The following is a 137056-nucleotide window of genomic DNA, read 5'->3' on the forward strand; positions in this document are numbered from 1 at the left end:
GTCTTACTGAGTTGCTTAGCACCTCGCCATTGCTGAGGCTGACTTTGAACTCATGATCTTCCTGCCTCAGCCTCCAGAGTCACTGGGATTATTGGCGAGCCCCACCACGCCCAGCTGTCTTACTTTATTTTTTTTTTAAATTTTCGTAGTTGTAGGTGGACAGAATGCCTTTATTTATTTTTATGTGGTGCTAAGGATGGAAACCAGTGCCTCACACATGCTAGGCAAGCGTTCTGCCACTGAGTTATAGGCCCAGCCCACGTCTCACTTTATTTTGATGGGAATCAATAACTTGAACTGTTGCTAACTATAAGAAATTCAAAGTAGACAACAGAAAGATAAACTTGAAGCAGCAGCCAAGCCACACTCAGGCCTTTAGAGTATGTAGGTTTTTTGTTTTTGTACTGAGGATTGAACCCAGGGGTGTTTAAACACTGAGTCACATCCCCAGCCCTTTTCAGTTTTTATTAATTTTTTTTTTTAAAGAGAGAGTGAGAGAGGAGAGAGAGAGAGAATTTTTTAATATCTATTTTTTAGTTCTCAGCGGACACAACATCTTTGTTGGTATGTGGTGCTGAGGATCGAACCCGGGCCGCACGCATACCAGGAAAGCGCACTACTGCTTGAACCACATCCCCAGCCCCATCAGTTTTTATTTTGAGACAGGTTTTCACTAAATTGCTCAGGACCTCACTAAGTTGCTGAGACAGGCCTCGAACTCATGATCCTCCTGCCTTAGCCTCCTGGGTTGCTGAGAGTACAGTTGTGAACCACCACACCCAGCATATGTAGGGATTTTAACCTTTGTCCTAAGAGCACTTGAAAGCCAGTGAAAAGTTATTCGAAGGAAGAGCTAATTTTTTACAGCATATATTTTAAAAATACCTATTATGGACTAGACATTGTGCTAAAGAATGTACTTCTATCATTTCATTTAATCTTTTAAACAAACCTATGATGACTATTATTGTCCCAATTTTACAGACAGGTCTGTATGAAGAGGGTCTTGGCAGAGGCCTAACTTCAGCTCCAGCTGGTAACTACCAATTACCCTTGCTAAGAGAAAGAGAAGTAGGTAAGCAAGTGGTGCAGCTGACTCTAATCTCCCGGGCAGGATCAGCCCAACAGTGAGGTTGATAGCAAAGGGATATCAGGAGCTAATGAGCTAATCATTGAATTTAATCCTTTTCTTCTTCCTCCCTATTAATAAAATAACTTCTAATTACATTCTGGCTTCCCATATAGATTTTTCTGCAGGGAGATAATGCACTGACTCTGACTAGTCTACACATGCACTTTACTGCTGTTGACAATGTTAATACTCATTGTTGATAAACTGGCTTTCTACTTTTTAAAAATGACGTCGAAACAAAGAAATTATGAAGTAGTTTTATAGTTATTTTTCTATGAAGGGTTAGTTTGAAAAAATTAAAACCAAGTAAAGGGGCTGGAATTGTGGCTCAGTGGTAGAGCACTTGCCTAGCATGTGCGAGGCCCTGGGTTGGATCCTCAGCACCACATAAAAATAAACAAACAAAATAAAGGTATTGTGTCCAACTACAACTAAAAAATAAATGTTAAAAAAAAAAGTAAAAATACCATGTCTCTTGTAACTTAAATCTTTTCTGGCTGCCCGCTTTGACCCTGATGATCTTAAGTCTGGGGAGCACCCTTTCTTCTTTGTAGAAGGCCCTATCACAGCCCAGAGCCTCTTTTTTTTCTAACCCCTTTTCCCCTGCTCCCCTCTCCAGAATTTACCTACTTCTCTGGTAGCAGGAGATGGAGCCTGTCAGAGGTCTGTTCAGTTCTTGGGGTGAAGTGCATCCTCCCATGATGGGAGCAAACTGTTCCGGACACCAGAGCCTGGTGTCCTTGTCACCAACGTGGGCTACTGTACCACCTGCCCCTGAGGGATGAGTGACCTTGCCTGGCCATGGCTCCGCGAGGTTCACGTGACCCTGAATGAGTGAGTCCCACTCCCCACGGCTCCTTGGGGTCACTTAGACACCTGCCCCAGTGCCGCATGAGCAGCTCCGCCTACTTGTGGCTCCCTGGGTCACCGTGTGTCTCCCCAGCAAGAACGACCTACTCCGCCTGTGTTCCCCGGGGCCACAATGACCCCTGCCCAGGATGAGTGACCCTGCCTGGCCATGACTCTTCGGGGGCGACTCCTGCTCCTGCTGGCTCGGTCTGTTTTCTTTCTCCTTCCCTGTAATTCCGTTCACTGACAAGACAGGGACCAACCAAGTGGGCACTGCAAAGCTAGAACTTCGTGGAGCGGCCGAGCGCGGTCGCGGGCGTGGACAGCTTCTGGGAAAACTCTGGTCTGCGTTCTCAGCCGCTCCGAGCACGCGACCGAAGTGCCCAGCACGGTCCGCTGTCCCCTCGCCCACCGGCGGCCGCCATCTTCCCTCAGGCCGTTAGTCACAGCCCTCGAGCCTCGGGCGGGCGCCCAGCTCGGTCCCGGCCGCTGGGGCGCGCGGCGCGGAGCCCCGCACTGCCAGCACAAAAGCCGCGCTTCCAGCCGCCGCCGCTGGGGGCGGTCGCGGACGCTGGCCTGCAACGGCCGGAAGGGCGGTGCCATGTCGCGGCGCGGGGGACGACTCTTGGAGCCCTGTCGCCGTTCGTCCCTCGTCGACAGGGAGCGAACGTCGAAGCAGTCCTCTCGCGTCTCTTTCCACCGGTCGTGACGGCCCCGGATGGCTGACGCCCGCCGGGGACCAACGCTCGCAGGATCCCCCCACCCCGCGATGGTTCTGCCCTGCGCGGCCGCACCTCCCCGCGCGCATGGGCGGGACCGGGGGCGTGGCCTGCGAGCTCTGCGGTATAAATATCGGACCGCGCTGCTCGCCGCCCTGCTCGCCCCGCCGCCGCTGACCGAGTGTTCTTCCTCGTCCGCGTGTTGCGCCTCCGCCGCCGGTCTGTCCGCTCCTCAGTGTCGCTCTTCTGCCGCCATCGCCGACATGAACGGTCAGCTCAACGGCTTCCACGAGGCGTTCATCGAGGAGGGCACGTTCCTCTTCACCTCGGAGTCTGTGGGGGAAGGCCACCCAGGTGAGGCAGGGGCGCGCCCCTCCCCCACCCGGCCGCGCGCCGGGCCCGCGGAAGATTCCAGAAGGGGGGTGGCGGACTCTTCGGGAGGGCGGCTCCGCGGGCCCGCGGCGGGAGCCCTCCGTAGGCGGCCCGCCCCGCGCGCGCCCGCGACGGGTGCGCGCTCCGCATTGCAGCTCGGCGGCGGCACGTGGCGAGGCCGGCGCGGGCGCGCGGGCAGCGCTGCAGGGGGACCTCTGCCAGGCCGGCGCCCTCGCCGCTTCCCGGCTTTGTGTGTGGCCGCCATAGTGAGCCGGGCCCGCGCTTCAGGAGGACATCGTGTTCGCGGGCTGGGCTGGGCGCGCCGCCCTTAAGCGCGACGCGCGGGGCCGCCTGGGCCTGGCCGGTGGCGCATTTTTCGGGCTGTCTGGAAAATTCGAGAGTGTTGGAGGTTACTCCCCCTTTCTAGAACGGGTGACGTAGGTGGGGGCCGAGGGACAGGCGCCGCCGAGCCTATGCCGGAGCTGCTCTGATGACACAGCCGGATGGCCGCCGGGTCACTCCTTTTGTTCGTGGCTGTTTCCTTTCGTGGCTTAATTCTTTCAGTGTCCCTTGAGACCAGGAGCCTGATGACACTGGCCAGATTGTCCTGCCACATCGTGTGCACGTGCCAGTGCGCAGCCACGAGTTCACCGGTGTGCTGTTGTGCTGCACCGATTAAAGGCCGTGGTGCCTGCGGTTTGTTCTCCCAGGGTCCCCGGGACCAGAGTCTGGCAGGTGACAGTGGAGGTGGACGAGAACGTTGGAATGGTTAGGCTTGGAACGGTATTTCAAAACCTCCAGCTTTTTAGAGGTGGCCCCGAAGTCCTTGGGAGGTGTCAAGTGCACACATCATAATGGATGGATGTGTATTGGATATCTCGAGGGTTCTGCTGGCTGACTGACTCAATGAGCTTGTGCGACTATATTAAGACCGCGGTGTCAAATTTTTTAAGTAACACGGACTCGTGTGTCCAGCATTTATTATTCAGGCAGACTGCTTCTGGTAAAGCAGTGCTTTACAAAAAGCAGCAGTTAAGAGCATACTTAATGCACTGAGTGATTCACTTCAAAGTTTTTATGATGTTTCAAAATAAAAAAGTAAAATCTCAGTGTGTGTTTGTTTTTTCTCTCCTAGCTGGGCACAGTGGTAAATGCATGCAGTCCCAGCAATCAGGAAGCCAAGGCAGCAGGAGGAGCACAAGTTGGAGGCATCAGCCTCCACAGTTTAGGCCTTAGCAACCTTTTGAAACTCTGTCTCAAAATAAATGGAAATGGGGTGGGGCACAGCTGAGTGTAGATGTGGTAAAGCAACTCTTAAATCCCCCCAACAAAGTTTTTTTTTCCAGTTCATAGAGAAAGGGGCATCCCATACTTAAATAGTAAAAGAAATTGATTTTTCCCCCCAGATAAGATTTGTGACCAAATCAGTGATGCTGTCCTTGATGCCCATCTTCAACAGGACCCTGATGCCAAAGTGGCTTGTGGTAGGTTCAGAACATGTGCTTTTGTTTACTGCCTGATTATAAAGGTAACATTGGGAGAACTAATTTATAAAAATGTTTTTTCTGTGTGAATCTCTCCTTTATTAGAAACTGTTGCTAAAACTGGGATGATTCTTCTTGCTGGGGAAATTACATCAAGAGCAGCCATTGACTACCAGAAAGTGGTTCGGGAAGCCATTAAGCACATTGGATATGATGATTCTTCCAAAGGTGTGTTTTCATTTTGCTTTTTTCCTAAGCTTATGTTTAGATATAATGGTTGAAACTGTCTTCTAGAATGTTCCTAATAATCCTTAACTCCGGTTATGTAGATATGTAGTATGACGTTTTGGTATTATAGCCTCACCTTGCTGTGGAGGACAATGTTCTAAGACTAGCAGATGCTGAAACTGACGAATATTTTTTCCCCCCCCCGTACATACTTGGCTACAGTTTTGCCTAACATAAATGAGGTACATTAGATTTGCAAAAATAAGATGGAAGTTAGTGTACCAAGTTATAAATGTGATCTGACAAAATGTCTATTGTACCATAGATCTTAGCAATCCTGGCCATCTTTTCCCCTTCAGAACTTGCACCTGTTTGCTTTGAGGCACACTATAAGTTTTCTTGGCATATTCAAAGTATTAGCATTATTCTTATGCTTTGGGGCTATTAAGTAAAGTTTATTTGAACATAAAGCCACTGTTCGTCCAAGACATTTCAATAGTTAAGTGATTTAGCAGGTGGGTAGCATGTATTTGGATGATGATTAGTGTCCTGGGAAGGGAAGAGTTCATCACACTCTCAGGGCAATTTTTTTTAGAAAATCACAAATTTCTGGAATTTTCCATTTACAATTTTAAGGTAACAGAGAGTGAGTGGAAGGTGAAACCATGGCTAAGGAGTTACTACTGTATCTGATTTCTTCAGCAGTAGCAGTATTTAGAATTCCAAGTAATTGTGAACAGAGCGGGTATTGTGGCCTTTTGTTCTTAAAAGACATTTTTGTTTATAGGGTTTGACTATAAGACTTGTAATGTGCTGGTGGCCTTGGAGCAGCAGTCACCAGATATTGCTCAAGGTGTTCATCTTGACCGAAATGAGGAAGACATTGGTGCAGGAGACCAGGTATTGTGAAAGGCTATTTATGTCTCTTCTAAAATTAAATTAAGCTTTAATGTTACATCACTGGCTCTTTTTTTTCAGGGCTTGATGTTTGGTTATGCCACCGATGAAACTGAGGAGTGTATGCCTTTAACCATTGTCTTAGCACACAAGCTAAATGCCAAACTGGCTGAACTACGCCGCAACGGCACTTTGCCTTGGTTACGCCCAGATTCAAAAACTCAAGTAAGTGATCTTAAAGCTATATTGCCTAAAATTACTTTGTAGAAAGATCCATGAATTTGATGACTGCCAAGAATAACGTATTTTTGCTCATTGTAATTTTCTTTTTTTGATACTGGGGATCGAATTCAGGGGCATTCTGCCGCTGAGCCACATCCCAGCCTTGTTTGTATTTTATTTAGAGACAGGGTCTCACTGAGTTTACTTAGTGCCTCACTATTGCTGAGGCTAGCTTTAAACTCAGTCCTTGGCCTCAGCCTCCTGAGCCATTGAGATTAGACATATACCACTATGCCCAGCACTGTATTGTAACTTGATAGAGAACAAGTACAAAACTGGTGGTGTTCTGATAACCTGTGTTGACTTCAAGGTGACTGTGCAGTATATGCAAGATCGAGGTGCTGTGCTTCCCATCAGAGTCCATACAATCGTTATATCTGTTCAGCATGATGAAGAAGTTTGTCTTGACGAGATGAGGGATGCCCTGAAAGAGAAGGTCATCAAAGCTGTTGTACCTCCAAAATATCTTGATGAGGATACCATCTACCATCTGCAGCCAAGTGGCAGATTTGTTATTGGTGGGCCTCAGGTAAATGTCAGCTCAGCATACTCTTTACTATTTTGAGTCTTTGGTTACTTGAAAAGTTTGGGTCACTATCACCTCTTTTAAGATTCTGGAATTTGCTTGTGAATCTTTAGTGGCATAGAATAGGCATTCTAATCTAGAACCACTTACTGGGAAGGATTAGGCATAAAGTGACTTAAATCCTATAATTTCAGGGTGATGCTGGTTTGACTGGCCGGAAAATAATTGTGGATACCTATGGCGGTTGGGGAGCTCATGGAGGAGGTGCCTTTTCAGGAAAGGATTATACTAAGGTGGACCGCTCAGCTGCTTATGCTGCCCGTTGGGTGGCAAAATCCCTTGTTAAAGGAGGTCTGTGCAGGAGGGTTCTTGTTCAGGTATATATTCTTTTTATGTAATTGGAGTGGTAAACAGCCATGTAAGCGGGAGGGGATATAACAGTAATAAGCTTCTTGCCCATTTTATACCAATGTATATAAGTATGTATTTGAATTACTGACTGTTAACATTTGAATCCTTTTAGGTCTCTTATGCTATTGGAGTTTCTCATCCATTGTCCATCTCCATTTTCCATTATGGTACCTCTCAGAAGACTGAGAGAGAGCTATTAGAGATTGTGAAGAAGAACTTTGATCTTCGCCCTGGGGTCATTGTCAGGTAAAGATGGTAAAGCCTATTGCTAGTGAAAAGTAGAGGGTGTGGGTATATGTGATGCATACTACTTAGATATGAGGAGGTAAAGGTAGACTCCTCAAATGGGGAAACATTTTAATTCCAGAACATGCTGATGTTTTAAAATTGCCTTCAGGGAGCATTTAATTGAGAAATACAAGTCACAGTGCTCTGTGGCTTATATTAATCACCCTAGAAAGTCTTTCACATTTAATATTGGGCTTTGTGCTCATCATACCTAAGGGTGTTTAAGAAATTAATACAGACAAGTGGGATGTTCAAGGTTCTACAAAGAAAAGAACCATAGTGGGCAGTGGGACCTTGGTAAGTATCCATGATCCTCAGATGAGCTTTTGACAATTGGAATTCCTCAGAATAATGACAAGTTTTCATATTTGTTGAGCCAGGGCCGGAAAAACAAGAACTGTAGTTACTAATAAGGACTGTACAAGGACTTTGGACACCAGGGAAGTAACAAACACTTTTGCCACAAACTTTTTTCCTAGCATACCCCAGAGAACTGAACTCATTTGCCAGAGCTCTTGAAAATGAGTCTTGCTGATTGTTTTGCTTTATTTTAATCCAATGCTACATATTAAGTTATGGACTTGTATATTCCAGGGATCTGGATCTGAAGAAGCCAATTTATCAGAGGACTGCAGCCTATGGCCACTTTGGTAGGGACAGCTTCCCATGGGAAGTGCCCAAAAAGCTTAAATACTAAAAGTGTTAGCCTTTTTTCCCCAGACTTGTTGGCGTAGGCTACAGAGAAGCCTTCAAGCTCTGAGGGAAAGGGCCCTTCTTGCTAAATTTTCTTGTCCTCTTTCAGCTCATCAGTTGCAGTCACTCTCTAGTCAATGACATGAATTTTAGCTTTTGTGGGGGACTGTAAGTTGGGCTTGCTATTCTGTCCCTAGAAGTTTTGTTCACCATTATAATGAATTTAGTGAGCATAGGTGATCCATGTAACTGCCTAGTAACAACACTTGTAGTGAATAATGCTTTGGAACTGAACCTTTGTGCCCTATCACCCAACCCTCCAAAGTCCTAAACACATTGACTTTCCTACCAAATGCTGAAAATATCCTTGTAATGTGCACGTAAAAGTACTTGTAGTTCCACTATAGCCTGTCTGGCAATGCCACAGCTCTCAGCATGAATTTGTAATGTCTTGAGCTCTATTATGAATGTGAAGCCTTCCCTTATCCTCCCTGTAACTTGATCCATTTCTAATTATGTAGTTCTTTGTCAGGGAGTGTTCCCTACCCAATCTATCTTGCATGTAACGCAAGTTCCAGTCGGAGCTCCAGCCTGACATAAAAAATCAAAAAGGCAGTTACCATTAAACCATCTCCCTGGTGCTTATGCTCTTAATTGCCACCTCTTTAATAGCACCAAATCAAAATTTTTCCACCTTCAGCTGTCTTTTGGAGGACGTACGTAATAAGGTTTTCATTTATTAAACCAATCCTATGCATGGTTTCAGCACTAGCCAAACCTCACCAACTCCTAGTCTAGAAAAACAGGCACTTGGCACCCTTGTGATGTCATACAGAGAAGTCACAGGGCAGTACCTGAGGGTCTGTAGGTTGCACACTTTGGTACCAGATAACTTTTTTTTTTCTTTATAAGAAAGATGAGTACTCCACACTGCACAATAATTCCTCCCAGGGTTTTAACTTTGTTTTATTTTCAAAACCAGGTCCAATGAGCTTTCTGAACAGCTGGTGTAGCTACAGAGAAACCAGCTTCCTTCAGAGAGCAGTGCTTTTGGCGGGGAGGAGGAAATCCCTTCATACTTGAACATTTTCTAATTGCTTATTTATTGTATTCTGAGGTATGGCGTAAGTACAGAGAAGCTATCACCTCAGATGGCAGCTTTTAAAAGATTTTTTTTTTCCTCAACACCATGATTCCTTTAACATGTTTCCAGCATTCCCAGGTAGGCCAAGGTGTCCTACAGAAAAACCTTGGGTTAGACCTACAGGGGGTCTGGCTGGTGTTAAGCGAAGGGAGGGCAGAGCTGGTGCGGCTGACCGTGGAGAGAGCAGACTTGGCTGGCGTGGTACAGAGAAGCCAGCTTGTTTACATGCTACTCCATGACTGCTTGCCCGAAGCAGAAAGTGCCTTCCAGGGTCTATTTTTGGAGGTTTATTACGTATGTCTGGTTCTCAATTCCAACAGTTTAATGAAGATCTAAATAAAATGCTAGGTTCTACCCTGTGTTACTGTTCTTTAATTGCTGTGGCTACAAATAACCTGAAAATTGTATACATACTTCTTGGGGCCCACTGGGAATCAACAGGTCTAGACTCCCATCTGGTTTGTCCAATATTGCCTTCTAGACTGAAATATGTCCTTGTTGTAGCCACTCCAGGACCTTGCAGTAGGCTTTCCAAAACCTAAAGTTGAGAACAAAATCCACAAGCTGGGATCAGAAGAAGGATCAATCTAAAGCTGATTGGCTGAAAGGCCAATTCTCGGAACAACTAGACCTCATTTTTCTTGGGACATGGATAATTATACTGAACACTTTATGCCATTCTTTGGGGGAAATAGGTCAGGGAGGTGGTGGTACACTGGCATGAAGGCAGCATCCTTGCCCATGTAGAGTACTTTTATTAGAAGTCTTCCAAAACATAAGGAAGATAGTTGAACTTTCTAAGGTTAAGGTATGAAGAATTAGAAACTGGTCCAAAAACACCCCCACCCAACCCCCTAACTCTTAACCATTCAAGTGTTCTAATAGCTTGCATGACATTTTCTGCCTATCCTATAGGTCCAACCCACACAATAAAATGTCTTTCCTAGTCTCAATTAAATTCCAGTGGAAAAAATTGATGGGACTTGATATTAAAAAGCAGGCACATGCAATCCCAGCCACACAGGAGAATCTCAACTTTAAGGTCAGCCTGGGTAACCTGTAAAAAGGTGGTACAGCTTGTGTAATTTGCTAAGCTCCAAATGTGATTCCGGATACTTGGGTGTGTGTGGGGGGAGGGGGACAAAAACTTCATTGGCTAATGGAAACCACTGTCTAGGCAACTGGAAAAAAAGAAACCAGAGTAAGGTAAAACCACTTTGTACATTAGCATTTCAGGCTGACTCGCAATGAATCTGGGAACTACCAATCTACCCCTTATGTTTTGGATGTCTCGGGCAAATTTAGTTTGGGGATAAGGGATACTACAGATTAAATAGGTACATGTGTGACGGCACTTAGGAACATTAACCATTACAGGGGTGTTTTTGGGGAGGGGGCAGATACTGGGGATTGAACTTGGGCATTTGATCACTGAGCCCCATCCCCAGATTTATTTAGAGACAGGGTCTACTGAGTCTCCTTTGCTCAGGCTGGCTTCCTGAGGCACTGGATTACCGGTGTATACACCAGCATACCCACCTGAGCTGGTCAGTTTTAACTCACCCCTTTATTCTCAAAGGACATTTGACAACCTCCTCATGGCTCCTCAATCTTGGATTGAAATATCTTTATTAATTCCAAGCTGTTATGTAATGTAAAACAAATCTAAAAATGTTCTCAAATGTCCATTGCATAGATGCTGTGTCTGTGACTGGCTGCTCCCATATCTGCATCAAACATCCGGTGCCCTCAGAACTCTGAGTGCATAGGATCAGGATTTGTCTCAGGAGGATTGGAATTTGAAGACTCCCTGTTTGAAGGACTTGATTCACCATCTGTTTCAAAAGGGCGCCAGTTTGCATAAGTCACCTCTTGGGCCAGCTGCTCCAGGGGAGGGCGGCCTAATAGCAGATTTCTAAGTGAAATTCGAGTCATCAAGAAGCTGAAAAACAGGAGAAAAGCCAGTCCAAACTTCTGTTCAAAAACAGTTCCAGCCAAAGCCCTTAGGGAACACCTAGCCCCTCTCCCCCAGCTATCTGAGAATCTCCCTGCAGTGACCCTTTATGTCCCAGTCCTTATATAGCCTGGCACATACCAGGATTGGGGCATTGGCCATCAGACACAGACTACTTCCTCTGTCTTTAAGAAGTCTAGTGTTACCCTCATGAAAGAGAAGTCACCAAGCTTGCAACTGTAGGTAGAACTCACCTGCGACGAAAGATGTATAGTTTTCTCAGCAAGAAGCGAAAGAGTCGCTCGTGGAAAGGGGTATTTCGCCGGCGTTGGATCTCCTGGAGCCTTTGCTGGCGTCTAAGAAAGGTCTGAACCAGAGGTGTTGGCTCAGGGCCCCCTTTCACTTCCCCTTCCAAAAGAGGCTGCAGCTCTGGAGGTAGAGGCCCCGTTTCTGCCCAGAAGACAACAAAAGAGGAATCACTGAGATAGATCATAGATCTTGTCCCTGAGAACTCTTCACCACGGAGAGTTTTTTTTTGGTACCAAGAATTGAACTCAGGGGCACTCAACCATTGGGCCACATCCCCATCCTATTTTGTATTTTATTTAGAGATGGGGTCTCACTGAGTTGCTTACCACCTCGCTTTTGCTGAGGCTGGCTTTGAACTTGAGATCCTCCTGCCTTATCTTCCCCAGCCATTGGGGTTACAGGCGTGTGCCACTGTGCCCAGCCCAAGTTCATTCTTTAATGGCTAGATCCTTACTCATGACCTTGATTTCTTGAAACCCGGGGGGTCATATCCACCTGACCCTTCATACACTCACCACTTCCGTTTTCCACCTTTTCCTTTAATTCTTGTAGATAAGCCAGGTCTTGCTCCAGTGCAAGCTCTGTAGTGTTGACATAAACGTACATGTAACAGGAAGGGCCAGGTGATGTCGTGTGCACCTTATGGTACTCACCAGCAGGCAGCTGAGGAGGAGAAAAAACCCGGCTTAGCCAGCCTGGTACACTGTCCACTGTCTCCTCATTCTTTTGGAGTCTAAAGTAACTGACCTCTGGGATCCTGGAGGAGGCTACTCAGAGCCAGAGACTGTGCCCGTGTGCACTCTGCCACTCTTACGCCCCAGCGGAACCCCCTACTGAATTCCTGCAGCACCACTGCTGTGAAGCGTTTTCTGGTCTAATAAACCCTACTCGCCTAAACTGTCTGCCACTGTTAATCCCAGCAAAATACCTGCATTTTTTCTCCCTCCCGAAGAGTCTGGTTCTTCTCTTCTGCCACCAACTCCACAGTCACCTCCCCCTGCAGCAGCTGGATGCTAGTGTTGCCCAGGTCTTCACTCACAAAATTCTCCAGATGCAGCCCTGCCAAGGTAACACACCACAGTAGAATGAACTCTACTGAATGAGCAGAGGTGCAGTTCATCCCTGCGGAGGGCCTTCCCACTGACAGAGGACCAGGGAAGGTAGCAAGGCCTCCCCCCGCAGCCTCCTTACCAGGGAAGTCTGCAATGAAGACCACCTCTGTGTGGTTGTCCAGGCTGCTCTTGATTTCCTGCAGCTTGGTTCTCCAAGGAGACAGGTCCATCAACAGTGGCTGCACCCAAGATGTGCGCTGGAAGGGGGACCAGTCGGCCTGCACGATGTCCACACGAGGGTCAAAAAGCCTTAGGAAAAAGAAAGAGCTTATTCCAAGGAGGCCATGACTGCCCACCCACTGCCACTTCTACTTCTGTTCCTTTCATCACTCCCAGGGAGAGGGGACAGGATTTCCAGATAGAAGAAACAGCTGATGTCAGCATGCTATTGCCAGCCCAGGGCAGAGGGAAGAGTCTGCAGCACTGGAAGGCGGGGCTGGGGCTACCTGTGGAAAAGGCACTGTAAGGGACCAGCAGCTCACTCCTCTCCAGGACGATGGTGCCCCCTGCTGGAAGCCACCACCAATGCCCACAACCAGACTGACCAGGATGTGCATATGGCAAGACAAGGCCGCCGTTCACCTCACTTCAAAGAGCTGTGTGCAATTTCCCCTTTCCTGCTCCCCTTGCCCACCTCTGCTGGAAGCGGTCATTGATGGAGACCCATATATCAAAGTAGATCTGGGGCTCAGTGACATTGTACTTGGGAAGCAGGCGGCTCAGGCAAGTGGCATACTGCTTCAGCATATCTGCGTGATCCTTCCATCGCCGGCTCTGTGTGAATACCTGACCCCAAACCCCACATTAGTCCCACCTCACATCTTCAGCCTCCCGACAGGCATGCACTGCCCACGGCATGAAGAGACCCAGCCTGCTGCCCCTTTCTGCCAGAAAAAGGTCAGCACTCGCCTCTGGGGATGAACTTTTCATTGCTGGGCTAATGGTACTTACCTTGCCTAAATCTAGTCATAGTATAAAGAAGTGGCCGGCATTCTACCTCTACCCACCTAAGAAAAGGTTCAATCTGACTCCTGAGAAAGAGCAGAGACCCAAATTTGTTTTACTTTTTGATGTGTGTAGAACCAAACCAGGCCCCAAAGATCAAGAGGACTCTGAAGAACAGACTGTCATTAGTGTCAGATGCCTCACCCCAGGGTTGAGGTAGCCCAGCTCGCCAGTAAGGCCATCACGGTAGGTGATCTTCACATGCTGGTGGGAGCGGGAGTGCACCATCATGTCCCAGGAGTAGCCATACAGCCCATTTGTCCAGTTGTTATAGCCCTAGGAAGGCAGGGCGGGGGGGGGGCGGGGGTCAGGTCAGATCAACTTGCCTCATGCCAGTTCCTTCCTCTATTGAGAGGCCTACAAAACCAGTTTATTCTTTCCCACTTTATGATTTATGTCACCTCTGCCAGTTTCCAAGCCCAGCCCCTGCTACACATACACTACGCCACTAACCTGGGTGAGGAAATGGGAATAGGGTAGAAAGAGCTGCTCCAGGAGGTAGAGCAGAGTGAAGGCAGCTCCCAGCTGGTGGCGCAGCCCTGGCTTCTGGGCTCCTTTGGCTCGGCTCCTCTTAGAGATGCAGGAAGCACTGGGCTGAGGGGCTGCCTTGAGAGGCAGCAGCTCCTGGAGCCTTTTGGGGCAGTGGGATATCAGCTTCCGAGGCCACTCAGGGGAGCAGAAGAGAGGACTGGTAGCCAGCATGACATAAGGGAACATACCTAGAAAAGCAGGGAGAAAGGATGCAGGATTGGTCTGAACCACACCCCTCCCTCAGGAAGCCTGTCCCAGATGCTCTACTTAAATCAAGCATTAAGCAGAACACCTGCCTAGCTTGTACAGGCCCGGAGTTAGACCCCTGCATCACACACCCCCATGCATACACACACAAAAAAAAGGAAAAGAGAGTTCTCAGCTACAGGATACTGGATGCTTACTCTTCCCAGAGACTCCTTACACAGCACACTGAGCCCAAAGCCCCAATGTTCATCCCATCCACTCCCAATTCACAGTGACTGCACTGGGCTCAGCTCAGCTCCTGGTCCCACCACTGTTTCCCAAAGGACGCCTCTTCCTAGTCTCTCCCTACAGCCTCTGGCTCCTGTTCATCCAAGCTACAGATACTGACCAATGCTGAAGAGCTGGGAATTCATGCAGTGGAAGTAGGACACAAAGAAGAGGCCAATGGATCTTGAGGCATCAAAGAAGAGCAGGAAACCAGCAGAGAGGTCCAGCAGCAGCCCACACCAGTGCACCACCAGGAGGCTGGTCAGCTCTTCAGACAACACCAATCTGCAGGCAGGCACAGGGACCCGCATCACAGAATACTCACACATGAGATGCCTCACGGCCCTGTCCTTGCTGACACACACTCACTGGTGAGGCAGACCACCGAAGGGCCCGAGCCACCCCAAGATGCTACAGCAGAGTTCTCCAACTCCTTCACAGGTTCGGGTGTCCCATTTTTTTCAGCATACGCTATGTAAAAGGCAAGGACAGATTTCCTAGCACAAGATAGGCCTGAGAAATGTGTACTGTGGGGACAGGAGGTTCCTCGTGGATGTCATGAATGAAAAAAAACTTCAGGAAGTGGAAGAGGGAAAAATAAAGTAAAACGAGAAGAAGGGAGAGGAGAGAAATCAGAGGCGAACCTGTTTGAGACAGTTGGTAATAATGGTTTGCTTGGAGCAGGAGCAGTGGCTGTCCATCTTGGTGAGAGCTGGGGCAAAGGCAGGCATACTGCACCTGGTTCTGGCCCTTTCCTGTCTATTTCTTTTCCCTTCTTGCCCACCTGTAGCACAAGTCTCCCAGGTGCAGCTGGGCCTTAATCTTTTAATATAATTGACTCTCCTCTGTCAAGCAGGGAGATGAGTGGACAAAAGAAGTCAAGAGGGGTGAACTTGGACACAGTGGGAATAGCACCCATTACTGCAGACCACAGAAGCCGAGTGCCTGCTCTGCTCCAGGCTCCAGCAAGGCCTCTACTCTGACTGCCACTCACTTGAAAGGATTGAAGAGCCAGTGCCGAGACAGGTGCTCCATGGAGTAGCCTTCCACCCAGTCTGCATCCAGTTTCTTCACACCAGCAATGAAGTACACAATGAAGATCTGCATACACAACATGCAACACTCTAAACAAAAAAGAACCTTGGTTTTCAGGGTTTTTTGCAGTTCTGGTGATTAAACCCAGAGCCTTGCACATGCTAGGCAAGTCCTCCACCACTGAGCTACGTTGCCAGGCCTAAGAATGTTGTTGACTATTTAGTCATGAACAAAGTAAGGCCTGTACTCCCAAGTATCTGGGAGGTTGAGGCAGGAAGATCCCAAGTTACAGCTGGCCTAGGCAACTTAGCAAGACCATCTCAAAATAAAATTAAAAAGGACTGGGGGTGTAACTTGGAGGTGGAGCATCCCTAGGTTCAATCCCCAGCACCAACAGAAATAAGTTCTGAACTCAGTCCAGGACACAAGGTAGAGCAGATCCACTCTTCCACTGTAAGACATTCACTCACCCAACAAGCAGCAGACCCCAAGGGAGAGGACAAGACCCGTCCTCTCAAGAGGGCTCCACAGCCCACACAAACAATACTCTTCCCTGGACAGGGTGAGAGAACTCCCAGAGTAAGGACTGGAGAAAATGGAAAGCCAGCCTGGCTTCCCGCAAAGGGAAAGAGTCAACCCAGGAAGGCAGAGTATACGCAAGCTGGCATGGGAAGACAGGCTGCCCACAGTGGCTATCAGGAGCATCTGTCCTGAAGTCCTGTACCTGGCCACGCAGCACTGTATAGTTCCAAAGGGGCACGTGGGCATTCCTCTTACGGGCATTCAGAAGGCCGTCCACAGACCTGTACCAAGGAGTCGACATGAGGGAGGCCTCCTGGTCCAGCCCTGTCTCTCCCTCTCCTTTCCATGCTGACAAACCCATCTACCGTAGGAATATCTCCATGGCCTTCCTGGTTCTCTGGGCTATTCTTGAGACCCTTTAGAAATGTATGAGAAAATTCTGAATTTTTGTTTTTTTTGGAATGCTGGAGTTGATCCCAGAGCCTCACACATGCTAGGCAAGCACTGTACCACTGAGCAACATCTCCAGCCTATTGTAAGAAGTATTACTATAGCCAGCAATGCACGCCTGTACTCCTAACATCACAGGAGGCTGGGGCAGAAGGATTGCAAGTTCTAGGCCAGCCTGGGCAACTTAGCAAGACCCAATCTAGGATGTAGCACACTGGTAGAGCACTTGCTTAGCACATGAGATCTTGGTTCAGTCCTCAGTATTGCTAAACAAAAAAAGAAATATTATTATAGATTTTTTATTTATAATAAAGGTACATCCCAGTAACTTACCATAACTTGAAAATATTATTAAGTTGAAAATGGATTTTACACACACACAAACTTACTGAACAGTCTAGAGTAGCCTAGCTTGCCATAAATGTGCTCCAAACATTTCCATTAACATACAGTCAGGCGAAACCATCTAGCCCAAAGCATACTTCATAATCAAGTATTTTATCTCATGTCATGTAGTTCATTAATAGTGTACCAAAAGTAAAAAACAGGGCCGAGGACAGAGCTCTGTGGTACGGAGCTTGCTCAGCGTGCATGAGGCCCTGTGTTCCAGCCCCAGTGTGGAGGGAAAAAAAAAGTGAAAACCAGAATGGCTTTATGGGGATGCTTTTATATTGCCAGAAATTAAAATACAAATACATAAAAAAATAAAAAGTTTATTGCTTACTACCAGCTCATAATTGAGTCTGTACTAATGGATCAAATTGGGGAAAAAGGCTAGGCTAGAAAATGACTGAAAAGGGAAGAATCTGAGGAGTGTTTGAAAAGTTATGAGGAAAAATTTTAAATGTGCCTGCCATGCAGAAAGCCCCCAGTAAATGATAGCAATTTTTTCAAAACGTATAAAAGTCATAAAAATGGCATTTCTCAGGGATATTCTGCCAAAACTGTGTCTTCATTCTCTGTGATCAGAGATAGACATTCTGAATGAGTTTAAAGTTTTACAAAAGGATCCTGGAGATGCAGCTCAGTGGTAGATCAAGTGCTTAGCATGTACAAGACCCTGGGTTCAATCCCAGGACTGGAAAAAGTTTTTTTTTACAAAAGAAGAATTTGCATATGTCCATCAATGGATGTAACTTCATGGCTGTTCATGAGTTCAGTGTTTGCGATTTTGTTCATATACCCATCTTACTGACATTTCATGTTTGCTTTTCACTTAGCAAAGGGAAGACTCTGTAAGGCATCCACCCTGCCACCCTGACTCCAAATCCTTTCCCCCACCTCCCCAAGAGATGGTCACCTAAGCCAGAGATGGGAAGGGCTACTTCCTCCCAGGATAGCAGCCCTAGTGGACCCTCTCCTCCTGACATGATCTCCGCCTCACAGCAACGTCTATTTTTGGTTCTAACTCTCCCCTCTGGGCTCACACAGAGAAAGTCTGCTCTCTGTTTCACATGAGCACCCTTGAAGTATCTGAAAACAGCTAGGTCTGGTTTTGGTCTTCTCTTCTTCTAAGAGGGTTACAGGAAGTAGAAAGGTCAAGGCACCTGGGGAGATATGGAAAAAGTGAGGATGGAATGGAGGCATTTGGCCTTTTGTCAACCCCACTGCCCCAAATGGCTGGCTGTTGCCCCTCCCAAATTCACCCCAAAGTGTAACCTTGCAACCATGCTTTGCAAAACATGGTTAAAAAATATGCCTGTTGGGGCAATTTCTAGGACTTGGATGAGTCCTCATCTCTGGTAAGCATCCTGATCCACTGACCCTGCCCCTATATTCCCAACTCATACCAGTAGTGGTGAGCATCCATGAACGTCAGCTGGAAGGCCACCAAACCATACAGGTAAGAATGGTTGTTCCACGACGTCTTGTCCAAGAGAAACACATACCAGTATGGCAATAAGAACAGCACACAACTCAGCCGGTAGCACAGCCCGAGCATCATGCCCAGCGCCCCTGGGATGCACAGGGAGCAGAGGTAAGGCCCCAGGGTCACCACAGGCCCAGCCATGACTGGGATTAAACAAAGTCATCAGACATCTTGTGATCAGGCAAAACTAAATGAAAATTACACACTATTTCAATATTTTGAAAAGAGAAGGTATGGGTTCACAGCTGAGATGACCTACAGATGTGCAGCATGAAAACTAATCATGCAGAAGTGAAACAGGCACCCAAGACTTGGACATTCACCAGCAGGTCAGTCAATACTCCCATCTCTCCCAAGTTCCCCTCACCCAGAAACATGATGGTATAGACAAGATACATCCAGTCAAGTGGCAGCGGGCGCAAGGTATCCAGCAAGGGGAAGCGGCAAACGTCCAGTCCATCCAGGTATTTGCGATCCAGTGAGCTGAGCCCCCGTTCCTGGGGAATGTCCAGCACCATCAAGAACGCTGTAGAGGCAGCAGGAGAGGGGACTGTGAAGCTTCAGCTAGGGTAGCAGTGGAATACAGGAGGACAGCTAAGTGTACCCAGCCCCAGGGCCAGCTTCTCTTACCTTGGTTCTCCCATTCACTCAACAACGATCACTGAGCCCTGTCTGTGTTGGGTGACATGCCAGCTGTGTGATCTCAGATAGCCCCGCAGCTCAGAAAGTCAATGCCCCATTTGTGAAAGAGGGCTCATAATACTTCATAGTGTTAGAGATGATTGAATGAGAGAAATGTACAGAATGCTATCAAAACCAATAGGTTCTGACAGTTATAAGGATCTATCCTACAGAGCTACAGAAAGTGCTCTGGGGGTCCTTTGCAGGGGTACTTAGCAAACAAACAGGTAAACAGAAAAGACTGATCAGATTAGGAAGTCATTTGGATTAAGGCAGAGTTTCTAACCCTTAAGGCCAGTCCTATTTTGGTCTGGGTATCTGTTGGGATGGCTGCCCTATGCATTACAGAACATCCAGGAGCAGCCCTGGTGCCTGCAGAGATACATGCTACCTATTGCTCTGGCTCCAGGTTATGACACATCTCAGACATTGCCAAATCTTCCTGGGGAGCAAAACTTTCCCCAGTTGAAAACTACGAGACTTGGGAACCTTGGCACCTGTGTAGCCTATTCCAAGGACATGTGCTGTCACTCATTCCAAGTCCTGGGTCAGACAAAATGTTAGTTTCTTGTTGTCACTCTTGCTTTCTGTTACTCTAAAGTTAGTTTTTGGGCAACTTAATGCCACAAACAGAATGGGTCCCTGCTCCTCTGCCTCTATTTCATCTAGCCGCAGATGAAAGCTCCTCTGGCCACCAATCCTACCTAGAAGGGGCAAAGCCAGCCAGGTTCGACCCTAACTTCACGGAGACCTCCCACTCGCCACCGTCCTCAGCTCTCGGAAAGCGAGCTAGGTGTGCGAGCAACCCAGGGAGGCAACACTGTCCTTCCCGCTTCGCACCCGCAGCGTGGCCTCACCAAAGAGAACCCGGAAGACCGCCAGGCTGGCCGGATCCGTTGGTCGATTGAGCAGGGTCACCAGCCTCTGCCAGCTGGACAGGTCCGTCCACTCGAAGCCCAGGAGCGCCGCCATGCGGCCGGCCTGCGCGGGCGCCGTGGCCTGCGAGGGCCGGTCCTTCTGCACTTGGTCTGTAGCCGTAAGAGCAGGAGTGAACGAGGGGCGCCGGCCTCTCCCTGCCACCCCGGGCCAGCGCCCGGCTCCCGCGGGCCCTCCCGCCCTGCCTGCACCGGGGACCCCAAGCCTACCAGAGCCGGCAGGCGCCCGCGCGGACCGGGCGCGCACTGCCATGACCAGCCCGCCTGGAGCCGTCCGACACGTCGGCACCGCGCGGCGGCCGGAAAGCGTCGCACTGTCGTGAGGAGTCCGCGCCTGCGCTGCCGGGCGGCCGTTCCTCAGAGCGGGCTTGGGGGCGGGGAGACGGCCCGGCGGGCGTGGGGGCGGGGCCAAGGGGTTCGGGGGCGTGGGGCGGGGCCAAGGATCCGAAGGCCCCGCCCGCTCCCGGGGCCCTTCCCACCGGCCGGCGGCCCCAACTGCGCGGCACAGCGCTCCGGGGGCGGGCGGCGGCGCAAAGGGCGGCGGCCCCCACCGCTGACCCCTGCCCGAGGGCGGGACGGCGGGCGCTGCGGGCTTGAGCGCTGCGGCCCCTGAGCGAGGCGGGCTCCCCGCCTCGGGCTACCGCGGCCCCTTTGCACCGTCAGAAGTCGCGGCCCCAGAGGCTGTTGACCTGATGGTGCGCAGCGATACTGCGGGCTGGAATTTCGTCTGTCAAGTTGCGGGTGCTGGGACAGGGAGTGCTCCGCCAATGAGCTACCCACAGCCCTGGGCGTTTTTAAATAGAGAACTTTGTTAAGCCAGTGATTTTTTTTTTTGAGACTTTTTTACTTATAGGTGAACACAATATCTTTTTTTTTTTTTTAATATTTATTCTTTAGTTATCGGCGGATACAACATCTTTGTATGTGGTGCTGAGGATCGAACTCCGGCCGCACGCATGCCAGGCGAGCGCGCTACCGCTTGAGCCACATCCCCAGCCCAAATATTTAATTCTTTTACTTGTACACAATACCTTTGTTTTATTTATTTCTTTTTATGTGGTGCTGAGGATCGAACCCAGGGCCTCGAAAGTACTAGGCAAGTGCTCTACCGCTGAGCCACAACCCCAGCCCACAATATCTTTATTTTATTTTTATTTGGTGCTGAGGATGGAACCCAGTGCCTCACGCATACTCGGCGAGCCCCTAAACGAGTGATTTTCAAAACATCAATTTATTAAAATACAATGAGATTATTAAGGGTTTACGCAAATTTTCTTGAAAAATAAGTATATCTTCCATAAAAATTTAGATTGCTTTCGTTTTGCATTCGGATCTCTTTAATGTTTGGTTTCGTTGAAGACAAACTACATTCTCGTATCTGCTGCTTTTTATCTCTTGTGAAATAACTGAAGGTTATGAAGGAAACCTGGCCTTGCCGGCATTTAATTGAAAAGGGAAGATCATTTTAATAGCCTTTTAAAGTAATTGTGAATATTCTTTGATATCTCACCTAAATGTACAAGCACTATTTTTTGTTTGTTTGTTTGTTTGAGTGCTGGGGATGACACCCAGCCTCCTGCATGCCAGGCAAGCCATCTACACAGACCTATATCACAGCCCCTTGGGTTTTGTGTTGGGTTTTGTTCTGATGCTGCGGATGAGCTCAGGGCTTCAGCATGCTAAGCCTGAGCCTTACCATAGAACTCCAGCTGCATCACACAGATGGTAATCTTTTAAAGATCACTTGGAATGTGGAATCTGAAGCCATGTCTATAAACTTTAGGCTCCATTACATTAACATCTTTAGATGGACATTTTACTCACAGGTAATATTTGTAACAGCATATGTATTGTCATTTGCAAAACATTGATTCACTGGATTATACAAATTGTCCAAATGTTGACACATTTGGTTGATACCAAAATTAATATGAGCAGCCAGTTGTGGTGGCTCCTGCTTGTAATCCCAGTTTACTCTAGAGGCTGACCAGGAGGGAATCACAAGTTTGAGGCCAGCCTCAGCAACATAAGAGTCTGTCACAAAATTTAAAAAAAAAAAAAAAAAAAAGGCAGGAGAGGCAAGGCTGGGGATATAGCTCAGAGCTGCTTCACTAGCTTGCTCAATTGCCTGGGTTCCTCCCCAGTACTGCAAAAAAGAAATAAAGAAAAAGCAGTATCAGTGGGAACACAATGCCTATCACTGCTGCTACCAGTCTTCATTCCTTCCAAATTACCCACCATTACCCACTGTTACTTTTGCATCAGTACAAATGTCAATTTAATTAAAAAGGCAAATATGTCAGTATTATAGTGGCTTTGTCTTTGGAGATCACAGGGGTCCTGGGCCACACTAAGCACCATTGACCACTGTCTTAAAAAATGGCAGGGGTAGACATAAAAGTAGGAGTTGCTAGGGCCAGATGTGTTTGGCAGCTGGAATCCTGCTGTTGATAGAGCCGACTACCAGTTCATCAGGACAGGCAAGGCAGACCAAGTCACTTCAGAAACCATACACCTTAAGAAAATGGTGGCTCACAAGCTCTCTCTCTCTCTCTCTCTCTCTCTCTCTCTCTCTCCCCCTCCCTCCCTCCCTCTTCCTCTCTCTCTCTTTCTTGACAGTGCTGGGATTGCACCCAGAACCTTGCATATGCCAGGCAAGTGCTCTACCACTGAGATTACTCTCTTTGTTTCTTTTCTTTCTTTCTTTTTTTGGACCTAAGGGACCTTAACCACTGAGCAACATCCCCAGCCCTTTTTTATGTTGTATTTAGAGTCCAGTTCTCACTGGTTGCTTAGGGCCTCAATAAATTGCTGAGGCTGACCTTGAATTCATGATTCTCCTGCCTCAGCTTTCCAAGCCTCTGGGATTACAAGTGTGTGCCACTGCACCCAGCCTCTTTTTCTTTTATTTTTATTTATTTATTTGGTACTGGGGATTTAATCCAGGGGTACCTTACCACTGATCCACACCCCCAAACCCTCTTTATTTTGAGACAGGATCTTGCTGAGTTACCCAGGACCTCACTAAATTGCTGAGGTTGGCTTTGAATTTGTGATCCTTCCGCCTCAGCCTCCTGAGTATCTGGGATTACAGGCATGCAGCAACATGCCCAGCCTTTCTTTTATTTTGAGATAGGATCTCCCTTAATTGCCCAGGCTTGCCTTGAACTTGAGATCCTCCTTCCTCAGCCTCCCCAGTAGCTAGGATTATATCTGAGGTCATGGGTTCCACCACCAGCATCACAAAAAAATTCCATTAAGTTTAGTGCTTTGATCTGTTATGTGCTAAGGACTGGACAAGTTACACAGGGCGAAAAATGACTAAGTTGTGGCCTCTATCCTTAAACTAGGAGTTTAAAGGCAAAGGAACAGGACAATGATAAGAAAATATAGAGGGGACAGTGACTGGCTGAGTAGTTGGGTCCTGGACAAGTGTGGGATCCAACACCAAACACGGTGCTACAGAAACAGTTGGTGCTAACTGAGTGTAGGAAGTCATAGATAAGCGAGGTGAGGGCAGCACAGAGGAAGGAAGGGATGAGGACTGGGGAAATCAGGAACGCTTGTTCTGAAGTAGCAGTGCTGGCACTGGCTTTGAAGATAGGTAAAATTTTGAGAGGGAAGTCAAGTTCTTCATAGTCCTGGATGAACTAAGCGCTGTGGGTACCAGAAGTGCAAGGCTGTTTAGCCCCTCTCCCCTCATGTGCACTCTTTACTTAGGGGGTGCCTGGACTCCTGCTCATCCCCCAGATCCACTGTACAAAGCCTTGTTGCATTAGTGTTCATTTATCCATCAAGTGGTCCCAAGTTAGGAAAGAAATTTCTTGGTGATTTTTCTAATAAAAATTATCCGTCTTCAACAATTTTTTTCTCTGTGGCAAAAACTTGCATCAGTATCCAAACCGTTGAGTAAGTTGTCAACCATGTGTATGGCTTATGTCATGGGCCACAAGGTGAGGGCTCATCCCCTGCCTGCTGTGAGGGGAAGCCCTTAAGGCTGACTCTACTTCTCTGAGACAGAGTCTTGCTCTGTTTCCCAGGCTGGCTGCAGCCGTCTTCCCACCTCAGCCTCCCAAGTACCTGGGACAGCATGCCCAAGGCCGACTGTATGAAGTGGGAGATGGCAGGGAGACTGCGCACCTGCTAAGGCTGAACCACAGAATGTCCCAGTAGACTTGGATGACACCTCAGGGGTACACTGCCAACCTGGGCCACAGGGAAGAAGACTGGGGTGGATGCCAAAAGCCACACACCCCCAAATTTGGGTCATTGCCTTTTCAGGCTATAATATTCCCTCCCATTTCTCATTCCATTTTCTCTGTTAGCCTCCTTTTTCATTTGTAAAGTACTTCAGCAGAAGTATGGATTATGTAGTGTACACATCTACATGACCTTTTTTTTCCCCCCCTTTCTGTTTTTGAAGTTCTGGAGATGGAACCCAGGGCCTTTGAAAGTTGTTTTTTTTTTTTTTTTTTTTTTTTTTTTTTGGTACTGGGAATTGAGCCCAGGGGCACTTAAGCTCTGAGCCACATCCCCAGCCCTTCTTATAGTTTGTTTTGAGACAGGGCCTCACTGGGTTGCTGAGACTTTGAATTTACAGTCCTGCCTCGGGCTCCTGAGTCCCTGGAATCACAGATATGGCCACCATTCCTGGCAAGAATGACTCTTAAGGCATCTTTCATTCTCATTCCTGTTTGGATACGAGGAAAGAGAAGCTCCCAGCGGGAAGTGAAGTGCCCAGGACGACACAGCAGCCTAGATCCAAAGGTACCCCACTTTCTGGCCACCAAGGCATTGTTTCTGTGGCCACAACCGACCACCTAGCATTTTTTCCTTACAAAGCAGATGAAACCATTCTTTCTGGAGTAGAGCTCTCCTGGCCTCTAAGGGAGTCCATGGCCATTTCTGGTCCTCACAGAGGCTGGGTCAGTGCCTTATTGAATGTGTCACCTTAGGGGTCATATCAAGGCGGCCTCCTGATAAGGGTAGCTCTGTAGTGTCTGCACAGGTGAGAACAGACCTGCAAGGTCCTACTCTGTGAAGACAATAGGCTGCAGGCCCAATTGGGACACTCTGGATGGTTCCTGCTGCAGGTGGATGGGTCCAGAACAAGGGTCAGCTCCCTCAAGGACATCCTGTCTGTCCGAGGCTGGCTATGGCACCCACGCTCTGGGGACTCCTTGGCTCTTGATTTGAACTCCCACCCTGGAGGCTCATCCTCCATTTCTTTCTGTTCCCCTGATCTACGCTTTTCTGGTCCTTTATTTCTTGGCACCTTTCATGTCCCCAGACTGCCATCTTACACTCAGCAGTTGGAATTGTTTCTCGTTTTTCTTTTTGTGTGCTGGGGGTTGACCTCGGGCATGCTAGACACACAGTCTGTCACTGTGGCCCTAGCCCCTTGGAACTCTGTGTATGAGGGTGAGGGCAGATACTGAGGATGATCCCAGGAGTGCTGTGCCTCCGAGTTACATCCCCAACCTTTTATCTCTTTTTAATATTTATTTTTTAGATGTAGATGGACACAACACAATGCCTTTATTTTTATGTGGTGCGAGGATGGAACCCAGGTCCTGCCCGTGCTAGGCCAGCGCTCTATCACTGAGCCACAATCCCAGCCCCTCCCAACCTTTTCTATTCTGTTTTGAGATAGGGTCTTGCTAAGTTACCCAGGCTGGCCTCAAACTGGTAATCCTCCTGCTTCAGCCTCCCAAGTCTCTGGAATTATGGAATTCTTAATAATAACCACAATAGCCAACATCTACTATACTGCTTTTTTTTTTTTTTTTTTTTTTAAGCATCAGGCACAGATGATGAGGTATCTGAGGCTTAGAGTTATTATACAAGTTTGTCTATGGCCAAGTAAATACTAATCATAGATCAGCATGTCCAATAGAAATATGATTAGAACTACAATATAATGTATAACTTTAAATATTCTATTAGAGAACATAGCTTGCCTAGTATTTGAGAGACCCTGGGTTCAATCCCCATCCAGTATGGTAAAAATAAATAAATAAAAAATAAATTTTTTGCTGGGTGCAGTGGCACATGCCTATAATCCCAGCAGCTTGGGAGGCTGAGACAGGAGGATCAAGAGTTTAAAACCAGCCTCAGCAAAAGCAAGGTGAAGCAACTCAGTGAGATCCTGTCTCTAAATAAAAATACAAAATAGGGCTGAGGATGTGACTCAGTGGTCAAGTGCTCCTGGGTTCAATATCCAGTAGCAAAAAATAAATGAATAAACTAAGAATAAACAAGTAATATTTTTTTTACTATTCATGTAATTTAAACATTTCTACAAGCCAAATTAAAAAGTAAAAGCTGGGCTCAGGGGTGCACTCCTATAATCCTAATGACTGAGGAGGCTAAGGCAGGAGGATTGCAGGTTCTAGGCCAACCTAGGCAATTGAGCAAGACCCTGTCTCAAAATAAAATTAACAAAGGGGCTGGAAGTATAGCTCAGAGTTAGAGCACCCCTGGATTCAGTGCCCAGTACCAAAGAAAAGAAACAGGTGAAATTTATTTTATTATCTTATATTTAATTCATTATATCCAAAACATTTCAATAGGCCAATCAGTATATAAATTATTGAGGTTTACATTCTTTTTTTTTCATACTAAGCCTTTGAAATCCAGTGCATATTTTACACTTACAATACACCTTAATTTAGACTGGCCACATTGCAGATGTTCAACAGCCACATGTGGTTGGTGGCTACTGCTGTATTGGACAGCAGCAGTGTGAAGATTAAGGATTCTAACCAGGGCTGGGGATGTGGCTCATGCGGTAACGCGCTTGCCTGGCATGTGTACGGCCCGAGTTCGATACCCAGCACCACATACAAACTCTTTAAAAACAAAAAAGGATTCTAACCATCTCCACCTGGCCATGCTGCAGGCTTCCTAAGGATAGTGAAGTAGGCAGCCACAATCTCTGCAGAAGTAGGATGACCTGGCCACCAAAGTTCATGTCTGGATAATCCAGTAGCCTTATAATTCAATGGGGACTACATTATAAATTTGAACTTATTGATTGATTGATTGATTGATTGGTATCAGGTATTAAACTCAGTGGCACTCAACCACTGAGCCACATCCCCAGCCCTATTTTGTATTTTATTTAGAGTCAGGTCTCACTGAGTTACTTGAATGCCTTGCCTTTGCTGAGGCTGGCTTTGAACTCTCAATCCTCTTGTCTCAGCCTCCTGAGCCGCTAGGATTATAGACTTGGCCACCACGCCCCGACTGTGTAAATTTGAATTTTTTTCTTTTTTAAAGAGAGAGTGAGAGAGGGGAGAGAGAGAGAGAGAGAGAGAGAGAGAGAGAGAGAGAGAGAGAGAGAAAATTTTTTAAATAATTATTTCTTAGTTCTCGGCGGACACAACATCTTTGTTTGTATGTGGAGCTGAGGATCGAACCCGGGCCGCACACATGCCAGGCGAGCGCGCTACCGCTTGAGCCACATCCCCAGCCCAGTGTAAATTTGAATTTATTAAAGCGTCTCATGTTAGATGTACAGCTCAGTGGTAGAGTGTGTGCTTAGTAGGCACCAGGCCACTTTAATCCCAGTGCCAAAAAACTATTCTTGATGTTTAAGTTGGTTAGAAGGCATCTGGATGACATGGCTTCTCCTTTGGCAGGGTCAGTCAGTTGTCATTTTGGTGGACATACTTATAGTATAAAATGACTCTTTCAGGCCCTGGGTGGTGGCGCATGTCCATAATCCCAGCAACCCTGGGGGGATAAGACAGGAGGATTGCAAGTTCCAAGCCAAGCCAGGCAACTTAGTCAAACCTTGTCTCCGAATAAAAAATAAAAAGGACTCAGCGGTAAAGCACATCTACGATTAATCTCCACTACCATGAAAATAAATAGTTAGATAGATAGATAGGTCGAGGATGTTGCTCAATGAGGATGTAGCTAAATGGGTTGTTATGGGTTCAATCTTCAATGCTGCAAATAAAAACAAAAACAAAAACCCTCTCTCCCCATGAGCACTTGAGTCTTGCCACTTGATGGGAAAATCAACCTGTAGAATGTTCCCTGCCCCACCCAGTACTGGGACTGTTTTGCCACTTGAGATACATTCCCATTCTTTATTTATCATGAGACAGAGTCTCACTAAATTTCTGAGGCTGAACTCCAACTTGCTATCCTCCTACCTCAGCCTCCTGAGTAGCTGAGATTACATAGTACGATCTTATTTAGATGTGATAATTCCCTAGTGTAATCTTGTTCCTGTTTGTTTGTTTATTTATTTATTTATTTGTTTATTTATTTATTTATTTGCTGGGGATTGAACCCAGGGCCTTGGGCATGTGAGGCAAGCACCCTACCAACTGAGCTATATCTCCAGCCCCTTGTTCCTGTTTATTTTTAAATTTTCTTTGGTTTCACTTGAAAGGGAGGGTGATGCTCAGTTTTAAATGTTAAAAGTGTACAAGTTGCTCTGTTACAGTTAAAACTGAGCGGGCAGTGGTTGGGATATATAGTTCATTCATGAGGGCCTGGGTTCAATCATTAACACCTCAAAATAAATGTACACAAAGGGAAAAAATGTCTCAAAATGGGTCCAAAACTTATAAAGGCCTTTAAAAAAAAGTATTTGTTGGAGAAGCTGACATCCCCTCTCAGAACTGGGATTTCTTTTGGGAAGGACAAGAATATTGGTTCCCTCCTATGTGGCCCTGTTCTTGTTCTTCTGTCTTGATAAACACCATCCAGGAAAAGTGGATTTTCTCTGGCTCAGAGCCAGGTCGGTGGAAAATTCCTTTGCCCTGGGCCCCCTCTGTGGTCCACAGGGCAGTTATCTGACCACTGCCTGGAGGTCAGTGACCCTGCAGGGAAATGCACCTGGCAAGGCGAGGGGTGACAGGCCCCCATTTCCTGAACGTCTCCTCCTTTCTCCCGCCGCGGTGCTAGGCACCCCCACATGCCTCTTTCTGCTCCTGCCACCGATGTTTGAGCTCAGCCTGGGCACCTGCAAAGGCCGAGGTGGTCGTGCTCTGTCGCACAGCTAGTCGCCCCAGCTTGCTGGCCTCAGAGCCTGAACTGACAATCCAAAGAAGTGGGGGGGATTTTAGTGCTTTCGGCCAGGGAACCGGGAACAGGGTCGTCCAGTAAGAAAGCTTCACACCTCCATTCTCTTTCCAGCTGACCCCAGGGTGCTCACGCGGATCCGGGTGTCCAGCGCTGGCATTAGTATCCCCGACGCCAAGGGAGACGTGGACCTGGGAGGGCGGCCAGACCCTTCCTTTCTCCCGCGGGAGTCGGAAGACCCCGGGCGCCGGGGAGCCTGGGCTCGGGAGGAGCCGTGGCCGCCGCCTACCTGGGGACCTGCCTAGGTGTGGCCTCGCCGGGATGCGGGGGGCGGGGGCGGGCGGGCTGCAGCAGCAGGAAGTGAGCGACGGCCGCGGGCAGCAGGAAGCCGACGGGCGAGTTCTGCTGCCGAAGGACGCGGCCGCCCAGACATGGTGAGCGGGCTGGGGGCCGGGCCGGGCCGGGGTGCGGGCCCGGGGCTGGCCGGGGCGCGAAGGGCGAGCTGGTGGCAGCCAGAGGCTGGGCTCGCGCCGCCCGGGGCCTCCCGGCGTTGACAGCTTGGCCGCCAATGCCCTGCGTCGCCTGGGCGGGGGCTCCTGCTGCTCGGCTGACCTCGGCTGGACCCGAGCAGGGCTCGGTGGGGGTGGGGGTCGGAATTCCTCGGAGTCCGCCAGCGCCCTCCCCCCTCCCGCTCCAGCTGGGCCTGGCCGGTGTTGTGACACCAGGCAGCCAGCGCCTCTGCCACTCCGGCTCAGATTCCAGGGCAGGAGGGGGTAGTTTCTCCCTTTGGCCTTTCACCGTGACCCTGTGCAGACGCCCAGTAGATTCATCTGTCCCCTGAATCGAAGGATCAGCCCCTTCTCTGTGAATAGGAAGACAGCCAGGACAAGAACCAGTTGGTTCTCCTGATAATCTGGCCCAACCCTCACCCTGGCATGTTTCTGGAGGCCCACGGAAGGACCATCAAGGGGAGAGCCTAATACTGTTTTTCCTCCTTGTGCAAAACCCTGATCTGAGGCCTCAGCACAAGCAGGCCTGCAACAGGGAGGCCTGCGCCCCACTTCCCCAGTGCCTCGTGACAGGCACTGTTTTCCTTAGTATCTGCATGAGCAGAAGGCGCCTGTACAGCCTCCCTAGTGGTGGGGACACTGAAGTGTGGGCAACTTCAGCGGCAGCCCCTCATGGGGCCTTGCTGGGTCTCAGCCATGGAGCTAGGCTCCCTGCCTGGAGGTCCAGGAGCAGAACAGCTCTCCCACTGCTGCCTGGAGAGGGAGAAGGGCTGGACCAGGGAGGGCTCCTACGCCAGAGCCCACTCTTCTAGTGAGAACCTGTGGAATCGAGGAAAGGGGTGGCTCTGGGAACTGGAAAGTAGCATTTGGCTGTGCACTGGAGAGTGACACTGTACACCAGCTCTGGGGCCCCAGAGTCCTCACCAAGTACCCGGGAAAGAGTCAGTGGCCCTGAAACTGAAAAAGAAGGTTGGTCCTCTCTGTCTAGCTTCAGCTCACTTTCTGGGGCTTAAAAATGCACTTGTGTTTGATGACGCAAGCGATACATGAAAACATTCTCTGTAAACAACTCAAGCATTGCAAAAAACTGGAATCCACCCTGCGCTGTACCTCCTTGGCCGCTTGGATCCTCCTCCTCTGGCCTCACTAACCCCTATGTTGCCCTCCAGGAGGAGGCTGGCGGAGGCAGGGGACATGACCAGGTGCGGAACCTGCAGAGTGAGGTGGAGGGAGTCAAGAATATCATGACCCAGAATGTGGAGCGGATTCTGGCCCGTGGGGAAAACCTGGACCATCTCCGCAACAAGACCGAGGATCTGGAAGCCACCGTGAGATGGGGAGCCTGCTGGGGAGGGAGGTTCTTGACTGTTCTGGGAATTGACATGAGTCCCCAATTCTGGTTCAGCACCACTCTGGATTGGTTTAGAGTTCAGGAATTGGATCCAGTAACTGGGCTTGGGGAGGAGACATTTTTTGCCACAGCTCAGTCTTTCCTCTGAAACGGATTCTCCCTTTGATGCCTGCCTTTGAGTCATTTTGGCCTGGAAAAAGCTTTGGGAAAATCCTCTGGCCTTTGGCATTCCCAAGGGTTATTAGGTGGGGGTGAAAACCTCCTGGAGTCTTGCTGAATAGGCCTTAAAGAGAATCTGGAAAGAGCAGTGAAACCCTTTGAAGCCAGGATCTGCAAAGGCTGGAATACCTCCACTCATCTTGTTAGGCCTTTCCTTTCCAGCTAGGGGCCCAGGCCAATGGCTAAGGGAGAAAGTCATTTCCAAGTTCAGATGAGGCTGCAGCCTCAGGCCCCATGTCTCGCGGAGAGACTGGATCTGACTTTTCAGACTTGTGTGTGGGATGCTTATCGCTCCTTGGTCTCTGGAGACTGAGTGCCCCTCTGCAGCCTCATCTAGATACAAGTGTGCCGGTGCAGCTGGGGGAAGAGGAGCGCCCCCTACTTCAACCCCCTGTACTGCTCTGGTCCTCCCTCCAGCTTCCACAGCTCCCAGGGGACAAGGAGTCCTGGAGCCAGGGGATGTACTCACCTGGAACCTGCAGCCCTCAGCCCCAAGGTCTGCCTTCCCAGAGACAGACTGCTGCTAGGGTCACATCAAGAGCAGGGGAACTCCTAGTCCCTGACACATTCAGATGGAGGGTCCCTGAAGCCCAGAAACCTCAGCTTAGGCCTGGCTGTGACCCTGCTATCAGTGCATCTGTGAAGGTGGGAGGGGAGGGCAACTTCTGCTTCACAGCGGGTTGCCTGGGCTTATGCCCAGTGGGCAGGCCCCAGGCCCCTCACCTGGCCTTGTCCCTGACAGTCAGAGCACTTCAAGACCACGTCGCAGAAGGTGGCACGCAAGTTCTGGTGGAAGAATGTGAAGATGATCGTGCTCATCTGCGTGGTCGTGTTCATCTTCATCCTCCTCATCGTGCTCTTCAGCACGGGTGCCATCCCCACCTAGGCTGCCCTGCCCCACTCCTCCAAGGAACGCTACCTGGTGAGGCCCCTGCCACGCCCCAGGAGCAACTTGATGCCCAGAAGGCGAGAGCTGGACTGGTCCCTAGAGCTGCTTGGGAAGACCCAGAGGACCCTGTGTGTGGCTGGGAAACTGTTGGTGGCTGGTGGGCAATAAAGACCTTTCAGTGTCCCTGTGTGTGAGGTGTTCTCCCTCCGCAGTTAGCCCTGGGCCTTGCATTCCTTCCTCCTGGGCTGCCCTCTGGCCAAGGCTCTGCTGTCCAGGCCCAAGCTGCTGGAGGGGTGGAAAGCATGTTTGCAGAAGGAAGGGGGGGTCTCTGTCTTTTTTTGTTTTATTTATAGTGCTGGGGACTGGACTCAGGGCCTCCCTGTGCTAGGCAGGCACTTTACCACGGAGCGACACCCTCAGTCCTTTATATTTTTTATTTTGAGACAGGGTCTTTCTAGGTTGCCCAGGCTGACCTCACCCTTGCACTCCTCCTGAGTCGCTGGGATACAGGCATGGCCACCACATCAACTTTCTTCATTCCACCCTGTTCTATATTGTCACAGTTCTCAAGAACAAGAATTTTCTTGAGGATCTTGACATAAGGAAAATGCAAACCCTTCAACAATACCTTAGAGTGACGTGCGAGACTCAGTGTCCCCCTTGGGCCCTGCCACGTCCCTTCGTTCCTCTCCTTGGAAGCACTGGCTAAGTCATGAAGCGCTCCTGAGCAATGTTAGGCCTGGTGGAGGGCCTCCTGGTTCTGCTGCCATTGCCATCTATCTCCCTTCTATGGCCCTGTTGTAATCCAGAGCCAAAAGTTGAAGGAATTAGCCTGTTTTCATTTTCTGGAAGTTAAGCATTCTGTTTGTCTTTTGTCTGTCCCTTCCCTGAGGTTGAGCAGGCCCTGGGTCTTGGCTGTTCTGAGGGGGTGAGCATCTCTCTCCCACACCCCGGGCTGGGCACAGTCAGGGTCACAGGACAGTCCTGTGGCCCTCCTTTCCCCGCGTGCACAATGAGCTTTCTGTCTTCTGATCTTCCGTCTCCCCACCAGGTCCCACTGTCCCTGGGGCTCTGTCCAGTGCCCAGTCGCCTGGTGGGTGGTAGGGTTCCTGTCCTGTTTCCTCCATAGTCTTCACAGCACTGGAAGCAGCTTGTTAGGAAGAGTGGGGAAGGGGTCGGATTGAGAGGATTGGGACTGATTGGAAGTCATATTCTGGAACATTCTCTGAACTCTGGGAAGGCAGGCTTCCGGAGACTGCAGTCCTTACTCTCCTCAGTGCACTCCTGGATGCACCATCTAAGCTTGGGACGCAGGCCCTGCACAGTGGAGTGCAGATCTGTGCTCACTGAGACTCGGAGTGGGGATGTTGGGACTGGCCAGTTATGGATCAGTTACTTACCAAGCTGGCAAAGCCCCTCCTGTCCTGTGGGGATGTCTCCAGGGCCCAGTAAGGAATGGATGGGGCAGGCACATATGCGTGATGAGTGAGTGAATGACACCTCCCTGTTAAGCCCATGAACCCACTTCCTATGCCTCCTGGGAGGGCCACAGTGCTACTATGACCGCTGTGCCACTTCCTATAGTGGGCTTCCGAGGGGTGGCCAGCATGCAGATTCACCTAGCGCAGGCTGACTAGAGACAACCTAATCCACCAGGAATAGCTTTACCTCCAGGAATAGTCCAATCTACCAGAGACACAGCCCCACTCACCAGGCACAGCCCACCCATCTAGTATAGCCCCACCCACCATGTATAACATACCCACCAGGAATAGTCCCACCCACCAGGTATAGCCCATCCACCAGGAATAACCCTTCCACCAGGTATACCTCCATCCACCAGGCATAGCCCACCCACCTAGTATAGCCCCACCCACCAGGTATATCTCCATCCGCCAGCCATAGCCCATCAACCAGGCATAGCCAATCCACCAGGCATAGCCCTTCCACCAGGCATAGCCCACCCACTAGGTATACCTCCGTCCACCAGACATAGCCCCACCCACCCGGCATACCTCCACCTACCAGGTATACCTCCACCCACCGGGCATGGCCCACCCACTGGGCATAGCCCCACACAGCAGGCTCATCCCTATCCACCAAACTAGCTCCCTCCGCCAAGCACAGACCCCTCCCTCCATCAGGTGGCATCCATATTCCGGCGCCCGCAGCCCGGCAGGAGGCGCCCCGCGGACCTTTGGCTGTCTGTCGCCTGCCGCTTTCGATTCTACCAGGTCTGGGTCGCGCCTCTCGGAAGGTCCAGCGCCGGCCCCGCCCTCGGCTTCCTCCGGGGCAGCGGGCGCGGAGCAGCGCGGCGATGGTGAGGGTCCAGGAGGGCCGGGCGGGCCAGAGTCCCGGGCGGGGGCGGGGGCGGCGGGACGGTGCTCTGGGCTTCGCTGCCCATCTGCCTGGGCGGCGCGGGCGGACCGGGTGACCCGGGCTGGGATCCCGGCGACTCGACCCGGAGAGTCACTTAACCTCGGAACCTCCTTTTCCGCACTGTGAAGTGGGGTCGGCAATACCCGTCTTATTGGGACCTTTGGCTGTTAAAGGCGGTCCCCTGGCCGACCGGGAGCTGGGAGCCACCGCGGGTGGAAGGTGGTGGCACTCCAGCCCGATGGCACTCCAGCCATCCCGGAGAGGAGCCAGGCCTGGCCCGGGGGTGGGAACCTGAGAGGCCGAGGTGGTAGAGGCTGTTCCAGCCCCTTGGCTAGTGCTGGAGGACACATCCCTTGGGAGAGAGAAGAGAACTTGTTTACTGTAGAAGTTCCACCAACGTTATCGGGTGGCCCAGGCCTGACTCCTCCTAGCCTCCATTCAGTGACATCCCTGAGTTGTCACCTCACTCCTGCTGCAGACTCTGGGCTGTCCTCACTTGCTTCTCCAAGGCAAGGGTGTTAGGGAGGGCAGGTCCCAGGCTCGCACCTCCCCTGGGGCTCCTGGGAAGATGCACCAGGCTGGAAACAGCCTTGGGAAGCTGGCAGAGGTGTGATGGAGGTGGCCCAGGCAGGGTCAGGATGCTGGATGGCTTAGTCTCCAGGGACCTGGAGGCAGGAAGGGGAAGTGGTGCAGGAAGGTTAGACTGAGCTCTGGGGCCACCAGGAAACTGGTGCTCCAAGCTTGGGGACAGAGCCAGAGCCCATTCCTGAGCACGCAGGGCAAGAGAGCAAGCAGGGCCAGAGGAAGCTTCTGGCTGCCCTTAGCCTCGGGGAAGAAGGCAGGGCCAGGGTAACTTACTGGGGGCACTGGGGGACCTCTGGACTCTCTGAGGTCCCTCTGTGTCAGAGGTGTCAGAGCTGGGGCAGGCTTACTCTCCTCCACCAGCCACCTCCAGCCCTGTTTTTCTTCCACTCTTGCCCTCTCTGTCCCTAGCTCTTCCCCTCCTTCTTTCCATCCCTTTCCCTGGCCTTTCCTCCTTTCCCTTTTCTGCTCCTCTTCTCCGTGCCTCATTAGATCAACACAGAATTTTTCGGGCAGTTCCTCTGTGCCAGATGTGGTGACAGTAAAGGGATTAAAGCAGGAACAAAGCCAAGATGGGAAAGGTGGGAGCTGATTGCCTGCAGCCAGTCACCTTGGACAGGCCCCAGAGCATCTGGGTGCCGAGCCACAGGCCTCTCAGAGGCACACAGATTGGGCTGGCTGGGCCAGGTAGGCCCTGGACCTCCTTCACCTGATCGGGTGTAGCAGGGGTTATGCATGTGATCCCCGGGGCCGGGGTGTGCTCAGTGGTGGATCCCTTGCCTATCAGGGTGAGGTTCTGGGGCTATGTGCACACACATACACACACCCCTGGGTTTCAGTTGGTTCGACTCCCAGACTTTCTACCCACTGGCTCTGTGACCTTCCACAGGTGATTTAACACCTTTGGCCAAAGTCCTCATAAAACTGGGATAGTAATACTGCATTCAGTGGGTTGTTGTGAAGATGGAATGAAATAGAGTGAGTGAGCAGCTGGCAGCCTGGTGCCTAGGCCAGGGCACATGTCCTCTGAAAGTCGGCCACTTTCCTACTCAAGACTCAAGGGCCCATGACACCAAACGTGATAGCTAGATGCTAGTTCTCATGAAAAATTCCCTATTTAGGTTAGGAACAACCAGGCATGGTGATACACTCCTGTAATCCCAGTGGGTCAAGACGCTGAGGGAGGAGAGTCGAAAGTTAGTTCAAGGTCAGCCTGGGCAACCCACAGAGATCCTGTCTCTAATTAATTAATTAATAGGACTGGCACATGCCTGTAATCTCAGTAACTTGGGAGGCCAAATCAGGAGGATTGCAAGTTTGAGGCTAGCCTAAACAATTTAGCCAGATACTGTCTCAAAAATTAAAAATACAAAGGGTTGAGGAGTAAGTTCAGTGGTAGAGGACTTGTCTAGCATGTGTAAAGCCCTGGGTTCAAACCCCAGCACTGCGAAAAGAAAGGAAGGGAGAGTGGGAAGAAGGAAAGAGAAAGAAGGAAGGAGTGTCCAACAGAGAAGAGTTTTATTGCTTGGGAATTTTGTGAAAACTAAGAGGATTTAATTGGTTGATTGATTGGTACCAGGGACTGAACCCAGGGATGCTTAATCACTTAGCCACATCCTCGTCCCTTTTATAAAAAAAAAAATTATAGTTGTAGATGGACAACAGACTTTATTTTGTTTATTTATTTGTTTTATGTGGTGCTAAGGCTCTCTGCCACTGAAGTATAGCCCCAGCCACTGCCACCAGCCCCCTTTTATATTTTACTTTGAGGCAGAGTCTTGCTAAGTTTTTTAGGGCCTCACTAATTTGCTAAGGCTGGTTTTGAACTCATGATCCTCCTGGCTCAGCCTCCTGAGCTGCTGGGATTACAAGTGTGTGCCACCATGTCCAGCAAGAGGTTTTATTATTTATTTATTTATTGTTTTGGTAATGGGAGTTGAACCCAGGAACACTTTTTATTTTTCTTTACATATTTTTACATACATGTATTTAAATTCCCTTTTTATTTTTTATTTTGAGAAGGGTCTCCCTAAATTGCCCAGGCTGGCCTCCAATTTGCAATTCTCTTGCTTCAGCCTCCAAAGTCCCTGGGATTTCAGACATGCACCACCACAAGTGTAGTGCAGTTCTTAAGATCTGACTGCTAGACAACATGTGAAGGAAAGCTAGGGAAATTGGGGATACATTAATTTTAATGATAGTCATTTATTGAGCATTTGGTATGTGTCAGGCATTGTGCTAAGCTTTTTGTTTAGAGTATATCACACAATCTTCAACTAATATTGTGAGGTAGGTATTGTTATTATCACCACTTTATAGATGAGGAAGCAGAGGATCAGCAAGGTCATATCCTCCGTTTTTGTTCACTGGGCTGGTGAGTGGCAGAGGCAGGATTTGAACAGGATACAGCAAAGACCCTGCTCTTTGTGACTGAGCTCAGCGCTGAGCCAGGGAAATCACAAGACAGAACTTGCACCCGCCCATCCCCAGCAGATGGGAACAGGACTTCTTGGAGACTCAACAAGATACAGGAGACAAGAGAGTTGGAGAGGGAGGTTGGTTGATTTGTCTCTCTGTGTTGCCCAACCTGATCCCAAGCTCTGGCCTCCAACCTCAGCCTCCCCAGCAGCTGGGTTCACAGGTGCATGCCCCTGCACCTGGCAATAGGCCCAGTTTTTGCTCTTGGTTTTGCAGTGCTGGGGTCCAGCTCAGGGCCTGGGTGCTGGGCAAGTAATAGACTCCCCTAGCCCAGCAGGGAGGTTTGGGGGAGCTGCATTTTCAGAGGAGAAACTAAGGATGGGGCCTGGAAATGCCTGAAAGGGGATTTGAAGGTGGGGAATGTAGCTTGGGGGTAGAGCACTTGCCTAGCATGTGTGGTCTTGGGTTCTGTCCCTAGTGTGGAGGTGGGGTTGAGTGACAGACAGGAACATCTGTCAAGAACATTTCCTGCGTAACTGCCACCCTGTCTGGCAACAACTGCTACCCCTCCCCCTGGCTCCAAACCCCATGTCCTGCAGGCCCCTGGCAAGTTTCAGAAGTGCCTCTCCAAACTGCCCTTCCTCTCTGCACTCCTGCCCCTCCTCACCCCAGCCTGGCAGGCCTCTCCTCACACTCTGCTGATTGCCCCTGTACCCTGCTGGCTGACCTCTCTGACCTCTCTGTCCAACTTCCCTCACTTTGATCTGTGGCTGTGGAGTCAGAGGGCTTCCTGCCCTCCAGCGGCTCCCCTCTGACACTCGCTTTCTCCAGCCCACCCGGCCCCTCTGTCCTGCTCTGGTTCTTCACTGTCTGGGTGGTGTCCCTGCAAAAACAGGCTCAGTCCATTCAGAAAACAAGTGTCACGTGCTGTGTCTGCCCTTTGCCAGGCACTGGGTTGAGTCACAAGTGAGGCAGGGCAGCCTGGACCCTGCCCTCCGGGTCCTCTCCTCCAACATTCCCCAGTGCTTTCTCTCTCACATGCCAACAGAGACTGTGCACCTGGTGTCCTTTTACCCAGGGCTGAGCAGGACCAAGGAGCGCTGAGCCCTGAGTCTCTGTTTTCTCTCAGGATAGATAGAGCATGTCTTTCAGGAAGGGGCCTCTCTGGGCTCGGAGAGGGAGACTGCTGTTGACTGCATCTGGGGGCACAGCCAGCTCTTAGAAGAACTGACCTGGTGTCACCCTGTACTGGAGCAGGATAGCCACAGCTGTAGAGGTCATCACACAAAAGATAACACCCAGCATCTTCCTGTCTCTAGCCATGTTTCTCATTTTTGAATCTTTGTCCATTCCCGAGCATTTGCCTTGGACTTCCGGAATGTGGAATAAGACTGCCTGGGAAGATATTGCAATAGAGGGGAGGGGGACTTGGGAGAGGACACAAGCAAGCAGCCATTACTTCCCCTGTTTCCCCAGCCTGTGAGTGCACCCCACCACCTGTGGTTGCACCCCACCACCTGTGGTTGCCAGACCCTTCTAAAGAAGCAGGTTGTTTGTCTAGTTCCTGGGTAAATATTTGACTTGTTTGGGTTTCAGATGCTTGTCTCTTGAAACTCCCAAAACTCCCACTGGGCTTTATAAGCGCACCAGGAGAACATCTCTGACCATCAAAGTTGTTTTTGGATAGGCTGTAAAGAACTGGCCAGCTCACCAGACCTGCAAGGGTCAGCGCTGTGCTTGTGGTGCAGAAGGAGGGCATGTCCCTGCTGTCTCTCTGGGAGCCTGTGGTCCCACTGGGGAGCTTCAGGGGTCCTGAAGGAAGAGGAGGAGGAAGTCCCCTGGGACCACCAGATCCTTTCCAATGCCAGAATGTCTGCTGAGGGCAATGGCCACAGAGCAGGCAGGAATGGAAGCTTGGTGACATTCTGAGGAGGAGACAGAAGAGGGACAGGGTTGTGGGGATGAGGGTTAGGAGGGGAGGGAGCGGAACTGTCCCTGGACCTGCTCCTGGGCCTGCAGCTGATGGGGGATGGGGGTGGGGGTAGGGGGGTGGAGGCTTCCTGTCCTGGTCCTTAGTCATGTGTGTCCAGCGCCCAGCTGGCTCGGAACCTGCACTTCCCTTCCCAGTCCTACAGAGTAGTTTGGGTTGGTTCAGGTGAGAGCTGCTGCCTGGGCTGGGAAATTTAGGGGTTGGTCTCACCTCTGTGCTGACTGGAAGGCTGGAGGCTAGAGGCTGAGGTTCCCCCGCAGGAAGGGGACTGATGTGGGCACTGACGTGATGGGGGATGGGCAGGAAGCAGAACAGGCCTGACCAGCCAGAGGCCCAAGGAGGGGACCTGGGAGTCACTCTGGGAAAGCTTAGGCAGACACTGTGACATGAGCTGGTCCAGAACCATTTTTCTAGCCCTGTGGAGTGGCTCTCCTCCCTGTCTGTCTTGCCACCAAGTCACTTGTTTCTTTGGGGCCACCTTAGCCTGAGTTCAGTGGGAAGCCGTAGGAGGATGTGCACTGGGTAGATGCCGCCTGCAGGTCTGGGGTCCTGTGGAAGCTCCCCACCTGGGGCAGCTCAGAGGAAGTGAGGCTCTGGAAGCCAGGCCTGATTTATGCCTGGCCTTGATGGACCAGGGAGGAGCCCCACCCACCAGGAAGGTCAGCCCTTCTCTGCCCACATCTTGCCTTATGTGAAGGATGCTGTTACACCTTCCATGGGGGAAGGAGGGTTCCATATTAGGGCCAGATGGAGCCTCATACAGCCCTGACCTTGGGCTTGGTGCCCAGGCAGGGAACGAGTTGGAGCGATGCCAGAGGCAGGCGGACGAGGTGACGGAAATCATGCTCAACAACTTCGACAAAGTCCTGGAGCGTGACGGGAAGCTGGCAGAGCTGGAGCAGCGTTCAGACCAACTCCTGGACATGGTGTGAGGCCCGGGCAAGCACAGATGGGAGGGAGAGCCTCTCAGGCTGTTCTCAAGGCCTCCAGGCCTTTGGTGGAGGCCTCTGGGTCTCCTGAGGCACCCTAGCCTAGATGTGCAATTGGGTAGACCTCACACAGTAAGAAGGCCTAGGTCTGAAGGTCGGGGGTTGGCATTGCTAACCAGGGGTGAGCCGGGAGGACTAATAGCCAAGGGCTACCTGGTGTCTGAGACCAGAAGCAGACCAGGAGAGTCCCAGGGCAGTGTGTGAGGAGGACCAGGGGACCAGGCTCTGCTGGGATGGACTGGAGGAGTTGGCTCAGAGGCCCCATGGGAGCCACTAATTCCCACCTGTGTCTGGGGTATCCACAGAGTTCAGCCTTCAGCAAGACAACCAAGACCCTCGCCCAGAAGAAGCGCTGGGAGAATATCCGCTGTAGGATCTACATGGGGCTGGCGGTGGCAGGTGGCCTACTCATACTTTTGATTGTACTGCTGGCCATCTTTCTCCCGAAGAGAAGTGGGGACAGCAGTGCCCCACAGGCCCAGGACACAGGCGTTGCCTCAGGGCCTGGGGACTGACACAGCAGGCCTGGGGGAGAGGCTGAAGGGCTTCAGTGGTCAGCTCTGGTCTCCAGAGAACCCTGGTGTTTGTCCCCTTCTGAGCCACCCCAGTGACACCAAAGGGCAACCCTGAGACGTGCACCACTGCACCTCCCATCTTGCCACAGACTGGTCCTCAGTGGCAGCTTGCCGAACCAGCAACACCAGGCCAGCCCCACTGGAGCTCAGTAAAAGCCACTGTCTGGCTAAAAGCTGGTGTGAGTGTGTGTGTTTCTGAAGCTCCTCTGCCGCCACCCTGGGGCTGTTTAGCCTTCCACCCAAGGGGCTGCATCCCCCTCTTTTATCTTCCCTGCTTCTTCCTTGATCCAACCCTGCTCACCTTTCTGGAGTGAGAGTGCAAGGACACAGTGTTGTCGGGTGTCCTAGGTCAGGGCCTAACTCTGGGAATACAACGAACCAGCTCTGGCCACCTAACTAGGAAACCAAACAGAAACAGGATGGGGAACGGTGAAGAGCAGGAAAGGAACTGTAAGGGGACCCATGTCCTTAGCCCTGTCTTTGAGGGGACAACTGTGACTCTGAGGTTTTATCAAAAGGGGAATGAGAGCAGGGGTTTGGGGTCTGCATAGCTGGAGGCTATTCATAGCTGCCAAAGCAGTGATCTCTTTCCTTTTTTGGCATGAGGAATTGAACCCAGAGGGGCTTAACCACTAAGCCACATCGCCAGCCTTTCTTAAAAAAATTTTATTTTGAGACAGTCTCACTAAGTTGCCTAGGGCATAACCAAGTTGCTGAGGCTGGCTTTGAACTTCTAATCCTCCTACCTCAGCCTCCTGAGCTGCTGGGATTACAGGTGTGTGCCACTACGCACAAGCCCAAAGCAGGTGATCTTGATCAGGTGTGGTCTGTCCATCATTATCTCAGGATTGGTCAGGCAGGCCTTGTTGAGATAAGGAAGGTACTGTTGCCTGTGGGTAGGGGAGTGAGGAGCTTGGATTCATCACAAGATGCTCATCAGATCACACTTTGTTCCTGGAATCGAAGGTGACATGGAGTAAAGGAGATGGATATAAAATGTAGGCAGAGATGCAAAGTCTTTAATCCCGCTTTTAGGAACCCTTTGGACATTTGCAGTCTATATATGTCTACATATATATATATATATATATATATATATATATATATATATATCTTTGTTTTATTTTTTTAATGTGGTGCTGAGGATTGAACCCAGCGCCTCACGCATGCCAAGTGAGCACACTAACACTTGAACCACATCCCCAGCCCCTGGACATCTGCAGTCTTAAGACTTAAGAGTCTTAAGTCCTTGTTATAACAACAGTCATCAAACCAGAACCTTGAGCCTGCTTTCCTGAACATCAAATCTATTACCTTTGACATCTTGGGAAACTCAGAGGGACTCTAGGTGGGAGGACAGTACTTCAGAGATGTTTTCATGAGGCTGTCACCTGCAGCAGTGGGGTCCCAGGAAGCTCCCCACCTGGGGAAGCTCAGAGGAAGCTGAGGTTCTGGAATCCAGGCCCAATGGACCAGGGAAGAGAAAAGAGGGATACAGAGTCAGATGGACATTTCCCCTCTCAATACTCCCCCTCCCCAATTTCACTGCCTATGTTCCTTCTTAAGCTTTAACACCTGCAGGGAGGCGCCTGGCCTGTGGTACTGCAGTGTAGGGTCCTGTAGGAAAGAATCCAGACATTTCAACATTCCAGAGACACATGTGGCCACAGGCATGGAAGAAGGAAAGAAGGTCCCACACACTGTGGAAGCAGGGCAGCCTCTGCATGGGCTACTTAACTGCAGCTCAAACTCAAAAGTGAGTGGCAAAGGAATTAGAGGTAAAGTGTGTAAAATTAGCAGTTCCTTGTTAGATAGAGGGTTACTGATAAAGAAGAAAAAACTCAGAGTTTTGTGACCTTTACTCACAGTGTGACACAGTGAAAGTACACTTTCACTGGACTTATCATGGTCTTTCTCTTCTGGGAAAGAAGGAAGCACCATTTACAGACTGTGTCATTTTGAGTGAACCCTTTTTTGGCACTGGGGATTTGGTACCAAACGTGATTTACCACTGAGCTACAACCCCAGCCATTTTATTTTTTTTTTAGTTTGAGACAGGGTCTCGCTAGGTTTCTGAGGGACTCCCTAAACTGCTGAGGCCGGGCCAGTCACTTCTGATACTTGCGTTTTACGTAATTAAAAGGGCAGAAGAGAGGCTGAGGGAGTAGCTCAGGGGAAAGCACGCACTTAGAGGCCCTGAGTTCAATCCCCAGCAGCTAAAATCAATACTGCACGATTGTGTTTAGCTCCCAGGACTATTGCAAGGATCACTGATACTGTTTGTAAAACATCCATCAATGCAAATAATCCAGTGCAATGATTCTCAGCACTGCCTCGCCTTAGAATCACCTGCAGAACGGACACACGCCGCTCCGCAGACAGGCTAGTTTGAAATCTTCCCGATAAGAGCGCTACCCGCTCTTCTGGGGGTGGGGGGTGGGAAATGATATGCAGCCAGGGATGCAAACTAGTAACTTAGCTCCAGAAGCTGCGAAGGGGGCTAAGGTAAACAGCCCCGAGCAAAGGTGAGGCTGCCCGCGTTCATCGCCAAGCAAATATATCGGAAGCGCAGGAGCTCTTCCCCGTGCAGCGAGGAGGTGCAGATTCCAGCACCCGCACGTTGAGACGGCGAGGCCACCGGGCGGTGGAAGACCGCAACCGCCCTTTCGCCTCCACGACTGAGACCACGCCAGAAATTCCCGGGAATTCCTTCTTCCTCCGATCCCATTGGTCGCAGTCTTTGGTCACCTGACTCGTCCTACCAACCAGAGACGGCAGAATCAGTACTTCCGCTTTCTGTACGTTAACCAACCACTACGCCCGCCCTTCCAGTATCCTGATTGGCTGGCTCCTCCCAAGTCGCCAGTTTATTGGCCAGCGCCTCGGGGCCGCGATCCAGCGGGTCCGAGGGCTGTGTCAGACCGCAGCGGCCATGGCGTCCTATTTCGACGAGCACGACTGCGAGCCGTTGGACCGCGAGCAGGATGCCCGAACCAACATGCTGCTGGAGCTCGCAAGGTGGGCGCGGGCCGGCCGGGGCGGGGCCCTGGGGGCGGGGCACCGAGGGGAAGCGGCCCAGCCCACCGCGGCTCGGGCCCTGGCGCTCCCTGAGAGCCTTGCGTGGCCTGGGCTACTCCCACGATGTGCCGGGGTGTTCGGATCAGCTGCAAGCCAGTCCCACCGTGCTTTTTATCTAATAATGAGCGCCAACTGTGTACAGGGTAGCTATTATTACTGCTAGTTGGGAATTGAATCCAGGGTCGCTCAACCACTAGCTACGCTCCTAGCCCGTTTTAGTTTTTATTTTGAGTCAAGGTCTTGCTAAGTTGCTTAGGACCTCACTAAATTGCTAAGCCGGCATTGAACTTACATTCTCCTACCTCAGCCTCTCTGGTCGCTGGGATTACAGGCGTGCAACACTGCACCTGGCCCTTTTTATTTAAAAAATTTTTTTTTGTGTGTGTATGCACATATCACACCCATTTTTTGGTACTGGGCACATTTTTTTTTTGGATATATTTTTGGTAGTGAGGATAGATCCTGGGATCTCAGGGGGATGCTGGAAAACACTCTACCACCCAGCAATACCCGGAGTCCCTCTCTCTTGATACAAGGTCTTGCTAAGTTGCTGAGGCTGGCCTTGAAAGTGTCATCCTCCTGAGTTTGGGGATTACAGGCTTGCTAGTGTCTGGGTACCAGGCTGGGCAGGATATTTGTGTGTTTGTCCTCAGTTACTTTGGAGGCAAAGAGGAAGTGTGGCTTTTCTTGGTTCTGACCTTGCAGCCTCCTCCCAGGTCTCTCTTCAATAGGATGGATCTTGAAGACTTGGGACTGGTCGTAGACTGGGATCACCACTTGCCTCCACCAGCTGCCAAGGCTGCGGTGGAGAGCCTCCCCAGGACAGTCATCAGTGGCTCTCAGGCTGGTGAGGACATCACATCCTTCTGCTGTCTGGGCAGGTCTGCAGACTGTGGTCTGGCCCTTCAGTGTTCCAGACCCCCACTGGGGCAAGCCTGACCTTCGGGAGTGGGAGCTGGGTGGGGGAGCCTGCAGCCGCTCTCCTGATCAGCACTCCCTCCTCAAGAGCTCAAGTGCCCCGTGTGTCTTTTGGAATTTGAGGAGCAGGAGACTGTCATTGAGATGCCTTGCCATCACCTCTTCCATTCCAACTGCATTCTGCCCTGGCTGAGCAAGGTACTGCTTCCTTCCTTCCTATCATCAGTTCTTAGGGTTTTTTCTGGGATCAAAGAACAGTGGAGTAGGGGTTGGGGAGCTGGAGAGGGTGATTAGCTTATGAATGAGACCAGACTTGGGCTGAAACATAACTACTTTTCCCAGACAAATTCCTGCCCCCTGTGCCGCCACGAGCTGCCCACTGATGATGATACATACGAGGAGCACAGACGAGATAAGGTAGGACCTGGTGAGGGCTATCATGGGTCCTTGGCCTGGCCCCACTGTGCTCATTCTCTTCCTCAGCAGGCTGGGCTAGGCCTTTGGATTCCCTGGCTTTGGCCACCTTTCCAGTGATCACTAAGGAGCAGAAATCTCAAGGGGTGCAGAAGCTAGGGGCCCAACACGAGATCCAGCCCTGTGGTTGCTGCCCATCCCTCCCCGTGGGTCTTCAGGCTGGCCCTGCCTGTGTTCCCTCTGTCTTCCAGGCTCGAAAGCAGCAGCAGCAGCACCGCCTGGAGAACCTCCATGGGGCCATGTACACGTGAGGCAGCTGGGCTGAGTGCCCACCCTCCACAGCGTCTCCCTCCACACCTGAACCCTCATTAAACATGTCTTTGCCCACCTGCAACTGCATTGTTCACAGGCTGGGGCAGGGGCTGGCGTCCTCTACCAGGTACCTGCTGCTCTTGGGTGAGGTGGTGCTGAACAGCAGAAGGTGCCAGGCTGCATGTCCCTCCCCAGCGGCCTGTCTAGACTCAGGGTGGTGGAGCTCAGGTAAAGAGCCTGCCACCAGGCAGCCAAGGTTTGGCCTGTACTGGTGGTTGGAAGGCACACTCTGCCAGGGCCTGTACCCCGCAGCTATTTAAAGCTGATAAACTAACCTGCACTTCCCTCCCCCCACTGCAATTTCTAGTTAACCTTGGAACCTTCAGTTAACCTTGGAATCCTAGAGTGTTCTTTAGCACCAGAGAGAAAATTGCTTTTAACATTTTAAAAGTTGCTCTGTATCTTTCCCTTCCCATATCCCCCTACCTTAGAATCAAAGTTCAAACCAGACTGAGTGGGGGAAGGAAGTGAGGCTGTCAGGCCAGGTCAGGACTTTAGACAGTTTAGAGGCCCAGGAAGGGTTTCAAGCTCTGGTGGGTCTTTGGATAGTGTCTGGCATCCTTGGTTCCTGACAGCCTTGCTCTTAAAGAGCTGTGTATATTCTGGGCTCTCTCTGGGGGCAGGGGTTAGGGAAAGCCATCCCGATTACGCTCTCCCTTATTCCAGAAGAGACTACAACATGCAAATTAGAATTCTTTTAATAGATATAAAAAAGTACTAAAATACCCATGTGGTTCTGCTGTGTTATTTGCCCTAAAGGAAGTGAGGGGCAGAGTGAAGATCCAGTGCAGCTCAGGGGCCCAGGGCGGGCCTTCCTGTAGGCTAAGGCGTGCTCTTCCCTCGTCCTCCCTGCTGTCCCCAGCCCCCAATTCCTGCAGCAGGAAGCCCCAGTGGTCTGGCTGTGGCACTGGGAGAAGGCACCTGAGGGCTGGCTGGAGGGGAGGACTGGCTGAGCACAAAGCAGCTCTGCGGCACACGCATGGCCACTTCTCCAGGGCAAGGACGCCCAGATCCCAACAGAATACTTTCTAAAAATGGTTTTTGGTACAAAGTAAATGCAAAGAAGATGAGGGGTGCTGCAGAGCTGGCCAGCTGCCCTCCAGGCCTCAGATCATGGCGATGCTCTCGGGGGCACAGTTGAGGTGTGTGGAGGTGCTGCTGCTGCCCGAGGACTTGCAGGCCCTGCCAGGGGCAGGCTGCAGAGCGGCCACCAGAGTGTCTGAGGACACTGCCCCAAACTCATAGCTGAAGGTGCCATAGAAAATGAGGATATCGATGACGAACACCCACTCACACAGGGCTGCCCCGTGCTGTAACTGGGAGCTCTCGTGGACAAAGAAGACGCCACCTGGAACACTGCTAAGGAAGGGCTCAGGAGGCTGTGCGGGGACCTGGCAGCACCCCTTCTGCAGTCCCACACATTGATCAGGCTGGGACAAGGATCAGGCCTCCCCATGGACAGTGTGGACTACAATCTACTAGGCCCACCCCATCTAGGAGGAGAAAGGAACTAGTGGGTGAGTTCCTGGCCACACCATCTTAGAAGGATACTGAGGACCAGGGTGACGAAGGCGATGGCAGCCAGCACACTGCGCAGGTAGGCCACCACCAGGTCCAGGGGGGTGGTTGCTCCATGGTAGGACAGGGCACAGTGCAGACAGACAAAGAGCAGCCCTGCAGGGAAGGCCACACCAGCTCCCACGTAGTGCAGAGGCTTGGCATGGTCCACCTGACAAGGCAGAGGCCCATCGTAAGGTCCCCCCACATCCACAGAGCTGGCGCCTGAGCCCAGGAGTGCTCTACCAGGGAGCCATATCCCCAGCCCTTATTTTTTGAGATGGGATCTTGCTAAGTTGCTGAGGCTGGCCTCAGACTTGAAATCTTGCCTCTGCCTCCCAAGCTGCTGAGATTACTGGTATGTGCTAACGTGCAGGCCCTCCTGTCCCTCCCAGCCCCTCTCCTCCACCTCCACCTTGAGGTGGTGCCCCTGCAGGCAATCAGGCCCTACTAGGGGAAGTCCATAGGGTGTTGGGGGGCACCTGAAAGTTGCCAACCACCACGAGGCCCGCGGCGTTGGTGCAGCCTGTGATGAGCGCTGTGGTGTTAACCCAAGAGTGCCGGCTCTGCTCCAGGAGCTGCCCATACCGCAGGAGGCAGATGAGGGCCACTGGGGGAGGAGACACTGCTGGGGCCAGCCTGGCACTTCCGGCCAGTCCTGCCCCTTCCAAGGCCCTTCTGAGGGCCCAAAGGGGACAGACAAGCCTGGGACTGGCAAGTAGCTGGGGTGGCAGTGTGGGAGCTGGCCTTTGGTCCTCAAGGAACAGGAGTGCTGCTGCCCCTCTGGTCTCCCCTTGGAGGATGGCCGAGGAGCAAGGCCTTCTGGGCCTTCCTGAAGAGTGTAGGGGCTGACTGGACTGGTGAGGTGGGGCTGAGGTACCACTCACCCATGAAAGCACCCACGTTCCCAATGAGGCTGAAGAGGCAGCTCTCGGGGGGGTAGGTGCCGCACTTGCTGTGGAGGGAAGGATGGCATGAGGCAGCAGCACTGGTCAGCCCCTCTGTCCCCCGCTTCCTTGGTCTGCCTGCTCCTCAGTGGGCAAAGCACTGAGTGAGGAGGAGGGCTGGTGAGCCCCATAAACACTGGCCCCAGACTGAACCCCCAGCAGAGCCCTGTGTGGAGCGATTAAGGGGTTCCCTGGGGTACCCTGGAGTGCTGGCGAGCTGAGTCCCTGCTGAGGCCTCTGGCTGGGCAACCAAGGATGTCAGCTTAAATCCAGCTGCCTACTTACTATCTCTGACCTGCCCAATAACTCTGAGCCTCAGTTTCTTCACCTGCAACAGAAAACAGCAGCCTCCCTGCTGGGAGAATTAAGGGGCATCACACACAACGCCCTCAGCAGAGCCAGCTCTTAGCAACCAAATGGTATTAAGTAGCTCTTAGTATGATGATTATTCCTGTGACCCAGGGACAGGCCTTGATTTAAGGGCTTTCTGGAAGTCTGGGAGGACTTTATGTCTCCCTGACTTACCTGATGAGGGGGACATCGTCCAAAGTACAGCAGGTCTTGGGGCCCCCTTGCTCAGCAGGATCAGGAGAGCAGGACTCGTTGTAGGACCTGGCAGGCAGGACACTGAGTAGACTGGGGGAGGGGGTGCCCTAGGCCTCGAGAAGGACCCGCTCCCAGACCTCCCCAGCAAGGAACCAGAGCCTGCTCCCCAGAGCCTGCCTGAAGCAGAAGCCAGAGGGGTGAAGGGATGGTGGAAGATGGGCAGACGGGCAGGAAGCCGTGCCTGGGACCAACGTCAGAGAGCGAGGCCCAGGGCCTGCGCCCAGCTGTGCAGCAGAGGGCCCGGGAGGGGACAGATGAAGGGAGCTCTAGAGCGAGCTGCCTGCGGAGCACTGCATACCAGTTCTCCACGGGACACACGTGGTGGTTCATCACGGCCATGGCATACCTGTGGGAGGAGAACCGTCACCCTGCGGACAGTCCCTCCTGGCCCAGCCACCCCCTGCCTCTCCATCTTGACTGCTGGTCCCATCCAGGCTGTTGGCCTTGTTGGGGACATCGGGATCGCGGCTGGGCTGAGCATTGACTACACCAGAGCTGCCGCAGGGCCCCAGCTGGAAACCCTCTGGAAACTGCCCGGGCTACAGCCTGTCAGTCGGTTCTTGGGCTGCCCGGCAGTGGTGCCAGCTTGTCCAAGGGGCTGTGTGCCCAGGCACCAGGCCAGGCTTTGGAGGCAGCCAGAGTGACCCTGGGCACCACCCTGGAGCCTACTACAGGACAAGGGACATTGTGTGTGCCATCAAGCATCAGGTCGCTGTCCCCCGCCCCCCAGCCCCTCTTACTTACACAGTCCATATGCCAGTGATGGAGAACGCTGACAGGCTGACAGGAAGGAGGATCCAGGCGGTCATGAGGGAGGGGAGCCAGGGTGGTGGAGGTGAGGGGCAGACAGCAGGCAGGTGGGGAAGAGGGGGCGGGCCACAACCATCAGCTGCCCCGGCCTGGTGGGGAAAGAGATCGAAGTCCAGGGTCCCCTGCCAAAGCAGGAAAGGGGCGGGGGAGGGGAGGCGGTCCACACCTCCCCCCGGGCCGGTGGGCTTGCAAACTTTGGGCTGCACCCACGCCTCAACCTGCAGCTCTCGGTACCCGCAGGGCCCCGGCGTGCCGCGCGACTCGGCGGGCAGCGGCTTCGGCAAGGGACCCCTCCCTCGCCCGAGGGCCGCGGGGCGCTCAGGGCGCGCAGGGAGAGTGCGGGGGCGCCGGGAGGGGGCTACGCACCGCGCGAGCGCTGGCCGCCGCGCCCCGCTCGGCCCTCGTGGCGCGGTCCTGGGCTGCGGCCCCCGGAGCAGCCCCGCGCGTTTAAAGGGCCGGCGGCCCCGCCCCACCGCCCCTCCACGCCGCGCCGCCCGCCGGGACCTGCAGTCCGCGCTGCCGGGACTACAACTCCCGAGCCACCGCGCGCCGCCGAGGCGCGTCCGCACCGGCCGCCGACCCCGCCGACCCCGTGCGGCTTTCCTCGAGCGCCCTCTTCGCACATACGAGAACACCAAAAGCCGGCCAGAGGTCGCTGCGTCCAGGCGCTCTCCGACTGGTCAGCACCAGGGGGTGTGCGCTCTGAGCAACCCACCAGATGCAGGGTGATAGGGGTTCTGGTGGCCAGGTGTGGGAGGCAGGAGAGGAGGGCGAGCCCCAGGCCCCGGGAGGAGGAGGCAGGGTTGTGCGGGCTAAGCTATCCACTAGCGTCACCATAAAGTAGAGGCCAAGGACATTCTTTTCATGACTGAAGAGGCAGGAATGCTTGCTTTCACATACCGCAAGTGTGCCTGGGTCTGCCTGAAGGCAGCCCGGCTTGCGATGGCACTGCTGGGCGGCCACGGAGTCAGGTCACTAGCCGGTCCAACGCTCAGGGGCAAGAGGCGGCCACACTGGTGAGGCAAAGGTTATGTGCACAAACAGGGCCCCGGAATGCAAGGAAACAGCAGAAGAAACTGCAATGGCGAAGAGAAACCTTTTTGGACTCCACTGGGGGTAGAAATGGAACCTACACCCAAAGAAGGTGGACATGGGGAGTCCTTTTCCCGCTCACAAGAGTAGGAGTTAAAGCAGGGTCAAGAAATAAGGCTGTAGCCAGGCATGGTGGCGTAAGCCTGAAATCCCAGCGCTAGGGAGGCTAAGGCAGGAGGATGGCAAGTTCAAAGCCAGCCTCAGCAATTTAGTGAGGCCCTAAGAAACTTTGTGAAATCCTGTATCAAAGTAAAATACAAAAAGGGGATGTGGCTCAGTGGTTAAGTGCCCCTGGGTTCAATCCCTGGTATTAAAAAAAAAAAAAAAAGTATGGCTATAATGCGAAATAAAAACTAGTGTGGCTGTGGCAGATGTAGTGGTGCTGGCCTGTGACCCTCCTGACTCTGGAGGCTGAAGCCAGCTTGGCCAACTTAGGAGACTCTTTCAAAAAACAAAAACAACTCAAAAACCTGGCTGAACTAGGGAACATAAAATCAGACTACCTTTGGCTGGTCCCAAGGTCAAAGGGACTGGGGATTATAGCCAGTCCTTCATTTTTGAGACAGGGTCTCACTAAGCTGCCCAGGCTGGCCTTGAACTTGTGATCCTCCTGCTTAGCCTCCCAGGTTGCTGGGTTACAGGTGTGACTACCATCCCTGCCAAGCTTTGTGGTTTTCAACACTTACTGTGCTCCTGTTGAGCTGGGTCTGCACCACTGTCCAATCATCAGGTTGAGAGGACTCCTCAGATTCAACTGGCTGTTCTAATATGACGTGGGGTATAAGGCATTAGCATTCTGGAGCTGTGACACTGGAGGCACTTTTAGGCTTAATATGACAATCCCAATACTCCTAAACTAGAATAAGTCCAAGCTAGAGCTCCCTACTACAAAGGGTCTCCTTCTGAGTACCTGGTGGGGCAAATCAGATGTTTCCAAAACTCTTCCACTGCTAATGCTGAGTAGGCCTAGCTGTTGTGCTCTTAAAACAGGCAAAGCAAGAGGAGATGCTAGAGTGACTTCAGGGCAGGAACTAATCTCCTCTGCCCACATACACAAATGATTTCACAACTCTTGACAAAACAGTGTTGTAAACATAGTTTATTGGTTTAACAAAATACTGCTTTTGAAAAGTGTCTCCCATCTGGGACTTTCAAATACACTGTTTTATTTACCCACAACAGCAGACACACTGGGAGCCAGAAAACACAACCAAGGCCTTTTACACCTGGCACCTTGAAGCAGCCAATGCAACCTGCCGGGCTCTGCTGGCTCCGAGAAGGCGGAGGAGCCCTTCACTCAGCAGGTCCTCACTTCTACCTCACTCCAACTCCTGGGGAAACTTGGGGTGGGTGCCTATGGCGTCTTGGTCATGTGATTCCTGGAGGACAGGACAGGAATTTGGAGGAGTTAAAGTATGTCAAATACTGGTCAGCATTTCATGGTGATTCTCCCAAAGGCTGAGACAAGAGGGGACTCCATTCTCATTCCTCATTTGATAAGCAAAGGCCTCATTTAAATTGTGAGCCATCAGGGAACCCAGCACCCTGAGTTCATGGATCTTGCCAAATTCACAGCAGGTTGGGCACTAACCACCCAAGGGCTTCCTCCTATCCTGTGGACCCATCTCCGATTGGCAGTTTCCTGTCCAGAGAGGCTCTTCCTGTGAATGTTAGCCTACTGGCTGGTGGGGCTTGGGGTTCCCACCTCACACAGCTTTCCTTTCCTTTCCCTGCGCTGCACTCCAAGGCCTCCTGCTTGCCAGTGGGCTGCAACTCAGGCTTCACAGCTCACTGAAGCACAGTTCCAAAACCTTGCATGACGGCTACCTCCTCTTGGTAATCACTTTGTGGCCCAGGAAACAAAAGCTTTAAGATTCGGGCTTAACCTCAGTTAAGAACAGAAGGAGGAACACTCCATACCCAATGGACATGCCTATCAGACTTTTCTTTAAGACAGCCGAGAACATATCTACTCAAGTGAGTGTTGCTTCACTCAGGCTAAGATTGCTGCCTCAGCACTGACCGGCAGAGGGCACTCCTCTAGTGGACATCTCTAGAACCTGTGAGAAATGCTGTGGACATGCTCCTCCAGGCAAAGCACGAGTTTCTAAAACAGGTGCAAGCTGTCTGGAGGCAGGTTTAAATAAGGTGGATAGCACCATCCTGGCCCCAGATGGACGGTGGTGGCGAGCAGTGGGGCTGAGCTCTGGGGCAGACAGTGGTATCTGCTCCAGCAGGGCAGCTCTGAAGGATCACCTCTCACTGAAGTACAGCCCTCAGTGCTTTCTTTAGTCACTGCAAAAGTCATACATGTATTAGAATGCTGTCATGGGTAGAAAATATATGTCCTTGATAAACAAAAGTTCCTAAAGAAAAAAGGGGTAAAAGTAAGGACTTTCTGTCCTCCTCTGCCTTAAGGGGCCTTTGTGAGACTCACATGACAAACACATAAAGGGACCCAACAGGCAATCACTAAACACTGCCTTCTTTTACCTCTTCCCCCTTCAAGAGACAGGAATGGTGCCGTGTCCCCCAACTCCTTTTGGGGCCTTCTTTCTATGTTCTATCATAAAACCAGGAAACAGGCAATCAAGCTGCGAGAAGACAGATACCGCCTCCCTCCCAGGGAGGCAGACTTCCAGTGAGCGCCCATGTTTCAAGTCACACATCAGCTGGAGAGTTGGAAGACTAAAAAGACTGGTCCTTTCCCTGCAGGAAGAAGTGGGTAGAGTCTGGAAGGGCCCCCTTGGCCCAGGTGCTGGACGGTAGCTGACATTCTAGGTCCAAAGGCACTTTATAGCTAGATGCATAAGTAGAGGTCAGAGACTTTCTCCTCTAAAAGCAGAACTGAGCCTGGGACTAAGGTTTAAGGCACTTGACCTTGGGCTAGCAATGTAGGTCTGGAGCACAGGCCCCTCTAACTTACCACCCTACTCACTTCCCAGTGTTTCTCTGACACTGCAAGTTGTGGCTCATAGTGTTTAATGTTTAATAGTGCAGTTGAAGTAGCTGCCTTGCCCCATTCTCCAGGGGTCAGTTTTCAGGGGTGCAGGACACAAACCAACAGTGCCCTTAGGTGTTCTTTAAGAGATGGAACAGTCAGACTGATCTTGAGATCCTGTTGTATACAGAAACCCCTGGGGATGGGTATTTTGGTTTCAGGGACTCAGTGCTTACAGGCTCACTTACAGTCCACATTTGGAGTCACTGATGTTTGAATTTGCTGGGAAACCGAGGTGCTTTGGAGCTTCAGTGCACAGGATATCTTGTAGACTTTAGACCTTAGCCTCCCCACCTCCTCCCCACCTCCCAAAGTGGTGCTGGGGACTGAACCCAGAGCCTTGTGCATGCTAGGCAGGTACTCTACCACTGAGCTGCACCCTCAGTCCTCTTGTCTAACCCTGTGTTAGAATGGAGCTCAGTAGCAGTGTGCTTGCCTAGAATGCAAGAGGCCCTGGGTTTGATTCCTGGGACCATTCCAAAAAATAAAAATTCTCTACATACAGCATATTGGCAGAAGGTTTTATAAACCCTGGCTCTCCCTAAGGTCTCTGCTACCAGAGCACAAGGTTCTCTAATCAAAATTCTCAAAAAAATTTCAAGATAATAGGCCAGCCAAATGGGCCTACATAATATTACTGGGGCTCTACAAGACTCTTAGTTGTATATTTTTTGGAGGTAGGAAAGGAAAACAAGTGAGGCAGATAAGGGGCTAATTTTACTTTTTCTAGTATGGGCTTTCTTCGGACTTTTTTTTTTTCTGGCTACTGGGGCACTAAACTTATGCTGATTTCCACTTTGCACAAACATTCAAAACTGTTCTAGACTTTAATACCTTGTTTCGACAATTCCCCTTTAGTTTGAACAGAGAACAGTCTATTCACAACTGGGGATGGGATCAAAAGCTGGAATTGCTTAACTCTAACTAAAGCAGGATTCACTGAGATCCCCAGATTTAACAACAGCATCTTTTTCCTAGGTGGCCTATCTAAACAGCACAAAGCAGTGGAGCATGGGAAGAAGTCATGCAAGGGGAAGAGAACAAGCTTCCAAGCAGGCCTCTCCCATCTTACTGGTGCCAGAAATATTCGGAGAACTTGTTAGAAAGGTAGATGCCCAGAACTCCCCACCAGCAAAGCCCTTAGTTGTGGAGATGCATAGTCATGTCAAGAGATGGGGTGAAAGGAACTGATGGGTTCTACCTGAGGCAAAAAGAATAAAACTTAAGGGGGCGGGTCCTAGGAAACTATGGTGGAAGCAGAAACATGAAAGCAAACAATAAAGTAACAAACACGGCTCATGGCATGAGTGGTCAGGAATATGACCTCAGTGAGAGAGCAGCGTATTGGCAAAAGGCTTTATAAACCCTGGCTCTCCCTAAGTTCTTAGCTTCAAGAGCACCAGGTTCTCTAATCAAAATTCTCAAAAAATTCCAAGACAATAGGCCAGCCAAATGGGTCAACATACAAGAAAGAATTGCGGCAAGGGAGGTGGGGGAGGTGGGCTAGGTGTAGCCCTGCAACACCCCTGTGGATGCAGCAGCTTATAAGGGTCTCAAGATCAGACAGACAAGTCCTAGCACCGCAATGTAGGGTGGGCTCCCTAGTCAGAATTCATCCAAGTGCAGGATTCTGGCCTGGAGAGAATGCCTTCCACCTGGTCAGTGTCGGTTCTGGCGTTTGGCAATCTCCTCCTGGATACGCAACTTGAGGGCCTCTCGCATGGGCAGATCCAGAGGTGTGTGTGCTGACACTTCCTCACTCACCCTTCCTGGGTCATCGTCCTACGTGGAGGAAGAGTCAGGAAGCTCAGGGCTTCGTCTCTTGCAGAAAGGCAACCTTCCCTGTCCCCAGACAACACTCTCACAGAACTCCATTTGGCTCAAGGCTTCTTGTCAGTACCTGTCATTTCTCAGGTGTCCCCTGCAATAGTGATTCTCAACTGGGGGTCACCATGATGATTCTCCCACTGAGAATCACCGAGACAGAACTGAGATGTGCTCTTGAGCATCGCCTGGCAGTTCTGTGCTCTCACGTAGGGCAATCTTCACACTGGCCCTGAAGCAAATAGTGGCGCTGGGTCTGGCAGTGATTTCTACCACAGCCCAGGACCTTCAGGTGGCAGCTGTTTCCATGAGGCGTACCTGATACACGATAACTGATGTGACCTCTCCATTGTCCGACTCATATTCTAAGCAGAAGAGCTGGTGGCCAGAAGGCTCCAGCTCGGAGCCACCACTACTGCTGCTTTCACCGAACTCCTCACAGTCTGGGTTGCCTGGGTGGGTAGAACCATCTGTAGGGATGAACCAGAATGAGAGGGAAGAAGGGATGCTGCTGAAGGGCCTGCCCACAGAGATGATGCAGGAGAACACAGGGAAGAGAGCCCTGCTCTTCTGAGGACCCCTGTGCTCCTGCGGCTGTGCTTCCAGCTAGGAGGTTTCTTACCCTTGGTATCCCTGCTCTGGGCTGGCTTGATCTTTTTACAAGATAGATGCACAGTGCACATTTGTCCAGCAATAGGATTGGGAGGGAGTGGAAGAGTGGATAGAGCTCTGCCTGGGTTCAAGTCCAGGCTTTGCTGTTTAAGAGCTCTGAGGTCTTGGGCAAGTTACTCTACTTGTTTACGCCTGTTGTCAACCAACAATAAGGAAACCTGAACAGTTCTAACTCGCTTTCAACGAACAGATCTACACATGACCTAAAAACATTTTAAACAACACTTAACAAGCTCAGTGCCACAGGTCAATTACGTGACCTGCACGTCACAAGGAAGCTGGGCAAAGGGCCATTTCTCTGGACCCCTCCGTAATTATGTCCTGGTTACTTATATTTGTGCCAGGCGTCTCTGCCAGGCAGTGGTGACACTCGCACAGGACTCGGCGGGACGAGCGGTTGGCAGCCTCGTCGCCGGCTCGCAGGCCCCTCCGACCGCCGAGGCTGCAGCCGGGCCGCGCGGGCCGCGGTTCTCCGGGAGGTTGTGCGGCGGGCGGCTCGGGCGGGCCGGGCCTCGGCTCACCTCGGCGCCGCGGCAGGTACACTTGCAGGTCGGGCTTGCGCGGCCGCGTGGGCGCAGGCGTATGCCGCCTCCTCGCCTTCTCCTTGGCCTGCTTCACCTTCTTGTCGTAGTCGTCCCTGCGGGGAGCCGGGCGGGAGTCAGGGCCGGCGGGCCGGGCCGGGCCGGGCCGGGCCGGGTCAGGGGTGGCGGTGGGGCGGGGCGGTACCGAGCGATCTGGTTCCGTCGTATGTGGTGCACGAAGCCGTGGCTCATGTCCAGCCGCCCGCCGGGCCGGCAGCAGAGCCCCGGCCCGGGACCCGGCGCCTCCTCCATCCGGAACGCGCGGTGCGGCGCCACCGCCGGCCGCCAACGGCCCCGCGGCGCCCCCGACGAACGGTCCAGCCGCGGCCCCGATCCTCGCCAGGCCCGACTTCCGGCCCAGGCCCGACTTCCGGCTCGAGGCTCGACTTCCGGCCCTGGGCCAGAGGAGCGGCGCGGAGCGAGCGTCGGTTTTGCCGCGGAGGCGGTCTCGCTGGGCCCCCGCGGCTGCCGAGGGGCTGTTTTCCTTGGGGCGCGATTAGCAGGAAGCGAGGGTGTCGGCCCACGGCGGACCACAGGGAAGCCCAGGGAACAAAAGGGCTGAGGCGGTGTGGCTCGGTGACATCGCGCTTGCCTGGCACGGGCCAAGCCCCAAGTTCAGTCCTAGTGCAGAAAAAAAGGGAAAATTCGGAAAAATGCAACTCACGTGAGAGCAACCCACGTGTCACTCTTCCTGTCGCACAAACTGTGACGTTCCTTCTCCAGCTTCGAGTCCTGGGAGGACGCCCTAACCCCGCTGTGCACTGGAGTCACCCAGAACAGAGCCAGGCCGCGAGGCAGCACTGGGCTCGTGCAGGCTTTCGGGCCTTCAGCCTGCACGGCTCACCGGTCTCTCGCGTCAGGCTCTCACTTCAAAGGTCAAAATCAGGAATTCATGTTAGAACAGGAACAAACCGTGGCCTGTCTCCGCGATGGAAGCTACTGCCCAAGCAAAGAATCGAGCAGTCTCTACCCCTGCACGACATGGCCAGAGCCCGGATCCCGGAACACCGATGCCGGGCGAAAGAGCCTAGCTAGAGAGCCAGGGTAGTGGGGCCTGGGCATTGCGCTCCAGGGAGCACGGCCACTCTAGGGGACAGCAGGTCAGCAGACCGCGTGGCCTCCCTGGCGTACAAGGACAGTTTCCCTCTTTTCCCTGCAGGGATGGCTTTGCAGGTGCAACCATATGTCAGAATTTAGCAAACTGCAGACGTTAGACAGCATCTTCCCTGTCAACGCACCGCAGTAGACCAGTTCAGACAGGCAGGCGGAACTGCCTGCGTCCAGCGTTGTAAGACCCGCCCAGCGTGTGTGAGACCCCTGCGACTCCCAGCCCCGCAAACCCCCCACACCCATAAAGAAGGCCAAAGGAGCTCGAGACAGCCGTGGGGTTTTCAATGGTTGCATGGTGAACACTCCTGGCAGGGCGTTTGCAGTTTTATGATACCAAGAACCCTCTTTGCGGAATTGTGCCGCCAGGTTCCCGCACGGAGGGGTTAAGGTGGCATGCATATAGCTCCCTTTTCCTGTGAAGGTCTTGTTACAAGGTAGATGCACAGCACACATTTGTCCAGCAATGAGATTGGAAGGGAGTGGAAGAGTGGACAGAGCTCTGCCTGGGTTCAAATCCAGGCTTTGCTGTTTAAGAGCTCATTAGCCTCCAAGGCGAGGAGGTTGCGCGAGACAACCTCCGATGGCGGTTTCGAGGCATAAAGTGTCTTGAAATCTGGGTTCCAAGTACAACTGCCACTATCCAGAAAACGCAGTACCGATAAAACGTCCCTGTCTCATAAGCAAGGAGAGCCAACAGGTCCTGACGCAGGGGGTCAGACAGCTCGGCGCGCCGCACCTCCGGCGCTTCCTGCCGCGTGAATTGTCTCCGCCGGCGACTCGTAGAGCGCGTCGAGCTCGGCCGCCCCGAGGCTCCTGATTGGCTCCGTGCCGCGCGCTTGGCGTTCAGGCGCCTGCGCGGGTTGCTGGGCTGGCGGTGGCGATGTCCAGCCGGTCTAAGCGAGAGTCGCGGGGCTCGGCCCGCGGGAAGCGCGAGTCCGAGGCGCGGAGCAGCTCGGGTCGCTCAAAACGGGAGCGCGAGCGGGAGCCTGAGGCGACCGGCTCCCGGGGCAGCCCGGTGCGCGTCAAGCGCGAGGTCGAGCCGGCAAGCGCGCGCGAGGCCCCGGCGCCCACCGTCCCGGCGCCGCGGGTGAAGCGGGAGCGTGAAGCCGACGAGGACTCGGAGCCCGAGCGGGAGGTGCGAGGTGCGCGGGGCCGGGCGGGCGGGCGCCACCCGGGCGGTCTGGGTTTTGCCTGCAGCCCCCCCACTGCTCTGCCGGGGTCGGGTCCAGGCCCTGCGGCGGCGAAGACCGCGCTGGTCCAGCGGCCGCCCCTTAGCAAATGCCCAGGGTTTCCGCAGCCACCGTACCCCTCATAGGGCCCTGCGGTGCCTACTGCAGACGGACGGGTCGGCGCGCGCCTGAGACTGGCTGTGTCCCGCCCGCAAGGTGGACGGCCTGGGAGACTGTTCTCCGTCGGGCCCTGAGGTTCTGCCGGTGTGGGCCACAGGCTGGCCACCTTGGCTTCGGGCTTAGCGTGTGGGTTCAGTGAACAGCAAGGGGAGACAGACTCCAACCAGCTCTAGAAGGTGCGAGTTCTATAGGCTCTGGGCTCTTTGGTCAGGCACCACACCTATGCAGTTTCTCTTCCCGGGGCCTTGTGGGACGGACACCCATGCTATATTCTGGCCACTGCTGTTGCTTGTTAAACAGTCTTTTGTTTTGGACCCAATGCCGAATGTGGTCCTTCAGTATCCATGAAAACTGGTAGGCTAAATTGTTAAAGGTTAAATCTGTGACATGGATCCAGACAAGTGGCACATTTAGGATATCCATACACACTCCTCTTTAAACTGTACTTGTGCATTGCATTGGCCTTATCTTAGCACTTGTGATATAGTTCACGAGATCTTCGATGTCTCATTGAATTTCTTTATGTAATGTATAAGTGAATCTTGTTGGTTAAATACATAGCAAGTACATCCTTCCAGCTTCTGGCTTGTTCCCCTAGTGGACTTTTAAAAAGATGATTTGCCATATAAGAAATTAGGAGTTCATCTGGATTAGATTTTCCATTTCTTTGTTTCTTAGCACTGGTAGTTGATTCTGAATATAGGGTTGTCATTTTCAAAATCTGCAATGATTTTCCTTTTAGCAAAGAATGGTCGCGTGGATTCTGAGGATCGGAGGAGCCGCCACTGCCCATATCTGGATACCATTAATAGGTCAGTAGGATAGAGAAGCTGAAGATGGCTTAAGAAAAGTGTGTGTGGGGGGTCTGCATGGAAAATTCTTTGGATTGTACATCAAACAACACTTTATTCCTTTAAAAGCTTTCTGCCAAGAAAATTGTGTTTCTTGCAATATTTGTTAATGTCATTTTGGGGGGATGTCTACTGGAGAATAAACCTGGGGCATTCTACCACTGAGCTACATCCTTAATCCTTTTTATTTATTTACTTAGTTTGAAACAGGGTCTTGCTGAGACACTGTAGGGTTCAGTAAGTTGCTGATGCTGACCTTGAACTTAGCATTCCTAATGCCTGAGCCTCCTAAGTTGCTGGGATTACAAATGTGAGCCACTATACCCTATTTAATCTTTGTTCTTCAAATATAAAGTGGCAGAAATCATTTTCTTTTTTTAAAAGGTGGGCATATACTTAAAGAGCTTTTAGCTTATTCTTAATTTGTTTTTTTGAAATAAGAGGACACATATTGTACTTAAAATAGCAATAACAAATATTTATTGAGCATTCTTTGTATATCAGGTATTATTCTCGATGCTGAGGATTCAACAGACTTAATAGTAGCAAACGTAGAGTATTTACTACTAGGCATGGTGGCATACACCTGAAGTCCCAGCTATTTGGGAGGCTGAGGCAGAGGATGGCAAGTTTGAGATCAGCCTGGGCAACAGATCCTGTCTCAAAAATGAAAAGGGCTGAGGGTATTGTTCAGTGGTAGAGTGCCCCTGGGTTCAACCCCCAGTACCCCCCCCCCCCCCCCCCCCCGCCACACACACACACACACACACACGTCAGTAGTTACAGCTGCACTGTACAGGATCATTTATAATTCATTAGAGAAATCCCTATGTGGGTTTGGTGGAGGTAGAGTTTTTTTTTTTTGTTACTCTCTGTCCAGTATTCACATGCTGTTACTTGACACTTGAATACATAATATAGTTGTAGGTATTCTCCTAAAATCTTTCAAGTTTCCCCCTTATTTTTATGGAGAAAAAGAATTTTTTCTCAGGCTGGGGTTGTGGCTTAGAGGTAGAGCGCTCGCCTGGCATGTGCGAGGCCCTGGATTCGATCCTCAGCACCGCATACAAATAAATAAGTAAAATAAAGATATTGTGTCCAACTAAAACTAAACAATAAATAGTTAAAAAAAAAAAAGAATTTTTTTCTCTTATAAAATGGTGTATTCAGTCTGTTTATGTCCTCTCATCTCCCAGAATGCTGTGGGGACCCTACTATAGTCCTATATCTACCTTTCCCTTCAGAGAAGGTCATGATAATGAAGGGTTCTTAACTGGCTACAAATATAATCATCCCTTGGTACATGGAGGACCTGTACTAAGAACCCCCATGGATACCAAAATCTGTGGATAATCAAGTCCCTTAAATAAAATGAATTGCCATGGTATTTACATGTGATCTATACTCATCCTCCTGCACACTTTAAATTATCCTAGGTCACTAATTAATGCTAATATAAGTACTGTATAAATAGGTACCATACTGTATTGGTTATGAAATAATGACAGGGGAAAAATGTCTGTACTTGTTTATTACAGATATAGTTTTTGTTTTTTCCCAGATACTTTTGGTGTGTTTGGTTGAACCCACCAGTGTAGAAACCATGGATAAGTGCACACTACTTCTATTAAGGAAAAGGGTCATGGGCATTATGTGTCAGGTACAGACACCTCCACACTGCCTTGGGCATGGTAGCTGGAAATGGAGAATGATTAATGCACTCCACAATTTACACTTGATTCTAAACCATTCTCTGCAGGGTACTGTGGGACATGTGGAATCGGGGGCTCTGTTTGGGTCCCTCTTAGACTTGAAGCCAACACAGCTGTTTGGGGCCCTCCCAGACACTGACCTATTGATTATGTGGTCTTTTTTTGTGTGTTGTTTTGATTCTTTTAGGAGTGTGTTGGACTTTGACTTTGAGAAACTGTGCTCTATCTCCCTTTCACATATCAATGCATATGCCTGTCTGGTGTGTGGCAAGTACTTTCAAGGTGAGTGAATATTTTCAGAGCTATCTGCAGGTCTTCTTTTATTTATTTATTTATTTTAAGAAAGCAGTTTGTTCTTGAGAGTCATGTCTTGTAATCCCTCTTTGTTCCAGGGACATTGGAATATTCTTAGAAAACCAATAAAAAGGTCTGTGGTCAGAACCTGAATATATCTGAGAGGGATAGAGGACTAGTTCTGTGAAAGCCAAAGACTTTGGATTTCTGACTTTAATGTTTTCTTTTTTTTTAATGTTTTTCCTTTTTTTTTTGGCACCAGGGATTGAACTCAGGGGTACTCCCCAGCCCTATTTTGTATTTTATTTAGAGTCAGGGGCTCACTGAGTTGCCTAGCACTGTGCCGTTGCTGAGGCTGGCTTTGAACTCACAATCATTCTGTCTCAGCCTCCTGAGCTGCTGAGATTAGTGTCGTGAGGCACCGTGCCGGCTACTTATGTCTTTCTTGTGTGTGTGTGGGTGGGTGGGGTCCTGGGAATAGAACCCAGGGCCTTACACATGCTGGTAGATAAATGCTCTCCTACTGAGCCATACCCCCAGCACTACTTTTGTTCTAAGGACTTTTTTATTCTGTTTTTTTTCTAAAAATTTATTTCACCTCATTCAGACTAAGCAAATACTGTGCACATAGTATGGCAGATGTTTCAAACAAGGTATAAACTTCATTCTTTGCTCTTCTAAGGAGCTTATGAGAAGTCCGGTTTTGACAACAATTGGTGAATCCTATAAGACCAAAAAGATTCCTGCTAGACTGTGTGTCAGTGAATAAAAATAGGGGCAGTAGGAGCTGAAAAATGCAGAGGTCAGTGCTGACTGGGGGTGTATGTTGACTTCATGGAGGAAGTGAGGTAGAACTTGAGCTGGCAGGATATGCAGGGGTTTTGTTTTTTTTTTCCTTTTGGTACCAGGGATTGAACTCAGGGTCACTCAACCCCTGAGCCACATCCCCAGCCCTATTTGTGTTTTATTTAGAGACAGGGTCTCACTGAGTTGCTGAGAGCCTCGCCATTGCTGAGGCTGGCTTTGAACTCACGATCCTCCTATCTCAGCCTCCCCAGCTGCTGGGATTATGGGTATACGCCCAGCTGACATGCAGGTTTTGAACAGAGCAGGGGAGGAAGATCCTAGACAGCAGTGGCTGCCTGAGTGAAGTGCACAGGAACAGGACAGTCTGAATATGAACAGTTGGAGGTTAAGGACTGGGTGATGGGGCTATCACAGGGCATGTGTATTTACCTACATAATGTCAGATATCATCATAGATAGTCCTAGTTTCTGATACTTAGGAATCTAGCTCTTGTATGCAAGTGTATATATTTTGTATTGAAATCAGTTTCCCCAACCTCTTTCCAGCGAGTGAAATAACTAACATGCTATTGTTTTTTGCTAATCTTGTGATGAGATAGGCTCATGTGGAGATTCGTTTATGGATGGTGTAATACTTTGTGCTGCTTTTAACATGTTCCAATACAAAATAAGGGAAGGAGGAGCAGATCTTGTCTGTGTCTTCCTTGGGCCTGCCCCTCTTATAGTCTCTTGTCCTTCCCTATAGGCCGAGGTTTGAAGTCTCATGCCTACATCCACAGCGTCCAGTTTAGCCACCATGTCTTCCTCAACCTCCACACCCTCAAGTTTTACTGCCTTCCAGACAACTATGAGATCATCGACTCCTCCCTGGAGGATATCACGGTGTGTGTCTGTGTCCAGGGAGGCTGGCTTGGGGCAGTTTTGTATGTGTGTGGTTCTAGGAGTTCACATATGCTAACCAAGTGTTCTACCATTGAGCTGCATCCCCAGCCTGTTTTTAAATTTTGAGACATAGTCTTACTAAATGGCTGGGGCTGACCTTGAACTTGGCGTTCCTCCTGCGTCAAGTCTTCTGAGTTACTGGGATTACAGTCTGTTTAATTATACCCAGTTGAGGCAGATTCTTCTGTGAGCCAACTCAGGGTTCCCTGACAACTACCTCACCTGTAATCAGGGAGAATCTGGATAGATGAAGAAACTGGGATAAATTTGAGGTTCCAAAGGGAGTTCACGATGACCTCCATCCAGTCTGTAACTTTGGGAGTATTCTGCTCCCACCGTCCACTCCCAGGGAATCCTAGAGTCCCCAGTCCTGCCCAAGGGGAGGAGGTTCTGCACTCCTAAGCTAGGCACACATGCCATACTGGGTAAGGCTCAGGCTCCTGCTGTCTCTAGAGATCGAGTGTCCTACAGTGTGACAGCCATTTATCTTGGAGATGGTCAGACATGAGGTTGAAGACAGATGTGGGATTTATTGATTTGGGATATGGAGAACCCCTTGTTGAGAGGGATTGACCAGCAGTGTGGAGAGGAGCTGTGCTGAATTACTTCGTCTTCATCCTTGTTGCTTGCGGGTCTTTTGGGGTGTGTGGGAGGTGCTCATGACCAAAGCATTTTTGGTTTTTGGTAGAAATTACTGTTCTGGATATATCTTCTGAACTCTGTTTATATCTCAAAAATAACGTAGGATTTTTTTTTTCTTCACAGTATGTGTTGAAGCCCACTTTTACAAAGCAGCAAATTGCAAACTTGGACAAGCAAGCCAAATTGTCCCGGGCGTATGATGGTACCACTTATCTGCCGGGTATTGTGGGACTGAATAACATAAAGGCCAACGACTATGCCAATGCCGTCCTTCAGGTAGGATCCAGATAGGAAGGCTGAGGGGAGGGGGTGGCAGAAGCAGTATCGAGTCTGCCAAGACATTGCTGCGTTCTTGCTGAGTGTGGTCAAAGGGTTTGGCTAGGAGCTTCCCTTGAGTATTTGTTCTGCAGTAAGCCAAATTTTCCTGTTTCTGCTCATGGGGCTGCTGCCAGATGCTTAGGCATTTTCCAGCTTTTTCATGACCTTGGAGTTGCTGGGGAAGGAAGGATAGAATCCATGTTGCCAGGAAATACCAAATAAGAATTTTTCTTTCCCCAATGCTGAGTATTGAACCCAGGGAAACTCTTATCACTGAACTATACCCGCAGCCCTTTTTATTTTTTATTTTGAGACAAGGTCTCACTAAGTTGCCTGGGCTGGGCTTGAACTTGTGATTCTCCTGCCAGCATCCCAAGTTGCTGGTATTACAGGTGTGGCCTCTGCATCAGGCACATTTCTTTTTTATGGTGTAGATGTTCATTGTGTGGGCTGTTGTCTTATTCCCCCCCAAATTTTTTTATTTACACAAGTTATATATGTTTATTATAGAAAAATTAGAAAATGTTGGTAAGCAGAATCTCACTTCACCAAGAAAAAATTGATTTAAAAAATTATAGACATAAACAGGATTATTGAAGGGAAGGTATATGAATTATAAAGTAAAAGCCTTATTCCTTTCTCTCCTTAGTATTCTGTCCTGGAGTACTTATATAGTTCTAGAATTGTTGTGACTAAGGAGGCTGAGGTGGAGGGTCACAAATTTGAAGCTAGCCTTAGCAACTTAAGGGGACCTTTAGCAACTTAGACCCTGCCTCAAAATAAAAAGGACTGGAGATGTTATTCAGTGGTAAAGTACCCATGGGTTCAATTCCCAGTCCCCAAAACAAACATGGCTGGGGTTGTAGCTCAGTGGTAGAGCACTTGCCTGGCACATGTGAGGTACTGGGTTTACTTCTCAGAACCACATAAAAAAATAAAGCTATTATGTCCATCTACAATTAAAAAATATTTTAGAAACAAAGAAATAGAACTTTTTCTAAATGTGTATAGCATAATACTCTGTCACATGGTAACATGATTATTTTGCCTTAAAATCTGACGTAGTTCACATTGTCTCTTGTGACCAGTGTGCAGTCTCTTCTCTTTTTTTAGTTGTAGATGGACACAATATCTTTATTTATTTTTGCGGTGCTGAGAGTCGAACCCCCTGCCTCACATGTGCTAGGCAAGCGTCTACAGCTGAGCTACAACCCAGCCCTGCAGTACCTTCTGACGTGTTATTTTGCACACACACATTCCCCCTCCTGGTTTGTTTGTTTTTTGGTGGGGGGTGAGTGCTGAGGAATTGAACCCAGGGCCTTGCTGCCCCTAGTCTTTTTACTTTTTGTGACACGTTTTATTATATTTATTTTCTGTAATTTAAAAATGCACATAACTGTTTTATGAAGCAACATAGTATGTACATGTCTCTCTTCTTTTTAGTGGTTCAACTCAGGGCTTCTTGCTTGCTAGGCAGGGGCTACACTGCTGACCTACATCCCTGGCCCCTTAATGATTACATGCTATTGAGTTGGAATTGATTCACTACATCCCTGGCAGCATCCTTAATGATTACATGCTATTGAGTTGGAATTGATTCACCCGTTCTTATACTAGTGTACATAGGATCTAGATTCCAGATATAAGTGTTTTGAACAATCTCTAAACCCACCAGCAACCCCAAAGAGCGTTCTTTCATCTTGTGTTGTCACTGTTAGCACTGAGAAAATTTTTTCTATTTTATAGGTATCTTTATTTATTTTTATATACAAATATATATAAATATATATATGTATATAAAAATATATATTTTTTTAGTTGTAGATGGACATAGTACCTTTTATTTGTTTATTTTTATGTGGTGCCAGGGATTGACCCAGTGCCTCACGTGTGCTAGGCAACTGCTCTACCACTGAGCCACAACCCCAGTCCTGGGTATCTTTATTTTTAACTTAGGTGTTTTGGATCACTTCCAACCTTAATTATTTGTGTGTATGTGTATAATTTATGTATTTAAATGAATGGGTCGTAAGTACTCTTTTCCCTATTGTTTCAGCTTATTGAGCTTTATGAAATATATAAGAAAACCATCATTTGGTTTTATTGTACAGGTTGCTATATTGCAAGTATTTTCTTGCAGTTTTTAACTTGGCCTTTAAATCTTTTTTTTTTTTTTTTTTTTGTCTTTATAAAAGATTACTAATTCAGGGCTGGTGCTATGGCTCAGTGGCAGAGCACTCGTGTGGGGATCTGGGTTTGATCCTCAACACTACATAAAAATAAATAAATAAATAAATAAAGGTATTGTGTCCAACTATAACTAAATATTTTTTTAAAAAGATTAGTTTTTACATAAATTAAGTATCTAATTTTACATTAAAAAGACAACTTGGGGGGAAAATCGAGTGTGATGTTTTCAATTAGAAAAGCCTGAATTTTAGAGGACAAATTGTGTAACGCAACGAAGGCTGCGAGAGAGAGAGAGAGAGAGAGAGAGATAGATAGATAGATAGATATGGATTCCTGCAGTGGGTGCAGCAGGAAGACGCTGAGCAGCCACTTCCAAGCCAGGGGCAGAAGGGACTCCTTCCTTCCCAGGTGTGTGGACTGCCAGTGCCTCTTCCAGACAGAGATTGCGCTCTGACCAGTCCGTGCCCTAAATCCTGGGGCTGCTTATATGGGAACAGGAGGAGACCTAGGAAGGGTTTTATATTTGGTTCTTTTCAGTTATTCATGACGTGGAGTGTATTCTTACCCATCACACGTACATGGAGTGTAACTTCTGATTCTGGTGGTTGTACATGATGTGGAGTTTCATTGGTTGTGTATTCATATGTGAACATAGGAAAGTGATATCTGAAAAATTCTACTGTCTCTCCTATTAGGATTCCCACCCTTCCCTTCATTCCCCTTTGTCTAATCCATTGAACTTCTGTTCCCCATCCCGCTAGTATGTGTTAGTATCCACATATCAGAGAGAACATTCAGCCATTGGTTTTTGGGGATTGGATTCTTTTACTTAGTATGGTAGTCTCCAGTTCCATCCATTTACTAGCTAATGCCATAACTTCATTCTTCTTTATGACTGAGTGATATTCCATTGTGTATATATGCCACAATTTGTTTATTCATTCATCTATTAAAGGGCACCTATGTTGGTTCCATAGTTCAGCTTTTGTGAATTGAGCTGCTATAAATATGGATATGACACATTACATTACCGTATGCTGATTTAAGTCCTTTGGGTATATGTTGAGGAGTGGGATAACTAGGTCAAATACCATTCCAGGTATTCTGAGAAATCTCCACATTGCTTTCCAGAGTGATTGCACTGGTTTGCAGTCCCACCAGCAATGTGTGAGTGTACTTTCCCCCACATCCTGGCCAACATTTATTGTTACTTGAATTCTTGATAACTGTGCCATTCTGACTGGAGTGAGATGAAATCTCAGTGTAATTTTGATTTTTGCAATTCTCTAATTGCTTGAGATATTGAGCATTTTATATATATTTACATACACACACACACATACACACGCGTTTTTTTTTTAATTTGTTGAGAGATCATATTTCTTCTGTGAAGTGCCTGTTCAATTCCTTGCTCATTTATTGATTGGGTTATTATTTGTTTTTTTGGTGTTAATTTGTTTGAGTTCTTTATATATCCTGTGGAGTAATGCTCTGAGGTGCAGACGGTTATGATTTTCTCCCATTCTCTAGGCTCTCTTTCACGTTGTTTGCTGTGAAGAAGCTTTTTAGTTTCATGCCATTCCATTCTTCTTTTTTTTTGGGGGGGGCGGGGGGGCGGTAATTTGGGATTGAACTCAGGGACACTCAACCACTGAGCCACATCTTCAGCCCTATTTTGTATTTTATTTAGAGACAGGGTCTCACTGAGTTGCTTAGTACCTCACTTTTGCTGAGGCTGGCTTTGAACTCATGATCCTCCTGCCTCAGCCTCCTGAGCGGCTGGGATTAAAGGCATGCATCATCATGCCTGGCCCATTTATTGATTCTTGATTTTACTTCATGTGCGTTAGGAGTCTTGTTGAGGAATTCAGTTCCTGAGCCAACATGATGGAGAGGTGGGCCTACATTTTCTTCTATTAGGTACAGGGTCTCTAGTCTAATGCCTAGGTCCTTAATCCACTTGAGTTGAGTTTTGTGCATGGTGAGAGATAGGGGTTTAATTTCATTTCTACATATGGATTTCCAGTTTTCCCAGCACCATTTGTTAAAGAGGCCATCTTTTCTCTAATGTATGTTTAGGGCGCCTTTGTCTAGTATGAGATAACTGTATTTATCTGGGTTTGTCTGTGGTCCTCTATTCCGTACCATTGGTCCATGAGTCTGTTTTAGACCTAGTACAGTTTAAAATCCAAAACATTTTCATAAAAGGTTGGTGATAAGCATAAATTTAAATAATTGGTGCAATATTTAAAAATATTGGAAAATCATGGCTGTTTAAATTCTTTACAGGAAGTGTTATCTTGGTAAAAGAAAGGGATGGAGTTCTTATCTCAGAGGGAACAGATACGCTTAGCTCAGGGTGCTACAATTCAGTGCCAGGTGACTGTCCCATAGAAAGCCAAGGACCCAGAAAAGAGGGGACAGGTATTCATTCCTTGTTCAGCACTCTGATAAAGAATGTTTCAGGAAGTCTTTCTAAAATATCATTCAGAACTGTGAGTTAGATCCCAATTGCAGCTGTCTGTTCCCCTTGCCAGCCTCCCCTCCCCATATGGTTCTCCTCTCAGAAGTAAAATTAGGACAGGACTGCATTCTGACAAGAAGGGTGGAGACCAGTCCCAGGCACTCCAGTGTGGGTCCTGTTGCCAGCTCCACTGGAGACCTGTACTCAGCTAGAGGAGATGTGATCTGCATGATTGTTCTTGGGAAAGTCTGGAGTTCAAGAACCTTATGGGGCCATCTTGAGATCAGATAAGCTCAACATCCAAAAGTATCCCTGGATTTGTTCTTCTGATATCTTGTGTCCTTGGGATCAGGGCCTCTTTTGCTGGCACCTAATAATTCACAGTGAGGAGTTTGATCATATAATCCTTTGCACTGAAGGGTGGTGGTTTTTTAAAAATTTTTTGGTAAAACATTTAAATTTTGTTTTTTAAAATTTTTGATTGAATCCTGGGGCACTTAACCACTGAGCAACATCCCTAGCTCTTTTTAAAATTTCATTTAGAGACAGGGCCTTGCTAAGTGGCTTAGGGCCTTGCTAAGTTGCTGAGGCTGGCCTTGAACTTGAAATACTCTTGTCTTAGCCTCCTGAGCAGCTGGGATTACAGGCGTATGCCACCGCTTCCAGCACTGAAGGGATTTGATCTGCCACTGTCTTCGTATGAGATCCTGGAAGTAGTTATAATTGATCAACGCCCACCATTCTTGAAAGCTTTCAGATAACTCGTTCTGTCAACCAGCTCCATGGCAGAACATCATAGTAGAAGGTGCCAGCTCATGGCAGCTGGGGAGCAGTACGCTAAACTTTTTAAATGTATTTTTACCATAAAGAATTATGTAGCTGGGCGCAGTGACACACGCCTGTCATCCCAGCGGCTGAGGAGGCTGAGGCAGGAGGATCAAGTTCAAAGCCAGCCTCAGCAAAAGCGAGGCACTAGGCAACTCGTTAAGACCTTGTCTCTAAACAAAATACAAAATAGGGCTGAGGACGTGGCTCGGTAGTTGAGTGCCCCTGAGTTTAATCCCTGGTCCCCACCGCCTCCACAAAAAATAATTGTGTAAAAGCTAAGTGGGGGAAAGGAAGGAGGGATGAAAATGGGAAAGACAGTAGAAACTCCACATCATGTACAACCACAAGAATGGGAAGTTATGCTCCAGTCTACTGTCATGGATAACTAAAAAGAACAATTTTTTTTTAAATGGAGAAAACAAAGAATTGTGTAAAAGAATGTAAAGACCTGTCTATTTGGTGATGGTTCCTGGTGTGGTAACTAGTTCCTGGAAAGGTCATTTTCTTAGGTGGAGAGAGATGTTTCAGACTCCTCCTCCTATAAACTCTCACGACTTTGAAAACTATCATGGGTAGGATGGTTAGTCCTGGCTTTCTGAATCTTAATTCTCATGGGTGAGTCTCTTTATTTATTAAAATATTAGGTGAACAAACCCTCTTTTGGTGATGTCCCCACTGAAGTAGAGTTGAGGAGACCTGACTCTAGTCTCTCTCTGAGGCTGCCTGTCACTAGATGTAATGAGCGCTGAGAGCACCTCTCTCTATAAGGTGGATAACTGAGAATTAGGGTTAACTTTATCTATACTTCCCCTCTTTTTGAAAGTAGTTCTCTTTTTTAGTAATTACTGCCTGAGCATCAAGCCCGTGTTCCTTTAGCTGAGCTTGTGCTATATGTAGCTGGGCACGGTGACCCATGCCTGTTATCCTAGTGTCTGAGGAGGCCTGATCCCCTTAAGGTTATGGTGATCTCCAGGTCCCAAGACCTCCCTGCCTGAACCTATCGTAGTTAGCAGAAAACCTCTGTCCTCCTTCCTAAGTGGGTTGCCAAGGGAAAATGTTCTGGGACTCATGAACCCATTGGGAATGATCCAGGGTATACTCTGCTTGTATTCAAGGTCTGTTCTGTGGTCTCCCTCCCAGTTCTGAGTTGAGATCAGCAACCATGCCTTTCTTCCTGAAGCTTGCATGACTAGTTTTTCTCTTTTTGCCTGATGAAGTCAGATTTGTTTTTTTGAGTGTGTTTTTAAAAATTTTTTTATTTCAATTCATCGTACACAAACGGAATGCAACATTTCAATTCTCTGCTTGTACATGGTATAGAAACATACCATTCATGCAATCATACATGTGTCTAGGGTAATGATGTCCATCTCATTCCACCATCTTTCCTACCCCTGTCAGATTTGTTTTCTAAATGTCTGGCCAGGGGCTGGGGATGTGGCTCAAGCGGTAGCGCGCTCGCCTGGCATGCGTGCGGCCCGGGTTCGATTCTCAGCACCACATACAAACAAAGATGTTGTGTCCGCCAATAACTAAAAAATAAATATTAAATAAATAAATAAATAAATAAATGTCTGGCCATTTTTCACCATAACAAGTACACTCAGTTTTATGTGCAATTGCATGGTTTTATTAGAGAAACATCAAATTTTATGATTTTCGTATTTTTTCCTTCAGGTTTTTTGTTTGTTTGTTTGTTTGTTTGTTAGAGCTTTATTGTTACACATTGTAGTTAGTTCATTCTGCCAAACTCATACATGCATGGTCAGATTATTTTAGTATGGTGTCGAGAAGTGGGGGCTAGTGTTCCCCAGATAGTTGTCTCTACTCCAGTCAAAGGAGGTGATGAAAGAGTACTTGGTTTTTGGCCCTTAGTACCTCGTGAATTTCAGTATTGACACAGGTCTACTTAGAGTAAGAAAGGGAAGTATTGAGTGGCAGTAGATAGCGATTTGAATACCTTTTTATTAACTTCTCTGTGATGTCCATATCTACCAAGTGTCTGCAGAACTGTATTCTGGAACCTAGTGTGAAGGATATTTTTGTAATATCATGTCTAGATAGGATTCTCAAAGGGTCTGTTTCCTTTGGACTCTTCAGGCTGTCCCAGGCCCCTTGCAGGGCTCTACCAGAAGAATGTTGGCTGGAAGAGCTGGGCCCAGCGACCCTGCAGAGGGGCTTTGGATTAAGTATAGTGTTTGATTTCCAGGCTCTGTCTAATGTTCCTCCTCTCCGGAACTACTTCCTAGAAGAAGATAATTACAAGAACATCAAGCGTCCTCCAGGGGACATCATGTTCTTGTTGGTCCAGCGTTTTGGAGAGCTGATGAGAAAGCTCTGGAACCCTCGAAATTTCAAGGCTCATGTCTCTCCCCACGAGATGCTCCAGGCTGTGGTCCTCTGCAGCAGGAAGACCTTTCAGATCACCAAACAAGGTAAGGAGCAAGGGCTGGAGGGAGGCTCTGTGGCAGAGCATTTGCCCAGCACCACAGGCAGAAACACAGGTCAGAAAGGTCATCTGTGTTTCTCTGATTTGAGGACAACAAAGCTAGTTTGAGGAAGAAAATGTACTTCTGCTTTGCAGTGAATCTTGATGATAGTCGTGAGTGAGTGAGTAGCTTGGGTGGGTTCCTTACTCCTCTCTGCTCAGAGTCTCAGAAGCTGAACAGAAGGCCTGTCTTGTTTGGTGAGGTGGACTGTCTGGTGTAGGGAATGCCGAGAGGCTAGGCAAGGCAGCAGCCCATGCTGAGTCCCTGCCACCTGTGCTTCTCACCTTGTCAGGTCTACACATGGGTCCTCTGATGAACCTCAGGTTGCTGTCATCTCTTTGGGCCCAGGTTGTCATTGCCTTGTGAATAAAATAACTCTTAGTACCTGGATCTTGGGTGCTGTCTGCTAGTGTGCACATTAGTTTGCTCAGCATGCATTTGTGAGGCTAGACTTTGGAGCCACAGGGAGCTAAAGGCTAAAGGCAAGGTAGTTGCAGAGAAAGGTAATTGCAGAGTGTTAGGCGCTGCGGTAAGAAAGGGCAGAGTGTGCTCTGGAGGGAACACAGACAAGGACCCCAGCTGAACAGGGGGAGGCGGGTTGTGGGCAGGCATTCTGGGTAGGAGCATAGAGGTACGGGATCCAGGCTGACTGCCTGCACTTAGCTGGACCTTGGATTCTGGGGTCAGTGGAGAGCTGAGGTGGAGACAGGGAAGAAAGGACCAAATTCCTGGTTTATGTGCCACTGTGGGAGTTGCGATTCTCTTCTGTCAAAGGTGGGGGCCAGTGAAGACTTCTATGTGAACATGTGACAGCAGACTGGGGAACAACTTAGTGGCTTTTAAGAGTCTCAGGCACTTAGGAAAGGAGAAGTAAGGCATGATCGGTGAGTAGGTAAGGAGTGGGCCCAGGCCCCTTGGGGACTTGGGGTGATAGGAAGTAACACCCACACTGGGGTGGTAATGTTGGCTCATTCCCTAGGACAGAAGTCATAGTCTCTGAGCGCATGGTGGTGGTAGTCTGCGGCCTGGCCTGAGGGCCTCTTCTGGGAGTGGGTAGCAGGACTGCAGCGTGGCCGGCTGCGGGCTTCCCCTCCTGCCTCCAGTTGCCTCATGTTCCATGCCTCCTTTTCCCCAGGAGACGGAGTCGACTTTCTGTCCTGGTTTCTGAATGCTCTGCACTCGGCCCTGGGGGGCACAAAGAAGAAAAAGAAGAGTAAGTCTTGTTGCTTATAAAACAGCTGTTTTTCTTTTCTGGTCCATCTTTAAAAAACTACAGCTTCATGTCCTCTTGTTCTTAACTGTTTGTCTCTTTTGTGGGCAGAGGGTTGGGATTTATTGTATACACCAAATTTTATTCTTGAATAGCTCCTGACCATAATTTTTTAATGTTAGAATGTGATAATTATGCCCAGTGGTTTTTTTATTTTTTTGTGGTCCTGGGGGTTGAACCCAGGTTTCAGGTGTGCTCAGCAGGTGCTCTGCCACTGAGCTGCAGCCCCAGCTGTTCCTGTGGCAGAAGTGCCTGGAAGACAAGTCAAGTGAAAGGCAAATCCTGGACATTCTCACTCGTGGGAGCTGAGAGAGTCTGGTAGCAGAGAGTAAAGAGTGGTCGCCGGAGGCTGAGGCAGGGTGGAGGGTGCAGCTGGAGAGCGTCTGATGCTTTGGTGTAGCACGGTAGGGTAACTGGGCAACAGGACTTTACTTTGGGTTTTGAAATAGGCAGTGGAGAGAATTTGGAATATTCTTACACAAAGAAATGGTAAATGTTTGAAGTGACAGTTATACCAGCTATCCTGATTTGATCATTACATACTGTATACATGTTCTAAATTGTTACACTGTACAATTATTACGTGTCAATTAAAATTTCTTTTAACGATGCAGGTGCACCACAAAAATAAAAATAACTTTTTAGGTCAACTTGTCTGTTTGACTTCCTCACATGCTAATCTGATTTATTCCTGTTTATAATAAGATTTTTTATCAGGAATGGATACAACAGTGCCCCAGAAATCCTGACCCAGTTTCAACATGCAGGACAGCATGTTATGGACCCCCAGGCTCTTGCCACTGCAAGCACTAATGTGGGTGGTGGCCTGGCCTTTGAGTTGAAGGTTAGAGCTGATTCGCTGCCAGTTCTTCACGCTTGCTGGATCTGTACTTGGAGGCAGGAGGCTGGCCTGCTGGGGTCCCTGCTAGGGTCCCAGACCTAGCGTCCCTGTGCCACTCATTGTCTTCACTGGCTTAGGGGTATCTACACATCTATCAGCTCAAAGGCTGCAGAGCTGGGCCAGCCATTGTAGAGACCTAGGTAGACTTCTTGACTTCTGAGTTGAGGGCCCTGGAGGTGTCCTGCGGGCCTTGTACTCTCTTACTTGAGGCCTGCCCCACCTGGTGTCTTCATCTTGTGCATGTCTTCTACATCCTCGCCTTACGTCCTGGGAGGATTCTAGGACCCAGAGTGCTTGATCTCTCTTTGCTTTGCTTCTACTCTTTTTTAAATATTTTTTTGATGTTAATGAACCTTTATTTTATTCATTTATTTGTATGTGGTGCTGAGAATTGAACCCTGTGCCACACACATGCTAGGCAAGTGCTTTACCACTGAGCCCCTAGGCCTTTGCTTCTGCTCTTGCCCAAATCTTAGTCTGTAGTTTTGCTTTTGTGTCCAGTGTAGACTGGACTTTATTTCCCTTGTGGGCAGCATATAGTTAGGGCAATTCCTTGGTTGGGCCCTGTTTGCTTGTGAAAATACACACACACATACACACACAAACACACATTCAGTACTGGGAATTGAACCTAAGGGTACTCAACTACTGTGCTACATCCCCAACCCTTTCTTTTTTTTTTTTTTTAATATTTATTTATTTATTTAGTTCTCGGCGGACACAACATCTTTGTTGGTATGTGGTGCTGAGGATCGAACCTGGGCCGCACGCATGCCAGGCGAGCGCGCTACCGCTTGAGCCACATCCCCAGCCCCCCCAACCCTTTCTTTATTTTTTATTTTGAGACAGTGTCTCACTAAGTTGCTGAGGCTGGTCTCAAACCTGAAATCCTGCTGCCTCAGCCTCTCGGGTTGCCAGAATTGTGTGGATGTACCACTGTGCCCGGTTGCTTGTGAATTTTTTCTGAGTCATGCATCTTCAGGCTCTGCGAATCATTCATCATTTCATGCGTCTCTCATGGGCCAGGCCCTGTCTTAGAGGGCCCATGTGCCTTGGGGAGGATACACATGTGATCACTTCCACAACAATTATGAAAGTACCGCATGGTGTCTATTTCCCAGGGAAGCTTCTGTTTAGGGAGGGCTTCTTTGGGTCTCATGCTGAAAGTTGCAGGTTTATTTCAGAAATTGCGATGTGTTTCTGACATGCTTCCCAGGCTCACAGTGTTTGTGCTTGCCTTTTGTTTGTGCAGCAATTGTGACGGATGTTTTCCAGGGGTCCATGCGGATCTTCACTAAGAAGCTTCCCCATCCTGATCTGGTGAGTGGGTGGAGCCGGTACAGGACTGATCTGTGTTGCCTGAGTGGACTCGGGAGAAGCAGAGAGACACTTGGAGGATAGAGATGCCCAGAGCCTCTGCTCAGGCCCCTGTGGGGTGGCTGTGGGCTCTGGAGGCAGGGGCTGGGGTAGCATGCTGGAGGGAGGGCCTGGCCCCGAGTGTGCTGGTGTTCTGAGAAGGCTCAGCCATGCCTCCCCTGCTGTCACAGAGCCTTGGGATAGTCTGTCTATGAGCAATGAACCCAGAAGAGGCTGTTTTGTTTGTTTGATTGGTACTAGGGATAGAACCCAGGGTGTTCACACTGAGCTGTACCCCAGCTGGTTTATCTTATTTTGAGACAGGGTCTTGCTAAGTCCAGGCTGGCCTCATTCTCCCAGGCAACTGGGGTTATAGGTGAACGCTACCACACCTAGCGAGCTGTGGATTCTTGAATAGTGTGGTCATGGACACTGCCCAGGCTCTGGCACCTGCTCTGTGCTGCTCACATGCCTTCCCTCCTGTTTCTTCTTGCCTGTTTCTAGCCAGCAGAAGAAAAAGAGCAGCTGTTGCATAATGATGAGTACCAGGAGACGATGGTGGAGTCTACGTTCATGTACTTGACGCTGGACCTTCCTACTGCCCCGCTCTACAAGGACGAAAAGGAACAGCTCATTATCCCCCAGGTGCCGCTCTTCAACATCCTGGCCAAGTTCAATGGCATCACTGAGAAGGTAGCCACGTGTCCTTCTGTGCTGCCAGGCTTCCCTTGCCCTCTTGACTTCCTCATCTTCCTGCTCCCACCGCCTAGGGCCTGGGCCAGCGGGCAGTGCTCTTCCACTAGGCTGTAACCCTGCCCATCATTTTCTTTTTGTACTTGAGTGTTGCCACTTGTATGTAATGCATTTGTTATAAAGTGTGTCGTTTTGATCAAGCTCCTGAATTCCTTGGAGTCTCGGCTCTTAACTCACGTGCCCCCTTCTATGTCTCTTCTGTCCCTCCGAGCTCCCACCTCAGATGTGCTTCAGAAACTCAAAGGCAGGAAAACACGCCATCTCTCTCTCTCTCTCTCTTTTTTTTTTTTGGTACTGGTATTGAACCCAGGGGTGCTCTATCACTGAGACACATCCCCAGCCTTTTTTTAAAGTTTTTCTTTAAGCTTACGTAATGTCAAGATTCCCATGAGACCTTAGTATTGATCTAAATTTATTCTTTTTTTTATATTTATTTTTTAGTTATAAGTGGACACAATATCTTTATTTTGTATTTATATGGTGCTGAGGATCGAACCCAGTGCCTCACACATTCTAGGCGAGCGCTCTACCGCTGAGCCACAACCCCAGCCCCTCATTCTTATTTTAATAATACTAGCGTGGACTAGTACAGACAGTTTCTTCTGGCTTTAGCTTTTAAGCAGATACAGAGCTATAACATGTTTACAGATGATGTACAGAACTTTTAACTAATTGATTAATAGTGGTGATGTAATATGATTTTTTTTTTTTCCTTTCCTGGTACTGGAGATTGATTGAACCCAGGGTGCTCTTACTATTGAGCTGTATCCCCAGCCTTTTTTATTTTCATTTTCCTTTTTTTGTGGTGCTGGGTATTGAACCCAGGGCCATAAGCATGCTAGGCAAGTGTGCTATTGCTGAGCCATGTCCCAGCCCTGCCCTTTGTATTTTTTATTTTCAGACAGGTCTACTAAGTTGCTGAGACTGGTCTTGCCCTCACCATTCTCCTGCCTCAGCCTCCTGAGTCATTGGGGTGATAGACACGCGCACTGTATCTGTCACGAAGCTGTTTCTTAGTGTTCTAAACCTTCATCTGGGTGATGGCTGCATGCATGTTGCAGCACGACATGGGTTAGGACCTCATTCCTTTTTGTGGCCCAGTTATATTCCATTGAGTGAACATGCTGTATTTTGTGTATTCATCAGCTGGTGGGCTTTAGGCTGGTTTTCACCTCTCAACTGTTAGTGCTGATGTCAACACTAGTCTGCAAGTTTCTATGTGGGCGTGTTTTCCCTTCACCAGGGCACATGTTAAGAAGGGGTGCTGCTGGGTCATGTAGCAACTCTGCCTTCAGATGTTCGAGGAGCTGCAGACTGTGTCCCAAGTGCCTGTACCACTTTCTTTACACTCCTACCCGTAACTTATGAGGGCTCTGTTCTTCATGTCTGCACCAACACCTGTCACTTCCTGTCATTGATTACAGCCAGCTTTTCAACATAGGATCTGAAAGAACACTTCACAAAGATGATATACAAATGGACAACAAATATATGAAAAGATGTTCAACAGTAATCAGGGAAATACAAGATCATGTGTCATTTTAACGCTGAGTAATATTACATTGTGTATACATACCACAGTTTCTTTATCCATTCATCTACTGAAGGACATCTAGGTTGGTTCCACAGTTTAGCTATTGTGAATTGAGCTGCTATAATCATTGATGCGGCTGTGTCCCTGTAATATGATGATTTTAAGTCCTTTGGGTATAGAGCAAGGAGTGGGATAGCTGGGTCAATGGTGGTTTCATTCCAAGTTTTCTAAGGAATCTCCATACTGTTTTCCATAGTAGTTGCACCAGTTTGCAGTCCCATTACAATGTGTGAGTGACTGTACCTTTTCGTCCACATTCTCTCCAACACTTACTATTGCTTGTATTCTTGATAATTGCCGTTCGTTCTAACCAGAGTGAGATGAAATCTTAAGGGTAGTTTTGATTTTCATTTCTCTAATTGCTAGAGAAGTTGAACAGTTTTTCATATATTTGTTAATCGATTGCGTATCTTCTTCTGAGAAGTGTCTGCCACATCTAATTATTTATGTGTGGTTTAGGTCTTCCATTTCTCTGTTGATCATCTGCATGGTTTTTCTATTATTGAAAGTGGGGTATTGACATTTCCAACTTTTTTTGGTGGGGGGTGGGTACTGGGGATTGAAGCCAGGGGCACTTCACCACTTAGTCACATCCCTAGCCCTTTTTATTTTTTTATATTGAGACTGGGTCTCACTGAGTTGCTTAGGGTTTTGCTAAGTTACTGAGGCTGCCCTCAAACTTGTGATTTTCCTGCCTCGGCCTCGTGATTTGCTGGGATTACAGGTGTGCGCCACCACGTCCAGCTTGTCTAATTTTAAACAATACAGTGGGATGGTCCTTGGAGGGGTCTGCTGTTCCTTCCTGACCTTGCTCCGAAGGAGGAGGCTGTCACTGGTGCTTTCTTTTTGATTATTATTAGAATTTTACTAACTTCAGCATTAACTTGATAATTTTATTTTCTCTTTATTAAGGATAAGAATTTATTAAAAACAGATTCATGTCCACCATGTTTTTGGTACAGGGATTGAACCCAGGGGAACTTAACCACTGAGCTTCATCCCCAGCCCTTATTTGTATTTTATTTATATACACAATAAGGCCCTAAGAACTCAACTGAGTTCTTAGGGCCTTATTGTGTTGCTGAGGTGAGATTCAAACTCATGATTCTCCTGCCTCAACCTCCGAGCGCTACCGCGCCTGGCTCATGTTCTCCAGCTTAAAAGCCCCTTGGGCTGGGCAGATACCCCGTTCCTTTGCCATTCCTCCTCTTCAGTGTACTGAGTAAGACCTTAGGAAATATGGCCTGGCAGATGCTTTGACCCATAATTCAGGGACTTTTTTTTTTTTGTGTGTGTGTGCTGGGAATGGAATCTGGGCCTCATGCTTGCCAAATACACACTCACACTGAGCCACACCCAGCCCAAGTTTTGTGATCTTTGAAGAGGGAGAAGTGTGGGAAGATGGTAGCCACCTCTACTGGACATGTGTGGTGAGGGCTTCTCACTGTGGGAAGGCCAGAAGGTCCTGCCTTGCTTGGTGGTCACCAGCTTCAGCATGGCCTCTTTCCTCTGGCTGCTTGGCTTCCTAGGTAGCTGGTGCCAAGGCATTGTGGTCGTAGTTGACAGAGTGATCATACACTGACTGAAGCAGCCCATGATCAAGGTCTTTTTAATACCACTCAGCTGAATTGCTGGCCTCAGCCAAGTATCTTCAGAAGTCTAGATATGAGGCAGAATTATATTTAAAAAAAACAACAAACGAACAAACTCATGTCCCTGCACCAGCACCTGTGGAACTCTGGCACTAATGTGGTAATTCCATTCTCAGGAATATAAGACTTACAAGGAGAACTTCCTGAAGCGCTTCCAGCTCACCAAGCTGCCTCCCTACCTGATCTTCTGTATCAAGAGGTTCACTAAGAACAACTTCTTTGTGGAGAAGAACCCCACCATTGTCAACTTCCCTATCACGTGAGTGCCTTCCTGCCTAGCTCCCTCTGAGGGGCGGGGCACTTTCCCCATCCTTCTATCAATACCTGTGGACTACCTGTGTTGGGGTTGCCAGGAGCAGAGCCTGACCACTCTGCCTGCCTTGGGTCTCACTGTGGGGGTGCTGGTTTTGAGGGACCGTGAGAGGATGTCTGCCTGCAGGCAGCCTGCTCTTGCCTCTGGATGCTGCGACTCGTCCTGCAGCACAGGGAGGAGTCACTGGGGCTGCCTGGGCTCCGTCTGCTGCTCGCCCGGCAGACTCTGGCACCGGGGGGCTTTAGGCTCCAGATGGCCTGCCCTCATGGAGTTTGCCCCTTCTCTTTTCTTCCCAGACATCGACATCTAGACTCCCAGTTTAGATGTCCTGTGGATGTGAAGTCGTGACATTCAGTTTGTCATTGCAGTGTGTTTTTATGAAGCATTGCACTTGAATGGGAAATTGGGAGGAGTTATACCCAAAGCTTCTAGTATGCTGCCTTCTAACTTGGAAAGAGCTGTTGGGAGGTACCTTGGGGGTCTTTGAGTACACAAGAGATAGGGTTCTTCTCACTGCAGAGAAGTCTCTGAGAAGGGGAGGAGGCTGCCCGGGATCGGACCAGGCCAGGCGAGCAGGCGCGGAGAGAGCTGGGCAGAGGGTCAGGGAGACAGTTGCGTGGGCATATGATGTCCAGCTGATGGGCATATGATGTCCAGCTGGGTGGTCGTTTCTCAGGTGTTACTTCTCAGTCTTTATTTTTCTAAACTTTCACAAAGGAGTTTGGAAGCTGTTAGTGGACAAAGGCTTATCTCTTTGTTTCTTTCTCCCTCTGCCTTCTTCCATTTCCTAGTCCCCCTGTTAACGCAGGACTGCCAGTTTTTTCCTTTGAAGATAGTTCTAGGGCTGGGGATGTGGCTCAAGCGGTAGCGCGCTCGCCTGGCATGCGTGCGGCCCGGGTTCGATCCTCAGCACCACATACCAACAAAGATGTTGTGTCCACCGAGAACTAAAAAATAAATATTAAAAAATTCTCTCTCTCTCTCTCTCTCTCTCTCTCTCTCTCTCTCTCCCCTCTCTCTCCTCTCTCACTCTCTCTTTAAAAAAAAAAAAAAAGATAGTTCTAGTTGTTAGCTCTCTGTAGTGTTTAAGAGAATGATGTCTAAAATTCAGAGGCCTGAGTTCTGGGCTGCCCTAGTGGTGACCACAGAGAGGTCATCTGCCTGTTTTCTGCACGTATTCTCTCAGCAACTCGGTGAGGTCCTTAGCAATCTTGTGAGACCCTGTCTCAAAATAAAATAAAAAGGGATGGGGTTGCAGCTCATTGGTAGAGTACACCTGGGTTCAATCCCTAGTACCACCACCACCACCACGCCCCCCCCCCAAAAAAAGAAAATTACTGTGAGACAGGATTTTGCTAAGTTGCAAGGTTGAACTTGAACTTGCTATCCTCTTGCCTTAGTCTCCTGAGTTTTGGGGATTATAAGTATGCACCACCACACCCTGCTGGGATAACTTCTTAACTATAATTCCAAGGGAATCTTTTTTTCTTTTCCACTCTTTGTCTTCCTGTTCTACACTCATATCTCGTTTGTGTGACAAGTAGAATCAGTGGGGGACATGAAATAGATTTCTGCTATCTCGAATGGGACCACAGAGACACTTTCTTTGAAATTCTGTGGATCAGATTTTTTTTTTTTGGTAATACTTAGTTGTATTACAGAATGCATTCCAATTCATCATACACAAATGGAGCGCAACATTTCAATTTTCTGGTTGTACACAGTGTAGAGACGCATCATTCGTGCAATCATACAGGTACCTAGGATAATGATGTCCATCTCATTCCATCATCTTTCCTACCCCCCCAACCCTTCCCTACCCTCCCCTTTTCCCAATCCAAAGTTCCTCCATTTTTCTCATGGCCCCCCACCATCAGCATCCACTAATCAGGGAAAAAATTTGGCCTTTAGTTTTTTGGGATTGGCTTACTTCACTTAGCATAATATTTTCTAACTCCATCCATTTACCTGAAAATGCCATAATTTTATTCTCTCTTAATGCTGTAGTAATATTCCATTGTGTATATATACCACAGTTTCTTTATTCATTCATCTATTGAAGGGCATCTAGATTGGTTCCACAGTTTAGCTGTTGTGAATTCAGCTACTGTAAACATTGATGTGGCTGTGTCACTATAGTATGCTAATTTTAAGTCCTTTGGGTATAGACTAAGGAGTGGGATAACTGAGTCAAATGGTGGTTCCATTCCAGATTTTCTAAGGAATCTCTATACTGTTTTCCAAGGTGGTTGCACCAATAGGCAGTCCCACCAGCAATGTATGAATGTGCCTTTTTCCCCACATCCTCACCAACGCTTATTGTTGCTTATATTCTTGATAGCTGCCATTCTAACTGGAGAGAGATGAAATCTTAGAGTAGTTTTGATTTACATTTCTCTAATTACTAACATTGTTGAATACTTTTTCATATATTTGTTGATGGCATGTATATCTTCTGAGAAGTGTCTGTTCAGTTCCTTGGCCCATTTACTGATTGGATTGTTTGGGTTTTTTTTTTTTTATATATACATTTTTAAATTTTTAATATTTATTTTTCAGTTTTCGATGGACACAACATCTTTGTTTGTATGTGGTGCTGAGGATCGAATCCGGGCCGCATGCATGCCAGACGAGCGAGCTACCGCTTGAGCCACATCCCCAGCCCGTGTTTGGGGGTCTTTTGGTGATAAGTCATTTTGAGTTTTTTTATATATCCTGGAGATTAGTGCTTTGTCTGAGATGCGTATGGTAAAAATTTGCTCCCATTCTGAAGGCTCTCTTTTCACCTCACTGATTGTTTCTTTTGCTGAGAGGAAGCTTTTTTTAGTTTGAATCCATCCCATTTATTGATTTTTGATTTTATTTCTTGTGCTTTAGAAGTCTTGTTAAGGAAGTGGTTGTCTAATCTGACATGATGGAGATTGGGGCCTAATTTCTCTTCTATTAGGCACAGGGTCTCTGGTCTAATTCCTAGGTCCTTGATCAACTTGTTGAATTTCGTACATGGTGAGAGATACAGGTTTAATTTCATTTTGCTGCGTATGGATTTCCAGTTTTCCCAGCACCATTTGTTAAAGATGTACATTTTTGGTGCCTTTGTCTAGGATGAGATAACTGTAATTTTGTGGGTTAGTCTCAGTGTCCTCTATTCTGTACTATCGCTGTGTGTGTCTATTTTAGTGGCAATCCCATGCTATTCTTGTTACTGTTGCTCTGTAGTATAGTTTAAGGGCTGGTATGGTGATGCCTCCTGCTTCACTCTTCTTGCTAAGGGTTGCTTTGGGTATTCTGAGTCTCTTATTTTTCCAGATGAATTTCATGATTGCTTTTTCTGTTTTTATGGGGAATGTCATGAGGATTTTGATTGGAATTGCATTAGATCTGTATAGTGCTTTTGGTAGTATAGTCATTTTTACAATATTAATCCTGCCTGTCCAAGAACAAGGGAGATCTTTCCATCTTCTAAGGTTTTCTTTAATTTCTTTCTTTAGTGTTCTGTAGTTTTCATTGTAGAGGTCTTTCACCTCTTTTGTTGAGTTGATTCTCAACTATTTTATTTTTCTTGAGGCTATTGTAAATGGGGTAGTTGTCCTAGTTTCTTTTTCAAAGATTTGTCACTGATGTACAGAAATGCCTTTGATTTGTGGGTGTTGAATTTTATATCTTGCTACTTTGCTGAATTTATTTATTAATTTTAGAAGTTTTCTGGTGGAATTTTTTTTTGATCCTCAAGGTATAGTATTGTGTCATTGGTAAATAGTGATAGTTTGAGTTCTTCCTTTCCTCTCTGTATCCCTTTAATTTCTTTGATCTATCTAATTGCTCTGGCTAGAGTTTCAAGGACTATGTTGAATAGAAGTGGTGAAAGAGGGCATCCCTGTCTTGTTCCAGTTTTTAGAGGAAATACTTCTAATTTTTCTCCATTTAGAATGATGTTGGCCTAGGGCTTAGCATAGATAGCTTTTATGATGTTGAGATATGTTCCTGTTATCCCTAGTTTTTCTAGTGTTTTGAACATGAAGGGGTATTGTATTTTGTTGAATGCTTTTTCTGCATCTTTTGAGATGGTTATATGATTCTTATCTTTAAGTCTATTGATGTGATAAATTACATTTATTGATTTCCATATGTTGAACCAACCTTGCATCCTGGGATGAACCTCACTTGATCGTGGTGCACTGTCTTTTTAATATGTTTTTGTATGTGATTGGCCAGTATTCTATTGAGATATTTTTTTTTTTTAAAGAGAGAGTGAGAGAGGAGAGAGAGAGAGAGAGAGAGAGAGAGAATTTTTTAATATTTATTTTTTAGTTCTCGGCGGACACAACATCTTTGTTGGTATGTGGTGCTGAGGATTGAACCCGGGCCGCACGCATGCCAGGCGAGCGCGCTACCGCTTGAGCCACATCCCCAGCCCTTGAGATATTTTTCATCTTTGTTCGTTAGGGATATTGGTCTGAAGTTTTCTTTCCTTGATGTATCTTTGTTTTTGGAATCCGGGTGATATTAGCCTCATAGAATTAAGTTTGGAAGGGTTCCCTCCTTTTCTATTTCATGGAATAATTTGATGAGTATTGGTATTAATTCTTTTTTTGTAGGTCTTATAGAACTCAGCTGAGAATGCATTTGGTCCTTGGCTTTTCTTGGTTTGTAGGCTTTTGATGGAGTCTTTTATTTCCTTGCTTAAAATTGATCTGTTTAAATTGTGTACGTCCTCCTGATTCAGTTTGGGTAGATCATATGTTTCTACAAAGTTGTTGGTGTCATCGAAATTTTCTGTTTTATTTGAATATAAATTTTCAAGATAATTTCTAATTATCTCCTGTATTTCAGTAGTGTCTGTCATAATGTTTCCGTTTTTCATCATGAATTTTAGTAATTTGAGTTTTTTCTCTCCTTCTCTTTATTAGCATGGCTAAGGGTTTATCGATTTTACTTATTTTTTCAAAGAACCAACTTTTCGTTTTGTCAATTTTTGAATTGTTTCTTTTGTTTCAGTTTCATTGATTTCAGCTCTGATTTTAATTATTTCCTGTCTTCTACTTTTGGTGTTGATTTGGTCTTCTTTTTCTAGGGCTTTGAGATATGTTAGGTCATTTATTGACTTTTTATCCTTTTAATGAATGAACTGCATGGAATGAACTTTCCTCTTATTCCTGCCTTCATGGTGTCCCAGAGATTTTGATATGTTGTGTCAGTGTTCTCATTCACCTCTAAGAATTTTTGTTATCCTCCTCCCTGATGTCTTCTGCTATCCATTGCTCATTCAATATCATGTTATTTAGTCTCCAAGTGTTGCAGTAGCTTCTATTTTTTATTTTATCATAGATTTCTAGTTTTATTCCATTATGATCTGATAGAATACAAGGTAGTACCTCTCTTTTTTTTTTTTTATTTGCTGAGTTGCTTTGTGGCATAATATGTGGTCCATTTTAGAGAAAGATCCATGTGCTGCTGAGAAGAAGGTGTATTAACTCATTTTGGATGAAATATTCTATATATGTCTCTTAAGTCTAAATAATTGATTGTATTATTCAGCTCTATAGTTTGTTTAGCTTTTTGTTTGGAAGATCTATTCAGTGGTGAGAGAAGTGTATTAAAGTCACCCAATATTATCGTATTGTGGTCTGTTTGACTCTTGAACTTGAGAAGAGTTTGTTTGATGAACATAGATGCTCCATTGTTTGGGGCCTAGGTATTTATGATTATTATGTCTTGTTGATGTATGGTTCCCTTAAGCAGTATGAAATGTCCTTCTTTATCTCTTCTGACTAACTTTGGCTTGAAGTCCACTTTATCTGATATTTGGGTGGAAACCCCTGCTTGTTTCCGAAGACCATGTGAGTGGTATGATTTTTTTCCATATTTTTTTCAGTATGTGGATGTCTTTTCCTATGAGATGAGTTTCTTGAAAGCAGCATATTGTTGATTTTTTTAATCCAGTCTGCCAGTCTGAGTCTTTTAATTGATGAGTTTAGGTCATTAACATTCAGAGTTATTATTGAGACATGGTTTGTATTCCTGGTCATTTTTGTTTATTTTTGGCTTTTAATTTGAGTTTGTTTCTTTGATTGGATTTTCCTTTAGTGTACTTCCTTCCTTTGCTGATTTTCATTGTTGTTTTTCATTTTCTCCTCATGGAATATTTTGCTGAGAATATTCTGTAGTCCAGGCTTTCTCATTGTAAATTCTTTTTTCTATCATGGAAAGTTTTTATTTCATCATCATATCTGAAGCTTATTTTGTTGGATATAAGACTCTTGGTCGGCATCCATTTTCTTTCAGAAATGGTATATGTTGTTCCAGGATCTCCTGGCTTTAATGGTCTGGTTTGAGAAATCTGTTGAGATCTGAACTGGTTCCCCCTACATGTAATCTGAAACTTTTCTCTTGCAACTTTTAAAATTCTATCCTTATTCTGTATGCTAGGCATTTTCATTATAATGTGCCTTGGGTGAGGATCAGTTGTGATCTTATTTATTTATTTATCTATTTATTTATTGTGGTGCTGGGGATTGAACCCAGGGCCTCGTGCATGTGAGGCAAGCACTTTACCAACTGAGCTGTATCCCCAGCCCATCTGTTGTGATTTTGTACATTTGATGTCCTGAAAGCCTCTTGTTTTTGATTTTCCAATTCATTCTTCATGTGGGAAATTTTCTGATATTATTTAATTGAAGAGACTGTACAGTCCTTTGGTTTGTATCTCTCTGCCTCCCTCTATCCCAATAAATCTTAGATTTGGTCTTTTCATGTTGTCCAATAATTCTTGGAGGTTCTGTTCATGGTTTCTCACCACCTAAGCTGTGTGGTCACCTTTATTTTCAAGTTTATATATTTTGTCTTCTTTGCCTGAGGTTCTATCTTCCAAGTGATTTTAGTCTGTTGTTGATGCTTTCTATTGAATTTTTTATTTGGTTTATTGGTTCCTTCACTTCAAGGATTTCTGTTTTTTTTTTTTTTGTTTTGGTTTGTTTTGTTTTGTTTTTAAGAGTCTCTCTCTCTTTTGTCTTGTGCTGGGATTGAACCCAGGACCTTGTGCATGTGAGGCAAGCACTGTACCATCTGAGCTATGTCCCCAGCCCCTCTATCTCTTTTCTTTTTTCTTTTTTTTAATATCTATTTTTTAGTTATAGGTGGACACAATATCTTTATTTTACATTTACGTGGTGCTGAGGATGGAACCCAGGGCCTCACGCACACTAGGCGAGCACTCTACCATCAGCCTCAGCCCCAGCCCCCGCCCCCTCTCTTGACGGGATCTTTTACTCCTCTCCTGTCTCTGTGTTGGGGTGGCCAACTGCTGCCTGTACTTGCTCTCTTGATTCATTCTTTCCTTTGCAGACGATTTTAATTATCTACTTTCTGAACTCCTCTGACATTTCATCTGCTGTGCAGTCAATGGAATCTGTTAGTGCATTAGCTGGTGTGTTTCCGGCACTTTCTTCTTTTGTTTATTCATACTGTCTGGGTGTCTTCCTCTCCAGCAGTGTGGATTTGAGGTATTACTGTTCCTACCTTGTAATCTTGTAGTGCCCCTGCAGGTCACCCACACCTTGCCTGCAGGGACCTGGGCAATGGCATTGTAGGTCCTGGCTCTTGTAGGGGAAGGCCACCCCACATTCACTGGTAGATGGGGTGTAGCGCCCGTGGTGCGTGCACAGTCACTTTGCCCCTATCTCGCGGCAGTCTCTGCTTCTCCCTGGATGAGGTGTTATTTCAGAACTGGCCTTCTGTGAGTGGCCACAGTCACCAGCCTGTTCCTGGTAGCAGTGTGGTGTTGGCTGCAGGGCAGCCCCTAGGGAGGACTGTGGACGGCCGCCTGCTCAGTTGCACAGAAGCTCCCTGCCCGTGGTCTTCCATGAGGGCCAGAGCATGTTTGTTTCCCCACCAGTTGCATTTGGTACTTTGGGATTGACTTCAGCAGTTTACCCTTCAGAAAGTTGTCTGGAGCAGTGAAGGAATGGATGGCTTCTTAACTTGGCAGCCTTTAGGGGCATCGCTATGTGTGATGAGTTCTGGAAACCCATTCTTTAATTACTTCACACATTGGAATTACTTTGAGAATAATGTGGTGTGGTGATCCAGACATCCCTCCTTCTCAGAAGGACCCGTTTTGTGCCTCAGTCTTTTGTGTTCTATTCGTGACACATTCTCTGTTGGAGAATCATCCATCTTCCAGTGGTGGGTGGTGCCCTCTGGTCACTGGAGATGGAGTTTTCTGTGTGCAGGTTTCAAGTTTCACATTCAGCTATCTAGACCACAGGAGACTGTTGTCCCAGCTGGATCTGTTGTTATGGTGGGAGATGTACTTTGCTCCTTTGCCCGCTTTCTGAGCAGTTCTGGTCCAGTCTGAAATGTGAGAGTAAACACTGCAAGGTCACCCAGCTCTAGATGGCAGTTCAGGCTGAACAGGAACACCCGGGAGTCCGCTCTTGGCAGCCTGCAGGCAGCTGCTGTCTAGCTCACGGACTCTCTTAGGATGCGTGTTAAAGTCAGGTTTCATAGTGTGTACTTCTGCTGGCTGGCTGTATAGTCTACTAGATGCCATCTACCATTAGAAACAGCTCCCTGCATAGAGAAAGGTCCAGAACAAAGCCACAGCCTTGTTTATTACCATGTGGTTCACTTTTAAAATCCCTTTGTGTTATTGAACTGTGGACACCCTGGCGTAGACTAAATTCAGAGGAAGAAATGTAACCGGACGTGACAGGCTAGAGATGCAGAGCTCTTAATGAGTGTGGAGGAGGCCTTGGGTCAGGCACTGGACATGCCACCATTCGTGGTTTCTTGTGAGTCCTCCTCGAGATGGCACTGCTGTGTTTCATGTTACGAGTGGCAGCATCAGGATGATTTTTCAGAGATTGGAAATGTGATGTCATCTTATTTGTGCCTTGTATTTTATGAATATTTTGCAGGTTCTAAAAAATGATCTATTTTCCCTAAAATTACATAGCATGTTGGTTCTCTCTCTCTCTCTCTCTCTCTTTTTGTGTGTGTGGGGCTAGGGATTGAACCCAGGGCCTTGTGCATGCAAGGCAAGCACTCTACCAACTGAGCTGTATCCCCAGCCCAAGCATGTTCTCTTAATATTCATCTTAACTGCTGGGCACAGTGATGCACGCCTGTAATCTAGCACGTGGGAAGCTGAGGCAGAAGTATCATAGGTTGGAGACTGGCCTCAGCAATTTAGCAAGGCCCTAGGCAACTTAGTGAGATCCTATCTCAAAATAAAAAATAAAAAGGACTGTGATATAGCTCAGTGATAACATGCCCTGGGTTCAGTTGCCAATACCCCCCACATACCCACACACACAAGAAATATTCCTGTTAACCGTTCTATTAAACTATTTGAAAGTGCTTAATATTTGACAATAAGCATTTTGGGTGGGGGCACTAAGGACTTTAACACTGACCTATATCCGCAGTCCTTTTAAAAACTTTTTTTGAGAAAGGGTCTCACTGAGTTGCTGAAGGTCTCACTAAGTCGAGAGACTGGCCTTGAACTGGAAATCTCCTGCCTCAGCCTTGCGCATTGCTGGGCTCCAGATGTATGCCACTGTGCCTGGTGATAGTAGGTGTTCATTGTAGCACTTAATTTGCAATAAAAAAAACTGATAGAATTCAACACAAAGTACAGGATAAAGTTTTATTCTAGGTATCAGAGTTTTATTCTTGATATCAAGAATGCTCTCCACATTTGAATGTGAAGTTTCAGATATTAAGAACAAATCTAATGTCTCTGAGTCCCAATGGGAGGAACCTAGTCAGTTTCTTTTGGCAGTTGGAATGGAGAAACTTGGAAGCTATGGGTGGTCAGGGTGTGGGTCAGGTGGAGGAGAGAAAGCCAGGTGCAAGTGAGAGGGAAAGTGCTAATGGCAGGAGGAAGCAGAGCAGGGCGGCGGCTCCTTGGACCCTGCTCCTTCCTCAGTGCCTGGCTTCAGGTGCGATTCCTGTCTGAAACCTGAACACGTTCCCTTTTGTGCCGAAGCTACCTTAGTGGGTAGTTACTTGTAACCACTTGGCAACTTACTTGATTGAAAGAAAAACAAGAAAGTGAGGTCTTGAAAGTAACTAAAAAGTCTGACACTCTGCCTGGGTGTCATACTGAGACTGGGTGACAGGTGGCAATGTCCATCCCATATGTGGTGCTGCTGTAGTCCTGCGGCTGCATGCCAGGTGGGTGGCTCACACCTGCCGGCTCACTACTCCTTGCACTCCTGGAGGAGACAGTGACCCTAGCCCTGGTGATGAAGATACTCACGGTGTGGCCCTGAGGCTCGTGGCTGAGCTGAAGCCAGGGTTCTCGAGGATGTCGGCCGAGTCAGGCCTGTACCTAGAAGATGCTTTTCCTTCACAGTCTGTCCTTATTGGCAAGTTTTATGATGCCAGCTGACCTAAGCGTCCAGGGCTCTTGGAGCCTGCCCACAGCTGGGGTCCCAAAATGGTCAGCAGCTTTGTGGTCCCTATGTGGACAGTCCCCCTGACTACAGCTTGCTGTGATGTTCTGCTTTGTCTTCCCACCACAGGAATGTGGATCTGAGAGAATATTTGTCTGAAGAGGTCCAGGCAGTGCACAAGAACACCACCTACGACCTCATCGCCAACATTGTGCACGACGGCAAGCCCTCTGAGGGCTCCTACCGCATCCATGTGCTGCACCATGTGAGTGGCCAGCGCCTCCTGCAGGAATGGCGTGCCCCTTAGGCACGGCCTGCCCTTGGGACAGCATTGAGCATCAGTCGGTGGTTTAGGGCGGCAGGCACGCTGGGGAGCTTTTTAGAACCCTGAAGCCTGGGCTCACCCAGGTCCACCAGGTGGGGGCCAGTGGTACTGCTGGAGGTCCCACAGTGCACTGGATGCCCTGCCACAGAGACTGTGGTCCAGAACGTCCTGCCAAGGTTCAGAGACTCTGGCTCCTGGAGGTGGAGAGAGGCATGGTGGTGTAGGTTTCTGGAGGTTCTGGTGAGCAGCCAGGGTTGAGACCCTGTCCCCACCAGAGTCCCACCTGGCAGAGTGGGTTCTCAGCCCAGGCGTTGGCATCCCTGAGTGCAGTGGGACTGCAGAGGCTCAGCCTCCTCAGCCCACAGAGCTAGAACCTGCACTTAACAGACCTGATCTTTAGGAATTCAAACTTCAAGAAGCACTGGTTTAGAGACTTTTTTTTTAGCTCACAAGTTTGTGAATTTGTCTCAAACTGAAAACAGAAAACATGAACTGAGATATATTTGGTATCAGATTTTTAGCATAAATTGTTCTAATCCGATTAGTCTCTTGGAATGTGGGTTTAATAATCACTATGTGTGTTTATCAGTGCTATTCTGAGTGCTAGGACGCATACCCAGTGCTTCCTGTATGTCTCATTTCTGTCCTTACACACAAACCCAAGGCAGATGTAGTCTCTTCTCTACAGATAAATTGAGGCTCAGCATTGAGTAATTGTCTGAAGTCAGCAGAGCTGGGATTTGGTCTTTGGCCTCAGAGCACAGGCCATGGCCAGGGGCCCAGGGCTGGCTTGCTTGCTGTCCTCTGTCTGCACTCTTGGAGTATCCAGGAGATCTGCCGTGTCTGTTCTGTCATGCTGCTCTCAGACAATGTGAAGGTGCGGCAGGAGGACTGCTGCAGGAGCTGCCTGGCTCTGGAGCACAGGGAAGCCTGTAGTGAGGTAGTCTCACTGGCATTGCTGGAGCAGTGGCAAACAGTGGCAAACAGTGACCCCCAAAAACACTTCCCTTGACCTTCTTTGCTGCTCTTCTTGGGGGAGGTTCTCCTCCTAGCCAACTCTGGCCCCTCCTGCCTGAGTGTGTCTGCTCTGTCACCAGCACAGGAGGAGACAGCGAGGGTGAGCATGAGAGGCAGCCTCTTCCTGCTCTTGGCATCTGCCCAGTTTCTTCTTAGGAGGTGGGCAGGGGTGTGTGAGCCTCTGCTGCAGGAGTCAAGGTGGCTGAGTCCTGCCCTCCTCCCTTTGCCTCTGTGGCAGGGTCTCATGACTCCGGGGTATGGTCCCTTCCTTCTGCACTGACCCAAACTTTCTGCCGTCTGCAGGGCACTGGCAAGTGGTACGAACTGCAGGACCTGCAGGTGACGGACATCCTGCCCCAGATGATCACACTGTCGGAGGCCTACATTCAGGTGGGTGTGGGCAGGGTGGAAGTGGACTGAGAGGGAGGGAGCCCCAGGAGGTTCTGAGAGAGGCTCAGCTGATTACCTGGTCCAGAAGGTCAATCAGGTTTTCAGAAGAGAAGAGTAGGGGAGTGTGAGAATCTGTGAGTGAGCAAACTGGGTTGCGTTTGTGGCCAGGACCCTGAGCTCTGCCCAGGGCCCCGGCACAGCCAGTCAGCACTGTGCTTTGTCCATCTCTGTTTTGGAGTGCTGACTGTGTTATTTTGACTGCTCCAGTGGAGTGAGTGCCTTCGAGGCGGGGTCTTCCTTTGTAACTACTCTAGTTAGAAGATAACAGAGGGAAGACTGAGATGTGAAAAGCCGTGCCTTTGTAGAAGAGAAGGAATGAGTGTTGGAGAGGTGACTGTCTCCTCTGTGGCTTCCTCCTGGGTTGAGACTTGGCCATGCCTCTTTTGGGCTGTGGGGTCTTTTGGTGCCTGGGATCACTCCTAGGGCCTTGGCATGTGAGTCGTGCTCTACACCTGAGCTGCACTCCCAGCCCCTGTGGGTCCTTTTTTAGAAAGGAGCTTTGAATGGAAGGTAAGAAGAGGAAAGGCTGGGTGGGGTCAGGGAATAGGGACTGAAGGAATGTCCTGGCTGGTGATGGTGGCCAACGCATGGTTGGGTGCCAATTGCCCGCTGCGGATGGAGAAACGTCCTCTTTCCTGACAGATATGGAAGAGGCGGGATGCCGGGGAGACCAACCAGCAGGGGGCATGAGGCGGGCCAGCTTCCCCCTGAGGACAGCCCAGTGAACAGGACCAGAAGTGGAGCCGAGCAGAGGCAGGCTGCAGGTGCCGTGGGTCCTAGCTACGCCATGCATTGAGGGGCCCTCCACCAGTCCTATAGAAAGCGCTCCTCCCTCCTTCCTGCCGTCCTCTCAACTGCAGCAGGCTGAGTGCTTTGCAGGTGGCTGTCCTTTCTCTTTAACAGCTGGTGCACTGAAGGGTGGATGATTCCTCGTAGACGTCAAGCCTCAGGGTTGTGGGAGTCATATCATGAAGCCAGTCACGCCTTCTCCTCCAGGGAGGTGGTTCTCTGTGGTTCCCTTAGGTCCTATGGGTTTTTGGATGGATTAAATTCTCTGTTTTTAAGCCAGCCTTCTGTCCTATGTGCGTCACCCGCTGCTGGCAGATGGAGGCTGACTTGCCTCCTTTCCCTATGCTGCGGCCTGTCATCTGGCGGACACCCTCCTGTCTCCTCCTGCCCACTCGAAGGTGGTGTCACCTGGGATGCGTTTATCTCTAAATCTGGAAGTGACAAGTTGTTACTGTGCTGGACCCGAGGCTGGGTGGGAGGTCCAGACTGCAGCTCAGCCCTCCGAGGGAGTTCTCAGAAAGCCTCGGCCAGGCCAGCGCAGCGCCCAGAGCAGGACTGCCAGTCAGGAGCTCAGGCAGACATGGCCTTGCAGGTGGGCCTGGCGGCTGGACCTGGGTGCTGCTGCAGGTCCACAGGAGCAGGGAGCCTTGCACACAGTGGTAGGTAGCCAGCCGCTCCCACGGAGCCACAAGCACGCTTGCTGTGCCCGGCACTGTCCTCCTTCCCCTACCTCGCTGGCAGCGAGGTTTACTTTCTGGGCCATTTCAACTCTGCCTGTGGCCTCGCTTGTCATGTTAAAAGCATGATTCATAAACAAACCTTCCCCAGAACTTCTCTAAGGTTTGTTATGTTTTGTTTTAGGAAAAACGTTGCCAGACTGGTCTCAGACTCAATCCTCCTGCCTCAGCCTCCCTAGTGGCTGGGATTACAAGAGGGCACCACCATACCTGGCTAAATTCTCATCTTTAGAGCCAGCTGCCTACTTAATACAGTTTTGGGTGTGTTAAAGTCAACTCACACTGAACATTTTCAAAACTGAGTTTGTGCAGTTTTCTCTCTAACAGCCCCTTTCCAGTGTGTCCTGGGTGAAAGATCCCACCACTCCTCGTTACGTCAGCTGGAGATGGCCCAGGAGTCACCCTGGACAGCCCTCCAGCCCCTCGTCAGCTGTTGCCGTGTCCTGGCAGTTTCCCTGTCATCTTCTGCCACCATGTGGGTAGCAGGGGCACAGCACAGTCTGGTCAAGGAGGGTTTCATTTCAATGATTCATAATGGTAGCAGGTGGGAGTGACCAGGGTTCGCCTAGTGGGAAGAGCGGCAGACATGGGAGGAGCCGCTGTATCTAGCTTGAGGGCGCTCGTGGCCTTGCTGAGAATTGGGGCCAAGTGTGGTTCCAAACATGTGTAGAACATGTGTGCCTCAGAATACTAAAATTCTGCTTTGTAGCACTTGGGGAAAGCCATTCGAAGTGGTGTCCCTCCAAGGCACCCTAACAGGACTTTCCAGGGAGGGGAGGGTCAGGTGGGGCCACTATGCCCCGCAGCAGCTGCGGAGGGAGAATCTACTAGCACCACTGGAGTCTGCCCTTCCTGCGGGTCTGCAAAGCCCTCTTCTGACGAAGCCTGTATGTCAGCTCTCCAAGGAAAACCTAAAGGGCTCTTTTCACAACAGAGGCCCAGAGAGCCATTTGGAAGTGAGGGGTGGTGAGTTGCTGACTGGCAGGTCTCCGCTTGACAGCTCAGCTTCCATATGCGCTCGCACTCTGCTTTTATCTGAGTTCTCGAACAACAAAGGTGGAGGTTCTGAATTTCTGCATAATACATTTGCCCTTTTCATGAGCAAACAGTTTTCACCTGTACCCAAAATGAGACGCAGTCCTGGGCGGGGGGTCACTGTTGTTACTCCCACATCCAGTCACCATCATACTGTATCCTGTTATCTGAAGATGAGGTTATAAAGTTAACTTCCAACAACTTGTAGCTACATAAAGATGGGAAAATGGTCACAAATGGTCAACAAGTGGATCATCGTGTGTGTATGACATGTAAGTGACAGTAAACACAAAGCCAGGCACAGTGGCACACACCTGTGATCCCACACTCTTCAACTTGTAAGAGCCTGTATTGAAAGAAGGGAAGGGGATGCAGCTCAGTGAGAGAGCACCCTTGTTCAGTCCTCAGTCTCAGGGAAGCAATTTTCTGAGTTCTTTCCTCCTGCTGGCCACTCCACCTGTCTCTTGTCTCAGCTGGAGTTAGCCTTGGCTTCCTCGCCAGACCCGAGCTCTCCCTCTTGTTTTGGGAAACACTTAACACTCTGTCCTTCAGCAACTGCTGCTGCTTACTCCAGCACCATCCTCCCAGTAGGCCCAGGATTGTGATGAGTTTACCAAAGACTGCCTCTGCTCAGATGCAGAGGCCTGTGTCTCATGCCTGGCCCGAGAGCAGGATGCGCAGAGCCTGTCCTGGTGCATGAACAGTGGGGTGGAGGAGGGCCAGGACAGACTCAGAAAGCCCCAAGCCAGAGGCAGAATGTGCATCCTGCTGTGGGGTCCCTCCTGCAGTTCCTGGGCTCCAGGTGGAGGCCAGGCAGGAGGCTGCTGGAAAGGCAGGAGATGGAGATGGGGTGCCTACTTGCCCATGGGGGGAGAGGGAGGTCCTGCAGCCCCAGAGCACCTCCAGGACAGTGCCCAGATCATGCCAGTGCATAGGGCTTTATTGGCAGTGTTAGGGCTTGGCCACTCAGGATCTGAGCCTGTCTGCACTGCCCCACTGAGGTTTGAGCAGAATAGTCACAGCAGAAGGGCTGGGGCTGGGGCTCAGTGGTGGAGCGCGTGCCTAAGCATGTGTGAGGCACAGGGTTACATCCCTAGCACCACGTGAAAATAAATAAAGGCACTGTGTTCATCTGCAACTAAAAGTATTTTTTTTTTTTTTTTTAAGTCACAGCAAAAATAGAATCACCCTTGGAACTTTGAACAAAAAAAAGATGAAAACCCTCTCTCTCGTTTTGCTCTGGGGGGTTGAACCCAGGATGCGTTTCAGGCTAGCTCCAGCCATACCCAACCCAGAAATCCCTGTCCTAACAAAGCAGCAGCTCGCAGGCAGAGCGTCTCCGACATGGAATTTTGCCCAGTCACCTCCCATCACCCAGGGCATGGAGTATCCACCTTGCACAAGCCAAGGGTTTCCTGATTTATTTTTAAAAAGCCTAATGTAAGGATTTTGTGTGTTTATCAGAGTACATTATGATCCCATTTTATTCTGAATTTTGAACTTCTTGGAAGTGTTGGCAAACAAGACGCTGGTCTCAAGCACGTGGGGGTCAGTGTGGACTGGCCCAGTCGCTCAGCTGTCCTGGAGCTTCGATGTTCCCTCCCAGCCGCCCTGAGCGGTGGGAGCTGGCTTGGCTCTGGTGCTGTGAAGGTCAGAAGCAGCCTCTGCAGACCTTGTCCAGAGGGCACTGTTCTTGCTGACCTTACTGAGCACAGAGTGGCTGGGGCCAGGGCTGGACCACTCTGGCTGGTGGTCCACCAGTGTCACTTTGCAGGGGAAGGCGAGTGGGGTGAAGCTCCTTCCAGCCAGGGCAGCTGGAAGGGCAGGGCCACAAGGAGCCTTGCCACGGTGGCTAGAGACCCTCACCCACTTCTTCCTTTGCCCTAAGGAGGGGGACATATAGGGGGGGACCTGTATCTTGCCAGGGGACCCGCCACAGTTGACGGCAGAGCTGGGGCTGCAGCCAGGCCTCTTTCTGTTTCAGTGGCAGCTCTGAGAACTGGGGAATGCTCTGTCCCTCTCTTTGGTGGCCCCTCACTCCAAGGTCCCTGGCCATCACCAGTGGGGAGGGATTTATTAAGCTGACCCCTGTGAGGTAGGTCTGGGTCCAGGCACGTGCCCCAAGTGCACGTGACACCAGGGCTCCAGGGTAAGCTGGGCTTCTTCCTCTTCTGCAGGAGGGCGGGCCTCACCGCCTCACCACATGACCTCGGCTGTAGTCCTCTCGCCAGCAGCCCTCACCAGCCACAGGCCCTCCCTGCCTTCTTACAGAGCAAGTGGTGAAATGCATGAGGACCCTCCTGCTCTCAAGGTCATTGGGGCCACCTTCCATCCCATGTACTACCTTTGACTTGGGAAAGGATGGTGAGGGGGAGAGGAGGGACTTCAAGCCTTTGGACTCAGATGGCTGTAGTGTTCCTGGCTCTGAGGGGCAGCAGCCTCTGGAGGCAAAGCTGATTCCCCTGAGGTTGGGACACCTTGTCTTGGCCTGAGTACATCAGGTCACAAAGGCAGCTGGTCTGAAGGCCCAGGCAGAGCGGAGGAGGGCTGCTCAGGGCGGGGGGCGAGGGCTCTGAAGGGAGGGGTGGCCTCCCCTGAGAAGGGCCTCTTCCTGGTGGGGCCTGGCACTGTGCCCAGAGCTATGCCCAGAGGTGGCTGGAACCGCCTGCAGGAGTGGCCACCTCTCACTGCCCCGTGACAGCCCCTGCCCTTCCCTCCCCCACGTAGGTCAAGACTCACCTGGAAGCTGGGTCCTCAGAAGAGGGGCCTCTGGAGACACTGGAGGGGGCTGAACTTGGTGGCACACACCCCCAAGGCCTGCCACAGGGACAGAATTGGGACTTCAGTGCCTCACTCCTGGCTCTGGGACATAGGGTTAGTGCTGTACCTGCCTTCTCATGCCACCCTCGTGTGACTTAGTAGACCCAGGCCACTCCCCGAGCCACTGCCTGCAGGCCTAGAGCTAAGGAGGAGGCTGCTGGCCCAGGACACCCACCGGGGCCCTCGCCAAGCACACTGGCCAGTGGCTGTAGGCCAGCAACTGTAGCCCAGTCAAGGAGGGCCGCAGCCGAGCCTGACACAGCCCCCATCTCCCGTGACACTTTCTCGGCTTCTTCTAGGCCAAGGCCTGTTCTGCATGAGAACACAGGCGCCTCATTTTGGTACATGTCACTCCTGATCCAGGAGAGTGGGGGCTCTGGGGGCTTTGAGAAGTCCTAGCCAGCTACAGGGGCAGGTACCTGGCAGGTGGTGTAGGCATCCCAGCCCCAAGGTGCCAGGGCCAGCAGCTGGGGCATGTGCTGCTCCACAAATTGCTCACACTGAGGAAAGACAGAAGCAGGGGGTGACCCAGGCCTGAGGCAGCACCTCCCTCCTCAGAGTCCTGGCTCCCGCCCTTTCTAGGCCTCTTTGGTTCCCTCTGGGCCCTGGTGCAGGTCCAGGCACCAGCCCCCAGCAGCTCTGGCTGCTGGGAGCAGGGCAGAGGGTGTGGAATAGAGGGTTTCTGTCAGGGAAGCCAGGGGCACCGAGGACTGGCAGAGGGCCCCGCCCTCTCCATGTGCAGGTGACTAGTCTCAGCTAAACTGCCCCAGAGATGGGTGGGCAGGACCAGGGTCTCTCAGGGTCCTCTCCCAGCTACAGCTTTGGTCTTGGTCACTTGGAATCTACCAGGCCCTGGCAGATGCTGCCCAGCACTAGGAGTATCCTGGGTACCACATGGCACACCTGGGCCTCCCCTACAGCCAGCACTCCCGGGCAGGGCTGAGAGCTGCATGGGCTTCCCTGAGCAAGGCCCTCCCGGGATGTCAGGACTCGCCTGGCACTTGACCCAGGCAGGGACGCCTGGTCCTGGGAGGTGTGGCCTTTTGTCCAGAGAAGACACCTGACCCTTAGCAGCTCTGGCCTATGAAGCCATCACAGACCACTGTTTCCAACCACGTGCTGGATGCCCGGCTGGGCTCCAGCCCCGCCCATCCTGTATCTCTGGCCACAAAGGCTTTCTGGGCTTGGCTGCCCACGGCGGACAGGACCTGGGCCCTGTGTCTCTGGAAGCCAGTCTGGTTGCGCTGCTCTGGCTGGCTCCTCCTACCTTCTCCCTGTCCAGCCAGGAGCGGAGGCAGGCCTGGCGCATGGCCTGTGGCGTGGCCTGCTCGCTGCTGTTCCAGGCCTGGGTGGTCACGGACACGCAGAACTGGCACTGGGAGGCTGGCGGCAGCCATTCATCGGGCAGGGAGCCCAGAGCAGGGAGGGCTGCAGAGGAAGCAGTCAGGTCTGTCCTGCAGACTGTCTGGTCCTGTCCTTGGACCAGAGAGGGAGGGAGCGGCCTGAGCCACAGAGCCTGAGAGGGCAGGGTGAGTGGTGACTCACCTGGGCCAACGCCATCTTCACTGGAGCACCGGAGGACCAGGCCGCAGACCAGCTGGGGCAGCGTACGGCCCAGCAGTGCGTCCAGCAGGAGAATGGTGTACTGCTTGGCTAGGCACTGGCAGATGCCGCCCACCACCAGGGGTACCACGTGGCACACCTGGGCCACAGCCACGGCCAGCACTCCCTGGGGCGGGCCAAGAGAGGGCGATGTGGGCCTCCCTGTCCCAGCGTGGCCTTCCTGCACATGCCCTCCCTCTAGGAGGGAGGGTGACTGCAGGTGAGGCAGCTCACGAGGTGCACATGGGGGCACTGGTCAGAGTGCTCTGTGGTCAGAGCAGCAGTCTCGATGGACCCGGGTCTGGCTCAGACTCACTGGAAGAAACATGGCTTGCCAGAGAGGAGGGCATTGCCAGGGTCGATGCCCGGCCAGCTGGGAGCCATGCCTCCTCCCTCCTGACCAGGGCTAACTACCCTTCCCCACAGGAACCCCTCAACAACAGATGGCCCTACCTCTGGCCAACAGGCCCCTGTTTGGGGAGCCCCTGGGAAAGTTAGCTGCTTTCCTCCTTGCCCTGACTCCACACAAGCTGGGGCAAGCTGGGCCCTGGCAGTTCCCCAAGGTCACATGTCACCCGCTTGCTCCTAACCACAAGGTAGGTGAGCCAGCATCCCTGTCATCAGGGTCCCACTGGCACTGTCCCTGGCCGGGCCTCCTTCCCTCCTGATGGGTGAACGTCCTTGCTGCCCGCCCACAGCAGGAGGGAGGGCTCTGTCCTGATCCAAGTGCTGCTCAAGCAGCGGGTGCGCTCAGAACAAGGCCAGCCCCTTCCTCCTCGTGGTGCTGGGGTCAGACCCAGGCCTTTCGCGTCAGGCTCCTCCCGAACCCCAAACCTTTCTCTTGACTTGGCTTAATGGTGTCTCAGTGGGCTATGCCAACTCTGTTCTCCAACCCCTTGGCCAAGCTTGGGACAGCAGGAAGCTTGTCCACTGCTGTAGTCCTTCAGTGACCAATGGCCTGCAGGACCCCATTTGGGAATGACTGGTGAGGCTAGAGGGCAAAGGCCACTGCTGATGTGGAAGATTTCAGGCTGGACATGGCAGGATGGGCACCTATCTGTGGGGACTCTCCTACTGAGAGACTGCAGTGTCTTCCACAGACAGCCGGGACCCGCCACAGTCAGTGACCTGCAGGAGTGCCAGGGCACAGTGGGACCTGAGCCTGGGCTCCTGGGTGGGCGGAGCACAGGTGGCTCTGCTTAACCTGGCGGCCGTGAGATGGAGCTCCTGCTGAGGCCCTGGCGCCTCACCTTGGGGATCATGGTCTGCACCCGTTTCATCAGAGTCCTGCAGAGCCAGCAGAAGGGCAGGGGGATGGGGAACTGCTGCTGGGAGAGCTCCTGGGGAGAGAGCCAGGGAGGTGGCTGCGGCTGGGCAAGGCCACCGTCCTCTAGGTCTTGCCTCCCCCACCCCCGGCTCAGGCAGGCCCTGCCTGGAGCTCCTCATCTGTCCCTGGCTCTGCCCCTCCAGGCCCAAGTGCCTTGGGTCTCAGCTGGCCCTCTGGCCCTCTGCACCCCAGCTAACTGGCCATAGCTGGCCTCCCTCACCTGTGTATGAGGCCCAAGCCTGTCCAGGAGGGCCCCTGGCAGCACGGGGAGGGCCAGCTTATCTGGCAGAGCGTCCAGCACAGGGTCAGGTGGAGGATCTGGCATCCCAGGCTCCTGCTCAGGCTGCCTGTGCTGGCACAGGCTCAGGTGCTGGCAGATGACCTTTGGGGTCTAGGGCACAGTGCAGGTGAGGGGCTGGTGGCCTGGAGGGAACCCCCTCCCACTCAGGCTGGCCCCAGGGCTCAGGGCCGAGAGCCACTTTTTGGGCTTGGAATGGTGGGGAGCAGGCTGGGTGCGGGGGGGGAAAAAGGGCAGAAGTGGGGTGTGTGGGGATGGGGTGTCTGGGATCCTGTGTGAGTAAGCATGAGCTCACATGCAAGGACAATGTGCGTGCACACGGGGTGAGGGCAGGCAGGCCTAGTGTGTGTGGGTCTGAGCAGGTGGGCACCCTCCACCTGCCTGGCTGAGGATGCTTCGCCTCCTGGTTGGGGGTGAGTGTGTGTGGTCTGAGGTTCTGTGTGTGTGTGTGTGTGTGTTTGCCTGTCTATCTGGGGTGCCATGGTGCTGTTGGAGTCGCCTGGGGTGCTCTGGGTTGGGTGATTGGTTGTGGTGGCCCCGGGGGCCATGTTGGCAGAGCAGGTAGGTGGGAGGTCTGGGCGCTCACGATCTGGCTCTGGAAGTAGTCAATGACCAGGGGGAAGTAGTTATCCAGCACTTGGCGGCACTGGGGCACGAGCAGCTTCAAGGGGAGGACATCACACTCATGCTCTAGGAATTTCCGAATGGTTTTCTGGGAGGAGGGAATGGAAGGTCAGCTGGCCTCTCTGAGGCCTGTACCTGCTCCAGTCCCACATGGCCACCACCAGGGCAGACTGATTCCACTTCTCCCGGGGCATTGGGACTGAAACTGCCAAGGAGTAAGCGGTTGGGCACATGGAGGGCTTCTCCCTGCCCAGGAACGACCATTTCTGGCTTTGGCCAAGCTCCATGCTATGGCTTGGGCCTGGCCAGGAGGAGCTTGGTGCCCCAGGCCTCACCCTCAGCCTGGAAATGCCCTGAGCTGCCCCTCTGCCCACATTCCTCCAGGATCTGGGCCTCATCACCTGGAAAATGTTCTCCTTGGTCATCTTTGTGAGGATGTTGATGATGTCTTCACACTCTTGGCACAGGTCATCCTGGGGAGGAGTCCCAAGGTGGGGCCCATGAGTGGGGAAGTGCTCCCAGCTCCACGGAATGAGGCACTCTCAGACACAGGCTGAGGGGGCCTTTTAAGGCGCAGGCAGCTTCCCACTTCATCCTGCCCAGTCCCACTCATTGAGCCCATCGTCCATCTGTCTCTCTGTCCATTCATCTCTCCATCCATCCACCCATCTATCCCATCTATCCATCCCACTTATCCATCCACCCATCCATCCATTCACTCATCCACCCATCCATCCTATCTATTCACCCATCCATCCCATCTATCCACCCATCTACCCATCCATCCTATCTATCTATCCCACTTATCCATCCATCCTATCTATCCACCCATCCATCCATTCCATCAGTCCATCTATCCACCCATCCACCCATCCACCCATCCATTCTATCTATCCATCCATTCATTCATCCATCCCATCTATCCATCTCACTTATCCACCCATCCATCCCATCTATCCATCCCACTTATCCATCCATCCATCCTATCTATCCATCCCACTTATCCATCCATCCATCCTATCTATCCATCCCACTTATCCATCCATCCATCCTATCTATCCACCCATCCACCTATCCATTCTATCTATCCACCCATCCATTCATCCATTCCATCTATCCATCCCACTTATCCACCTATCCATCCCATCTATCCATCCCACTTATCCATCCATCCATCCTATCTATCCACCCATCCTATCTATCCATCCCACTTATCCATCCATCCACCCATCCATCCTATCTATCTATCCCATCCATTCCATCCCATCCCATCCATCCATCCATCCATCCCAGACGTCCTTCTTTGCCCCATTCTATGCCATCCTCCCCAGTTCCATCTCATCCCACCCACCAATCCCATCACCTCTCAGGGCTCCAATCCCCTTAAGCCCATCCAGCACCTTCTTCCCAGACCTCCAGGACATTGTGGGTGGTACTCACGGCTCCCGCATGTCCCCAGACTTCCTGAAGGCAGTGTCCCAGGGCCTTGCACTGTAGTGCTTGCTCCAGGCTTTGACACCAGAACTCGGGGCCCTGGGCACAGGCCAGGGATGAGGTGGTCTCCACAGCTGCAGTGGAGGCCAGAGCAATCTTGGTCAGGACCCAGGATACACTTGTGCTTGGACTTCACCCAACTTTTCTCATGCTCAATTTTTCTGGGAATTCATGGCCAACAGACATGTGGGACAACTCTGGTTCCCTACTGCAGAACCCACCAGTTCTGTGACCTTGGCCAAGCCTAGGGGCCTCTCTGGACCTCAGCTGACTTGTCCTTAAGTGAAGATTATGGATGGACTTGGGTTACCTGGGCTCAGATCCAGTCTCAGTGAGTGGCAGGGGGCTCTGAGAGGAGGGCAGGGGACTCACCAGTGCTAGGGCCACAGAGGGTGGGCAGCAGCAGCCACAGCAGCAGGCGTGACGTGGCCATGGCCCCTGCAGCGGGGCATCCTGCTTGGGCAGGCTCTTATAGCTGGGGAGCGGGCTGGGGATGGGCGTGGGAGCACAGGGAGCCGTGTTTGCCTCCCCTGGAGAGCCCTCCACTCCTGGTCAGCCTCTTCCCAGCAGGACACGCCCAGGACCTCCATCCGCCTAGGCCTCCTCAGGGCCAGCTGCTGCTCCCTTTGCCCCTGGCCCAGGCACAGCTCCCTCCAGACAGGGGGGCTTTGAGGCTCCCCCCGTCTTGCCTCTCTGGGCTTTGGCGGGAAGCCAATTAGGCCCCTGTCCCCCTCCCACCCGGCCTCCTCTGCTCTTGAGCAATGTTCTCAAGAGCTTCCTGCCTGGCTCTTGATCCAGGTAAGTGCCGGAAAGGCACAATCTGGACCACCTCCCTCTCTGCCCTCCTTACCCCTCCCTAGAACCCTCTGTGCACAGATGGCTGTTGTGGGGCAGAAGAGTTCATACCAGGAGTCTGAGGTGGGCGTGGGGCTGAGGCACTGGCTCCCAGAGGTTCTCAGCGCCGTCCCAACAGCCCCTCAAGGCGGGGGGCTGGGCACGGCTGGTGGCTCAGGGGACAGTCCTCTGAGGCTGCAGATCTCTCCAGCTGGGTCTCACTGGGCAGGGCACACTGGAGAGAAGGCCCAGAGCCTGAAATGGGCAGGGGCTGATGCAGGGAGGAAGGGAGCATCTCGATGGCCCTGCCACCACGGCCCTCTCCCCTAGTCCTGCCGGGGCCATCTCCCTACCAGAGGATGCCTGGCACCTCGAGTGCTCACGGTGGCAGGGCAGGGCGGGAGCCAGCCGTGATGAGAGCTGGGCCCAAGGTGGTACCATGACACTCGAGGTCACTTGAGCACCCTGTAGTTTCTGTTGGTCCTGAGCCCTTGTCACATGACAGACACAGTTGCCATCACGGAAGCTAACCCAGTATGTGGGAGTTCCTGACCCAAGGCTGGGAACCCGAGGCCTGCAGAAATCCCAGGGCCGTGGACCTGTACCATGCTTGTACCTGGGTGTGGGACCCAAGGGCCGAGTACAGAGCGTCCTTAGGGGATACCCTGGCTCCAGCCGCCCCTCACCCAGAGCGAAACCAAACAGAATCCAACAACACACCAAATAAGCAGAGCTGCGTTGGGTCTGGGTACCCTTGGGACAGGTGGTGGCCCATGGCTTCCACCCCACCCTCCAAGGGGGATCTCTGGACTCACGGCTGCCTTCCAGGAGCGCAGCCGAGGAAGCGCACCAAGCTAGCTGTGGACGGCTGCCCGCCTGCTGGCCGTGCCAGGCCATGGTACCTGGTGCTCCCTCAGGGCACAATCACCACAGGGCTGGGCTGAGTGGCCTGGGCACGGATCTGCCTCCCAGATGGCTGCCAGCCTGGCCTCTCTACTCTTCACTACAAATAAGAAGAAAGGCGTTGAGGCCCCTGTGTGATAGCAGGTCCTTTGCGTGTGCTGGGCCACCCTTCCCTGAGGACCTGGGCCTCTGCCCTCCCTTGGCACACTCCTGCCCTCAAGTTTATATGAGTGTGGTCTCCAGAGCAGCCTTGGGAAGTCCAAAGAGAATGCCAACCTGGGGCCACAGGAGAGCCCTCTTGAGCACAGCCCCATCCTCCCGTTTAGTCTTGTTTCAAAAGGGACTTCTCTAGAGGATGGGCAGGGAGGCCTGGCAGGATGCTCAGTTTATGAAGAACTCCTGCTCCTTCATGCATTGACTGAGAAATGAGCTGGGAGGTGGAAGGACATGGTCAGTGCCCTGGGGACTCTGATCTATGGAGATCTGGGAGTAGTAGCCACAGCAGGAATCCCAGCCATTCTGGAGGCTGAGACAGGAAGTTTGCAAGTTCAAGGCCAACCTTTGCAACTTAAGTGAGGCCCTGTCTCAAAATAAGAAATAAGAAGGGCTGAGGTTCAAATCCCAGTCCCAAAAAGTTCAGAGCCCTGGGTTCATCCCCCAGCACCACAACACCAAAAACCAAACAGGAACCTACAGGGTGGGAGTAGGTGGGGCTCAGAGCAACTGGGATTGGGCTCTACCCAGGCCTGGAGACTCAAGGTGTGGGGTTGGCCTGGTGGGACCGGGAGGAGGTGCTCCATACCGAGGAGTCCTGTCCAGGGAAGGCCTGCTGGAGAGCACTTGGAGTTGGCCAGGTTGAGTGGTCCTCACTGGCTGGAGAGGCAACTGGAGCCCACTCCACACAGCAGGTCCGGGTGGCAGGCAGCTGGTGGACCGAGAGCCAGCCCCACTCTCCAGCTCCTGACTACTTCTGAGCAGCCCATGGGCCCCAGACCCTGCCCTGCCTGTCTCCTCACACCCAGCTGAGTCTCCCAAGGGAGAAGCTGGCGGTGTCTCTGACCCTCCTCGCATCCCCCACTGTCTGCATTCACCTGTGGGCTGAGCTGAGTCCCCCAGGAGGAGTGAGGAAGGGACCTTGTTTGGAAATGAGTGTTTGCAGATGTAACCAGGTCATGATGTGGCTGTGGGGCCCTGATTCAATGCCTGGAGCCCATAAGAAGGAAATGTGGACACAGAGTAGCAGGTGACAGTGGCAGGGAGACTGGGGGACAGGGCTGCAGCTGGGGAGCGCAAGGATGGGCATCCAGCAGGGCTGGGGCAGGCAGAAAGGGCTGCCCAGAGCTGCCCGCCTGCTTCAGACCCGTGGACTCCATGAAGAAGACTCTCCTGTGGCCTGCAGCCACCCAGGGCACTTCACAACCGTGCCCTCAGGCCAGCATCCCTCTGATCCTCAACCCAGATGGTCCCCAGGGGATGACCTGGGGCCAGGACAGATCTGGCGCTGACCGTCAGTGTCACTGCTGTGTCTCAGGGGCACAGCTAAGAGGCCTGATGAAGCCGGCTGGTGTCAGGTGCACAGGATTGGGGTGACCAAAGGAAGCTGCTCCGTGGCCTCCTCTGAGCTGAGGACCACAGCCTCCCTTTCATAAAGAAGTAGAAATATCATTGTTGGGTGCTGGGGTGGAACGAGGGCTCAGCCTGCACCTGCCACTGAGCTTCATCCCAGCCCCAAACACTATGGCCTCTATGAAACTCTGCCTCATGGACAGGTGCCCAGTGCTTGGTCGCCATGGAGCAGAAGGCAGGCAGAGAGTACTCGCTGCCAGAGCGGTCCCCGGTTCTCCCAGAAAAAGCCCCACGCGGCAGTCACAGGCTGAACCACCTCTGTTTTCAGAGAACACTATTATTATTGTTATTTTTTATTATTGTGGTAAAAATACAAAACAGGGGCTCCGGTAGTAGCTCAGGGGTACAGCACTTAGTGGGTACATGCGAGGCTCTTGGCTCCACCCCCAGCACCCCAAGGCAAAACAAAAGCAGAAGCAAAGCAAAACCCCACACAACACAAAATCTATTGCCCTAACCATTTTTGTGAGTGTGGTTCTGCAGAGTTGAGTGCGTTCACACCCTGTGAGCTAAGTCTCCAGAACTCTCAGAACTGTCTCATCTTGCAAAGCGGACTGAACCCCCCCCCCCCAGTGGTCAGCTCTCCGTGGCTCCTTCTCCCCAGCCCCAGGGGACCTCATTCTTCTCTTTGTGTCTGAGTTTGTTTGGTCTTGTTTTCTGGAGTGTCGGATGGAACCTGGGGTCTCACACATGCCAGGCACGTGCTGAACTGCTGATCCACACCTCAGTACAAGGCTGTGTCCTTCTGATTGTCTTATTTTGGAATTCTGTTAACTGGGTTTGGATGCGAGCTTCCTTGCACCCTGGATGCGTCCTACTGGTCATGGTGCACGGCTCTTTCTACCACTGCCCTGTTCAGTGTGCTGCGATCTCTGCTTCCACACTCCTCGCGCAACTTTCTCCTGAGGTCGTCTTCCGGCTTCGGCACCAGGGCAACCATCTGATTTACAAGAGCTTGTGAAACCTTGGTGTTAGTTCTTCTGGTCCAAAAGATCCAGGTTCCATGAGCCATCCCTGGGTGGTGTGTGAGCTATGCGCATTGGAGCGATACGAGGGGATAGGCCTGGCGTTGCACACTGATTGGGCTATGCCTCATAATGGCTCCTCTCCTCTGGTTCTTCCTGTGTCCCACACAGCACCTGAGATGGATGTGACTTGCCGAGATGTCAAATTAATCTGCTGACCACAAGACATAACGGAAGTAAGACTCCACCTTTCGAAACCCGATGATCCCCTGCAGACGGAGTGGGTGTGAGGAAGGTGGGTGCCAGGAGGGTGGCAAGGAGTAGGGTGAGCTAGAGGGAGGCATGTTGTTGTGAGGGTTTCTCAGGCTGAGGAAGGTCCTTCTCAGAAAGGGGGAAGGAACCCTCAGACGTGAGATGTGGGGCTTTCGAGGATGCTCAGGGGTGGTGGTGCAGACGTATCTGTGGGAGGAGGATGGTGGATGGTCAGGCTGGGCTCCCTTGGTTGGAGGCCGGGCTGGTTTTCAGCCTGGAAGTGTGAATCCTTGAAGTCAGTTTGCCTGGGGATCCTGTAGGCAGGCAGCGGTGGGAGTGCACAAGATGACCCTTGGGGGCCCTTCCAGTTAGGTGTCAGGGTGGGCATGTCACCAGAAGGAGGAAAGAAATATACCCAGCCGCCTGGGGTTAAGAGGAAGGAGACATGTGACCTGGAGGTATCAGGTATTAGAGTTTCCTGGTGATTCCAAATCTGTGTTCGGATGAAACTAAGAAGGGGATGACTGAGATATTCTGGAAGAATGCAGGGTGAAGGGGTCACCCCAGGGGGTAAGGGTGGGCGTCCATATATCACCTCAAAAGGGAATGTTTGAGTTGGCTTTTTGGGGAGTGCCCTAAGGCAAAACAGGGCGACTGGGAGAAGTTTGACCCAGTTGAGATGTGGTGAGGGGGAGCTTGGTGAGGGTCTCCTTTAGGATGGGTTACCGCATTCTACCTGCCTGAAGAGGTGGGGTGATTGGGAATGTGTATATTCCAGGGAATGTGGAGAGCCCCAGCAATGTGTTGTGTGAATTTTGAGGTAAACTCAGGGCCATTGTCTGATGGCAAGGAGATAGGGACCTCGAATCTTGGGATAATATCTGAGAGCAAAACAGAGGCGACGGTGCATGCCCTTTTGTTGGTGGTAGGAAAAGCTTCCCCCCATCCTGAGAAGATGTCTACAAGGATGAGGACATAGAGATACCTCTAGACCCTGGGCATGCGTGTAAAATCCAATTGCCAGATGGCTGCTGGGAATTGTCCTCCAGCCTGGTGGGCGGGAAAGGAGCCTGGCTTGAGAGGGATGTTTGGATTGGTTCTTTACGGCCAAATTGGGGTGCTGTAAGGGGAATGGGTGGGTCTTATTAAGCCCTTGTGCCATAGGTCTTTAATAATGGGCTTTAGGCCCTGAAGACTGCTAGTTGGAAGTTGAGGTTGACAGGGGAAATGCTGAGGGACCTTAAGATGAATTCTGACAGGGACACAGTGAGCCAGAGAGGGGGTGAAAGTGCCCAAACTTGAGGGTTTACCTCTGGAGGAAGAGAAAGAGGGGAGCCTGTGGACATGTGGGCTGCTTCTGCAAGGGTGAGGGTAAAGAAGGGCTGGGGTGGAGTGTGATGGAGGCTTGGAATTTGGCTGAGATGTCCCTTCCCAATAAGGGAATGGGGCACTGGGGCATTACCAGAAACTGGCAGGAGAAAAGATAGTGGTAAAACCTACAAGAGAGTGTGGGGGTTTTAAGGGAAAGGATTGTTTGTCTCCCTACTCTGACATGGGGGAACAGGATGGAATAGTATGTCCCCAAAACTCCGTCAAACCTGAATAAGTGGCCCCTGTGTCTAAAAGGAAGTTAATCGGGCGTCCACCCACCATAATAGTGACTCTGGTGAAAGGTGATGGTGGTCATTGGGGAGGGAGGCCCAAGGTCCCTTCAGTCATCCGTTGCCAGTCCCAAAAGATCCAGGTCTGGGCTTGCGGCAGATCCAGCTCACTTCAGGGGCCAGGGAAGTCCACAGCCCAGTGACCCCTTAACTGGCATTTAGGGCATGGATGCATATGTGGCTGGGATTTGGGCACTCTTGTGCCCAGTGTCCCTCTGTCCCACACTTTAAATAGGGCCCAGGGGCCATCTTTAGTGGTGGGAGTTTGGCCAGAAATGAAGGGGCCCTTGGGGTGGGTCCCCATAGAGCTTGTGCCAGCATCTGGGTTTTTGCTTTCTGGCTGTCTCATCCCAGTTGTGGTACACCTTAAAGGCTGTGGCTAGGACTTCAGTCGGGGTCAAGGGTCCTGTTCCAGTTTGGGAGAAGTAGGTCATTAGGAGTTGTCTGCCATCGGGGGTCTCAGGGTCTAAATTAGTGTATTGCTGGAGGCCTTAGTCTATCTAGGGGGTGGAAGGGTTCTTGTTTTTGTCCTGAATGTTTCTTGGAGTTTTTCAAAGTTTACCGCCTTCTGAGCTGCCCGTATCAGTCGGGCAATTAGGCAGGTGGAAAATTGGTCCCTCAGGGCTAATCCTGCCATGGTACTGTAGTCCCAATTAGGGTCCTGGTCAGGAACTGCCTGGGCACCTAGTGGGTGGGCCGGGGTGGTTTGATGGACCTAGTCAACATAATTATGGGCTTGTTCCCAGACTGCCTGACTTCCTCTGGGAGAAGAGTACTGGCCAGGACCATGTAAATGTCATGAAAAGTGAGACTCTAGGCTTGGAGCAAGTACTGAAACGCCTTTATGTATGAGACAGAGTTGGTGGTGTAGGAACCCAAGCATTTTTTGATTTCGCTATGGAGAAGGGCACGTGGACCCTAACGATCCCTTCCTCCCCAGCAACCTCTCTCAAAGGAGCCATAATTAAAGCAGGGTTCGGCTGGACAGATTGTGCGTGGGAATGGGGTGACAGGAGGACTGAAGAGGAAGTGGGGGCAGAGGCTGAAGAAGGAGGAACCGAAGGGGCAGGGTCAGCTGGATCAAAATCCGTGGATGAGGAGGTAGAAAGAGAGGAGGGTTTAGAGGCCAAGAGGACATGCTTTGGGTTGCAGGAGGTACAGTGAGGCAGAGGAAGAAAGCCTGAATATATAAAATCTCTGCCCATTTTTTCGATCTCTCACAATAGTTTTAGAGATCCCACAAAATGGCAGGGTCTAAGGACCCATAAGGGGCCAATGGTTTTGGTTATCTAAGGGATAATTGGGCCAATCCTGAGTAGAGAATTTTATCAATTTTTGGGGATTGATCTCCGGGATTATGCTGAGAGTGTCCAAGTTGTTGAGGAGGCATTTAAAAGGAGAGTCAGCCAGCAGGGAGGAGGAGCCCCCTCACAGGGCTATGAGGAAGGGCATGATATGTTGACTGGAGAGGCATCCCACTCAAGCCAAATATCAAAATGAGACCTCAGGCCAAGGAATTGGTCGTCGCCGATATCCGCCGGTGAGGGACCCTGGAGGGCTGTGGGAGCTATGGGTCACCTGGAGCCAGGCTTTTCGAAATGAGAGTGGGGAGGAAGAGACCCAAGCTCGAGGAGGGAAGGGGGCTTGCCAGTTCTCAAGCTGGCCGAGGCATGTTGGAAGTGGTCCAAGAGGACCACTGGGACTGTGAAGGTCTGGGTGGGGTGCATTCCTCCCCAAGAGACACCACAGGGGCTTCTGGATGGTCAACGGCCAGTTCCCTGTTACCGTGCCTCTGCAGGTTTAGGAGTCCAGAGAGGGGGACTCACCAATTAATAAGCCGATGGCGGATGCAAAGGAGGTGATCGAGAAGATGGGCGCAGGTTGGTCTCCGCTCAGGTATGATCTCTGGCAGGATGGGGTCCTGCTTAAAGGCAGGGGTGTCCCATCCGAGTCACGGCACCAATGAGAGGTGAGTGACTCACCCAAGATGGAAATTCAACTAAGAGATTTTATGAAGGGGAAGAAAGGAGAGGAAGAGAGCAGAGAGCGTGAGCTTGCAAGCTTCAGCTTAAGAAGGGTTGTTTGGCAATTTAGTGGGTACTGATTGGCAGGTTGACTCAGGAACGGGAGTAGGGATTAGTTGAGAAAACTTTTGACTTTGGTGCCCTTTGGAGAAGAGGGGGAGGGGTAAAGGATTATATGATGTTCTGCTCCCAAGATGGAGACTTAACTTCAATGGGGAGAAAACTACTGGGGGAAATAAAACCAAAAGGCAAGGTTCCCACACACCCAACAGTTGTAACCCTGATAAGAGTTAGACGTGTGATATCAGGGCGGAAATCAGCAAAGCACATGTCCTGACTCTAGGAGTGAAAGATGTCACTAAGAAACCTGGTAACAGCTGATAGGGACCCAAAGGGTGGGCAGAAGCTCCCAAAATTTGATATAAATATTGGAGCAAATGACCATTCAGCCAGCCGACACTGATGCACACACACCTGAGAGCCTGATGAGGACCTGGACTGGCATCCCAGCTCTTCTCATCCTGATCCTCTGCAGCGTCCTCACAGCTCTCAGATTCTACAGCAGCCTCTTGGCTCTCTCCTCAGCCAGCTGTCAGCTCCATCCCAGGGGAAGCTTCTATTGGTTCCTGACCTGGTCACTTCAGTCTGAGTGAGTGGGCATCTGCTGGACTTGAGACCTAAGACTTAAGATGTAGATCTAGCCCAGACCAGCAGCCGGAGCAGCCAGAGCCTGCAACCTCTCCCGCCTGCCCATCCTCCATCTGCCCACCCTCCGCCACCCTCCACCCACCCTGCCCCGGGGTCTCTTTCCCCCTTCCTTATCCTGCACACACCCTTGCTTTCCTGCCCGGCCTTCCCCTTCCTGCCCATTCCCCTTTTCCCCTCAGTTGTCTTGCGCCTTCAGTTTTTGGCTTTCACCCCCACCAGAGGCCAAAGACTTGACCACTCAAAGTCCAGCCCCCCATAACACTGCTCAACATGGACACCGGTATGATTGAAGGTGGATTAAATGTCACTCTCACCATTCGGTTACTTATGCATGGAAAGGAAGTTGGCAGTATCATCAGAAAGAAAGGAGAATTGGTTAAGAAGATGCTCGAGGAGAGTGGTGCATGTATCAATATCTCAGAAGGGAATTGTCCTGAGAGAATTATCACTGTGGCTGGACCCACTAATGCCATCTTCAAAGCCTTTGCTATGATCATTGACAAACTGGAAGAGGACATCAGCAACTCTATGACCAATAGCACAGTTGCCAGTAGACCCCCGGTCACTCTGAGGCTGGTGGTCCCTGCTAGTCAGTGTGGCTCTCTCATTGGAAAAGGTGGTTGCAAGTTTAAGGAAATACAAGAGAGTACAGGGGCTCAAGTCCAGGTGTCAGGGAATATACTCCCCAATTCAACTGAGCAGGCCATCACTATTGCTGGCATCCCGCAATCCATCATTGAGTGTGTCAAACAGATCTGCGTGGTCATGCTGGAGACTCTCTCCCAGTCCCACCTGCCCACCCCCCAACCCCAAGAGCGTAACCATCCCGTACTGGCCCAAGCTGCCAAGTTCTCCAGTCTTCTTTGCAGGTGGTCAGGACAGGTACAGCACAGGCAGCCACAGTGCGAGCTTTCCCCCACCACCCCGTCCATGTGCCTCAACCCTAACCTGGAGGGACCACCTCTAGAGGCCTATACCATTCAAGGAGAGTATGTCATTCCACTGCCAGATTTGATCAAGCTGCACCAGTTGGCAATGCAACAGTCTCATTTTCCAATGACGCATGTCAACACTGGATTCAGCGCAGGTTTGGATGCATCTGCTCAGACTACTTCTCATGAACTCCCCATTCCAAACGATTTGATTGGCTGCATAATCTGGTGTCAAGACGCCATAATCAATGAGATCTGTCAGATGTCTGGGGAGCAGATCAAAATTGTGAACCCAGTGGAAGGATCTACTGATAGGCAGATTACCATCACTGGATCTGCTGCTAGCATTAGCCTGGCTCAGTATCTAATCAACATCAAGCTTTCCTTGGAGAGGGGTGGCATGGGGAGCAGCTAGAACAATACAGATTCATCCATTATCCCTTTCTGCTGTTTACCACCACCCGTGATCCATCTGTGTAGTTTCTGAACAGTCAGCGACTCCAGGTTTTAAATAGTTTGTAAATTTTCAGTTTCTACACACTTTATCATCCACTCTGATTTTTTTAATTTAAGTGTTTTAATTCCTTTCTCTGTTTAGCTGTTAGTGCTGAGATCCATATTTAGTTTTATAAACTTCTTCTCCATTTTTTTTTTTTTTTGCTGATGAATTTTTCTGTTTGTCATGGAAATGTAAGAGTGGACTATTAATACATTTTAGTTCTGTAATGTCAGGAATTTAAAAAAAAATAAAAGATGGACTGGAGCTTTTTCTTTGTGAATAGAAAAAAAGAAAAGATGTAGATGTAGCACGCAAAGGGAATGTATGCAGTAGGTCTGTCACGATGAAGTGTTTGCAGCGCTGAGTTAACTTGGAATTGTTTGCTCCCAGTGGATGATGTCTACTGCAGTGCCCAGCATTACGACTGTCATTCCTTGACTAAGAACCTGAAGAGTGAGTTGTATTAAGGATTTGAGTGAATAAAACATTAAAAAGGGCAGAAGCGCGTGGACCGATGGCGGACTTCACACTTGTGCCCATGGCAACACAGGCAGGAGGCGGCTGGAGGGACAGGCAAAGCGAGGTGGCCGGGCCTTTGATGAGCACAGGGTGGGCCCTGCTCCTAGAGGGCAACCAGGACAGATCATGGGGAACCATGAGCAGGCACACCGGTGGCGCGGCGGCGAGGCTTGTGGGTTCGGCCAGCACTGCTGACAGCGGACAGGCGGCTCAGGACCAGGGAGGCGCGGGGCGAAACTCCCAGGACCTCAGGCAGAACTTGAGGTCATAAAATACAAAAGGCTCCTCAGCCACGCGGCGGAACAACATGGCGGATAAGTCCCGCCTCAGCGCCTTCCGGCTTCTGTGTAGTCCTTACCGCTGCCACTCAGGAAGGGCTTCCGGCCCCGCCTCCCGGCTACTCACCTGCACTTCTTGCCTCTAACTACGTTAGGTGATGTCACATAGAAAAAAAAAAGTGCCCATCGAATGTTGAAATAATATAAAAATGCATCCAAACACTTTTTAAGAACCATGTGGTTTAATAAGATTTCAAATTGGGTAATTATATAGTAATAAACTGTACCTTTCTTCTTTTTTTTTTTTTTTTAGTTTTAGGAGAACGCAATATCTTTATTTTGTTTCTATGTGGTGCTGAGAATTGAACCCCATGCCTGAAGCTAGGCGAGTGTGCTACCGCTTGAACCACATCCCCACCCCCTGTACCTTTATTCTTGATGCATATTTTCCTAGTTGCTTAAGTAATCTATAATCTTTAATTCATAGGATAATTAACATATATGTCTATTTGCTTCTAATCATTTTCCCTCAATAGGAAACACATAATTTACGTTTTCATACATGCATTTATCTGATGCTATGCTTGTACTAGTTAGAGATATTCAAGATAAATGTACTTTACTATAAAATACTTATTTCAAGAGATACTTTTAACTGAAGGTTAAGATACAACCATCAAGTAATCTTTAATTACTAATCATTGTTCAGGTTTCTATAAAATGACGAACAATATAATCTTATATACAGGGTATCCAAAGGCTTTGACCACATTTTCATTGAGATATCTCTTCTTATCAAGGTATAATAATTTGCTTAGATTCTAAGATTTACAGGAATTGCTCCAAAGTATAACCAAACAGAATACTAGAAGGAGACAAAGAAATACTTCTACAGAGAGGGAACAAAAACTGGAGAGTCTTAAAAGGAAGAAAGAAATCATCTCTGGGTAAAAAAAAGGACTTTATGTATTCAAGACTTTAATGATGAAAAGATTTTCTTAAATAAAAAAATCTTGGGCTGGGGATGTGGCTCAAGCAGTAGCACGCTCGCCTGGCATGCGTGCAGCCTGGGTTCTATCCTCAGCACCACATACAAACAAAGATGTTGTGTCCGCTGAGAACTGAAAAATAAATATTAAATAAATAAATAAATAAATCTTTATATGATTATCTAGAAGTAATTGAGAAAAAGATTTATGCATAACTAGATTGACTATAAGTATATAAAATGATCTGTTTTAGGATGTTTCAGGGTTTTCCCTGATATTATTATGCTGATATGAACCAAGATTTTTGTCCATATTTTGAGGTGAAAAAAACTTGTTGGAATATTAGCTTATTTTTATTCCAATAAGGTCATTACATACCCCTAGTGACTCTTGCTGTTTAAATAAGGACTAATTTTTAATGAATTAAATTTCATACATCCTTGACTAGATAATGGATGTCTCCAAATACCACCTTAAGTTCCAGCTTTCAAGCCTCTCTTTGAGGACTAAATTTAATTGATTTTAAAACATCAATAATTATGATAATTATTACTAATTCTCACATATTAATTCTATCAGTTTACTAAATATATGGGTCTTTGGGATATGGGATTTGAAAGAACATTTTATCAAAACTGGTGTTCTCCAAACTAAAGTTATATGTTAATTATAAACTATAGAAATTACAAATTTTATTGGGAATTCATTTTTATCATATAGGGCTCTCTAACTGGACATATTATCAATAAGCTATATTGTAAGACTTATATATTGCTTCCTACACTGGAAAGTAAGCTTGATCTACTTTTTAAAGACAATTGAGAGAAACTGACTTGTTTAATGTGTACTATTATGAGATACAGGGCTATTTGGAGACCTTCTCTCAGGAAGGGATTGAAGGTTCTCTTAATTTGTTCATTTTCCATATCCCATCAAATGGATCATTTGTAATGGGAAATTACAAATGATCAAAAAAAGTGTCTCATTTTCATGTATTGTTAGGTCTAACCTTGATCACTGTCATGAGAGAAGGACTTAAAAATACCTATTAAGGAAGAAAGATCAAAGGGACCTCTCCAACTTCATACAGACAAGAACAAATTCAGGGAGATTTCTGAGAGATCCAAATGTGTATGTTTCAGAACTTATGCCTGATGTCTGACCTCACCTAGAAAGATGTTATGCTATTACTTAGCTAAACTTTAAAAGGTGAGGACACCCTAAAAACAATTTTTTCTGCAATTGCAGAAGGGGATTTATTGGGGATCCATTCCAGCGCGCTGGGGCTCTCAAGAAGGGAGAGCAGCCCAGAGCCCCGAGCAGAGGTTAAGCAGTGCTTAAGTACGCTTTTTGGGGATGGCGGAGGCTTTGCATATATCAGGACAAATCATCACGAGGCATGGGAAAATCAAACAACAATTCTTAAACTTGATTAGTACATTCATTGGCGGGAACAGGTCGGGCGGGGGTGATTGGTCCCTCCTAAGCAGGGTACACATTCAAACTGATTGGTTCGGGCCTTGTATGCTTACGTGACAAGCTGCACAGGGCCCTAGGCTATTAATCAACTAAATGGCCAGTAGGGCATTGTCTTAACTGCCTCAGGAATTTCAGGTTCTGGGTGTAGCAGAGGAATTTAACAATACCTGGTCCTTCACTTTTTAACTCAGGCCTTGCAGCTTAGAAACTTTACAATGCCCAGTCTTTTACATTTTAACTCAGGCATTGCAGCTTAGAAACTTTACCCTTTCATTCCCCACTCCTTTTTTCTGACTATTTTTAATCTTAAAAGTAATGAATCATAATTATTGGGGAGTCTCATTTCATGAGCTGTTTTGTGTTCCCTGGAATCATTTTCAGCATGGCCTCCATTTTAGATTTCACTCGGTATTAGACCCCGATTTATCTAACTACACTGACTACCTAACTTTAAGTCTGGCTTTATTCCCCCCTCTAATTTGGGAACTCCTTACTGCTGTAAGGAAGGGGGGTGAAGAGGATCTTTCTGGCTTCTTCAGGCTGAAAAGGGACGGCGTGGGGCAAGCAGTTTGGAGTCTCCCTTTAAAAATCAGGTCTATCGAGTGGTCCATGATAAAAGTCCAATTGAAAAGTAATAGGCTGGAGGGCCATTTGAGTGATGGGTGGTCTATAAGAGAAACAAGAATTCATTAGTTCTGGAGCCAGATTGATGTAGCAATAAATCCCATAGCACAGGAATATGCCAATGAGTATGATGACAAAGACAGAGACTAACAATGTTTTCCATCAGGCAGTACCAGGAACTAGGAGCTAAGATATTGTTTCCATGACAAAGTTGCTGAGCACATGGCTTCTATCTGAGCATGTAAATCTTTAAGGATATTTGTCACCTTGCCAGAAATGTCAGGGATGTAAACATAACAATTAACATTTAGGTTTACAGATGTCCTTTCCCTTAAGATATAGTCTAATAATTTAATGTCATCTGATCTTGCAAAGTCCTTTTATTAGTATGACCTCTGTGTCTAATAGAGAAATCTTTAATTCTGTTACTTAGGGCTGGATAACCATACTAGCAAACATTAAGCCTACCTGCGTTGGTTAGAAATAAAGGCCTTAAGCTAAAACTACTCTGGCAGTTCCTTTTGATAGTTATCAGGCATTTTTACCTAAGAATCTCTTTTGCAGCCTCCAGTTTACTTATTTTTGGAGGTTACATTTAACTATTATTATTATTTAAAAATGCCCAGGAACAGCTGTGTTTAGGCTTTGACTGTCTTTGCTAAGTGTTTAAGATGAAGTAAGTCAAACTGACTTTTGTTTCTATCTATTGTCAACAGTCATTTGAGTTTCCCTGGGAGTCCTCAGGGAACTTACAGCAGCTTCTCAGTTCTGCTAGTGCCATTTGAGCTAGGATGGGTCCAGGCCTTGCTTGACCATATGGCTTCCCTCGGAAGCATCAGGGATGTGTCCCGTTTCTGATGACCCTCCTCTTCACAGCAAATGCACCGATTGGCCTTCTGTCCTCCACTGGTCTCATTAATCTCCCTGCTCAGGAGGTTATGTGGCCTAGAGTTGCAGAGCCCTTTGGAGAAGTCCCCTATTCCCTGATTCAGACTGACTCAGAGGGCAAGAGCCAAATTTTCAATTTTAAAACTTAATCTTAAACCTCCAGCAAATAAGTTAACAGCCTTATATTAAGAGTACTGGGCTTTAATGTCTATCTCTCTATCCTGTAGGTGATAACTCCTTGTAACTCATTATCTTAAATTAACCCAGGTCGTGAGTTCTTAAAGTAGTACCTCTGCAAAACATTAACAGGCAATCTTTAAACCATCTATAAGCAAACTACAAAACAAAACTAACTAGGGTAAAAACATATTTAGTTTATGTAATAGCTACCTTGAATTCTGACAGAGTTATACATTATAATCCCTTGTTTAAGATCCTGGCGGTCGTGACAAAAACCAAGTTTTGGACACAACTTTAAATGTACTGAAATCTGGCCTACTTCTTCCATAGTCACTTCTACATGTAGTGAGATGGGACATAGAGCCTTATCTCAAGTAAGGCAGGGTTTTTCATAAATCTTAAGTACTATAGTTCTGAAGCTGATCTTTGCTTTTTAGACATCATTTTATAAAGCCTACATAAATTGTTGCTCAAGTTCACATGAACATTAGCTAACACAACATAATATCACATCTAAAACATGAATTAAAGAAAGGCTAAAGGCTTTTAACCTTTTGTGGAAAAGTAGCAAAGTATTTTTGTTTTTTTTACAATAAAACCTTCACACAGATTAGGCTCTCATTATCTTAAAAATACATTTAAATTGTTTCTCAGTGTAAAAAGTAACATAGAACTTTACATATCTTATTGATAACAAGTCCAGTTATGGAACACAAATGATATAATTAAATCTCCAACATGTTTTTCTTTTAAGCCTAAAATTACCATACAACTTTAGAACACCAGCTTGATATAATGCTCTTTTGAAACTTCTACCTTACAGACTTGTATACCTGGAAGATATGAATACATTAATAGCACCACAATTACATTGATGATTTTATATTAACCAAGTTTAGCTTTTAAAGAAATAACATTACAATATTGAAAAATAAAAGTTGCTGTTTAACCATAGTTGTATAATTTTTAATTTCTTTAAGATTACTTGCTCAAAAACTTATACATATAACCAACTTACACAAACCTTCTTTATCACTTACTTAAACCCTCTTAATTACTTAATCACATAGACTCTCTTATCCAGAAATACATTTTCCTTCTATTAAATCCATATCTAGAAACTTCTAGTTTCTCTTTTCCATCTGTTAACCTCCTTCTGTTCACATTTTGAAACAATACTTGTAAATTTTTTAATTTAGGCAGATTATTTCATAGACATCAACATTTTATTAGGGTCTTTTTGAACACCTAGAAAAACTTATAAGCTTAATTTTAAAGACATCTTTACTTTTATCTGTTTACCCAATTTAAATTGAACCATTTAAATCATGTGAATTAAAGATATTTGGATCCATTTTTAATTTTTTATGAGCGCTCCTCATCTGTCAATTGTCATATCACTGCATGATATATGGACATATACACATACAGACATATCGACATACAACACATAACACAAGTGTAACACATAACACAATAGTAAAGGCCTTGTAGCTTTCTCAGGTGAAATCTCATTGCAATGTTTAAAAAAACTCCAGTTGATCAAAAATAGAACTTATCAGAAAAACATTAACTTGTCTGTAGGATCAAAATCATGAGCTCAAAAAAATATAGAATCTAAGAAAAGGCAAAAGTCCTAGAAAAAATTGACCAGCCAGTAATTAATAAATGCCATACAATTTAGTCTTTGGTTTAATCTAGTTTGAGTTCCCATAAAAAGACACTTTTACCCTTTTTTTTCCCTTGGGCCTCAGATCTGTCTCCTACTGAGTGCTCCAGGCTTCTTCTATTTGCATATCAACTTAAATCCTGGCTGAGGTCTGGAAGGAACTGGGAAAACTGGAATTCTGAGCAGAAACCTCATGCCTGAGGCACTTTAGGCATAAGTCATAAGTTCCAGGTTTGGATGTTGAAAATTATGACACAAGTTTAAGATGTAATTCCCCAAAATTTATATCTTTCTACACTAGAAAAACTTGCTCACATAAAACTGGAAATAGGATCTCTACAATCAGAAGAAATTTCTTTAGGATCATTAAGCTACTTCCTTTGTTCTGAAGTTCCTAAAGTAGTATTAAGTTACATTAAATCACCTGAAAGAGAACTACACACTACCATGTATATCTAAAATTAAGCTTTGAAAATTTCCAAGACTGCTGCTATTTAATTATTTAATGTCATTTTAATAAGCCAGACCAATGTTCTAATTTAACACTTTTTTTTCCCTGAAATCTTACACACTGAGGGGAAAAGATACCATATCATAATTTACTATCCTTGCCCAAATTAATGCGCTGGTACACCTAGTGAAATCTTTTCAGGCTACCCAGTTAAGAAATTGAAAAAACAAAACTAAATTATTGGGAGTAATTTGCCAACTTGGAAGTAGAGTTCTTTATTTTTCTATCTTAAGTATTTAAGTTTTCTATCATGAACTATCTGAAATCAAATTAAACAATTACTTAAACTTAAATTTTTAACTGCAAGATAGTGCAATGTTTTAGAAACCCATTCAGATACCAGATTGTTGGTGGTTGGCACTCCTGGCTTCCAGGACGGGGAGATACACATTTAGCCAAGATCATCCCCAAGAAACAATCTAATCTATAACATCAACACATTACTGTATTCATTGTCCCTTCTTTTTTTTTTTTTTTTTAGACAGAGGTGGAGTAATCCTTAAAGTGCAGGTAAGGGAGAGTGAGTTCCCCAGAGCAAAATGGCTCTGGCAGCTGCTGGGAATCCCTTAGTCTCACCTTTTACTTATAGGATTAGTCCCTCCGGTTTGGTCTGACCCCAGGCACCAAGCATTTTTCACATCTCTTAACTTTTTAGCAGTCAGCTCCCAAAAAGTTTATCCTCTGTTTGCAGTTGTTTTGAGTGCTAGGCTTCCCCAAGAAAGCAGAGTGGGGACTCTTTAAAAGTCCCCTCGGGGGTGTCAAAATTTGTGATTGAAAATTTGGTTCCCATCTCCCAAAGCCAATTAACACCAATTTAATAATGAGGACAGGGCTTTGAGAAAAGTCAAAGCAAGATGTCAAAGTTGTTAAATCCCCAGCAGGCATCTCCATTTGCACTCAAGCCAACTATGGGAGGGAAAGAAAACATTGCTTTCCTAATCTCACTTAACAAAGGAAAGTAAAGTTTACCACCCTCTTTGGGCTGCATTTCCAAGCAACCCGACTCCGGGAAGACCCGTTCGCTTCTTTGGCCCCGGGATTTGGTGATCGCTGCGGTGTGTGGGGGGCTGTAACACTTGGGGGGTTTGGGACCTGGTCCCTTCTATCCCCATGAGGGAGGGAGAGGGCCGGGTGCCCCCGAGCCGCCTTCCCCGCTCGCTGGGCAGACGGGGGGCAGTCCCCTGCCGACTCCACCTCCGACCCTGCCCGCCCCTCTGTGGTGGAAATGTGCCCGGTGGCAGTCGGTTGCCGGCTGGGAGGAGGGGGAGGGGCGGTCCCCCGCCGACCTTACCCCCGACCCCGCCCGCCCGTCCCTCGCGCCCACCGGAGCACCCCCCCCAGAGAGGGAAGACGGTAGGACAGATGGGTGGAGGGGCCGGGAGGAACGGGGTCGGGAAAGATCCGCCATTCCACTGAGTTGAATCCTCTGGGCGGACTGTGCGGACCCCACCCATGCAGGAAGAGATTCGCAGGGGTCCTACCAGGTTAAAACACATGGCTGTTGATCTAGATGGCCACGCGGCCCGGCTGAAAGACAATATCTCTGACTTTGCTGATTAGAGGGAGGTGGAGGGACCCTCCTGGGGGCCATTCAACTCCGAGGGTGGGCCATTCTGAAGCACAGAGTGTCAGCCAGGTCCGGCATTTCACTGAAAAAGAAAGTTTCTGGGCCCTTGAGTGGGATCAAGTGTCAGGGACAGAGGCGTGGAATGGCTTTGTCCCATACTGGGAGTTACTCAAACAGAGACAATACAAACATGACATGGACACACAGTAAACGTTTAACACAAGTTTAGAAGCAAAGATTAAAGACAGACAGTAGACTCAACCTGAGAAAAAGAATTGCTGGCAAGACCAGATGAGTTGGCAGCAGAGTATACCTGACGAGGGCGCCTCCGTCCCTCTGAGGGCACTGCCAGGTTGTTTACAAGTAAAGCAAGTATGTGAGCCAGGATTGCGAAAGGCCTTGGTAAAGGCAGCACCTATGGTGAGACCCATGGCATGGGCTGCACCCACCCTGGCACAGAGTCTAATAAAGTCAGAAAGTTCCCCTTTATCCTTATGTGTTCGAAGAACATCCTGACATGCCAGGTTGGCATTTTCAAAGGCAAGATGTTTTACAAAGGTGTTTTTGCTTTCGCTTGGTCCAAGCAGGCATTCCGTGGCTAGGTTAAGGCGGGCAACAAAGTCGCTATAAGGCTCGTCAGGCCCTTGTCGAATTTTTGCTAGGGAAGTGGTAGCTGAGCCCTTTTGAGGGAGGCATCTCCAAGCATGTAAGCCAGCTGTCTGAATCTGTGCCAAAAGTCCAGCAGGGAAACGCGCCTGTTTAGGGTTAATATCAAAAGGCGCATTGCCCACTAGCTTAACATAAGTCCAGGATTTAGAGGAGGACTTAGTTAAATTTTTTGAGCAGTTTCCCGACAGTGCTCTTTGAAATCTGCATTCCATAACAGGAAGTCTCCGTCACTAAGGGTAGCTAGGGCTAAAAATTTCCAATCATTGGGAGTAAACCATTGTGCGCTGTGACTCTCTAGTAAAGCCAATGTGTAAGGCGCAGTGGGGCCATAGTGAGCACAAGCCTTTTTAGTTTTTCAAGAAAACGTAGGCTTGGGGCTGGGGATGTGGCTCAAGTGGTAGCACGCTCGCCTGGCATGTGTGCGGCCCGGGTTTGATTCTCAGCACCACATACAAAGATGTTGTGTCCGCCAATAACTAAAAAATAAATATTAAAATTCTCTCTCTCTTTCTCTCTCTCCCTCTCTCACTCTCTCTTTAAAAAGGCTTAATTTTTTGTAGATACTCTGGGTTCCTTCCTGCTTAGGGGTGAACTCCTCATCCTCTGAGTCCTGATCTTCCTCTTGCCCTTCCCCCGCTTCATCCCCTTGACCCGTTTCTGCCACTTCCTCCTCTAGATCCTCCTCTGAGTCTTCAGCCTGGGCGGGCTTATCTATCTGACTGCGGGTGACTGGGAAGGCGAGAACAGGCCGTTAGCCTTTGTATTAGATCACCTTGGGCCATCTCGGGTTGACTCCGTGCCTAAGGCTAATGAGCGAAGCTCAGAGTCAAGGGATCTTAATTCTTTTAAAAGTTGGATCTGTTCCCATCTATGTTGGAGAGACTCTCGCAAGGGAGCCAGGTTAGGCAGGGGAAGTGGGGAAAAAATATCTGAGGGGGCAGTTGGCCCCTGAAGGGCTGGAGCACAAAAGGCAGGAAGGATATAGGAGGGAGGTGGATGTGTAAGTCCTATAGACTGTGGCAGGGTCCTGAGAGGTGGCGGGTCTTCTGAATGGTAGGGAGCTGCTTCCTTCTCCAAGGTAGCCTCCTCCCCAGGGTTCAATGTGTCTCCGGGATTTAAAACTGGATAAAGGTGGTTGGTAACCATTGGAGCCTTATTTATTAGGGTGGGATTTTGAGGGGGACCAGGAAGGTTCCCAGGGTCCTGGGAAGACTGAGAAGAATTTATCTCTATACTAACTGAAGGGCATGCCAAGGGAGGACGAGAGGTCTTTTGCATAGCCTCTTCCCCAATCCTGACAAGTTTTAAGGTACCATTGTCAAAGGGTGAACTTTTAAGAATTTCATTAATTAAGTTCCAGTAAGAAAAGGTGGGAACAGGCACCTTTTCTGGGCCAAAGGATTCATAATAATCTTTTAAACAGTCTCCTACTCTAAGCCATCTTTTACCATCAACGGTCCCTTCAAAGGGAAACCATGGACACAATTCTCCTATGTATGAAAAGAATAATTTTAAGTCCTTTTTTTTAACACGCGCCCCCTGTGTCTTGAGGGCCTCCTTGAGGCCTGACAAAAACAAATCATGTGATGAAACTGCTTGTCCCATGGTGGGTCACTCACCTTTCGTCGTCCTCACTCTCCTCCTGGATCTGTCTCTCGGTCGTGTCTGCCGAGGCGATCTCGAGCTCCGCTTGGCCAAGTCTTCCTGGAGGACGGTGTTCCTTCTCAGTCAAAGGCTCAAGCCCCACACTGGGCACCAAATGTCCCATCCAGCAGTGTAAGGATCCAGCGAATCATTGGAGAAAGAGACCACAAGAGACCAGTTTCATGCAATGGGCAGGAGGGAGTTTATTGAAGAGGATCCTAATTTAGCGCGCTGAGGCTCAAGGCTCACTCAGGAAGGGAGAGCGGCCCACAGCCCAGAGCAGAGGTCAAGCAGGGCTTAAGTACACTTTTTGGGGAGGGCGGGGGGGGGGGAGCTTTGCATACTTCAGAACAAATCATCATGAGGCGCGGGAAAATTGAACAACAACTCTGAGACGTGATTAGCACATTCATTGGTGGGAACAGATCGGGCGGGGGTGATTGGTCACTCCTAAGCAGGGTACACATTCAAACTGATTGGTTCGGGCCCTGTGACAAACTGCACAGGTCCCTAGGCTAAATGGCCAGTAGGGCGTTGTTTTAACTATCTCAGGAATTTCAGGTTCTGGGTGTAACAGAGGAACTTAATAATACCTAATCTTTTACATTCAAGCTTTCCAGCTTAGAAACTTTACCCTTTCATTCCCCACTCCTTTTTCTGACTACTTTTAATCTTAAAAGTAATAGATCATAATTATTGAGGGGTCTCATTTTCCGCTTTGGAGGTGAAAGTTATATTGAGGGGGTTACATAGACTATTTTTTCCACAGCGAGTGTTTGACACTTGGCTAGTTAAACAGTTCCTAGGGTGTATCCAGGTGTCATTTCGCCCTACCTGAATCATGCTGTCTGGGGAGTTTGGTTTCCACTATGCAGCTCCCGTTTGTTCACAACCCCAAGATTTGCAATAGAAGTCATCGGGCCCTCCACAGGTTCGGGCCTGTTTGCGGCTTCGGAAATCAGCCGGGCACACATAATAATCAAGACTGGCTAGTCTACACCTATGATGAGGGTGATGACATCCATAATACATATGGTGTGGGGGATGTTGCCCTGGTTTGGGGTTGGACAGGATCTGTGTGGGGTCCTCTATGTCAGGGAGGTCCCAGTCAGAGAGGCCTATGGCCAGTTGACAAATATCCGGATGGAGAGATGGCCACCAAGTCCATAAAGGAGCTATATGTGAAATAGACCACACTACTTGTCCAGTGGGATTTATAATTTGCCAATGTTGTCGAACAGGCTGATGGGGGTTAGGGCTGCAGGTGGTCAGAGGAAGAATCCACAGCCCTACCCACATGATGGACACGCAATTTAAGAGGATTACCAGTCTGTTCCAGTTTCCAGCCAGAGTCTGGACAGGGTGCAGGCTTGAGATGGGAGGCATGGATCCAGGGAGCGATTCCATCTACTTTCACTGCTGTAGGTGTTATAAGCAGCACCTGGTATGGTCCTTTCCAGCGGGGTTCCAAGGATGACACCTGATGTCGTCTCACGTAGACGAAGTCTTCCACTTGATATCGGTGTGGGGTTCCCTTGTCTCCGGGCTGATAAGCAGTGGCCAACTGTTTCCACAGGTATCGCTGGGTGTGTTCAAGGGCTTTAAGTCTGTTAAGCAAGGGGGTGTGAAAGGAATCGTTAAGTCTCAGGGTTGGGGTCAGGTCTCTGATTGGAGGAGGGGCACCATAGAGAATTTCATAGGGGGTGAGGTTGCACAAAGAGACAGAGGGGGTATTTCTTGCACGAAACAGTGCATAAGGTAGGAGCATAGTCCAATCTTTTATTCCGGTCTCCAAGCTTAATTTCGTTAAGGTCTCTTTGATGGTTCTATTCATCCTTTCTACCTGTCCTGAACTCTGGGGTCTATAGGCACAATGTAACTTCCAATTAATCCCCAGGGTCCTGGCCAAACCCTGACTTACCTGGGCCACAAACGCCGGTCCGTTATCAGACCCCATTACCTTAGGCAGTCCAAATCTTGGAAAGATGTCTTCCAGAATCTTTTTGACCACCATCTGAGCCGTTTCTTTCTTTGTGGGGAAGGCTTCGACCCATCCTGAAAAAGTATCTACAAAGACTAGGAGATACTTAAGTCCATACCTTGTTGGCTTGATTTCAGTAAAGTCCACTTCCCAGAACTGTCTGGGTCTCGTCCCTCGAAAATGCTTTCCTGCAGGAAGCTTGGATGGGTATGTGTTAACTAACTGGCAGACTTGACAAGCTCTAGTCACCTGCTCAGCTATTTCTTTCCTCTGCGAGTCAGTCAACAATAAGTCCTTTCTTTTGTCCTTCAAGAGTGCCTGTAACTTCTTTGAGCCTAAATGGGTGAGCTGGTGTACACCTCTGACGTAGAGTTGAGCTTTTTGGAATTGTAAACTTGGCTCTGTGGGAACCCGGAGTTCGGTGTCTGTGTCCCCAGGCCATAAGTTGCCTGTGTAGCCAAGTTTCCCGGTTGTTGTTCCCCCGGTGTAGAAACAGTTAACAGGGTCACTCCGTTTAGGGCTGCCAACTTAGCTTCCTCATCTGCCCATCTGTTTCCAACTGCCACGGGGTCATTTCAATTCTGGTGCCCCTGACAGTGCACTATAGCCAGTTCTTTAGGGCCTTTTACTGCCGAGAGAAGGTGGAGGATCTCATCTTTGTTCTTTATTTCCTTCCCGGTGGAGGTTAGTAGCCCCCTTTGCTGGTAAATAGCCCCGTGCACATGAGCAGTGGCGAATGCATAGCGGCTATCAGTGTATACGGTGGCTCTTTTGCCTAATGCTAGCTCCAGTGCTTTTGTAAGGGCAATTAGCTCTGCTTTTTGAGCTGATGTTCCTTCTGGAAGGCCAGAGGACCAGATAACATTAGTTTTGCTAACTACTGCTGCTCCAGCCCACCGCTTACCATCTTGGAGGAAGCTGCTCCCATCCGTAAACCATACGACCTCAGGGTGGGGCAGTGGCTGATCCTTTAAGTCTCGTCGTACACTGGTCTCCTCTGCCAGTATGTGTTGACAATCATGAGCTACAGGTCCTGATGATTCTTCTGGCAGTAGTGTAGCTGGGTTGAGTGGAGCAGGGGGTCCCAGTGTTATTCTGTCCTTGTCAAGTAAGAGGCTCTGGTAATGGGTTATTCTGGAGTTTGATAGCCACCTGTCTGGAGGCTGACGGATGATGCTCTCCAGGGCATGGGGGGCTATAATAGTCAGCTTCTGTCCCAATGTTAATTTATCAGCATCCTTTATCATAAGGGCTGCCGCTGCTATAGCCCTTAGGCAATGGGGCCACCTGCTAGCCACTGGGTCCAGTTTCTTTGATAAGTATGCTACCGGCCTTTTCCAAGGTCCCAAAGTCTGAGTGAGCACTCCCCATGCTATTCCTTTCCTTTCTTCGATGTAGAGAGTGAAGGGTTTTTCTACATCTGGGAGTGCCAAGGCTGGGGCAGATAGCAGCACCTTTTTGATATTATCAAAAGCCTGTTGGTGTTCAGGGGTCCATTGGAATTGGACATCCCCCTTTATCAATGGGTATAAAGGGGCAGCCGAAGACGCAAACCCAGGAATCCATAACCTACAAAAGCCGGCAGTCCCAAGAAACTCTCTGAGCTGTCTCTTATTAGATGGGGGCAATATCTGCACAACAGTTCGTTTTCTAGGCTCAGTAAGCCATCGTTTGCCGCCCCTAAGAGAATAACCCAGGAAGATTACTTCTTGTTGACAAATTTGGGCCTTTTTGGCAGAAGCCCTATATCCGAGCTGAGCAAGCTCGGATAATAGTGCTTGGGTCCCAGACTCACAGTTCTCCTTGGTGTCTGCTGCCAGCACCAGATCATCCACATATTGGAGTAAGGTGACTTCGGGGTGTGCAGTTCTGAAGTCATTGAGGTCCCTGTGGAGAGCTTCATCAAAGAGAGTGGGGGAGTTTTTGAACCCCTGTGGGAGTCGAGTCCAGGTTAGTTGGCCAGATGTTTCTATTTCTGGGTCTATCCATTCGAAAGCAAACAACAACTGACTGTCCTTATGTAGGGGCAAACAGAAGAAAGCATCTTTTAAGTCCAGCACAGTGTACCATATCCGCTCCGGATTCAGAGTGCTAAGCAAATTGTATGGGTTAGGCACCATGGGGTGAATGTCCTGTACTCTGTTGTTGATCTCTCTCAGGTCTTAAACAGGACGGTAGTCCCCAGTTCCTGGCTTTCTTACTGGTAACAGGGGGGTATTCCAGGCCGATTGACAGGGCCTTAGGACCCCTAGAGCCAGGTATTTCTGAATATGGGGTCTTATCCCATCCCTAGCTTCTTTGCTTAGAGGATATTGTTTAACACTGATTGGAGAGGCAGAGGCTTTTAATTCTACTACTATTGGAGGTTGTTTTATGGCCAGACCTAACCCAGCAGTTTCTGCCCAGGCATCGGGATAATCTTTTATCCATCTCTGGGGTAGTCTAGCTGTTTGATCGGTCCCAGGGGCCATGAAGAGTTGATGTTCATCTTCTACTGACATAGTCAGAGCCGTGACTATGGGGGTCTTTACTGAAGGGTTTAGAAACTCCACTTGGGGACCATCAGGGTTAAAGGTTATTTTAGCCCGGAGCTTGGTGAGTAGGTCCCTGCCCATTAATGGGGCCGGGCATTCTGGGATTACTAGAAAAGAGTGGTGGACTTTTCCCCTTCCTAGGTCCATTGTCCTCTTTGTTGTCCAAGCCCAATATGTACTGCCATTAGCCCCTTGAACTAATGATCTTTTATTAGATAGAGGGTCCAGTGGGGCCTTGAGGGCTGAATATACTGCTCCTGCATCTACTTCAAAGTTCACTGGCGTCCCCTCCACTTCAAAAGTTACCCTGAGCTCAGGGAGGGGATCCGAGCCCCGACTTTCCTAGTCATCTTCTAGAGTCAGCATGGGAGGCCGGCGCGTCTGCTTCTTTTTGGGGCACTCTTTAGCCCAGTGTCCCTTTTCTTTATAGTAGGCACATTGATCTGAGGCCAGGGGCAGCCTTTGGCGTGAGCCCAGGTATCCCTTCCTGTCTCCCTGCCTTCCAACTTCTGGCCTATCTGCGGCTGTGACCAGGACCTTAGCCAATGTTTTAGTCTGCCTTATGTTTCTCTCATCTTCTCTGTGTTCCCTTTCCTTCTCCCTCCTCTGTTCCTTTTCTTCCTCAGTTTCTCTCTTATAATATACTTTCTCAGCCTCTCTGACCAAATCTCTTAAGGTCATATCTTGTAGTCCATCTAAACGTTGTAACTTTCTCTTAATATCCAGGGCAGCCTGCCCAATAAAAACCATTGCAACAGATGCCTTTTGGTCCTCTGCCTGAGGATCAAAGGGAGTATATCTCCTATATGCTTCCATAATCCTCTCCAGAAACATGGAGGGAGATTCATTGGGTCCCTGAATAATCTCTCTTACCTTGGCCAAATTAGTTGGCCGCCTAGCAGCCGCTCGGAGACCCGCTACAAGAGGCCGGCGATAGGTGGACAGATGCTCCCTACCTTCAAAGGTGTTAGGGTCCCAGATGGGTCGGTTTAAGGGGAAGCCGCTTCTATGATGTTAGGAAGTTGGGTTGATCTCCCATCTGGTCCAAGAATATTCTTTCTGGCTTCCAAGAGGATTCTCTCTCGTTCCTCTGTTGTGAAGAGAGTCCCCAAAAGCTGTTGGCAGTCATCCCAGGTGGGCTGGTGTGAGAACATCAGCGACTCAACTAAACCTGAGTCAGGTGGGGTCCTCAGAAAAAGGGGGATTGTTATTTTTCCAGTTGTAAAGGTCTGAGGAGGAGAAAGGCCAGTGTTGGTAAGCCTGCATCTCTCCCCCGTGCCCATCATCTATTGTGGGCCCATAGGGACGAAGAAGAAGCATCACCGGGGCATCCAAGTTCTCCATTATCCGCCGCCTGCGGGTTCCTTTAGCTGGTCCAGGTTCCTCCAGTGGGGGAGGGGCTGCTGCTGCTGCTACCATTGCCGCTGCTTCCCCGGGAGGGCTTGGGTCTGACCCAATCACCTCTAGTGGCGGGGTGACCGAGTCAGTGGCAGGAGGGATTGGGGGTTTGGGAGCATGGGTAGAGGATAAGGAGGTGGGGGGGAGTCCAGTAAAGTCAAATCCTATGACTCAGGGAGAATGGAGGGACGAGGGGAAGGAGCGGAAGGTTTGAGTGATAGGATCGTGGGGGAAGAGATTGGAACAGGAGTTGGGACAAGAAAAGGCTTCACCCATATGGGAGGAAACTCGCAGAGGTCCTGCCAGGTTAAAACATATGGCTGTTGATCTGGATGGCCACACGGCCCTGGCTGAAAGACAGTATCTCTGACTTTACGGATTAAAGGGAGGTGGAAGGTTCCTCCTGGGGGCCATTCAACTCCGAGGGTGGGCCATTCTGAGGCGCAGAGTGTCTGCCAGGTCCGGCATTTCACTGAAAAAGAAAGATTCTGGGCCCTTGAGCAGACATCTGTCCAATGATCAAGAGTCAGGGACAGAGGCGTGGAATGGCTTTGTCCCATACTGGGAGTTACTTGAACAAAGACAGGGACAAGACAATACAAATGAGACACAATGAGACACAACACGGACACACAGTAAACGTTTAGCAAAAATTAAAGACAGTCGACTTAACCAGAGGAAAAAGAATAGCCAGACGGGTTGGAAGCAAAGTACAACTGACGAGGGTTCGTCCGCCCCTCTACCTGATGGGGGGCACTTCCGTCCCCCCGAATCCCCCGGGGCGTCCCCTGGGGGGTGGCCTGTGGCTCCTGGACACGTCTGTCCACCACCGCCAGGGGGAGCTTACGCTCTCTGTTGGCAGCCACACGCTGCCAACCCTCAAACCAAAGCTCTGAGAGCTTACACCCTCTGGGAGCTTACGCCCGTCATTGAGCCAGAAACCGAACCTGAGCAATTGCAAAAGAGCGATCGCAAAAGACGCTCTCTGGGAGCTTACACTCTCCACTGAGCCAGAAACCAAACCCGAGCGATCGCGAAAGAAAAACAACAAGGAGAAAAGGAGAAGAAGGAGGAGAGAGAGAGAGAGAGAGAGAGAGAGAGAGAGAGAGAGAGAGAAAGGCGCCTTACTTACCCCCCAAAGCAGTCCGTTGGAGTCTCCCTGTCCGGCAATGCACATTTCCCGGCCCATGCACCAAATGTAAGGGTCCGGCGAAGTGTTGGAGGGAGAGACCACACAAGAGACTGGCTTCAAGCAATTGCAGAAGGGGATTTATTGGAGATCCATTCCAGCGCGCTGGGGCTCCGTGCTCACTCAAGAAGGGAGAGCAGCCCAGAGCCCAGAGCAGAGGTCAAGCAGAGCTAAGTACACTTTTTGGGGAGGGCGGGGGGGCTTTGCATACATCAGAACAAATCATCATGAGGCACGGGAAAATTGAACAACAACTCTGAGACATGATTAGCACATTCATTGGCAGGAACAGGTCAGGCGGGGGTGATTGGTCACTCCTAAGCGGGGTACACATTCAAACTGATTGGTTCGGGCCCTGTATGCTTACGTGACAAACTGCACAGGGCCCTAGGATAAATGGCCAGTAGGGCGTTGTCTTAACTATCTCAGGAATTTCAGGGTCTGGGTGTAGCAGAGGAACTTAACAATACCTAGTCTTTTACATTTTAATTCAGGCTTTGCAGCTTAGAAACTTTACCCTTTCAAAACCAGGGACAAGCCTGATTGTTTGCCTGGAGCACAGACAATTCCCCAAAAGCAGATTAGGATCCAACAGGTAAACAGAATTCCTAGAAAATTATTATAGTAGACCGTCAGGAAAGTCCTACTATTTTCATGGAGAGACTCAAAGAGACAATACACCACACCCTAAATCTATACAGGGTCATGCATTTTCAAAGGATGATTTTATCCAGCCAGCCCAGAACATTCCAAAAGAAATTACAGAGATTGACATGGCCCTAATCAAATTTAGATGTTACCTTGCAGTTTAATTAGAGAGCAAATGAAAGAAATAAAAAACACAGAGACACAAAAAGACTAAAATACTAGTCTCGTCCCTGAGAGGAATAAATTCTCTAAGTTATAAACAAGCCCCAATCAATAAATGGGCAAAGGACCTGAACAGACACTTCTCAGAGGAGGACATACAATCAATCAATAAGTACATGAAAAAATGCTCACCATCGCTAGCAGTCAGAGAAATGCAAATCAAAACTACCCTAAGATACCATCTCACTCCAGTAAGATTGACAGCCATTAGGAAGTCAAACAACAATAAGTGCTGGAGAGGATGCGGGGAAAAGGGCACTCTTGTTCATTGCTGGTGGGACTGCAAACTGGTGCAGCCAATTTGGAAAGCAGTATGGAGATTTCTTGGAAAGCTGGGAATGGAACCACCATTTGACCCAGCTATCCCCCTTCTCGGTCTATTCCCTAAAGACCTAATAAGAGCATGCTACAGGGACACTGCTACATCGATGTTCATAGCAGCACAATTCACGATAGCAAGATTGTGGAATCAGCCTAGATGCCCTTCAATAGATGAATGGATAAAAAAATGTGGCATTTATACACAATGGAGTATTACTCTGCACTAAAAAATGACAAAATCATAGAATTTGGAGGGAAATGGATGGCATTAGAGCAGATTATGCTAAGTGAAGCTAGTCAATCTTTAAAAAACAAATACCAAATGACTCCTTTGATATAAGGGGAGGAAACAAGGACAGGGTAGGGACGAAGAGCTTGAGAAGAAGATTTACATTAACAGGGTTGAGAGGTGGGAGGGAAAGGAAGTGAGAAGGGAAATCGCATGGAAATGGAAGGCGATCCTCAGGGTTATACAAAATGACATATAAGAGGAAAGGAGGGGTAAGACAAGACAATACAAATGGAAGAAATGATTTACAGTAGAAGGGGTAGAGAGAGAAAAGGGGAGGGGAGGGGAGGGGAGGGGGGATAGTAGAGAATAGGACAGACAGCAGAATACATCAGACACTAGAAAGGCAAGATGTCAATCAATGGAAGGGTAACTGATGTGATACAGCAATCTGTATACGGGGTAAAATTGGGAGTTCATAACCCACTTGAATCAAACTGTGAAATATGATGTATTAAGAACTATGTAACGTTTTGAACGACCAACAATAAAAAAAAAGTTATAAACAAGCTTTGGAAGCCTCTAAAATGTTAAAATAGGTCCTTCCTTCGAAACCCTGTCATCAGTTTATCACTGAGAGAAATAACCCTAAAAATAGTTGAAAGGGTAAAGTTTCTAAGCTGCAAAGCCTGAATTAAAAGTAAAAGACAGGGCATTGTAAAGTTTCTAAGCTGCAAAGCCTGAATTAAAAAGTGAAAGACCAGGTATTGTTAAGTTTCTCTGCTACACCCAGAACCTGAAATTCCTGAGATAGTTAAGACAACGCCCTACTGGCCATTTATCCTAGGGCCCTGTGCAGTTTGTCACGTAAGCATACAGGGCCCGAACCAATCAGTTTGAATGTGTACCCCGCTTAGGAGTGACCAATCATCCCCGCCCAACCTGTTCCCACCAATGAATGTGCTAATCATGTCTCAGAGTTGTTGTTCAATTTTCCCGTGCCTCATGATGATTTGTTCTGATGTATGCAAAGCCCCCGCCCTCCCCAAAAAGTGTACTTAAGGGCTGGGGATGTGGCTCAAGCGGTAGCGCGCTTGCCTGGTATGCATGCCGCCCGGGTTCAATCCCCAGCACCACATACAAACAAAGATGTTGTGTCCGCCGAAAACTAGAAAATAAATATTAAAAAATTCTCTCTCTCTCTTAAAAAAAGTGTACTTAAGCACTGCTTAGCCTCTGCTCTGGGCTCTGGGCTGCTCTCTCTTCTTGAGTGAGCCTGGAGCCTCAGCGCGCTGAATTGGATCCTCAATAAATCCCCTTCTGCATTTGCATAAGTCAATCTCTTGGTGGTCTCTTTCTCCGACGCTTCGCCGGACCCTTACATTGTCACCCCTAAAATATTAGAGAGCCATAAACAAATCAGCTCAACCGCCAATAGTTTATCTCAATAAAAAGCTTACACATGATAAGCCCATTCTCAACTTTAACTAAAAACAAGGTAATGCCCTACAACACACATTGATATTTTTAAAATTAGTAAAGTCATGACTTACACATAATTTTTAAAGCTAATCTTACTACATTAAGTAAAGTTATTAAAGATGTTCATGCAACTGTTTCTTTATAGATTAATATTATTTTGACATAAGTCACTTAAGATGTCATTGCTAAGTCAACACCATATAAAATTCTAAATTAGATCACTGTCCTAAACAATTCTATTTACTTATTTTTACCCATGGTATTTGAGGTACTGATTCCTCATACTTAAATTAACATTAGATTTAGTAATGACAATAACAGTTTTTTATAAATGGTAAGTAAAGGGCTCTTCATCTTTCTATTTCATTTTTTTTAATGGTGAGAAACAAAATATCTTTCCTATGCTTATTAAACATGTATGCTTCCTATTCTGGAAAAATTTCTGTATATCTTCATGTGCCCCTGGTAAAGGACACTTATCTTAAATTAAAACTCTGTCTCTTGCCTCATTCTAAATTATGATAATCATTTAGAGATAATTTCAAAATGCAAATTTTATATACAATTTATCACATTCTTCATTTTTGTAATTCTGTTAAAGTCAAAATCCAATCATACATTTGGTAAGAATTAAGTTTCTATTGACCATGGTCCCTTTCCAACTCAATAATATTGGCCTTAACCTAACTGATGAGTAACTGTTGTCAAGTTTCATGGCCAACTAAAGATAATAAATCTCTTCTTATTATTTAAATACTTGTATTATACTATTGTCTATAACTTAAAATTAATGACACTATGACTTATGCTAGCCTTTTATTCAGTTTTAATAAATAAGAAGGAGAAAACAGGAACCTACATGCATGCACTAAATCTTATGAAATACTTCCAAAATTTTTCTTAAACTGTGATACTAAAAGTCTTACTGTTGCTGAACAGGGTTCAGTAAGTCAAATCAGATTTCAAAGGATGGAATCTAAACCTGTCATCTTGGAAACAGCTGAAAAACTTGACACAGGAAGGTGAATTAAACCACAGAGTTGACAGCCATGTGAGTTTCATGAGCTGCCAGGTCAGAAAGACCAAAGAAGAGCTGTGGGCCCATTCCCCCAGGTGTGCCTTGAATGTGCCTTGCAATGTGGACTGGAAAATCCACCCATGCGACTGGGTTTAATAATACTGGTTATCGTGGTCAGCTACCTGTGTGTTGGCCCCATGATAAGCATGCTGGCTGTCTAAGGGAAAAAAACAGCATTATGAGGAAAGAAACAGCATATGGGGAACCTAGACCAGCCAGTCAAGCTGGTCCTTAGAAATTACGATTATGTTTATACATCTGGACAGTTGTCAGAATAGAGAGATCATTGAAATAGAATTTTCCCATACAAGCCAGTTATTTACAAAGCATATCCACCAATATTTTATTGCTCTAATCATTCTACGATATAATTTGGCAACTTTCCTAAATGGATGGATTGTACAAATGTCTTGTCAGTGCAACATTAAATGTCTAGAAACAGTGGATATATTTTAGACTGGTCTCCTAGAGTTGACAAAAGACAATTAGTCAAGGGTGCCACGACCCCTGAGGTTTCGTTGGTAATACCCCAACCTTCGGCGAAGGAGGTTTGGCACTTGGTTGCTGCCTCAGGTTTCCTGCGTTACTGACAGGCCTGTGCCTGACTTTGTAGGCAGGAATTCTCAGGAGGGCTCCTGCTATGGCCTGCAGGCCCATGTTCATCTCCTTGTGCTCCAATTATTGGAAATGTGAGAATTAGCAGAAAGAATGACAAATATCTTGTAGCCTGTAAAAAAATGCAACTTAACTAATTGTATCACTAGTTATCAGAGAGGGAAAGGAATATTGATCTTTCACCAACCCTTTTTTGTCTTATTACCAGCCAACATTTCAGAACCGCTGTGTGCTGAAGTCAGTGTTCAGGCTTTGCAACAGATGATCGCCCAGTTAACCAGACCTAAGCGAGCCCTTGGTCTCAGAACCTTTGGAGTGGCTTCTTTAATTCTATTCATTGTTTCTATGATTACAGCCTCTGTGGCTAAGTCTTACAACTTACAACATGTAAATTTTTTAAAAATTTGACTCAACATATTTCCAAATCCCTCCATAATCAGATAAATATTGATGAAAGGATTGAAACT

The 137056-nt window shown here is 49.0% G+C and overlaps 9 protein-coding genes and 1 pseudogene across 17 annotated transcripts; 6 read left to right on the forward strand and 4 right to left on the reverse strand.

The window, feature by feature from the left end:
• Positions 1-2839: 2839 nt before the first annotated feature.
• Positions 2840-9379, forward strand: Mat2a (methionine adenosyltransferase 2A). Its single transcript, XM_026414122.2, has 9 exons — positions 2840-3054; positions 4479-4556; positions 4662-4784; positions 5572-5684; positions 5763-5906; positions 6274-6492; positions 6684-6866; positions 7013-7146; positions 7783-9379. The coding sequence occupies exons 1-9, from the start codon at positions 2964-2966 to the stop codon at positions 7883-7885; spliced, it is 1188 nt and encodes a 395-aa protein (XP_026269907.2). The 5' UTR covers positions 2840-2963; the 3' UTR covers positions 7886-9379.
• Positions 9380-10621: 1242 nt separating this feature from the next.
• Positions 10622-20211, reverse strand: Ggcx (gamma-glutamyl carboxylase). Its single transcript, XM_026414121.2, has 15 exons — positions 20114-20211; positions 19826-19996; positions 18655-18813; positions 18208-18373; positions 16170-16248; positions 15405-15511; positions 14532-14695; positions 13859-14124; positions 13550-13681; positions 13035-13186; positions 12480-12649; positions 12217-12347; positions 11804-11951; positions 11234-11429; positions 10622-10967 (listed from the first exon to the last, which is right to left on the reverse strand). The coding sequence occupies exons 1-15, from the start codon at positions 20154-20156 to the stop codon at positions 10775-10777; spliced, it is 2277 nt and encodes a 758-aa protein (XP_026269906.2). The 5' UTR covers positions 20157-20211; the 3' UTR covers positions 10622-10774.
• Positions 20212-28284: 8073 nt separating this feature from the next.
• Vamp8 (vesicle associated membrane protein 8) lies at positions 28285-32096 on the forward strand. Its single transcript, XM_026414125.2, has 3 exons — positions 28285-29379; positions 30624-30782; positions 31767-32096. The coding sequence occupies exons 1-3, from the start codon at positions 29377-29379 to the stop codon at positions 31908-31910; spliced, it is 306 nt and encodes a 101-aa protein (XP_026269910.1). The 5' UTR covers positions 28285-29376; the 3' UTR covers positions 31911-32096.
• A 1682-nt stretch (positions 32097-33778) lies between these two features.
• On the forward strand, positions 33779-41008 carry Vamp5 (vesicle associated membrane protein 5). 2 transcript variants are annotated; one of them, XM_026414130.2, is made up of 4 exons: positions 33779-34233; positions 35286-35455; positions 40071-40208; positions 40577-41008. In XM_026414130.2, exons 2-4 carry the CDS (start codon positions 35447-35449, stop codon positions 40784-40786), a joined length of 357 nt encoding a protein of 118 aa, XP_026269915.1. In that variant the 5' UTR covers positions 33779-34233; positions 35286-35446; the 3' UTR covers positions 40787-41008. The 2 variants fall into 2 exon arrangements, with proteins under 2 accessions (XP_026269915.1, XP_026269916.1); XM_026414131.2 differs by lacking the exon at positions 35286-35455 and having other exon boundaries at positions 33928-34233.
• A 2717-nt stretch (positions 41009-43725) lies between these two features.
• Rnf181 (ring finger protein 181) lies at positions 43726-45650 on the forward strand. 3 transcript variants are annotated; one of them, XM_026414127.2, is made up of 5 exons: positions 43726-43864; positions 44641-44771; positions 44931-45040; positions 45185-45259; positions 45508-45650. In XM_026414127.2, exons 1-5 carry the CDS (start codon positions 43779-43781, stop codon positions 45565-45567), a joined length of 462 nt encoding a protein of 153 aa, XP_026269912.1. In that variant the 5' UTR covers positions 43726-43778; the 3' UTR covers positions 45568-45650. The 3 variants fall into 3 exon arrangements, with proteins under 3 accessions (XP_026269912.1, XP_026269913.1, XP_077648009.1); XM_026414128.2 differs by lacking the exon at positions 43726-43864 and adding an exon at positions 43965-44067; XM_077791883.1 differs by lacking the exon at positions 43726-43864 and adding an exon at positions 43996-44067 and having other exon boundaries at positions 44630-44771.
• A 658-nt stretch (positions 45651-46308) lies between these two features.
• Tmem150a (transmembrane protein 150A) lies at positions 46309-49999 on the reverse strand. Its single transcript, XM_026414126.2, has 8 exons — positions 49915-49999; positions 49483-49637; positions 49037-49084; positions 48658-48744; positions 48073-48140; positions 47668-47795; positions 47180-47357; positions 46309-46976 (listed from the first exon to the last, which is right to left on the reverse strand). The coding sequence occupies exons 2-8, from the start codon at positions 49545-49547 to the stop codon at positions 46735-46737; spliced, it is 816 nt and encodes a 271-aa protein (XP_026269911.2). The 5' UTR covers positions 49548-49637; positions 49915-49999; the 3' UTR covers positions 46309-46734.
• Positions 50000-51721: 1722 nt separating this feature from the next.
• On the reverse strand, positions 51722-57060 carry C12H2orf68 (chromosome 12 C2orf68 homolog). Of its 3 annotated transcripts, XM_026414119.2 has the most exons (5): positions 56864-57060; positions 56659-56774; positions 55784-55935; positions 55297-55423; positions 51722-52019 (listed from the first exon to the last, which is right to left on the reverse strand). In XM_026414119.2, the coding sequence occupies exons 1-4, from the start codon at positions 56968-56970 to the stop codon at positions 55301-55303; spliced, it is 498 nt and encodes a 165-aa protein (XP_026269904.1). In that variant the 5' UTR covers positions 56971-57060; the 3' UTR covers positions 51722-52019; positions 55297-55300. The 3 variants fall into 3 exon arrangements, with proteins under 3 accessions (XP_026269904.1, XP_026269905.1, XP_026269903.1); XM_026414120.2 differs by lacking the exon at positions 55297-55423; XM_026414118.2 differs by having other exon boundaries at positions 51722-55423.
• Positions 57061-58664: 1604 nt separating this feature from the next.
• On the forward strand, positions 58665-93809 carry Usp39 (ubiquitin specific peptidase 39). 4 transcript variants are annotated; one of them, XM_026414132.2, is made up of 13 exons: positions 58665-58970; positions 59920-59989; positions 61928-62022; positions 63587-63723; positions 64549-64701; positions 72435-72660; positions 73850-73927; positions 76138-76205; positions 76746-76934; positions 80357-80499; positions 91083-91218; positions 92599-92685; positions 93388-93809. In XM_026414132.2, exons 1-13 carry the CDS (start codon positions 58709-58711, stop codon positions 93433-93435), a joined length of 1692 nt encoding a protein of 563 aa, XP_026269917.1. In that variant the 5' UTR covers positions 58665-58708; the 3' UTR covers positions 93436-93809. The 4 variants fall into 4 exon arrangements, with proteins under 4 accessions (XP_026269917.1, XP_026269918.1, XP_077647887.1 ...); XM_026414133.2 differs by having other exon boundaries at positions 76746-76886; XM_077791761.1 differs by lacking the exons at positions 58665-58970; positions 59920-59989; positions 61928-62022; positions 63587-63723 and having other exon boundaries at positions 64613-64701; positions 72475-72660.
• A 2917-nt stretch (positions 93810-96726) lies between these two features.
• Positions 96727-103904, reverse strand: Sftpb (surfactant protein B). The gene is made up of 11 exons (XM_026414134.2): positions 103844-103904; positions 103418-103545; positions 102379-102450; positions 101940-102065; positions 101276-101446; positions 100979-101068; positions 99672-99855; positions 99394-99554; positions 98546-98626; positions 98046-98123; positions 96727-96948 (listed from the first exon to the last, which is right to left on the reverse strand). The coding sequence occupies exons 1-10, from the start codon at positions 103902-103904 to the stop codon at positions 98061-98063; spliced, it is 1137 nt and encodes a 378-aa protein (XP_026269919.2). The 3' UTR covers positions 96727-96948; positions 98046-98060.
• Positions 103905-112672: 8768 nt separating this feature from the next.
• Positions 112673-113791, forward strand: LOC113200637 (poly(rC)-binding protein 2-like; annotated as a pseudogene).
• The last annotated feature ends 23265 nt before the right edge of the window (positions 113792-137056 follow it).

This window comes from Urocitellus parryii, chromosome 12, assembly GCF_045843805.1.
Source record: "Urocitellus parryii isolate mUroPar1 chromosome 12, mUroPar1.hap1, whole genome shotgun sequence".
Lineage (NCBI taxonomy): Eukaryota > Metazoa > Chordata > Mammalia > Rodentia > Sciuridae > Urocitellus > Urocitellus parryii.

Excerpts from the sequence above, each read along its gene's own strand:
- Usp39 (XM_026414132.2), top strand. The coding sequence starts at position 58,709 with ATGTCCAGCCGGTCTAAGCGAGAGTCGCGGGGCTCGGCCCGCGGGAAG. Across the intron at positions 63,724-64,548 it reads CCTCCCTGGAGGATATCACG|TATGTGTTGAAGCCCACTTT; the intron begins GTGTGTGTCTGT and ends TTTTCTTCACAG. Across the intron at positions 92,686-93,387 it reads TGTCGGAGGCCTACATTCAG|ATATGGAAGAGGCGGGATGC; the intron begins GTGGGTGTGGGC and ends CTTTCCTGACAG.
- Tmem150a (XM_026414126.2), bottom strand. The coding sequence starts at position 49,547 with ATGACCGCCTGGATCCTCCTTCCTGTCAGCCTGTCAGCGTTCTCCATC. Across the intron at positions 48,141-48,657 it reads GACGATGTCCCCCTCATCAG|CAAGTGCGGCACCTACCCCC; the intron begins GTAAGTCAGGGA and ends TTCCCTCCACAG. Across the intron at positions 47,358-47,667 it reads TGGTGGTTGGCAACTTTCAG|GTGGACCATGCCAAGCCTCT; the intron begins GTGCCCCCCAAC and ends CTGCCTTGTCAG.
- Rnf181 (XM_026414127.2), top strand. The coding sequence starts at position 43,779 with ATGGCGTCCTATTTCGACGAGCACGACTGCGAGCCGTTGGACCGCGAG. Across the intron at positions 44,772-44,930 it reads CATCAGTGGCTCTCAGGCTG|AGCTCAAGTGCCCCGTGTGT; the intron begins GTGAGGACATCA and ends TCCCTCCTCAAG. Across the intron at positions 45,260-45,507 it reads AGGAGCACAGACGAGATAAG|GCTCGAAAGCAGCAGCAGCA; the intron begins GTAGGACCTGGT and ends TCTGTCTTCCAG.
- Mat2a (XM_026414122.2), top strand. The coding sequence starts at position 2,964 with ATGAACGGTCAGCTCAACGGCTTCCACGAGGCGTTCATCGAGGAGGGC. Across the intron at positions 4,785-5,571 it reads ATATGATGATTCTTCCAAAG|GGTTTGACTATAAGACTTGT; the intron begins GTGTGTTTTCAT and ends TTTTGTTTATAG. Across the intron at positions 5,685-5,762 it reads ACATTGGTGCAGGAGACCAG|GGCTTGATGTTTGGTTATGC; the intron begins GTATTGTGAAAG and ends CTTTTTTTTCAG.
- Vamp5 (XM_026414130.2), top strand. Across the intron at positions 40,209-40,576 it reads CAGACCAACTCCTGGACATG|AGTTCAGCCTTCAGCAAGAC; the intron begins GTGTGAGGCCCG and ends GGGTATCCACAG.
- C12H2orf68 (XM_026414119.2), bottom strand. The coding sequence starts at position 56,970 with ATGGAGGAGGCGCCGGGTCCCGGGCCGGGGCTCTGCTGCCGGCCCGGC. Across the intron at positions 55,936-56,658 it reads GTACCTGCCGCGGCGCCGAG|ATGGTTCTACCCACCCAGGC; the intron begins GTGAGCCGAGGC and ends TCATCCCTACAG. Across the intron at positions 55,424-55,783 it reads CATCAGTTATCGTGTATCAG|GACGATGACCCAGGAAGGGT; the intron begins GTACGCCTCATG and ends TCCTCCACGTAG.
- Sftpb (XM_026414134.2), bottom strand. The coding sequence starts at position 103,904 with ATGGCCACGTCACGCCTGCTGCTGTGGCTGCTGCTGCCCACCCTCTGT. Across the intron at positions 102,451-103,417 it reads TCTGGGGACATGCGGGAGCC|GATGACCTGTGCCAAGAGTG; the intron begins GTGAGTACCACC and ends ACTCCTCCCCAG. Across the intron at positions 101,069-101,275 it reads GGCTTGGGCCTCATACACAG|GAGCTCTCCCAGCAGCAGTT; the intron begins GTGAGGGAGGCC and ends CTCTCTCCCCAG.
- Vamp8 (XM_026414125.2), top strand. Across the intron at positions 30,783-31,766 it reads CCGAGGATCTGGAAGCCACC|TCAGAGCACTTCAAGACCAC; the intron begins GTGAGATGGGGA and ends TGTCCCTGACAG.
- Ggcx (XM_026414121.2), bottom strand. The coding sequence starts at position 20,156 with ATGGCAGTGCGCGCCCGGTCCGCGCGGGCGCCTGCCGGCTCTG. Across the intron at positions 16,249-18,207 it reads ATGGATGCTCACCACTACTG|GTCTGTGGACGGCCTTCTGA; the intron begins GTATGAGTTGGG and ends TCCTTGGTACAG. Across the intron at positions 11,952-12,216 it reads GGGAGGGAGAAAAAATGCAG|CTGCCTGCTGGTGAGTACCA; the intron begins GTATTTTGCTGG and ends TCTCCTCCTCAG.